Source organism: Ceratotherium simum, chromosome 27 (genome assembly GCF_057802395.1).
Source record: "Ceratotherium simum simum isolate JZ-2026a chromosome 27, ASM5780239v1, whole genome shotgun sequence".
NCBI lineage: Eukaryota > Metazoa > Chordata > Mammalia > Perissodactyla > Rhinocerotidae > Ceratotherium > Ceratotherium simum.
In genome coordinates, this window is record NC_141926.1 from 11,352,976 (window position 1) to 11,459,747 (window position 106,772).

The following is a 106,772-nucleotide window of genomic DNA, read 5'->3' on the forward strand; positions in this document are numbered from 1 at the left end:
TGCCAAGGGAGTGACCCGCACTGTCCTTACCAGCTCAGCGTGGGTCGGTAAACAGCTGTCGACTCTATTAGGTCACTGTAGCTCCTCATCCATCAGAAACGCCTACCAGAGCCCTCTCATTGGCCACTCCCTTTTTTTTTTTAGAGTTAAATATTTATTTATAGTTTTTCTTTTGATGTAAAATTTACATGCAAGGAAATGTACAATCCTTAAGTGTACATTTGTGAATCTTAAGTGTATGTGCACACACCCAGGTAACCTAAACCTTTGTCAACATAGAGGACATCACTATTGCCCCAGAAATTTCCCTCGTTTCCCTTCTCAGCCAATCCTTGCCCCTGAAGCATTTTTCTTATTTATTTTAAATCAATAATTCTATTGGATATCTAGTATGAAGCTTAGAATTTATTTTATACTTTAAAGATATGCAATAAAATTTAGTCCATATACCAAATGCAAACTCCTAGTTGTTCATTGAATGGGAGGTTGATCAAATGGGGTTCTTTGGTTTTTGTGGTTTTTTAATTGTTTTTCTACTGTGGTAAAATACACATAACATAAAATTTACCATCATAACCACTGTTAAGTGTACAGTCCAGTGGTATTAAATGCATTCGTGATGTTGTGCAACCATCGCCTCCATCCATCTCCATAATCCTTTTCATCTTGTAAAACAGGAAATCCATCACCTTGGTCTCTTTGTGTCCAGGATGAGAATCCTGAATCTTGGTTATCACCCCCTAGCCTTCATCTAGTCTGGCTTCTCTGCTCTTTTCTGCTGGGAAACAATTTCTTGTCAGATTAGTGGAATTTTCCTTCTTTTTGTTTTATTTTTATTTTGACTTTCCCTTTCTCATCCTCCTATTTTTCTGTCCTCATCTCTCTTCCCCTCCCTTTTCATTTTTCTTCCTTTTCTCTCCTGTCTTCCTCTCTTCATTTCTATTCCTTCATTCTCATCTATTTTCTCTTCCCCTTTTCCATCCCTCTTCCTTCCTTTCCTCCTCTATTCCCTTTCTCATATCTCTCCTTGTTCTCTCTTTCCTTTAAGTATCACTTAAGATTTTCCAAACAACAGAGACAGACCCACAACTCTGGGACAATCCCAGGTGAAGACAGAAGTGAGGTCACTGGGCACCCAGAGGAGGCAGGGAGGACAAGATGTCATGAGATGACAAACGGTTATGGAAAGAGAACCCGTCTTACCCAAGATGCCACACTCAGCCCTGTAGCAAATGGAGGGAGTCTGGGGGCACAATACTTGTACTCCAAGGCCTGGCATCCACTTGGGGAGATAAGACACGCCTACCTGGAAAGGTGGTGAGACAGGGCAATACAGGAGGTGACAACAAAAGGACAGGGAGTGTTCCAAAAGTTGTTTGTAGGTCCGTGGTTTAGAACTTGTACAGGATATAATGCATTTTCCTGTAAAAACATATTCTGAGTTAGAGGGCAGCTTGTTTGCCTAGCTCATAAAAGCCCACGTAACCATAACATATTTAAGCACAGCACTCAAAAACACCTTTTCAGGGGCACTCACCTATATAGCGCTGTTTACCTCTGCAGGAAAATTGGTTTCTGGTTCCAACTTGTTACCAAAACATTCCAATTTCCTCCTCATCACCATGGGCAGCCCAGTGGTGGGGGCTTTGGGGAAGGAGGGGTTGGGTATTCTGGGCACCAGTAACTTGCTAAAGCACTAAGTGCCCTTCTCCTGGCCAAGCATTTCCTCATGGTTTGAACTGGGAAGCAAACCTAGAAGAGGTGGGTTGTTAATAAACTAAGTGTTGTGAAAGCAGAGCCCGCCCTCCTGATCTAGATGCCAGATGCACGCTGCAGAAAACAAGAGAGGGGATCTTGGTCGGGGACGCTTCAGGAAGGAGGCAGGGATTGAACTGGGCCGACAAATCAAGCAGGGTGAGGTAGAGAACGGCACAAACCGGGGCAAGAGGAAGAGCTTCAGGAACCAGTGAGAACTGGGACGGTTTGGAGAGAATAAAACCAAGAGTTCTTACACGAAGTCCTGAGAAAAAGACTGGAGGGACAGTGGGGGCAGGTGGCAGGAGCAGGGAGCCTGGGGGTGGTGGGTTGGCAAGAACCTTGAGAACAAGGCTAAAGAATTCAAACATTGCTTCTGAGTCAAAGTGTGGATGCAACCCATTAGGGGGCCGTGAACTAAAGATATCGGGGCACCAATACCATTAGTTTTAATGAAGCGAATCAAACGGATGAAAGGGAATGGAATAGATGTCTATTCTATTCATTCAATGTCTGTTCATTGAAAGGGATGTCAGAGAGGGTATCGCATAGGAAAAGTAAACCTTATTTCATGCACCTTGCCTTGTTATTTTTAGGTGTGAGTGTGTACACACATATATATGTATGTACATAAGCGTGTATATTTGCACACACTTACACATGTAAGTGGATGACATTCTAAAATGTATTTCTTTACTGTGGGCTTTTGAGTAATGACATGTTGACATGGATGTTTTAAGGTGAATCGTGAAGTGATTTGGGGGATTGGTTTCAGGCCAGAGGGCCTGGCGGGGAGTGACCGAGGGAAGAGGCAATCAGAATAGTTGAGGGGCCAGTGTGGAAGCCTAAAATTCTGGTGGTGACAACAAGAACGAGATGAGTGGCCACCAGCCCCACTGAGAGGAAGAGGGCCTGCCTCATGGGATCTGGAAAATTGAGACAAATATTCCACAACTGCGAGGGATTCGGTGGCTCCTGCCCAGGGCAGGGCTGGGGTTCCCAATGCCCAGTCCCAGGGGCCACCACCCAGGCTGCTGCAGTTCCCAAGACAGGGAAGTGTAGTGTGTGTGTGTGTGTGTGTATGTGTGTGTGTGTGTGTGTTGCTAAAAAAACTTTACTTTTCCAAAACTCCCACTGTTGTGTGTTGCATCTTAATTTCTTTTTTGGATTTTTGAACTTTTAGTTTAAAAATGTTTAAATTTAAATACATTTTAGTAATTAATATTTCCACTTTATATCACCACACACAGGTAGGTATGACAGGCGAGGTAGGTATGATTGTTATTCCAAAAAAAATATTTGCAGATCAAATGCCCTACTTGGTGTTGTACTGAAGTTCTTGGAATGAACGGAGCAGTGTTGGCTATCATTATGATTTCAGGAATCACTTCTCAAAAGTGGGAATGTATGTGTCTTGGGCAGGAGAGGAGGACGATACTGAAAGGATTAAACTATACCCTTGTCTCCAACGCCAATTTACCTCTGCACTTAGAGGACTGAGCTAGAGAGCCTGAAATCCAAGCCATGGGCAGAAGACATCATGCAGCATAGTCCGGCAGGAGCCGAGGGTGCCAGCAGGGAGGTGGTGGGGGACGCTGGGGCCATGAACCAAGCTGAAGACTGGCAGATGACCACCAAGGGGGTTTCTGCTGCTCATCACCCAATGGAATCAGAAGTCGTGGAGGCTGGCCCGTGGCTTAGCAGTTAAGTGCTCGTGCTCTGCTACTGGCGGCCCGGGTTCGGATCCCGGGCGCGCACTGACGCACCGCTTCTCCGGCCATGCTGAGGCCGCGTCCCACATACAGCAACTAGAAGGATGTGCAACTATGACATACAGCTATCTACTGGGGCTTTGGGACAAAAAAAAAGGAGGAGGATTGGCAATAGATGTTAGCTCAGAGCTGGTCTTCCTCAGCAAAAAGAGGAGGATTAGCACGTATGTTAGCGCTCAGGACTGATATTCCTCACAAAAAAAAAAAAAAAAAAAGAAGTCTTGGTCACACTGTGTCTCTCCCAGTGAGAATCGTGATCAGCACACAACCTTTCCTTACACACAATCAGCCACATAGTAAAATAAAATCATCATTCCAAAAATGATTGTCAAGGAAGACTCCACAATTCCTGCCAGCAACCTTGAAGATTAGCAGTCTAGTTCAAAATTCACAAGATGGTAGACCACAGTGGCTGAAAGTTTGAGGTCTGGTGTGCAATGGCCTGCGTGTGAATCCCACCTGGCAATCACTAACAGTGTGACTTTAGGCAAGTTCTTTAACCTTTCTGTATCTTAGTTTCTTCTTCTGCAAAGTACAAGGATTGATGAGATTATATATAAAACCCTGAGAGAAGTGTCTGGCCCATAGTAAGCCTTCAATACTTGTCTGTATTCAGTGTCATTTTATCTAAATGAAAGCAAATATGTATTTGCAACATGTATGACCAAGTGTTGTAATAATAATAACATACAAAGAACTCTTAAAATCAATAAAAACATATAATCACCCCAATAGAAAAGAAGGGTAGAAATTTCCTTGAGCAAGCAATTCAAAAAGGAAGAAATTCAAATGGTCGATCCAAATGATCAACCTCCTCTATAACAATAAAAATACAAATTAAACCAGAATGTCTGAAATTGGAAGGACTAAAAATACTATGTGTTGACAAGGATGTAGAGCAACTGGAATTCTCATGGATGTTTGGGGAGAAGTTAAATTGATACAACCGCTTGGAAAAAATCTTTAGAAGGATCTACTAAAACTGAATAAATGAATACTATCCGACCCAACACTTCCACTCCTGGGCATATACTCCATGGATATGAGTATTTTTATGTCCACCAGACAACATTACAAGAACATTCGTAGCAGCTTTATTCATTGTAGCTCAAAACTGGAAACAATCAAAATATCCTTCCACAAAAGAGAAGTGAATAAATAAAGTGTGGTTTATTCATACAATGGGATGGACTCAACAATGAGAACAAGCCAACTACAGATGCACATATCAACACGGGTGACTCTCCAGGACGTAACGTTGAGTGAAAAAAGCCAGATGCAAAAGAGTAATGACTGTATGTTTCAATTTATATAAGGATCACAAACAGGCAAACTGTTCTAAGGTGAAAAAGGGCAGAATAGTGGTTACCTTCAGGGGGAGGGGCACAGAGAACCTTCTGGAATGGTGGAAATGTTCTAGATCTTGATCCAGGCCATGGTTACATGGGCTTTTCTATACGTAAAAATTCATTGAGTTGTACACCTAGATGTATGTGTTTTATATGTTATACCTAAATAAAAAGTATTTTAAAGATCTAAAAAAATATTAAGACAGCAATGAGATGTTATTTTCTGCTGGAAAGTAGGAAAATATTTTGCAAATGAATAATACTCAGTGCTACCATCTTATTTAGTGGGGAGGATGCTCGGTACACCACTTCAGAAGGGCATTTGATCTTACTTATCAAAAACCCTTAAAAATTCCCATCCCCAAACCCAGCATGTTCACTTGTAAAAATTTATCCTACGGAAACAGTCAGACAGATGTACAGAGATACTTCTTCAAGGATGTTTGTCACTTCATTGCTTATAACAGCAAAAAAAATTGAAGCACCCAACAATGGAGGACTGAGTAAATAAATTTTGCCACATGTATGTAATAAAATATGTTAGGCACCCATTAAAAAAGAATAGTTAAGGGCCGGCCCGGTGGCTTAGTGGTTAAGTGCGCGCTCTGCTACTGACGGCCTGGGCTCGGATCCCGGGCTCGCACCGACGCACCGCTTCTCCGGCCATGCTGGGGCCGTGTCCCGCACACAGCAACTGGAAGGATGTGCAACTATGACATACAACTATCTACTGGGGCTTTGGGGGAAAAAAGGGAGGAGGATTGGCAATAGATGTTAGCTCAGAGCCAGTCTTCCTCAGCAAAAAGGGGAGGATTAGCACGGATGTTAGCTCAGGGCTGATCTTCCTCACAAAAAAAAAAAAAAAGAGAGAGAGAGAATAGTTAATGGAATGGGAAATTCAGCAAATGAAGGGAAATATCATAAAACAATGTGGTCTTTATAAAACCTATACATTATACTATCTATACATTTTTACTTGAAAAAATATATATATATATAAAATTAGATATCAACCAAATGAGACAAGTGTTCTTTCTGAATAGTGGGACCATGGACAATGTTAATTTTGTTCATGGTACTTTCTCTATTTTCTAAACTTTCTATTAACAGAAAACCTGATAACCCTTAAAGAAAATATGCTATTCTTATAGGAAATATGCAGAGAGTTAAATGAAGAAAACCCTAGAGAGCAGTGCTCTTTCCTGCTATGTTTAGTATGAAAATGCAAAAAATGATGGCCCCCTGGGAGGGTCCTGGTCAGGGTGGATGAGATAATGTATGCAAATATATGACATGAAATAGACAACTTGGCAACTTAGAGAAGCTACTGGTTCTCTAACATCACATGCACACACACACACTCTGACCCTCTGGCTACACCCCATTGATCTAATCAGATCCATCCAAACTCCTGGGAGTTTGAGGTTGGACCGGAAAGACCCAAATACTAGGAAATTGAGGCCAGGCCACGTGAAGGGCAGCTCTCCTGAGAGAGGGACAGCTGAGCATGGAAGGGGCAACTCAGGCTGCCAACACCACCTCTAAGCCCATGAAACCCCAGTCTCCTTCCAGGACATTCCAGTTTTAATTACACCTTGATTAAATGGATAAGCCAGAATCCATTTCAGTGGTTTGTAACCAAAAGGACCTCACCGACTACACAGCTGTTTTGATGAATTGGGCCCCCTGCCTCCATTCTCCGGTCCCACCACCTGCGTATCCACGCGCTCAGCCAGCATGTGTAGAAGAGAGGCTGTGGGCAGACCTCTGTGCTCAGCGCTTTTTGGACTTTCAAGTGGAGAAAGTCAAGGTCTTGCTCTTGAGGTCATAATAATCCAGCTGAGGGAGTTGTACAGGCGCTCAAAAAATTAAGTGAAACAGACTTATCAGGCTACACGTGAACGGAACCCGCACTGGGGAAGAAACGCACACGCCCAGCCTGGGAAGGAAAACATCACGCTGGATCAGGGGCTCCTTCTTTTCCCTCACAGCCCTTTACGGTGAGTCTAGACTTTTCAGTTCCTTCTGTGATTTCTCTTGCTCTTTGCTCTAAATGCAAAGGAGAACTATTTACAACATCTACAAGAATTACTCTACTAAGGGCAGCAGAGTGTATCAAACGCCCTGCTTTACAGGGGTTAATTTTTAATTCTATTCCCACGGAGGCTAATATCTTAGGTTAGGTCACAGTTTGGGTGTATTTGCCTTTAGAATTTCGCCTTTCTAACCACTTCAGCATTGCCATCTAATCAGAAGGAGGGAGGGCAGGAGGAAGGGAGGAAGCAGGGTTTTAAGAGAGAAGCCCTGCCCTTCTGGTCCTCACTTCCAGCCCCACATCTCTCTTCCTTCTCCTGCTCTAGGGTTCTCCTGCTCACTCCTCCCACATCCTCAGCCACTTCACAGGATCTTTGAGAAATTCAATTGAGATAACGTCAGATGTGAAAGTCCTTCGTAAACTAAAGCATTGACCCCACATTCGCGTGTTTCCATTATCGCCAGTGACTTCGTTCCATTTGTGCAGGCGACACCCTGGTCTCCCCCCCTCCACCATTCCCACGGATGAAGACGAGCTGCGGACACTACTCGACCCCTGGCAGAGCTGGCATCACCCTTGGAGGTGCTGCTCAGCTGTGTGACCAATACCCTTTGCCCCGGGCAGGGCTGCAAAGCCACTAAGGCACCAGCGTCAGATTATCTCAGCCAAGCCTAATGAACCAGCACCCCCGCAGATTCTCAGCCCCCACGGGGGGCCTGTGACTGGGTCAGAGCAGCGTGAGAGGGACACATGCGGAGTGTGACTAAGCTCTTTACTGGGACTCTGTGGGCAGCTTGAGATGAAGGAAGTGTTTGCAAGTGGGTTCACCTAGGAGACACTTCCTTGACCCATAGAGGTGGGGTGGGTTGTCTGTGTCACCAAAGAAGGTCACCAGGGTGAACTTGATAACTTGAAAGAAACACTCAGAAGAGCCGCAATAAAGAGCTCCCCAGACTGGAAACAACAGAACTCGCCACTTACACAGCACTTTTCATCTTCAAAGCCCAGAACCTCAATTAAGTAATTAATAGGTCTGGTCATGTTCGCAGCTCTCTAAAAATGAGACTGGTGGAGCTCTGGCTTTCCCTCCAGGAGAAGTGCTTTCCTGTCGGGCCCAGAGAAACTCCGGCGAAGGCAACCAGTAATCCAATAATCATTCCGCCTCTGGAGGCAAGTTGGGAATCAGCTCTGCGTTTGCAGGGAATGCCCCAGAAACACGCGCAGACATTGTGATTTGCTGCCCCCTGGAGGCTGTTCTGAGTATAGCAAGTAAATGGGACACAAACAATGCATCCAGTAATGGGAAGAAAACAGCCGTTTTTGTCTGAGAAGGAGTGTCTGGCATGCCCAAGACTTCTTAAAGAGAGGAAAATATTAACCCAGAGCATAATAAATCCTCTCTCTTTTTAGTCAAAACCTAGACGGCCTGTGTTGATACTGAGTTAACAATTTCCATGGGCTAATACCTTCCGAATGAAATGAAAGGGTTCTTGAATTAATGGATGAAAACTCTCCTTTGCACATCAGAGGACTAAAGGAAGGTAATTGCCCTCGATATTTATTTTCGACTTGGAAAATCCAAAGCAAGAAAGCTTTGAAGAAGTCAAGATCTGATTATAATTCTAGGCTTGGTGCCAAGGGGATAAATTGTCTGGCGACTTTTTGTAGTTATCGACTACGTTTGCATCTGACGCCAATGGCCCAGCGTGGTACAATGCCTCCTAAAGTGCTCAGAAGAGGGTGTCATTGCTGCATCACCGACAAAATGCAGAGTGAGGGCCCGGGCTTTGGGACAGCCCCCCACTGATCATAACTCGTCACCTCAGGGGGCTGCCAGCCCCTCAATCTACTAGAAGACCCTTAACTTGGATTCTGCCATGAGGAGTCTTTGGTGTCTATGTGATTTAAAGGCTGTCTGCCTCCATGTTCACATGATTTAGTGCTCTGGCCTGGCATATCCGGGCATTTCTCACCCCAGACAAATTTTTTTAATAAATAAAAAGCCCCACACCACACACACGGGCACACAGACACACAGACACACACACACACACAAGCATACGCAAAGTGTGTGCCCCAAGCTAAACCCTCCTCATTCAAGTTTTACAGTCACAGAATATTCAACCTGGCTAGGCCTGGTGTCGTGGGGCATGGGCCTGCGGTGGTTCCCAGGGGCGTGGGGAGATGGGCCACAGTCAGCACACTTCAGGATAACTGGAGAGCAGTCAGGAAAGGGCGCGCTGGCCCAGCTAACTGGATCCCAGCCAGTGGAAGAGACCTCGTGGTGGAGGTCAGCGGGATACATGGCTGGAGCAGGGCACGGCTGGCTGGGGCTCCCCACCTCTGCCTCCCCCCAGAGGTCAGATGGATAAGGTATCAGGGGTGCTGGAGAAGGGGCTATGGCCAGGGAAGCACAGAGATGATCACAAAGGGCAGTCACGTCCTCACAAATGGAAACAGCAATCCCAATTGCCCAGCAATGGAGCCACAGCCTTTGGAACTGGGTGTTGCTCCAACTTTGATCAGCTGAGGGGCTACAGGTCAAAAGGAGGCAGCTCCTGGTACAGGCTGATGACCTCATCCAAGAGCAGTCCTTTCCAGCTGATGCCCTGAGTGACCCACATGCTCTCCCGGAAAGGCCAGTCTTAAGGCGAGGCAGCTGCCCGTCCCGGAGCAGGCTGCCCAAAACCGCAGGGGGGAAAAAATCCAATAACTAAATCCCGGTGACCCCACCCTGTCTGCAGTTACTCAGAGCTGGCTGGCCCAGGTCCAGGGAGCAGACCCAGTCAGGCTGAAGTCTATCCAAATTTAATTTTCAATTGAAAATGGAAACAAGTCAAGCCAAGACAAACCCGGGGCCTGACTTAGCAGCAGCAACTGCTGTGGCAAAGACATTGTCATGTGGGGGCCAAAGGTCGGCCTTCACTGCCCCCGGGGACCATGGATACAACCGCTTCCAGACGCCGCTCAAGCACCTTTCATGTAGACCCACTTACAGCATAACCACTCTATGACAGTTACTGCTAAGGTCCTCATTTTACAGGGGAGGAAACTGAGGCACCAGGAGGTTAGATGACTCGCCTAAGCTCTCACAGCAGACGGTGAGGCCCGCCTGACCCTGGGGTCTAGCTGCAGACCAGCCTCCCAGGGCAGGGATCTCCCTGCTCCAGCCCCTCACGCACCCACGCCGGGCGTCCTTGCCAGCTGCAGGCCCCAGGGTGGGTGAGTGAGGATTTGGCCCCGGAGAGGTCTCCAGGTTCCGACGTCCCCCTCAGATACTGACAGCGTGTTTGATTGTAGCCGACATGTTCCCGGGGGTGAGGCTTCATTTCCAATGTCCAGTGTCCTGAAGACAACACTTCAGTGTCCTGAAGGTGGCATCTTGAGAGCTGCTCCTGTCTCCCTGACTCAGGTTCACTTCTGAGGGAGTGGCTCGTGACCCCGCTGCCCGTGCCAGCCCCCAGCACAGAGCCACGTGAAGCCCCACACCACAGGGGGCTCTCAGGGGCAAGTCAGCACACGGCATGGATGTATGGAGGCCTCTTGGCTGTGGTGCCCGCACAGGGAGCTTCACTTCCCTGAGCATCTTCCCTCCTCTGGAAGCTGGCCGTCATGGGGCTGGGCATCTGCATTCGGGGCAATTTTGAAAGATTGATTTACAAAAAAATATATAATAACAACAAATAATACCTATCTCCTGTGGGAGTTACCAGCCTATTATGAAGAGAATTTATCTATATATCCATCTATCTATCTATCTATCATCTATTTATCTATCTACCTATCATCTATCTATCATCCATCCATTGGTCTGTTTTTCTTTCTTTCCTTCTATCAATCTATCTATATCATTTACCTATCAATCATCTATCTATCATTTATCCGTCTATATCATCTATCTTCCATCCATTTATCTATCTATCAATCTATCTATATCATCTATCAACCATCTATCACTTACCTATCTATATCATCTATTATGTACCTATCTATCATCTACCTATTATCTATCTACCTATCAATCATCTGTCTCCTATCTGTCCATCTACCTAGATGAACACATGTTTCACACGTTCAAGCTGCTGTGTGGAATTTTGATTTCGAGCTCTCAAGAACACCTGGGTTAGAGTCCAGTTTCTGGAAATCATTAGCTATGTGACCCTGGATAAGTTACTTAACATCTCTGTGCCTCTTTTTTGTTTTTTTGCCTCTGTAAAATGGGAAGCAGAAGATCGCTTATCTGAATGGATGGTTGCAAGGACTCGATCAGGAAATGGATGTGAAAGGTTAGTCTGGAGCCCAGAGCCTGTCTGCTCTGGATAAATGGGAGGGAAGCTACTGTGGGCCGGAGCAGGGGGCCGACTTTGCTGTGCCCTGAAAGAGGAAGTAAAGTGATCAGGAAGGCTTTTAAAGCAGTGTTTTTGGGGAGAGCCCTGGCCTGTGCCGGCTGATCCGAGCTAATTTTTACAGTTTTCCTGGAGGGAGAAAAGGCCTGGAGAAAAATCGGATGTGGCTACCAGAGAAGAGAAACTCGAAGAACACAGCTGAGGTTGACACAAAGCTCTGCAGACCGATGAAGGTCCCAAAACAGAGCAGGAAGGGTGCTGGCGGAGGACCAGGGTCAGGGAGCTGAAAATCCCCCGCAGCGGGTCAGCCACGTGGGACCTGACACAGATCCCAAAGAGATGCTCTTGCTGGGCCTCAGGACCACCACGAGGCGCCCTTCTGCGTGACTCACAGTCGCAGCCCCACGCGGGACAATGAGGCCCGAGTTTGGAGCATTTCTGGAAAAAACATGCAGAATTAGCCTCTACGTCTCCTTGAGGATTAGGGCCCGTTGGGACCATCTGGCCTCCCCTCTCCACCCCCACAGCACGGGGCATGTCACCCGGCGCTGAGCACAGGAAATGTCCACTGAAGGATAGATGGGCATCTTACCTGTGGCCCCGAGTTGAGGCTGCTCTTTAGGTTGCCCCAGGTTTGCAGGGAGAGCGAGCTTTGGGGAATGTGTCACCTGTTGGGTGTTAGAAGGTGACACAGGCAGAGCCCGGCTGCCCTAGAGGGTGGATCAGCAGGTCCCCTCTGAGGTCTGCACCGCGGTGTGAAACAGGTGAAGGTGAGGTCAGCTTCTGCCTCTTGGGGACCCACCTGGGCAGCAGGTGTTCATGGTGTTTGCTGAACCAATTCACAGAGGTTGTCCAGGTCAGACCCAGAGACAAAGGGAGGGGCAGAAGTAACGGTCACAGTGAGGGCTGAGTGGGCAGCCACGCCTGGCTGCTTACCAGCCCTGACTCTTCAGACAAATTCCCTCACTTCCCATCTGCAAAGTGGGGACAAGGTTACGACTATCTTCCTCAGAAGTTTCTCCTCCACTTTTCCTCTCTTCTGGAGAGCCTTGCTCTCAGGAACCTGGATGGACGATTGTTTGAGGAAGAGGAGGAGTTCAGACCTAAGGAGGCATCGCAGAGTCCCACAAGGTCCAAGCCGGAAGGGCGCAAGAGACTTTTTGATTCAATGGTTTTCGATTCTTTTGCATACAGGAATTACCTGGGAAGCTTTCTATATTCATTTCCTAGGGCTGCATTAAGGAAGTACCACACACTAGGTGGCTTACAGCAACAGAAATTTATTCTGTCGCAGCTCTGGAGGCCAGAAGTCTGAAATCAAGGTGTCAGCAGGGTTGGTTCCTTCTGAGACTGTGTAGAATCCTTCCTTGCCTCTTCGTAGCTTCTGGGAGTGACCAGCACTCCTTGGCGTTCCTTGGCTTGTAGCTGCATCACTCCAGTCTCTGCCTCTGTCATCACATGGCCTTCTTCCCTGTGTGTCTCTGTGTCTCTCATCTTCTTCTTATAAGGACACCAGGCATATTGGATTAGGGCCCCCCTCCACTCCAGTATGACCTCATCTTACCTAATTCCATCTGCCACAGCCCTATTTCCAAATAAACTCACATTCTGAGGTCCTGGGGGTTAGGACATCAACATATCTTTCTGAAAGACCCAATTCAACCCATAACACTTGCTAAGAAAAACACATTCCTGGTTCTCACCCACAGAGAATCCGTATTTTTAACAAGGCAATACCCTACCCCCCACCCCCAAAGTGGTCTGATACAAGAAGCCCAAAGACCACACTCTGAGAAAGGCCCACCTGGCAGGTGGAGGTGCACAGGTGACACGGGTCACGTCTCTCAGCTCCCCATCCAGTGCTCCCTCTGCAGCCCCAGAGGAGGCACCTTCTGGATATGTAAGGCAAGAATAACCTTGCAACAACCCTGTAAACTGACTTAGTCCAAGGAAATTCAGACAAGATGCAAAATATTCACCCACTAGGCCATTTTTATGCAAAGCCAGTGTTATGGGTTGCATTGTGTCCCCCCAAAAAAGATATGTTGACGTCCTAACCCCCAGTACCTCAAATGTGACCTTATTTGTAAGTAAGGTTGTTGCAGATGCAATTAGTTAAGATGAGGTCATGCTGGAGTAGGAAGGGCCCCTCACCCAATATGCTGGTGGCATTCTGAAAAGAAGACCATGTGAGGAGAAAGAGACACAGAGAGATGGACATGGAGGCGGAGATTGGAGTGATGCTGTCATGGGCCAGGAGACACCAAGGATTACTGGCCGTTACCAGAAGCTAGGAGAGAGGCCTGGACCATGCTCTTCCTCAGAGCCCTCAGAAGGAACCAACCCTGCTGACACCTTGATTTTGGACTTCTAGCCTCCAGAACTGGGAGATAATAAATTCCTGTTTTAAGCCACCTCATTGTGGCACTTTGTCACTGCAGTCCTAGCAAACTAAGACTGCCACTGACTGAACTGTCACAGACAACTAGAGCTGGAGGGATGCACAGCGCCTCCCAGGGACGTGGAGCCCTTAGGGAAATCCCAAGGGTGGGGTGCCTGCTGCCTGTGGCAGAGCATGCAGGGGTAGTGAATGGGAGCCCTCCGTGTGTCCCCTCCATAAACTCAGGGATGTAGCAGGTGGCAGGGCGACCGTGGGTATGAACCAGCACCAAGTGTTCTCTCTGGGACACAGGGCAGGCTCTCAGCTTTTCCCTGAGCTCCTTCCAGCGTCCAATAAATGTTGATTGAGCAGTGATTCGGAGCTGGGCCAGGACCATGCAGCCTGGGTTCAATTTCTGACTGTGCCACCTACTAACTTTATCACTGAGACAAGTTCCTTTCTGGTTTCTTCCTCTGCAAGTCAACGATGCACGTGGTACCACCTCCATGGGTGTGGGAAGAACTAGGTGAGAGAAGACATGTGACTTGCTTAAAATAACGCTGGGCACGCAGAAGTATCTGTAACATACGTGCTGTGTGGCAGTTCCAAGGGCGCTTCCCGGGGCTGAGACATGGGGCAGTGGGCTGAGCCTGTCCACCCGGTGTGGACCTGCAGGGAAGCGCAGGCTGCCTCCTTCCAAGACTGGACCTCTGGAATCCACTTCACTCTGCTCCCTCCCTCAGGAGCTGCCCTAACAGTAGCCCATAGTCATAAAAATAATGGATGTGTGTAAAGCTGTTAATGAATCACTTTCACAAAAATGGCCATTTGTTGTCGTCGTAACTACCTGTGAAGTCCATATGACTATGACCTTCCCTTTTCAAAGTAGAAGACTGAGACTCTGGAGATCAAGTGCCTTGCCGAGATCTCTCAGCAGATAGTTGAATGTCAATGGTAACCACCATCTTTTTGGAGGCAGAGGATTGATAGGGAAAATAGGTGGTGGGAAACGAGGTGGCTGTATACGTCTCTGGGCTCCTGCAAGTGGGGCCCAGGGCTCTAGGGACTACAGCCTGCTTCTCTGCCTGGCTCCAAACCCAAATCCCAAGTAAGTGCAAACTCCAGAATCTTCCTGAGGTCTGTGGTGCACGCTGGGGCATGCCCACTGCTGGAAAGAGGCCTCTGGCACAAGAACGTTGGCAAGAACTACGACCTTGCTTGGCACACGTCCGCTGCACATGTACCAGAGGGTACAACATCTCTTTACCCAGAGGGGTTGGGCAGCGGGAGTGGGGAGATGCAGGGTGGACAACATCATCTCGGCATCTGCCTGTCCTGGTCGCCATGCTTCACAGCCATGAAGGAAATTGCGAGTGCTCAGCCTCTGTAGGAGTCGTCCTCAAAGCACAGGGTGCATGTTGTCTGATGATCAGCAGGTTGCTCCTACCTGAATGGGGAGAAAGCTGAGCCCAGAGTGGGGAAGGCACTTGCTTGAGGTCACGCAGCAGGTCAAGAGCAAAGGTGGGAGTGGGCCCAACCCTCCCCACTCTCAGCCTGGCTCCAACACATCCCCCCACCAGACCATCCTGCCCGCAACTGAATGGCAAAGGAGAGTGAGCAATGATGTCAAGAGAAGCAGACTTCAGACTCCTCTCTGCAACCCAGAGTTCCAATCCAGGACCTTTCTCCTCTTTACTATTATCTGCAACAAGATATAACCATTCTGATTCACGGATTCAAGGGAAAGAACTAGATGTCTCACAGCTGGGGGTTGGGGCATCTGTGTGCACACATGAGTGAAAAAGAGAGAGGAAGAGGAGAAAGACGATCAACTCCAGCCGTGTAGCCATGTTTTATCTGTTTATCTTACGTACACACGTGGAGTTGGGCCATAATCAGCAAAGACACAAGGGCTCACCTTGACCTCTCTTCTCTGTTCCAAACAAAAGCAAGGAAAATATGGGGCTGCCACCAGCTCATGGTCTCAAGCCTTTTTCTGCTTTTCTGAGACCTCTACAGACTTGAAATCAGAGGTGGCCCCCAAATCTTGAAAGGTGCAGGCCCTACAGCTTAAGGCAGGCAGGACCCCGAGGGCTCAGCTCAACTTAGGGGCTGAATTCCATATGAACCACCCCAGGAAGTTTCCATGGCTGCTCCTTCCCTGCCCTCTAAGGAAGAGTTTCTTAACCTGGGCCTTTGGTGACACTTTTAGGGGTCCATGTGTGTTCAAGTGTGTGTGCGTATTTTTGAGGAAAGCCTTTCAAGGGGGTTGAAACCTGAAGAGGAGGTAAGAGCCACTGTTCTGGAAGTAGCTCTTCCCCAGAAGACCACCACAACGGGGGGCACCCGCTGTATTCTGGTACCTGAGGGTGGTGGTGTTTGTGGTGGTGTGAGAACATGCCAGGTGGGGCTACATGCTACCTTTATTGGTGATATGCATAACGTGCTACAAGTCTGCCTGTGTACTACAGTATCCCAACACTGGGGTGGGGAAGATATTTTTATTAATCCTTATTTTTCTGGTGAAGGTCCTGACATTCAGAGATTTTGTGGCCTGTCCAAAATTGCTTGGTTGGGAGCCTGGTGACCACTTACTTGGAACCTGGCCTCTGCCTCCAGGTGACGCTGGGACCTGTGAGCATGGTGAGGGGGCTGTTGTGAGACTACTCACTCGGCTGGGGAAGGTGGCAGAGGGGTGTCCTTGACAAGATGCTCCAGCCTTCCTCTTCAGCCATGGCTAGTGGTGACCTGGTTTCTTCTAGATGTTTTGCTATCTACTCTCTCTCTCGCCCTTCTCTTACACCAGATACTGGCATTAGTGGCCTGTTTAAAAGTCGTTCCTTCTTATTAGACATTCTGGATCCCTGGCCAGAAAGCAAAGAGTACCAGCTCAGTAATGGCTCAAGTGCCCGGCCATCCTCCCCCTGTTCCTGAGCCCCCACATCACACATCAGAGCCCTTTCTATACAAGCAGTGATAACAGAAGGTAATGAGTTTGCCCAGAGAGAGAAAAGATCTCTGACTTGATGAGCAATAAGACAAGCAGGACTGTAAAAGGAACCCATCTCTGGATGGCTCCAAAGCTAGTGTGTTTGAGGGGGCAGGATGGGGAAAGGTGGGTTACCAGGACCATGTGGGGGAGAAGAGAGAAGGGAGGAGAGTGGAAAGAAGCAGAGGTTTAAAAGTAGGTTCTCTCTGCTGGGAGAGCCTCCAAGCCTGGGGGAACCTGCCCCCCATACCCCCAGAGCCTGGACATAGGAGTGCCTTCCTCTGGGAAGCAGTGGGCAGGTGTGTGTTGCTGACTTTCATCTCATGACCTGCATATCCACAACCGAAGTGTTGCTGGTAGAATCTGAAAGGCTGCCACTGCAAGAGGCTGAGTGACAGATGACACAGTGGGCTATTTCAGGGACAAAGTCGATTTGGGCCTTTTAAGGAATTGAAGATAGGGAGTGCTGGACTGGGAGAGCCTCAATGGGTAGAGACCACATCTTATTTTTTGTATGCTCATGGCCTAGCCCTGGTTTGTGGGTAGACAGATGGATGGATCGATGGATGGATCAATGGATGGATCAGTGGACTGATGGATGAATGGATGGATGGATGGATGTAGGTGGGTGGATGGATGGATGGGTGGATGGATGGATGGATGGATGGATGGATGGATGGATGGACGGTTGGATGGTTGGACAGACAGGTAGATGGATCAATGGATTGATGGATGGATGGAGGGAAGTCAAGGGTGGATTCACTCCTGTTGTACTCTATGCCTCCTCCCTCATCTATCAAATGAGGTGGGTCAATTTAATGATCTCTAAGACCCCTCCATGCTCTGTTATCCCATGTTTTTGTGGTCTCATGACTCTGAGCTGCCCAAGACCCACAAGCTGATTCATGGGGTGAAAGGAGTAAGTTTAGGAGGCTCTCTCACCACTATCAGCACCAAGGAGCTAAGATTCCTAGAAAAGTCAGATAGAACAAAGTCACATAGAGGAAAGGAGAACTGCCTGCTGAGACCAGAAAGAGACTGGAGGTGCTTCTGTGCGTATACCCAGAGGTTCCCGGGCCTGACATGGTCCTCCCACGTGGCCCTCTAACCCCCCAGTGGAGAGACACTGGCTTTGAAAAGCACAGCACTTACAGAGGTGGTAACACTGTTCTCTTATCTTCACGGAGGAAAAAAACACGTTTTGGCAATGCCTAGCCCCGATCAATGAGGGAAAATCCTGAGATTTTATCTGCATTAGAAACAGCTCCCCCCAAAATGCTGATGTTCAAAGAAGTCCCAGGATTCACAGCCTCAGAGGATCTTACAGGAATTTTCACCAGGTTGTGAAAAAATAATTTAAAAATAAATAACGTATATCATTTTACCCTTAAGTGATTTCTAGATAAGAAGTGCTTACACATGGTCTTTGAGGTATATATTTAGCCAAAAGGGGAGGGAACTTAAATGTATTGAGTTCTGTGTTAGTTTGTGGTCTCCAAGAAGCAGACATCAAGATGGGATTAGACACTTAAGAGATTTATTGGGGGCACATCTGTGAGGGAGAAGGGGAAGGAGCCAGAAGGGGTGGGAGAGCATCAGACCATGATGCAGTTCTGACCCTGTGAAGGAGGGAGGGAGGGAAGGAGGGCTGGATAGGTGGAATCTCTCACTGCAGCACAGTTCCAAGAAAGTTCCAGCCAAGCCTATGGGAAGTCCTTGAGTCAATGCTGTCTGTCAGAGGAATCCCCCATCCCTCAGGAATGAGCCTGTCTTAGTACCCCTGTCATACCTCAGTCTCTTCCTGGGAGCAGCCCATGGCAAGTGAGGCTCTAAGCAAACTCACTGGTGGATCCAAATGGGGAGCAAATGGTGTCATCGTCAACCATGAGTGGCACATTTTCACAGCTGCCACATGTGCCTTCTATGGGGTCAGTCCATTTCTAAATGTCTCCTTCAATCTTCACCCATTGCTGTTGGAGATTGGCATTATTAGCCCATTTTACAGATGAAGAAACTGAATTTCAGAAAGGTTAAAGTACTCCCAGACTATCCATGACCAAGCCAGGACTTGACCCTCTGTAACTGGCTCCCAAAGCCTCCCTGGTCACCAGAGTCCTGCACTGAAAACTGGAGACTGGAGTTAGCCTGCGGAGGATGGTGGAGTGAAGTTGGGGTATTGTTTGGATTTAGGGGAGAAGAAGCAGAGGACGTGATGGGAAATGCTCTCTGGATTAGAGGACGTAGGTGACATACTCACCAGCAGATGCAGGGAGCCAAGGCCCCCACACTTCACAGCCATCTGGTGCAAAGCCTCCAGCCCGCTCCTGATTCAATACTTAAATAAGGACCATTCAGGCACCGTGAGAAACGTGGCAGGGAGAAGTGCTCCAATGTGGCTTCTGTGGTGGGAAGGAATGCAGGCTCCCAAGCTAGGCTGTTTGCAAACCAGAGAATGCGGTCTTCTGAGGACTCAATTTGTGCTTGGGCTTCAGCCTGCCTGAGGGCTGAATTTATTTCCTTGCATTTGAAATGATGGATGGAAATTAACTGCCCATTCAGCTGTCTCTCCAAGATGATCAGATGCTTAATAGGGCTGCTGAGCAATGCCTGCAGCTCTCCCAGCTCTTGCCAGCTTGTGCTTCGGAAGGCAGAGAAATAGCTCCTTACATTGAGGAGGAAACAGGAAATGCAGCAGGATGTAGACGCTGTCCGCTTCCTCCACCCAAACAGAGAGATAGCCATGCAGAAGCCATGGCATCGAACTGTGAAAGCCACGAGTTGTCAATGGATTCTTTGACTCCCAATTAAGGAGAAATAAGATTCTTCAGAGACTAAAGTAATTTGAAGTCACTTTTTCCAGATACTTTAAAAAATTTTTAAGCACTATGATTCTTGCCATTTGCTATCATGTGGCCCCCAAAGATTAAACCTTGGGGAACCCAGCCCCCTCCCACTCTACTGAGCTGAGAAAGAGCCAGAAAGGGGACTTTTCAACCCGAGCCCTGCTCTGCATCCCACATGGCTTTCACCTCCGTAATTCGAGTTCTCATCATGTTTTAAACAAACTACTGGAGGCCTAGCTTGATGCTCAGAGAGCCGCTGACTAGCTGGGTGCAGAGTCAATAGTAAGAGATCAGTGATGGATTGGACCTCACGGCCTGTACCTGGGAGTGTGCACAGCATGCTCAGGTTGAAATGGAAGAAACCTATTCTGAAAATATTAAATGTCTTTGTAACAGAAAAGACCTCAGATGACTTATGCCCAGGGAAACAGAGACCTTCTGGGGGGATAGGGGGGTTGGGGTTCTTCTAGGTAGGGGAGAGGTCTGCAGGCTCAGGCAAGATGCTCCTTTGTGGATATTACTGGAGATGACAAACAGACAACAGAAAGGTGCCAGATGCATTTCTTTTCCCTTAAGGAGACAAACACAGAATAATTATTCTTTAAATCCCAGTTCTTAAACATGTGAGTAGATATTCAAATGAAAATTACACTGAGACTGGGAAAAAACACAGACGTTTGGCACACTGTGGTGGAGGCCGTGGGCTCTCCTGTGTTGCCAGGGAGAGTATATTTCAGCACAACCCTACAGAGGGCAATTGCAGGATAGTTAACAAAAGCATAAATCTGCATGCCCTCTGACCCAGCCTTGTGTCTGCTGAGAATTTGTGCTGTAGAGACACTTTTGAGATGACACTTGTACAAGATGAATCACTACAGCTTCATTGGTGATGGCAAACAGCTGGAGACAAACCATGTCTGTCCAGAAAGGATTAGGTAACTAAAGCCTGAAACATCTAATAACAAAGTACTGTGCAGCTGAGGACGTCTCCGTGTGCAGGTGTGGACAAAGTTCTGGGACATTTTGTTAAGTGGCTAAAGAACAAGGTGCAGTGTATTGTGTATAGAATGCTATCTTTTGTGTGATAAAGGGGGGAGATAAGAATGTATATCATATTGGCTTGTACTGGGATATGCGTATTCTACAAGAAGACATAAGAATCTACAAAAACATATAAGAGAGGAAGGGGGAGACATGGCTGATGGGGGTTGGGATCAAAGAAAAGAAGACATTTTAGACTTTTCATATTTTTAAGGAATGTGAATGCATAGCGTGTTGAAAATTTTAAATTAACAAACATGTCTGTCTTACATGAAAATATCCAAAATGGGCAAATCCATAGAAATAGAAAGCAGGTTAGTCATTTCCAGGGGTTGGGGGAGGGAGAAATGGAGTACGATTGATTAATTGGTTACTGGGTCTCCTTTTGGGGTGATGAAAATGTTCTAGAAAGATGGTGGTGATGGCTGCACAACATTGTGGATGTACTATATGCCATGGCAAATTTTATGTTATGTCTATTTTACTGTAATAAAAGAAAAAAAAAACGCTATCTATTATAACAGCTACATTTTCAGTTTCACAGGCCTTCATTTGGGGATCATTTTTTAATTCAAGAAATATTTCCAAAGTCCCACTCATTCTAGAAAGCTGGGGAAACAAATGTTTTTCCATATGAGAGAAACAAATATTTGTTTCTGCTCCAGGCCTAAAGCTTTTTCATGATCCCTTGAGAGACACAAGCTCACAAGAACTCCTATTTCACTAATTCATCAAGAGCTAAAATCCAGCGAGTGAAGGGCAGCAGTGGGTGGGAAGGGAGGTCAGATACCGGGTGGTGGAGAAAGTAAGGACATGAAGCCCTGTGGGCACGTGGGACCCTAAACCACCAGCTGAAGGGGCTGCTGTGGAAGCACAGGAAAATGTGACTTCCCCAGAGTGTCTAGGCATCTGCACACATAGACCCAAGGACAAGACATCTTTATTTTTAGGGATGCCGGCACCCATCTGTCAGAGCAGCGAGCAGGTCCAAGTCTGTGTCAGCACTCTTGGGTCTCCACAAAGCTCCACGTGAAACCAGTGGTTCATTGGCTACTTACCAGGTCACCTGGCCAGACAGATGATTATGATGAGCTAAATTGACTGACAGGTTAGGAACAGAATCAGCCCATTTGAGTTGGGATAAGGGAGTTGAATCAAGGGATCCTGAGGCTGGATCTACATCCATGATGCATAAAAGAAACCTAATTTCTGGATATGATTGGCAGGGGGAGGGAGGGTGGGGAGGATAGTTCATAGAGCAGAACTTCTCAACATATTATCTCATTTTTTCGTTGAAACCAACCTGTGTGGAAGGGATTCTTTCTATGTTATTGAATAGGCAACCAATACTCGACGAGTCTAAAAGTGGCTTTCCCAAGTTTCTCAGCTTGTCAGAACTCAATGACCAGACCTTAGCTTGAAATCCTTTCCTCTCTCCAAGATGCAATACCATCTCCCACCAGGATTATGAGTGGGATGTTTGTGTGAGTGTGTGTGTGTGTGTGTAATGCAAGTGTCACAGCTTAACTCACTGCGGGGCATTGAAGATATCACTTATCCTTCTTATGACTCAGTTTGATCACTTGTAAGATGATGGAGACAGTAATAATGCTTTCTTCATAGGATAATTTTGAGTATGAGACAAAATAATGAATTTAACACAGCAACACAATGCCTGAGCCTGTACTAAATCAATGTTGGCTAGTGTTGTTTTCAAAAATAACAGTAGTTGTGACTGCAGTAAATTCTCTATTATCTAGCCTGGTTGATAACAAAGTTTACTGATTAATAAAAAATTCTGATAAATAGATTTATCATATAGATCACAAATGTATTACTATGTTTCAAAAATTAAAACACAATAAAATACTCTGCAGCTGGACACTAAACTAGTTTTTATTGGATAATCCAGAAGACCTTTGGGGATCTGGTGGTACCTCATTATGAATACCAATTTAATTTTCAGGCAAATATGCAGCTATACAGGTACATAGAGTGATCCAGGTAATAGAAATGGATCACAGAGAATATATTGTTAGAGTTTGAAAATGAAGGTGAATGAAGAAAGCAGTCCAACTCCACAGTCTTCTTCAAGCTTGGAAGGGAAGACTGGCCTTGATGAGGCATGTCCTCATGACTCAACCTTCTGTATCCACTGGCTGTTTGCTGGACTTTCTTCCAAGTTCAGAATCAGCCTCAAGCTCTTTCTTAAAAAGAACAGTTCGGCCAAAGGAGGCTGCTCAAGCGACATGTCAGGCTGTCCTGGGAGCACAGTTGTTTCCTAACCACCTGAGTCATGCCAAATTGCTCGAGGCTTGTACTGTAGAGAAGTCTGAAAATATTTCTTCTTATCCTCCCTACCAGATAGAAGGTTTCAGAGTCAATCACAGAGCAATGGACCTAAGGCCAGCCATCAGTTCCCCTCAGCCACTGAGGCCAGTACCTTTGGGATCCTCAAGTGCATAGCTTCCCAGCACAAGCTCTCTTGTCTAACCTGACCAGTCTTGGGCCACTGTTACTGTTTCCAGAACTCATCAGGCTCATGTTCACCATCTGACTGCTAATTCTCTCACCCCATTGACATTCCCAGCCTCATCTCTGCAGCCCAAAGCATTCCCAAACTCATATTGCCCTTGATGTCTGTATCATTCAAGAATTCAATCATATGCTGCCTTACATTTCAATATAAAAGTTCCCTTATCTATGCATGACTCCCCATCAGCCACTTGAAGGAAGAGTCTACATCCAATAGACCCATGTGGTGCCAAATAAGGGGATGGGCACTCAAAAATGAGTGTGTGAATGAATGAAAGAAAGAAAGTGTGGTAGAAATCACTTTTCTATACATGATGAAAAATACTGAATTGACCCCCAAAAGGTTTGATTTGACATACCATAGAACAGTGCTTCTCAAACTTTAGCAAGCATAAGAATTCCGCTAGAGGGCTTGTTAAAATACAGATTGCAGAGCTTCTGGTTCAGTAGGTCCAGGGTGGGGTCCAAGAATGTGCATTTCTAACAACTTCCCAGGTGATGCTGGTGCTGAGGACCACACTTTGAGAAGCACTGCCTTGGATCTGTGGTCCTCAACTATGAATCAAGAGATTTGAACACTAGTCCCAGCTCTGCCATAGGTGGACAAGGGACCTGGGGCAAGTAATTTAAGCTCTCTGGGCTTCCTCAGCTGAAATTTTCCTTGCATGATTGCTAATGTTACTTTTAGCTCGAAAGTTATCTGAGTACAAAAGGTCTAAAATACCCATCCTTGTGTCATTGACAATGTCATCATCTTCATGAAACAAAGGCACTAATCAAAACAGTGACCACGTTTCAAATCTTGGAATCACAAGAGTTCAGCCCTAAGTGATGCTGGGTTCCACTGAAAGGCTAGAAGAGGAGGAAACTAAGACCAGACAGCACAGAGATTAGGAACCTGATGGGGGCAAGAGCCAGCTCTAAACAAAGCCAGACCAGATTCTCCTGTGGAATTAGAGCCTGCTCTGAGTTAGGTTGCTTTCTATGGGCTCCAGGCCCCAAGGGATGCTGGCTTTACTTAGGAAACAGGAGAGGCAGGCTCCACAGAGCCCAATGTTGACTCAATGGCCAATGTCTTGAGAGAGGATGACCAGATGTCATAGCCAACTGGTTCTTCCCTGCCTTTAGGATGGATCAAAACTTTCCCAGATAGGTGGTGTCTACTTTGTTCTTCAGCATTATTGAGGGAGACCAAGTAGGGGTCTCCCTCAATAATGGGATCTCCACCCGTGACGAGGATGTGGAGAAGTATCAGTCCCCGGGCATCTTCAAGGGGGACAAATTACCAGGATTGGTTTCATATCCTCAAAGAGAACTATGGAATATTGACCTACAGAGATGTTGATGAAAAGCTGTGTTCCCTGTGGCTATACTCAGGAGACAATTATGCAAAAATTAGGACTTTGACATGACTGACACTGACGCTCAGTGCATTTCATGCAAGACCCTTTCTTCATTTTTGTGTTGAGTCTGAATTTCCAGCGTTTCAGTTGCTGCCTGCCCTCCAGCCCTGCTGGCCTCTGAGATCGATCCTTAGCCATTCTTGGGACACTGGCCATTGAGGAGCCTGCCATTCTTGCTTTATTAGTAAAGTCAGCATCCTTCAGGCCTGGAGCTCCTGACACACACTTTTTGAAAAGCACGTATTTTCAATAACTGCTCCTAGGAGGTGAGTGTGGTTCGTTCTCAACTATAAGTGAGTAAGTTAAAAGAAGGGTGGATATTCTTCGATCTTCGACATTTTCTCTTAGACACTGCTCATCTCTCCTCTGGCGCTTTAAAAAGTTTCTCCATTGAAGTAATTTAGAAAGTTAGTGGCTAACCAGATAACCGTCAACGCCATGAACATTTGTGTGGCACCTTGCAGTTTTCAAAGTGCTTTCGTATGACTTATTTCATGTAATCCCAGCTGCTTTGTACTGATTGAATTCTCTAAAGATTTGCAGTCATGTTTAATAGCGGCTCACAATCTAGATGACAAAACGGAAACAGCTAAGAGCAGGAAGGTAGAAAGATGGTTTATGCCTCGCAGGGCCTTTCACACGCCTTCTTGACTAGAGGGAGTGAGTCAGACTGGATGTGGGTGCCCTGTGCTTGGCTATGGCTTCAGAAGTTACCTGGACCCCGAGGGGACCTCCTCGCAGGATCCCAGGTGAAGGGGTCTTCTTCAGGAGTTTTTTCAGTGACAAACGGCCCCTGGAACAGAGCTAGGCAGTCACCATCAAAAATATTTTGGAGTGATACAGCTCCCCTTAACATTGTTTTTAGACAAAGTCAAAATGATTTCACTTCCATTTCTTCTTGTAGTCTCAAAAAGACAGGTGTGATTCTTCTTGGCCTTGGAGAGAAAAAGTGGCTTGTTCAAGGCCTCCCAACCAGTGGAGTAACTTGATTCCTGGCCTACCTCCCCGACCATGAGGCTGCTCTGCCTTCTGAGGCCTAACTCAATAATCAGGAAGAAAGCATATTAACCTTTGCTTTTACATAGCTTTTCCTATTTTCATGTACTTGCCTGTACCTTCTCATAACAGTCTCAAGAGCTGAGTAGGACAAGTCTTACAGATGAGCAAACTGAGATTCAACTAAGTGAAATGACTTGCCCAAGGCCTTACAGCTCTTTGCCCAGTTATCTTAAGTCCCAGTTAAAGAAGATAGAGAGGCCAGCATAGAAAGAGACTGCAGACTGAGGATATGCTCCTGAGAAATGAAAAAGCTAGGTGTGACCTTGGCCTTAAAGAAATGTCTACATCTGCTTGGTTGTCTCAATCCCCATACCGACCACACGTATGCTCCTCACCCAAGAAACTGAGCCATTTCTGAAAGCATTTTAAAAAGGGAGAACACTTTATCCCTGAATAACCTTTCCTATTATCTTAAAAGTTTGTCAAAAACATTAAATACTGGGGCCTACTGCTTGCAATAATTCATTGTCCAAATTAACCCAAAATTTCCTGCATTGATTCCTGGGGCACCTTAAGCCGGTGCCAAAGGAGACTGACATTGACCATGGCCCTAAGCTCATCTCTCCAGGGTTAAACAGTCATTGCAACAACATCCTCCTCAAAGGACCCTATTGATCGCTCTGTTTATTAAATCTCTGCCGGCTTCTGTTTTGCACTTTTGTTTTCTGCCCAACAAAGGATATACTGTTCTTTCCTAAGATCCTACATTAAAAATCCAAGTGTTGAGTAATCTTGCTGCTCCCATCCATTCTAAACCCTCCCCCTGTGCCTTGATTCCCATCCACTTCAGCCTCCCCCTCTGTGGCTCTTAGGAAGATGTGGATCCGAAATCCACGTTGTGTGATCTCGATGTACACACACACACACGCACAAATGGCAGCCCAGGAGATCTCAGGACGGGGAGGGGGAGGGGAGTGCTGGGGATTGTCATTCTCCTGCGATTACTTGGTTCCACAAAAATGAGCTTCAGGCATTAACCATTAACCAGGCTCTGGGTTCTAGATCTAAACTTTCTTTATTAGTTGTTACACAGTGTACAAGAGAGCAGGACTGCCCAGCTCCCGTGGAACAAACTGGGAAGGCTTCTAGTGATCCTGGGGGGGTGGGAGGGGTGTCGGCGCTGAATTTCCTGTGGTGGCAAATCACTCCTGTGCCACCAAGCCCCAAACCCCCAGGCAAACACCACAAGGCTTCTGCAGCATTTCTACAGGTGCTAAAGTCTCTGCATTGGCGTTGTTAAGGCGGTGGTCCCCACAAGAGAGCACTTCGGATTTTACTTCTGAGTGCCATTGCATTTCAAAAACTTCTCCTCTTTAAAAATGGAAATGGATCATTAGACTTCTCAGAAATACCAAGTAGAACCTCTTTCATAGAACACTAATGTCATAGAAATTCGGAGTAGTTTGATAGATGATCTAACCTGTTCTCCGGCTGCCAGGCAGGGCGGCCCTAGATGTCTCTGAGAGATGAGTTGCCTTCTTCATCAAGCTGTCCTTCGGAGATGTCACGCCTCCACCACAGCTGCCACTTCCATTTCTAGTGACTGTGACTGCCTGGAAGAGGTTCACAGAGTGAAGTCAAATCCCTCCTGTACTCATGGAGAGAATTTCTTGGGTCTGGTCCTCAGGAGAGGAGGGGAACAAGCTCCTCCCTGAAGACCACATTCTCAGGGAAGCCCGGAGCCCTCATAAAATGCACTTCTTGATAAACATTGAAATCACTTCGTCTGTGTAGACACATTGTGGTTGAAACCATATATTCATTTCTTACCGGAGAAACTGCTTTTATCTCACTCAACATTGCTAAATGAGACAGCTGCTGAGAACAAAATCAGCATGCCTTGATTTTATTTATCTTTCTCAAAAAAAAAAAAAATTATTTCCTTCCCAGAACAAAAAAATGCAAGAATAAGAATCATAAAAAATACTCTTTAAATTTTAATTTAATTTTTTAAAAAATAGCAACATTATGATATTTAACATCTCCCATGAGGAGACAATCTCCTGGAGAAAACAAAGTCTCCCAAGCTTGAAAGTCAATGGCCTTCCAGCTCTTTCTGGTGTGAGATAGTCATGATTCAGAGGTGGCCTCTTGCGAAAGTTGGAAAGTTATGTCATGGCTGCAGAGGCTACGTGAAGAATCGTGTCCTGTATAGAATCAGAGCATTTTACTGCTACAAAGAACACTGGAGATTACATAGGCCAAATTCCTCCCTTGGCAACGAGAAGCCTGAGGCCTGAGACCATGGTTCTGGTTACGTGACATCTGGTCTGGTGACCGTCCATGGAGGGAAGAGGGCACCTTGATTCTTGTGTGCACAGATTTTTGCCTCTACTCTCCAACTCAGCATTCTTATGTTGGCAGAGATTTCACCTTCCTGTGGTTTCAAGTCCATAGGACTATAACTCCTAAGTGTCTTACAACACAGTGAGAGAAAAGCAAAGCCATTTCCCCCCACAACTCTTGGCACTTGAAAGACTGCCTGGTTTGGATGGATAAACCAGGAGTCTCTCTGACAAAAGACACAACATGAAACCCACATCAGGACATGAAACCATCAAACGGGCATTGACGAATGATGCAGAATGAGATTCAAAGATAATAGAGAAGAATTAGGTGTCTCTTTTTGTTTTTTCAAACTCCATGTGACTTCTCTCAGACTATATGTTTCCTTCTAAAGACAGCTTTTTCCAGCACAGGAGAAACTGTGGCTTTTTTCCCCTTTTCTTATTTTTAATCTTTACAACCAGCTTTGGGGCTGAATGCAGGGAAGGCCAAGGGAGAGAAGTCTGTCTACCTTGAACCCGGGACACTTCGCCACCTGTACAACATGAGATGAAATCATAACAAAGCACTGCATTGACCAACTGCAAAAGAATCCTTCCTCCTGCTCCACCCTCTCTCCCCACCCTTTGGTAGAAGCCTGAGTAAATAGGTACATTTGGTGCCAGGACTCGAAGGTCAACAAACTCCTGCTTTGTCAGAGGAACCTGGGAATCAAGTCAGGGGACTTCACGGAAATGCCGTACTTTCTCGCTCCCTGGGTGTTTGAGTCTAGGGATTAGGAGTAAAAGTGTCTCAGGGAAACTTGCCAAGAACTTATGCAGTAGATACCTAAGTCGTGGTGTGGCTTGGGGCCCCCTGAGAGGGTTGGCAATACCATCTCAGCTGACCTCAACTCATGGGTTATGTGGGGTGAGGCGGATTTCCTTTGGAATGGCCATTACAGATCCTCAAACTCACCTGGGGCAGGAGAATCTAAGATGGCCCCCAAGATTCCCAGAATCTGGTGTTCATGCCCTGAATAATCTCCCCTCCCTGGGTGGGGCGCGGTGGGGCAGGGCCTGTGAATTGGATTCGTTACATGAAAAGGCAAAGGGATTTTGCCTATGTCATTAGAGTCCTTGATCAGTCGACTTTCATCACGAGCATTATCCTGTGTGGGCCTGACTTCATCAGCTGACTTTAAGTTAATCCAAAAGGAGAGGATTCTGGGTAGCCCTGAGGCCTAACATTCAGATGAGCCCCTTAAAAGAGGAACTAGAGGTCAGAGATGAAAGACGTCAGAGAGATTTGAAGCAACAGAGACATTCTTCTTGGCCTTGAAGAAGCAAACTACCATGTCAGGGAGAGGGCCATGTGGCTGGAATGATGCATGGTCTCTCAAAGCTGAAGGCCTCAGTCCTACAATTGCAAGGAACTGAATTCTGCCAACAACCAGTGAGCTTGGAAGTCGACCCCAAGCCTCGGATGAGAATCCCAGCACCATCTGACACCTTGACTTCAGCCCTTGAGTCCCTGAGCAAAGAACCCAGCTAGGCCACGCCCGGACTCCCCATCCATGGAACCCATGAGATAATAAATGTATGCTCTGTTAAGCCACTAAGTTTGTGGCAATTTGTTAGGCAGCAGAGAAAAGTAACATATCATTCTAGGAATTGTGGGGAGAAAACGTGCCCGCATTTTCTCCATTGTTTCTCCATATCCATGTTTTCTGTGCCTACTTTTCCTTGCCAAGGGGAATGTTCAAAGCCAAGGCGTGTTTTACACATGGGCAGAGCAGATGGCTGCATGGATGAGGAGGATACTGGGAAAGGCTCCTGAGATCTCTACACCTGGCTGTTTGGGCTATTGAAGGTCTAGTTGATCTTGTAGAGTGTGTTCTGAGAGAAAGCATCTCATTGGACCCATTGTGGGTTATTACTCCTTCATAGCACATGATCCGATGGTTCGATATTGCCAATTTAGTCACAGACTACATAGATAGCATAAATTTGGGGAGTGGCTCCACCAGAAAGGAAAATATCCACCCAAAATCCCCACAGCAGGTGGCCAAAGGGACCCAAACTTAGAACCGGGCCTGGGGGAAGGGCTGTGGGCAGTGCAATGCTCGTCAAGGTTTGCAACTGAATAGTTGGAAACAACATAGAAGATTCTATCATCCAACCCCTGCGTTTGACAGATGAGAAAACTGAGGCCCAGGGAGGTTAGCTGGCTTTCTCAAAGCACCCTCCCCACCTGTCCCCACTGGCTAGAAGCAGCAGCGGCAAGGCCAAAACTCAGGGCTTTCAACTATTTCCTGTCTGGTCACCTTTCCTCAAAATGACCTACGTGTTGCCTATTAGTTAAATCGCCAGCTCTCTCAAAGAGGGCATTGGTTTCTGATCCTGGTTCAGTCTGCACCTGGCTGTCCTTGCTCTGCAAGCAGAGTGACTCTTCAGACAGGCCACCTTGCCTCTCATTTTAGCTGTGCTATCAGCTCTAGAGCCTCTTATTGCTAAGTAATGACGAAGTGACTCAGCCATTCCGAGGTCCCAACCTCACTGGGTAGATTAGTTTCCTGTGGCTGCAGTAACAAAGTACCACAAAGTGGGTGGCTTAAAACAACAGAAATTTGTTCTATTACTATTCTCTTATGCTCCCTGTGAAGGGTCTAGGGGAGGAAACTTCTTTGCCTCTTCCGGCTTTTGGTGCTTGCCAGCAATCCTTGGCATTCCTGGGCTTGTTGCTACATCATTCCAGTCTCTTCCTCCATCTCCACATGGCCTCTTTCCTCTGTGTCTATGTCTCTGTGTCTTCTCCTCTTCTTATAAGGACACTAGTCGCATTGGATTTAGGGCCCACCCTAATCTGATATGATGACATCTTGATTTAACTAATTATATCTGCAAAGACCCTATTTCCAAACAAGGTCATATTCTGAAGTTCTGAGTGGACATGAATTTTGGGGGGACACTCCTCAACTCAGTGCACTGGTTTTATATGTGTGTCCATTGCTAGCTCAACCAACTTCCCTAAGAGTAGAGATACACTCTATGTGCAACCCTCTCCATTACTCCTCTCCCTCACCCACCCCCCACCAGGACTCATATAACCCAAGACCCAGAAATTAGAAAGTTAATGCTGGAAATAACTCAGAGAGCATCTAGCCAAGAGCTGTTAATCCTGGCTGCACAAGAGAATTGCCTGGGGAGATTTTTAAAGCACAACCTCAGAGATTCTGATTCAGTTGGTCTGAGGTGTGGCTTGGGAATTGGTACTTCTTAAAACTATCCAGATGGTTCTAATATGCAGTCAAAGTTGAAAACCCACCAATCTAACCCAACCCCTCAGTTTTCAGATGAAAGACTTGAGGCAGGCAAACCTTTCGCCGTCTCCCTTCTCTCCATTTATTGCCACCTCCAAGCCAGTTGGAAGCTGACATTTCTTCGACTGGAATGTCCTGCTCCCTCTAGATGGTACAAGGCCCTCGGAGTTGACAGAACAAAGCCCCTGTGGTGGCCCGTACCCCCTACTCATGAGAAAGAAGCAAATAAGACCCCACCACCACCATGAGACAAGATGGCAGCCACCTCACTGCTGCCACATCGTCTTCCTCAATTAGTGATGCACAGACATAACCTATGGAACCACATATGTCGTGCAGGCTTTGTAAGCTGTAAAGTGCTGTACAAATGTGCTTCACTGCTCTTACTTCGTTTGTTGTAGGCCCTCAGCAATGTCATAAAAACCTTAAGTGTGTACTTTGCCCACTCACCCATTTGGTTTCCATTACACGTGTTCTTGGGCATCTTTCTGGCCGCTATTCTATTTTCTCATTGTAGCTGCACATTTTTTAAAAGCAGAGAGCATTTATTTTTACTCCTTTCCAATCTTTGTGTATTCTAGCATCATACTCAATACAACAAATTCTTCTTTTCCTTGCCCGAACTAGCAAAAACTGCCAAAGTATGCACCAAAGGGGCCTGCCTAACAGCTGAATCACCACCAAATGACCCTAAGATTTTCTTTCGAACAATACTCTCTCTTGGGACCAGTGAGTCATTTGTGAGCTCCAAAAAAAATAAAATTAAAAAAATTGAAAGATTCTGATGGAGGCAAGACAAATCCTGCTGCCCAGTCTCCCTTAGAGTTCTAGCTATCTCCCTAACCCGTTTTCTCCTTCTTCTTGGCTCCACACTTGGGAGAACCCGAGGTCATGAGGACAGGGATTCTCATGACATGAACAGTCCTCTACACCTCAGCCTCGTCACAGATTTCAAAATCAAAAGGCAAAGACTCTTGTTAAAATAACCTATGTTTTTCTTTTATTTCTTTTAGTTCAGTCCACACTATTGAGATAAATGTGCACAGATGGTTAACAAGACTACTACGGACATTTCAAATACTTTGGCATGTGATATGACCAGAAAGGGCCAGCTGGATGACACTGCCCCGAGCTTGCAGGCAGGTCTGGGGCCTCTGGCCTCCCCCAACTCGCAAACCTCAACACTAGACAATTTGCAACTGCGGCTAAACTAACTCAGTTTTTTTGTCATTTCTATGGGCTTCCTGAAAGGTCTGTCGTGCACCAGAAAGTTCTTATATACCTGTGGTGTATGCCACAGCCACCTCCACCCCTGCCAGGGAGTCCCCTCTCCCTCTATTTCTCTCTCTCTCTGTCTCCCTTCTTTGAATCTTCTTCATGGCAAAATCCAAGGTCCGTCTCCATTTTGGCTTTTTTTTCCCTGAGCAGAAAGATGTGGATAAAATCTTCCTGGTTTGCTTTCTGTGGGGTCATGAGGAAGCCGCCTTTTAGTTTGATGAAAGGATGATGGACGTCCTTCTTTTAGTAAGCAATATATTCAAGGAGGCAGCCCTCCAGGATGCAAAAAAGAGCCAGGAGAGAGGTGGGCTTTGGTGACAGATGAAGCTGAGCACTGTGTTGTAATAATACATTCACAAATAAGTCACAAAACAGTCGTTACTTTTTTCTTCTTCTTAGGCAGTAAAATAGCTGAGCCCTGGATTGGACAGCAGTCCGAGGACTGTGGACTGGTCAGAGGGACCATATGTCCAGACTGCCCAACTGCTTTTTGATGCAATTCTACAGTGAAATCGAATGGATGGATTTATTGATTGCTTGACAACTGATCCTGGAACAATTAAGTAGGTTGTCGAGCAGTTGACCCCAGGGCTCTCACCAGCAGCAGGAACCTCATTCCCCATCCTCTAACCTCACAACTGAAACAGGGGACCAACTTGCTTTAACTATATTCAGTTAGTTGTCTGTTTGCAAATGTATTTAGATAATGCATTACTAAAACCCACCCTATAGATAACATCTCTCATGGTTGGGTCACCATGGTAACAGGTGCTTGAGTTTTTCAGGAACTGAGAGTCAACTTCTTGTCCAGTTCAGGCTGGTTAAGACCACCAACTCATCAACTGGGCCTGTGACCAATAGGTGACCTTTTGTTGTCAAGGAACCAAAAACTCCACCCTCAGATCATGGTGATGCCGCCATTTGGTGAACATGCATCCTTTGACGAGCCATGAAGCTTGACTATGCTTGCACAGATATCAATTACCTCACTTTTCCTCACCTCTAATCATCTATTCCTACACTTCAGACCACTCTGCCCCCTTATCCCATAAATATCCCTAATCCCTATTTTTGGGAATGTGGATTTAAGATTGGTTCTCCCATCTCCTCGCTTGGCTGCCTTGTGAATAAACCCTTTCTCTGCTGCAAACTCATCATCTTGGTGATTGGCATGATCATGCAGTGGGCAAAATGAACCTGGTTTGGTAACACAACATGCAGCCCCTCCATCTTTCTGGGGCAGAAGAGGGGCCAGGAGGAGATTCAGGGGACACAGCCATAGGATGGAGGCAGGAGGGTGCCTCCTCCCACTGACCACCTGCACAGGAGCCCTGGCACCTTCTTCCATGCCCAGGGCCATAAGAACAAGTCAACACAAGGAGGTGTGCTGGCCTCAGGAGCCAAGGTTTGTGAGGAGAGGAAGCAGGAATCTCAGCTACTATATGTTTCTTGAGATCCAAGAATTTACCCCTTCCATATAATCCTCATGCATCTCTGAGCCACTGTGTGTTGGGCTCCAGGAGGGAGCATTGCGATCAGGGGGCTTGGAGAGGAGAAAGTCGAGGAGTGACCCAAGGGCTCTTTTCAGTTCCTGAAGTCTACAAGGGAGTGCCCACCCCCATTCCGTATCTATTTGCACAAACATGAAATGGATGAGGAGCTATCAAGAACAGGTTGCATTAGAGGTGGCTATGACAAGGAGCTTCTTGGCCTCAAAGGCACTTTCAGGGCAGGGCAGAAAGCCACAAGGCAGATGGGGAGCCCCCTCCACAGACATCCTTCAGCACATCAGAAAATGCAACCTGACCATTCGGGTGTGGACTTCTTAGAAGCTGGGCTGAGACCAGCGGGATCATTCTACACTTTGCTTCTCTGGCCCTGAAAAGCCACCCTTTGACATGTGGACCACCCTAAACTGACACTGAGAAGGCTGGACTGGGTTTGGATGAAGTCCTGAGGCTGTATCTATATCAGACCAGGGGGTCATCCCAACTGGTTGCCCACCTGAAGCCCAATTCCTGCCGAAGGTGGGATGAGGCATCCCTGGCTTCACGGAATGGGAGGAAGCCCCACCTAGTGGTGAGAAGAATGGATGAGTTCTGGCTTGAAGACCACTCGTATGGATTTATCTGCTTTTCCACTCCTCAGGGCCTCAAGTAAATGTCCTACAATTGAAAACAGTCTCTCCAAGCCAAATGGGAGGACTAGAGCCACCAGTCCACTGTGGAGCCCGTCCAGTTCACAGGGTGCCTGACAGACCACTGGACCAGCCCTGGACAGCCCACAGGCACTCACCAAAGGGGACATCTGAGCAGTTGGCAAGATAACCCATGTCAGAAGAGCAAATACCATAAAAACAATGTGTATGCAGCCAGCTGCATCGCAACTTTCACAGAGAACTTCTAAGCACCCCACTTTCTACATGACTGGGAGATATTGTTCCCATTTTCCAGACGAGAGCTAGGCTCAGAAAGATTAATGACCATTCAGACGTGTCAGAGGTATGCGGGTCAGATTTAGGACCCTGTGTCTGCCTCAGTTTCTTTTGTGGTTTCTTAAACATCTCCACTGCCTCAAAGCTCCTTGTAGGAAAGAGGTAGTAACATGTTTAACTTGTTAGCACTTAATGACAGAAAGTGAACACAAGCAAACCCGAATGCTACTTGAACACCCCCTCTTACAAAACCAAGGAACGTTCTGAGCAAGGGCCCTTCCCCTCCTTCTGGTATAATTATCCTGGAACCTGAGGGGACCTCAAAGATTTAATGGGCTCCCCAAGGCTCCACAGGTGTTAGTGGCATATGTAGTAGTAGAAGGTCGGGGCTTCAGAAAGGGCCCAGACTCAGATTTACAAGTGTTAGCCGCCTGGAGGGATGGCTCTGCAGGGGACAGAACCCAGCAGGGCAGCTGATGGCCACCGTCGCTGACCACTCACCCAGGGGCACGTCAGGGAACCCATTACAGAAGGGGGCGAGGAGGAGATGGAAGCAGGAGTGTCGTCAAGACAACTGGCTTCTCTTCAAGAGGGTTGTCAGGACAGCTGAAATGGCCAGGTGCCGCAGGAGAGACGCTGGGGTAGGGCAGTGTGCACAGCAGTCCCTGAGAGGGGAGAAATGAGCAGCAGGTTGAATAAGGGCCTGTTGGCGGCCCAGTCCCGGGCCTTACTCCCTGAAGAGGTGGCTTCTACCCCCCAATCTGCAACTCCCTGCTTTTGAACACAATTTCCCCTGGACTGTGGCCTGACCTAAATTATGGCGGCTCTGGGCTCGCTCTCTGAGTAAACGGCCTTGAAGGCCAAGGTCATCAGAGACTCGGCTGGAACCCCCGCAGTGAGGACGATGACTGTCAGAGCACAGGCTGCGTCAGCGGGCAGTCGCACTCCTGGGTCCTGAGTACACGGGCGGCGGCAGGGCCTCCCTGACCACCTGGACCTGCAGGGGCCCCAGTGAGTCACTCAGCCCCTCTGTGAGCAGGGGCCACCCCGGGCATCGGGTCCTATTAAGTGGTCCCACCCCGAATGCGGTAACATACTAAACCAAAATTCAAACTTTTGAAGGGAAACCAGCTATATAGAAGGATTCAAAATTAAACCGCTGTATGGAAAGAGAAGCTGTTTTATAAAGTGAGCAGACATCCCCTAATTTGTCCATTTTATGTATCCAAGGTTTTGTGAATTATATGTTCTTAGGATGATGCACGGCTTGGTTCTCTTAACTGTAAAATAAAAGAAAGGTTGGCGTTTTTTTACTTTAAAAAAAAAAACTATTCTTTTTAAATTCTTCAAAAGCCTAATTATGAACCACTGGAAGTGGGGACCGAGGCATGGGTGGAATGTTGCCAAGAGTGTGTTTCCGGTCACTGAGGAAAGGATGGACGAAGGGAAGCCCCGACCTCACCCAGCAGTGTGTGTGGGGGGAGTGTGTGCACATGTGTACGTAGGCGAATGCGTGCCAATGTGTATGTGTGAGTGTATTACATATGAGTGTGTATGTTTGCGTGTGTGAATGTGTATGTGCATGTTTGTGCTTGTGTGAACGTGTGCTTGTGACAGTGTTGTGAGGATGTGTATATGTGAATGTGTATGTGTGTGTGGGTATGCATGCATGTGAATGTGCGTGTGTCTGTTTGGCGGGTAAAGGGCTCGGGCATATGTTCATTCAATTCCTGAGGAGGGAACCGTGGATCAGAAATGACCTACTCAGACCTCTGGTCTCTTTCCTGGGATAATGTCTATCCTTCCATCCTCGCTTGCTGGGCAGTATCCAGAAAGTGTAGCTTTGTGACGCTCTTGTATTCTTCTCCACCTACATTTGGAGATTCTGTGTTCAGAAGTAAGGCTAATTTTTTCTAATTGTCAGCCCTCTTGGGCAACCAGAAGCGAGAATAGAATCCCCTCCACCCAGAGAACCTTCACTCGTCAGCCTCAAAGGAGGGCTGCCTTCGCAATTTGTCATATTTGCACTCTGTATGGTATGTTTTGAAGAACAAATGCATTTTGTTTTAAAAACCACACTGTAATAAAGATGTTAAGGCAGACAAACAACCCTGGAGTATTTCTCACCGTCCCACATATGAACAGCTTTTAGGGGCCTGTGGAGGGGGTGTGGGGGCGGGGCTGCTGGTAGGGGACAACTGGCAGAACTATTCGCTTTCCTACAATTACATTTAAAAATGGAACAGTCTGTGGGGCCTCTATTTCAGCCACCTGGACAAAGTTACACATGTCTTTTCAGACCTCTTTAAGGCTCTGTTAAAATATCTTTGTGGTCCACAATTCAAATATAGATTACCTCTAATTCAAATACCAATAATCTCTGGTTCAAAGTTGATCTCACCATTTCAAAGGAAGCCCATTTCTGTTCATTTTATTTCTTTAAATCTAAGTGGGGAATGCAAAGTAAAAAAAAAAAAATTAAAGATATTGGTTCCATGTAAACATTTTTATAATTTGTTTAATTTTTAAGGCACATGGAGTTTATGTAGATCATTTTATAATCTAAAAATACAAAGTTTGCACTAGAAATAAATGGTAGTCTATTCATTTACCAAGTTTAAATGCAACATTATAAAACTTGTTTTAAAAATCTGACTCCTAAACAGATGTGAAACATGAACAATGGTGACATATGCTAGACACAGCCTCCAAAAGTGTATGGCTAACAAAGACAGCAGATTGCTGGAGCCGCCCGCCTCCAGGTAAAAGTGTAGCAGCCAGTAATGGAGAAAGAAAGTGGCCACAGTATTAAGGACTTTGTTTCTCTTACTAGATATTTTTCACTAAATCCCAGAACAGTTACTGTTAATGCATTTTACTCTCTTTCAAATGAATTGCCATAGAGCAGATTATACTTTTTTTTTTAATGAGCAGTTTAGCATCAGCCATACACTACAACCAACTTGACAAGAGGGTTTTCTGTAAGATGAGTGTAAATGTCAAAGGAACACAGCCTGGTAGTTAATGCTCCAACCCTGTGAGGTCTTGATGAGTATCTAAACAGCCTCCCATTTTGTCTTCCATGCCTTGAGTTGGAGCCCAGCAACCCAGCCCACACACACAGCTGTTGATGAGAGGCTGGCTACAGGTATGGTGGAGGGGAAGCCACAGATAAACCAGAAAACTCTTTTGAGTCAATAGTTTCCACTTCCTCTCCAATTTGACCGTTTACCAGAACTGCCCAAGAATAGTCACCATGAATTTAATCTCCCTGGATTTTCCCTGCCTGACCTCGAAATGAGATGATAAAAGACAGAAGCAACAAGAACCAGGCTAGCCCCACACTACATCATCCTGAAGAAGTGCAGTGTTGGGTCTTAGCGAGCGGCTGTTAGAAGGAATCAAGTTGTGCTTGATTCACATTTCAACACAGGGCAGGGAGATTCTCCAACCTGCAGCTGATATTAAGAGTTCTCCTGAGGGCAGGGTCTCCGTGAGAGCGGAGGGAGCAAGAGAAGGCATCAGAAAGGGAGCTGGAATAAAAGACACAGATTGGCACTCTCCCCCGTTGCCTTCCCAGGAACCAGAGGCAGTGGTGTCACAGAGGCTGTAACAAGGCAGAGTGGGGACCCTCCACAGCTTCCGGTCGCTGCTGGTCCCTGCCGGTCCCTGCCGGTCTGTGGACTCGACAGTTCTCCATCCCTATGAAACCTGATCACAAGCATCCTCTCTAGCTCTGAAGTGCCAAATCTTTTTGTTTTAGGTCCTCTATGGGTGATCATCGGTGCATTCCCAAGAGCTCCCCTTTACTTAAAATAAAGTAACACAAGACCACATAGGAATCAAATCGTGTGTGGTGTGAATGTGTGTGTGAGAGAGAGAGACTAAAGATCTGGAAGACGCTCACCAATATGTTACCAGTAGTTATCTAAGCGTAGTGACATTTTAGTTGACTTTTTTCTTTCTTCTTTATACTCTCTGACATTGTTTTAAAATATTAAAATAGGCATATATCATTTTGTAATTCCAAAAACAGTATTTTCATTCTGAAAAAAATTAAACTACCATTTTAGAGGAGAAAAACAGGCTATACATGATTATGAAAACTATCAGAGATAGACAAATTTTTTTAAACTGAAGGAGGCATTGAACCCAAACTTAATTTGCTTTGAAACAAACTGCAAAACACATGCTCTAAATATCACGGATCACAATGTCAATGAAGGTCAAAGACATAAATTAACATAAACCGGACAATTGGTGTGTATAACAACAGATACTGGGATTATTCAGATACACAAGTGAGTTGACAAATTACAAGCCCACGTATGATTTGGTGTTGAGTGGATCATGCTCTGATATGGATATTGTTAAAATATAGGCATTATTTTGCAAAGGATGGTTATCGACGGGGGGAGGATGCAAAGAACACGTTCTTTTCATAGCCTAGCTCATACAACTGAGACGTAAGACAGAAAATACCCCGGCTTCACTTCATTCTTTTTGCAACATCTGAATAGGCATGCTCGATCTCCTGGTCAGCCGGACACGTATTTGTGAACTCATCCCTAGCATAAGCATTGTTCAAGTATCTCCAGATGCCAGTCATTTCAGAAGGAAATTCAAAATCTCTGTATCTCTTGGCCACGATCTGAAAATAAAGAGGAAATAATCAGCAAAGGGAAAACCCACTTACGTAGGCACTTAGATCAGACAATCCACTCTTTGAGGATTCTCTTTCTCAGGTCCTGATTTCATCCCACAGGCCTGCGGGCTACCCTGAGTTGCACTTTGACTTTGCCTAGGGCATACTGGGTACGGGAAAGGCTGTAAAGATACTGGATTCGCAACAGTGGCTCCACACAATCCCGACCACCAGTTCCTCACTGACGGTCCTTGTGATCCGCTGGCATGCATGTGCTCTGTACCCCAGTGGATTTCTCCCAGCTTTCCCGGTTTCTTTATGTGTTTTGCTGCTGTGTTATTTGGTGCCTAAAGATTTGTGATAAACCTTCCTGTTTGTCCTTCCTGTACCAGGACCACTGTGAACTGTCCTCTCTTTTTCCTACCTGCTAAGCTTCACCTCCTGAAATCTCAAATATCCGTGTATGTTATTCCTACAGATTTCCATCATTCTGCTGCTGAGAAAATTATCTCGTTGTGGGTCTACCATGCACAGAGGATAGATTCATGAACAAAATGGACACAAATCTTTACCTCAGGGAAATAGTGGATGTAAGGACAGGGCAACTGAGAATAAATATCATGGGCAACACTACGGTGGGAGATGTTTTCTTCGGCCGGAGGGGTGCCGTTGGGGAATTAGTCACAAAGGAGCGTGTATACTGTTGGGGACTGTATCGGTTTCCTGGGGCTGCCTTAACAAACACCACAAACTGGGTGGCTTAGAACAAGAGACATTTATTCTCTCACAGTCCTGGAGGCCACAAGTCCAAGGTCAAGGTGTCAGCAGGGCCACGCTCCCTCTGAAGGCTCTAGGGAAGGATCTGTTCCAGGTCTCTCTCTTCTAGCTTCTGGTAGTTCCTTGGCTTGTGGCAGTATAACTCCAGGCTTCACATGGCATTTTCCCTGTGTGTGTGTCTCTGTGTCCAAATTTCCCCTTTATAAGGACACCAGTCCTATTGGATTAGGCACCCACTCAACTCCAATATGAACTCATCTTACCTAATTACATCTACTAAGACTCTATTTCCAAATAAGGTCATGTTCTGAGGTACTGGGGGGTTAGGACTTCAACAAATGAATTTGGGCGACACAATTCATCCCCTGACAGGGACCCAGGGCTACAAAGGCAGCCCCGGGATGTCTGAAAGAAGTGAACATGGGACTTACCACAAATTAGAAGATCTCTGGGACTTATTACTCAGATTTTGGAGGCCAGCAGCCATTGGTGCAGCAAAACAGGACCATGTAACTTTCAGAAAGCCCTAAGCTGTTTAACATCTTTTGCTTGAATTCAGCCTACTGACATTAATGTTGAGAATTCTGCTTTCCTTTCTTTTGCATTTGCCTGGTTCACCTTTGTTCATGTTTTCATTTTAACATTTCTCAGTAAATCTGTTACATGTATGCCTCTTATCTTGTTTTTATATTTTCTAAATTTAATATTTACTTCGTTCTCCCTCTTTCTGTGTATACTTGTGCGTGTGTGTGTGTGTGTGTGTTTCCCTTTCTGGTAGTTTAGAAGATTCATGGTCTGATTTAATTTTTCCAGTCGTTTCTTATATAAATTTAAATAATAAGAATTCTTTATTTCTTGATTTATCAACTTTAGATGATCTCTATTTACTCCTGATTATGACAAATGAGGAAATTAGCATAAGGACATTCTTTCCATTTCTTTTCCCTTATCCCCCTTCCATTGGTTGTAAAAACATCCAAGTTGACTATATATTTTGATTCTGTCCTATACCTACAATTCTCACTGTTGTTTAGTCTTCATTCTGGCTTTAGATTTAAATAGGTTCTATGTTTATCATCAATCCTTTTATACCACATACCTTCTCTGTTCCTGGATTCTTATTTTTATTTTCATTTTATTATTTCATCATATAGCAGTTCTATTTTAAAAAATGACTCATGCGTGCTTATTTTATTGAGACCAGAAGTCTAGGTAAAAACAACAATTTACCCTGGATATAAAATTCTTACATCACACATCCTTTCCCTTAATTCTTTATAAATATTAAACCACTGTTTTCTGGTTTTTAATGCGGTCATGGAGACTTATGAAGCCAGTCTGAACTTATTCCCTGTGTAGGTGGCTTTACTGTTTATTATTTTATCATTATTATTACTATTAGTGCTGTTGTTGCTATTATTATTATTGTCTGGATGCCCAAGGGGTTCTTTTTTATCCTCCAAGTTCAATAATTTATCAAATACATCATAGTGTATTGGTTGTTCTGGGCAATATTTTTCTAATCATGGCATGTTGTTTAAATTGAAGGTTCAGGTCATCCTTGGGTTCAAAATAATTTTTCTTGGAGCTTCCTTTTTTTCTTTTTCCTTTCCTGTTCTCTTGTTCCTGATTCTGTACATTTGGGATCTCTTGAATCACCTTTGTCTCTTGTTCTCCGTTTGATTTGGGATGAGTTTCTCAGACCCATCCTCCAAATCCCTGAGCAATTTCTGCAATGTCTTTTTCTATTTCTTGCTACTTCTAATAAAAGTTCTATTTCTGAAATTATCGTGTCTTTAAGTTTTTCGTGAGCTCTGCCAGCCTGATTTTCATCTTGTTTGTGATATTATATTTTTTTGACATCTTGTGTCTTGTCTTTGACCTTTTCCTCAAAAGATGCGTGTCCTCTTTCATTTCTTTTTTTTTTTTTTTTTTTGTGAGGAAGATCAGCCCTGAGCTAGCATTCATGCCAATCCTCTTCTTTTTGCTGAGGAAGACTGGCCCTGGACTAACATCTGTGTCCATCTTCCTCCACTTTATAGGGGATGCCACCACAGCATGGCCTGACAAGTGGTGTGTCAGTGCGCGCCCGGGATCTGAACCTGGGCCGCCAGCAGCAGAGCACGCGCACTTAACCGCTAAGCCACGGGGCCGGCCCCCTCCTTCATTTCTTTGAGGCTGTAGAGAAGTATCTGTCTGGAATGTTCTTTCATTTACTGGAGCAATTCTTCATCAGATATGTGTTTCTCATGTGCCTCTTCCTCTTTTGTTCCTTCTCTTTATCCTTTTTCCCCTCCCCTTTTTGATCATCTCTATCTACATGGAGGGCCCACTTGGATTCTTTCTGGTTATTAATCATCTTTTAACGAGGCAGGTCTATTGGACCTACTATTTCTTAAAAATAGTGCGGAGGGCAAAGAGTGAGACAGGGCAACTGGTAGACCATTTTGGATATTTACCCTCAAACACCCTCTCACCAAACACTGCTCTATACTCTGCTCCAGGGACACATTAAGGTTAGAGTCAGAGTCAGGGTTAGGGTTAGGGTCAAGGTCAGGGTCAGGGTCAGGGTTAGGGCATCTTCTACTCGGAGGCTCAGAGATTAGGCAGGAGGTTACCATGGCTAACAATGAAGCACAGGTAATTTATATTCTCTCTTGACTGGTTTAAGGCTTGTTTCTTTTCTCTGCTCAGCAGTCACAAAGCAGAATGCCATTTCCCTTCTCTCCTCAACTCCACCTCCCTTCCCTGTTCCTTTGGAAAGAGGACGATGGCAGAAAACAAAGATGGTTCCTCTGTATGGCTCCTCCTTCAACCCTGCCTCCAGAGATCTCAGCTTGAAAATGATCTCTGTAGGGATGTTCTTTGCTTCTCTGAGGCCTACTCCATGCCCAAGGCCTCAAACAGACAAGTTTGGGTTGGGCATTTCAGGACTGTATTATTCACTTTTAGAAAAATCTGAACCTTGTTGAGATATAGAGAAGCATGCCTTGGCTCTGTGGCACCTTGCACTGGAGGAAATTTCTTAGCCTTTGAGTTGGTGATCTGTCCTTTTCTGGTTTTAAGAAAGATAAATCTAATGCTCTCTTTTTTCAAATCGTTTTTGCTGGGTTTCAGGAAGGGAAATAAATTATGGATTCCTTTACTCTCTCATCTTTTACCATAAATTCCTTTAGACTGATTCTCATTTCCTTTCAGAAGTGCTCCATCCTGGAAGATTATTAAGCTGTTTGATATTTAGAGTGCTAAATGGCTTTGAAGATTTTGCTATGAGGTCTTGTATTGGAGCCGTGCACTGCTTATTTACTCTGAAGTTTACCCCTTCCACTGAAACGTAAAATAGTCTTTTTTCACAGGGCCTAAACAAGTGGCAGTTGATATTGTATGGCTGGGGTATTTCTCCTGCTCTTCCCCAACCTCCATGTACTTCTGCAATGCTACACGAGTCATAGCAATGATTAGAATAAATTCACTTAAGGGATCAAACCAAAACACAACTACATAAATATTTTATTGGAAAATGGCTCCCAAACTTCCAGTTTGGACAACCACCAACACAGCAGGTTTGAGGGGTTGAGATGTTTTCATTAAATTTTAGATGTCAGGGCACTGGCAAAGTTATTGAAAAGTACATTCACTTGCAGAATCAGCAACAGCTTTAAGGCTGGAATTTCAAGTTGGCATTCCTTGAGCACAACAGCGAAGAGAGAAGAAAGGAGAGAAATGGGGCAAGGATTGGGAGGGGCATAGGGAAGGAAGAAGAAATGCAGGAAAAGAAGGCAAGGGAATGACATGAGTAACCAGAGGGGGGAGCTGGTAGCCTGTAGGAGCATCAGTGCCACAGATTGTGTGACCCTAATTGGTAAATTTCTAATGCCAATTCAACATGTCATTAGAACACAGGGTCCTTGACTTGTATTTCCCTGTGTCCTCTCCCCTCTGCCCTATCCTTATTCCAAGGATCTAGCTCTGGACCCGGTGGGATTTGAATAATCAAGATGCCCCAGAATAAGGCTTGGGCTTCTTCCTGGGGCATCTGAGACTACTGAGGGCCAAGGACATAGCAATTGTGATAGTGATAATCACAGTTAACACCTTACGTGACAGAGAGGCTGGGGGCACTACTGAGAGACAGCTGTAACTAAGGAGTCCAAGTGTGGGCCATCTGCGTCAGAATCTCAAGGTCACCACCAGAAGTTCTGATTTAGTAGGTCAGGGGCTGGATCAGGGGATTTATATTTCTAAAAAACTCCCCTAACAATTTTTATGCCTACTAATGTTGGAGAACCACTGGTCTAGGGCATCTTTAAACCCTAATAATATATGACCCATGACTGTTTATTTCATGTTCAACTATCTGGGAAGACATGATGCCATATACGACATATGGCCATATGTCGTATACGACATATGGCCCAGCCATATACGACAGAGGCCCAGCCAAGGAGCTGTCAGCTGCTCCCTCACTGTAGGAGGTCAATGTTAAGATCTGAGAGAACACTCCTACGTCATCCCTAGACAGGGCTGTGTTTACCCCAACAATCACCAACAATTGACTGAATTCACATTTTAATACTCACAGATTCCACACATCATCTCCAACACTTGAGCATTAAAATGCCAGGTATAATCAATGTATTCCCTCAAGTGGCTTTCACATAACTTTTCCTTATGCTGTGGGAGTAAGACTTGAAAAGAGAAGCAGAGAGGATGGAGGGATGGAAGCCAAGTTCACAGATGCTTCTTGAGAATATGTGAAGAATACCTGAGAATATCCATGTATCTGAAACTTGGGGTTTGGCTGCCTCACACAGAAACAAGCTAGACTTTTTAATTCAAGAGTCCACATTTTAGATAGTGTCGATGTCTGGCCAAAACACAAGTCAAACAAAATAAAACAAAGCCCCATTCATGTATTCAGCACCGTGGTAGGAGGAACCACAAACCTTAATAATATGGAGCTTGGGTAAGAGGTTACAGTCGGCGAGCGTGAGCTCATCTCCATCCAGGAACTTCCTTCCAGAAACAGCAACTTCCTCAGTGCTGTAGGCATCTATTTCCTCAGGCAGAGGGCTATTTAAGTAATTATCCAGCTTCCTCAGGGACTTTAACAGGTTCTTTTCATAAACTAAAACAGAAAGGCAAAAAATGACTAAGATAAGCCATGTGAGTTAGCGTCACCTTTCTCTAGATATGAAGGAAGGATACTGTCTCCCTGGCCAGTGGGCACTAGGGAGTTGGGAAGGAAGGAGGTGGATTTACAAGATCTGAACAAATCACTCACTCCTCCTTGGAAAATAATCCCACTGTCTACACAACACTGCTGCTTCTAGAACTCACTCATTTATTCAAAAATCTTTATGGAAATCCTATAATGAAGTAGGCACTGGCAGAAGCTTCATTTAAACTGATTCCCATGGTGTGGCTGGGAACTCCTGCTGGTGATTATATCCTCTTAAAAAAGTCATTTTTGAGCCAGCCCTGATGGCCTAGTGGTTAAAGTTCAGCGTGCTCTACTTTGGCGGCCCAGGCCCAGTTCCCTGGGTACAGAACCACACCACTTGTCTGTCAGTAGCCATGCTGTGGCAGTGGCTCACATAGAAGAACTAGAAGGACCTACAACTAGAATATATAACAATGTAGTGGGGCTTTGGGGAGGAAAAGAAAAAAAGACAGAGGAAGATTAGCAACGGATGTTAGCTCAGGGCAAATCTTTCCCAGGAAAAAAAAAAAAAGTCATTTTCTGGGCTCCCAACCGCAAGAAGAAGCACTCAATGTCTTGAAACCCATATGCAGATTCAAAGTTGGAGGTACTTTTTCCTTATTTCTAGACACAGGTCCCTCCCCACTGTGAAATGAGTCAGAATTCCCAGGATCTTACAAGAAGGCACACCAGGGGCCAAGTGGAGGTCCACATTGCAAATAGAAAACCGGAAGATGGGAGCTACTCACTCTCATGTGCATCCTTCTTGGTGTTTTTTATAAACGCTGAGAATTTGGCAAACACATCGTTTCCCGCAGAGTTAGAGTCAGGGTGTTGGGTTCCCAGCTTAGGGTACCTTGAAAAATGCAAAACTGAAGTATCACAGATAAGCAATGTGTGAGTTAGGACAATACAATGGTGGGGGGGGTGGCGAACGTCTTTCTCTCAGTGGATATAAAAATGAAAGTTTCCCTTTAATATCCTCCTAATCTTTTTATCTTCAAGGTTGGGAGCAGCATAGTCTGAAGGAAAGTCTGGGACTGATTATTCTCATCCTGGGACACAGGGCCCCATCTGGCCTCCCTAGTCTTCGTTCTCTCTCTACTAAAATGAAGGTGATGGACCAGAAGGTTCTTTTCCAGATCTAGCACCCTGTGACGTTGCACCTTAGCACACAGTCCTTACCTTCCAGCAGTGTATGTACCTAAGAAATGACCAACCCACGCAACACCAACCAACCCACACAACACCAACCAACCTCTTCCCCACTTCCTGCTGTCAAACCCTAATTACCAACCTGCAGGTGCAGAGCAAAGAAATCCAGCCACCGTAACTCAAGGTTTCTGATCTCGCTCTGTGTTTTCTGTGGCACACCACGGTACAGTTATGAAGCAAATACCATGGCCACAGAAATCCAAACCCACAAAGCCGAGAGCTTTAGCACTCTCTGTGAAGGGGGAAAGTGACAACCAAGTTGTGAATGCCGTTTTGATGAGACGTACCTTGGGGGAGCTAATTTCTCCTCTAAGAACTCCTCGATCTTATTCACATCCGTCTTGACTTCTCCATCAAAAGTCATAAAAGGAGGGTTTGTTCCGGGCGCCAGGTTCTGCAGGTCCGCGGGTTTCCTGGGTGGGAGTGAACAGCGGTGTTTATAGGCAGCCGCCAGTGTTTGAGCTCATTTCCAAAGCTTAGCCACATCCTCCACAATTTAAGAGAAACAACCCTCGAGTATTTCAAAGGAGGTTGTGGGTTAACAAAACGTCTCACTGGCAATGAAAATCTAGCCCTTTTTCTGGAAATGGAGGTGAAATAGTTAACTCTCTCCAGGGTTATCAGCCAGAAGTGCTGCTCAGACAGGCTTTCAAGAGGTTCACAATTGATCAATAACTGGGAGAGCAGGTTCCTTACGGCACTCCCAACTCTGCTCCTTCCTGATCACGTCTGATCCGATCCCATAATTACTGTTTGGCCCACACTCAGGCCCACCCTCAGGCTTCAATTCAGGGTCCTGACTGTGGATGGACATGCCATGATATCATGTATGGGGCGGTGTGTGTGTGTGTGTATAGGGAATAGAGTACAGTTATTTCAATAATGCAGAAACTTTGTCTTACCTTTTCAAGTCCACTGTTGTCACATTAAATATAACGCCCTTTAGCCAGAGAATCATAAAGAGACGCTGAGAAAATGGGCAATTTCCAATACTCTCACCATCACAACCAGCCTACAAATGGAAAAAGAAATCTTTATCAGAGCCAGTCTCACCATTATATTCCGCAACGCATGCACACAAAATCATTATAAATTTTCGTTAACGGTCGTGATGCTGTAAATATCCTTCTAAGGCCATTTCACTCAGCCTCTATGTCAAATTGGAGGTGGGGGGAGGGAGAGAGAGGACACACATGCACTGCACTGAGCATTTTCTTTCTCCCTTCCTACCACCTCACCACTTCCTGCCACGTTGGGCCTCTGAGTAGCAGTTCACAGAGGGAAAGAGCAGAGCGGCAGCAGGGAACACCCTTTGCTCCCCAAAGCAAAGAAAAAACACATGTTCTTTCCTTCCCTCTATCTTGTGATCCTCTCCAGAAGCAACACACGTCTCTTCCCAGGATGATCATGCTTAAAAACAGACCAGCAGACTCTCCCACCGGGACACCATCCTGAATGGTCTCTGCTCTGCTCGTCTACAGAACGATCCCTGGACATTACAAAACTTTTGTATCCCCTCATCTGAGTCATGGGGTGGCAGAAAGATGGGGAGCATCTGTACTTAGAAGGTAGATTATTGCACAGTTGGTGTCGAGGGTGGAAGGATATGAAACAGTTCCTCTCTGATGACACAAAGCAGGTCCCCTACACACACACCTCAAACACAAGCATAGAAACATACGGAACACATGTCCTCCTTCTTGTGGGCTCCTGGCGGAGGAGAAAGGCAGGTGTTAGAGAAGAGTAGGCAGATGTGGGGCTTTGCGACTCCTAGGATGTTCCGAATCTCTTCTTTGTCTTCCCGCCTTTCTCCACTCCACACAAGGCTGGTAAGGTTACAGTGCAAATAAAATGCTGCTGGAAAGGCAAAGAAGTGGCCTGGACACGCTCCTCACATTTCCAGACCTCAAGCGCCACACTCAGCCAGCCTTCGATGACCAAAAGGCAGCCATATTTAATCCATGAAGTCCATTTCTGCCAGATGTAGTCAAAAGAAAGTTGAGGGGAAAGCACTGTATCTATGACCCGAATAACAGAAGGACACAAGGCAGAAAGTAAGCTGCTAGTTTGCAAATTGAAGAAAGGAAAAAAGATGCCTCAAGAAAACTGGACAACTTAAGGAGTACTTCAGAGAGTTGGTTCTCTGACGTTAGTGTTCTTAAGTCACCCAGAGAGGTTGTTAATAACAAGATGTCCCTACAAATTAAGAGGATAAGAGACCCACAACCCAATTTTAAAAAGACTTGATCAGCCTCTTCACAAAAGGCGAAATCCAAATGAACAATAAGCACAGGAAAATGTTCTTAACATCATTAGCCAGCAGGGCAACGCAAATTAAAACCACAAAGAGATACCACTACACGCCTACCAGAATGGCTACGGTGAAAGGATCTGACAATACCAAGTGTGGACACGAATCCGGAGCAACTGAATTGCCATTCATAGCTGATCAGAGTGCAAACGGGTACAACTACTTCGGGAAACTCTTTGGCGGTTATCTACCACAGCTAGATCTGCATTTACCCTATGACACAGCAATTCCATTCCCAACAGAAATGAGTGTTTATGGGCACAAAAGACACTTATACGAAAGTTCTTAGTAGTTTTAGTATAATAGCCAAAGCCTGGAAACAACCCAGATACCATCAAGAGTAGGATGAATAAATAAGACTAGGACATTCATATGATAGGATGCTACACCACAATGGAAAAGAATTAGCTATTACCATAAGCAACAATGTGGATGACTCTCAACATACATAATGTTGAAAGAAAGAAACTAGACTCAGATGAGTCCTGTATAACTCAATGTAGGTGAAGTTCAAATGCAGGCAAAATTCCCTATGTGATGAGAGTCAGAATAGCAGTTGCCTCTGGAAGCTGGGTATTGTCTGGGAAAGATGGGAGGGAGGTAGAAATATTCTATATCTTGATCTGGGTGGTGGTTACACAGGTATATTCAACTGACAAAGTCTTAAGGTTTGGGTACTTTACTGCACATTTTATTCCAATACGAAAGAAAAGAAAGTAAAAATATTTAATTCAAAAATAAAATACAGAGAGTCAGATCCAGTGGGTCTGGCATGGGGGGGTGGATTTTTAACATGGTGCCCTAAGGTGATTGATGTTGGTGGTCAAGGGCCCATGAAGATAATGGGTGGACTTAATGCACACACTGAGGCACCAATAGACTCAGACAACTGCATTCGGAGTCCCCTAAGCTCTAGGTGCTTGCTTCACGCGCTTGCAACCCCTCTAGCTCAACCTTCCTCCCTGCAGCATTCACTCACTGACTGTCCACCTACTAGAGGGGAGGGGCTAGAGCCTGAAGTTGCTAGGACTTGAGGGGTGAGGAGATGGACAGTTAGGACCCATGCATCCAATGGGCCCTGACATAGCGCCCCCTTGGCCACCTGAGGCCATTCCCCACCTCAGGGTCATGGCCATTTGGAAGGCTGCCCCGTCTCCTCCTCACTCCGTTCCGGAGCAAGGAGAGCAGAGCTGAGTTCTATAAAACTCCCAGCGGCCCGCTGCTTGTGAGGCTGTGAAATTACAGTGCTTTCTTAACTCCTGCAGGTTTGGGCAGAGCCAAGCCGAGAAAAGGTGAGAGGGGGAGACGAAGGCACAGGGACACAAAGCCACATACTTTGGCCAGTCCTGACTTGTTCCACAGCTTTTAAACCTCTTATTTTTATAGTAGTTCCTCTAAGCACAGTAAAGTCTGAGATAAGTTGTGCAGAGTGGGGCAATTGTTTTCTTTCTCTTCCTCCCTTGTCTCCCCGACCTTGGGAATCCTGTTATAACTCATTCTGAATGCTGCAAATCCCCGCTGAGCCCCCGCGCCCTCTGCCGTCGCTGGGCGTCTCGAGGAAGCTCACCTTCACAAAGAGCCCAGTGTCTGGGACCGGCCTCTGCAACCGGCCGCTTTCTGCGCACCTCCTGGAGCATAATTCTCTTGCCCAGGTCTCTCTGTCTTGCTCTGTATCTTCAACAGTCTCAATCAAACTCAAGCCTATGTTTTCCCTTGAAATTGTTCTCGCCGTTTCCTACATCCTGGCAGCTATCTCTTTAGGAGAAATAAATGGGGTAGGAGCGATAGGTTTCTCAAAAAATAAAAACTGCCTTTGTCATCCAACTCTGTCAAAACGTGAACTTCTTAACAGGCTCCTTCCTGGAACTGCAGCTGGGACAAAACATGTGGCCGGAAGGGTGGGACAATGGTCTGCGGGGCCCCAGGGCCCACAGCTTGGAAGATAGTGATGAAGGCTGCGACTGTACATTTTCCACCCTGTGGCCTTAAAATGGAGTTGTTCCAACCCAGCACGCCTGGTGGACTGAGGCTGTTAGGCATTTTGGAAGAATTAAGTAGCTAAGGCAACTGCCAATGAAACAGGATTTACATATCCCGTGTTGCCTCATCTTAAATTGCTCTGAAACAATTTTTTTCTGTCTTGACCTGTTGTAAATGAGGGGGTTACGGGAACGTGGTGGGAGGGACGAGGATGCCATGCTGCCTAATTTTATTACTCTAATGTGCCTCAGTGCTAGGACGTGCCAGCAAAAATAAGGCAAAGATACGCCACGTCCATGGCCCATTACTGAGCAACAGTGGGAGAGGATTGTCTTGGTCGCATTCGTTAACCAGACAAGATGATGAGATAAATACACAGATATTAGGAGTGAATAACTGACACCATCGCCGTAATTGGGACATTTTACCATATGAGGTTTTATTTTCCAATGCTGCTAACTCTCTCGGGCTAATTACACTCTGGGCTAAAATTTCTCAGCAGGGCTCTCAGCCTACAGGGGAAATTTCTGTGTGTATACATTTCTGATAAAATCAAATTAGGCAGTGCGAGAGATCAGAGTGCGTTTTGTTTCCAGCGAAGACCCAGGCACCGGGATAACCCAGAATTGTATGTCTGCCTTTCAAATTCAACTTTTTTTGAGCGCCTACGATGGTAAGTCTCAAAAGAAAAACATTAATGCATCTGACAGGTTCTGAGAAATTCCGTTTGCAGCTGAGACCAGCTGCGGCATTTGAGAACGCTGGTAATTCTGCTGGGTCCTGGCTCGTGCCCACCTCCCCCTCACAGAGGGCCCCCCCCAAGGTGTGAGGGTCCAAATTACAAAGGTCAGCAGTTCCTCTTTACCACAGGCCCTACTCAAATTAGGGCTTCTCCCACCTACTTTGCACTTACCTCCATTCAGAATTGGCGGGGAAAATATTTTTTTTAATTTTCCTTTCAGTGCTTTTTACTTTAGGCAAATGACCTCTCCAACGCTGGGCTGGAGTTACATGTAAGGGGCACCACCCACTCCCCTACCTTCCTACCTAAAATGATTCCAGTCCCACCACTGCCTTTGAAGGATCAAATGGACCACTGGCACCCTAGTCCAGACCTGACAACAAGGTGATGACCCCCTCAAGATAGTCTCGGTGGCTCCCCAGCACCCCACCCTCTCTTTCCCACCAGAGCAGGTCACACACCCACCACCTTGATTTCCCACCTTCTAGGCAATACCTTCTAGAGAATTCCATATGGGCCTAAATGGTAAACACAATCTGTAAAGTAAGCACTTTTCCCTACTCTAACCAAATGTAATGAAAAACAATTTGGGGGGGGGGGTGGAGGAAGATAAAAGAAGAGGAAATAAATCAGTAATATTCTAACTGTCCCTTTTCTGATAACTGGCTTTCAACCAAGGAGGCCAGATGTGTATCCTGTGTGCAGGGAAGTATTCCAGCCTCTGCAGAAAACCAGGAGGGATCTGGAGGCAAACGGCTAATTCAATTGGCTCCATCACAGGGACATGGAGAAAATCAGTGAGTAATGATGGGCCGTTCCATTTCTAATGTTCTGGAGGGACTTTAGGCTGCATAAAAACAGTAGCTGACCAGAGAAGGCAAGAGTCAGAAGGCAGAGTTTGATGTGGGAGGCCATGGGCGGCCACCAGAATCAGTTCTCCTCCAAGAAGAACAATGTGGTCAAAAGGGCCAGCCAGGACTCTCCTCTGTTGGCAGCTGGCCCAGCAGAAGGCTGGACAAGACATGGCCAGAGAGAAACAGTTACAGCCAACCAGATGGGAGACGACGCCTCCCTCCGGGTCCCACCTACAGATTTCCCTGAATTCCTCCCATGCCCTTTGCGGAAAGCACGATGGCCTCACATGCTTTGGAGCCTGGTAATTGGTCATGCACTGCACAGCCAAGCACAAGGATCTTGGCCTTCAAGCCCAACAGTCAGTCCTCCCTGCCCCGTTGTTTTCCCTGGACTTGTCCACAGAGGCCGGGGCTCCCTTCCCTTTATTGCATGTACAACTGACTCCGGAGATTGATGAACACCTCTCGTGGCATGCGAGGACCTGAGGGTTATCAACCATGGCATGTGGGACAGCTGGTCTGGTAACAGAGCAATGTGGGAACAGTTACTGCTCGCCACGCTGCCCAGCCTGCGCCCACCGTCAGGGCCTGCCACCTGAAGCAGGTCGGGCCATGCAAATTGTCTCAACGCAGGGAGAAGGCTTTGTGGGAAGGGTTGGGGACATCCTACTGGGTTTCTTCTTGCTGCCACATGGAAGCAGGTGGGAGAGCTGGGATCTCTCTAACCCCTGAAACGTGGGTGTCGGGAGTCACAGACTGTCTTCATTTATCTGGGCGGCTCCCACAGGCCCTGGCAGAGTTCCTGGCACAAAGCAAACACTCAAAAAATGCCTGGGGGCCTGAGTCCAACTGCTCTGATTCATCTGGAGCCTGGGTCCCTTCAGAAAGTGCCTTACAGCTTTCTTTTCTGGGCCAATGTCCACGGACTTTTCCCCTTCAGAAGCTCACAAACTCTCAATACTAAGAGATCACCCACAGAGAGTGACACAGGGACGAGAACAGAAGGTGGACTAGAGAGACAGAGAAAGGGAGAGGGAGACAGAGAGGGCCTGAGTCATGGGCAGCCAAGTCTTCCCCAAGCTTCTAGGTCTAATGGTGTGACTTAAAACGCAATATTTAAATAGATCTGAGACTTCCTGATTTTGAATAATTCTGTAAGTTAAAAAAATGTACAATACTTTCCTTTTGCCTGATAAGCTGAAGTTTCCACTTTGGGGCAGCACCAGGAGTCCCTATGGTAACAGGGGAATGGGTGCAAGCCTTGGAGCCAGGGAGACCGGTGGGAACTGTGGCCCACCACTAATGGTGTGGCCTTGGGCAATTCATGTGCCCAAGAAACAGCTTCCCCATTTGAAAAACCGGAATAAAGATACCTGCGCCTTGCAGGATCCCAGTGCGATAGACCTGAGTCTCCTCGGCCCCCAATAAAGGCAGCTACTATTGTCATTATCACCATCAACATCATCATCGTGACTCTTCCAAACCTGAGCACACCCAAACAATTATGGAATTTAGAGTACTTTTTAACAAGGCTCAATTAGTGTGATTTTCATGCCAAACGGTATAGCCCTTAAAGAACCACTGATTTTTTTTTTTCTCAAAAAGTAATGTCTCCGATATTCATTCCAAGTGGAAATTAAGAACCGAAGTCGTTTTCTTAATTGCAAAAGCAAACAGATCTTCAGCCAGGAGGCAAAACAGCAGGGCCCTGGCCTGGCGTTGGTGTCTGGGAGTTACACCAACCTTTTGGGGAAAGATCCAGAGGAAAGAACATGGGGAGAGTTGGGTGCACCTTGACCAACTGCAAGGCTGACAAGCCCAGGGGATCTGCTTTCTTGTGAAGAAATGACACCGAAGGCCTCTGCTTGTACAAGTCAAGAAGCTGATCTTTCCGACTCTTGGAGTTGGCACTAAGGGAACCTGAGCAGTTGCCGGCTGCCTTTTTCCACCATCCCGTGGTGGAGAGTGAACTCCATGGAATGGGAGAAGGTGGCAACCACTCCCCCATCAGGATTTGAAGTTCAACACGCCAGAATCACAGATCCACATGAAGAAAGGTTATTATAACAAATTGGGGGAGAAACAAACTAACCCATCCCTTCCTTGTTTTGAAGAATGTTTTTGAAGGAATATTCTCCAAAATCGGAAATTTCTACGGTGATTTTTCAAAACTGATCTTAGCGCACAAGAATTGAACGCCTGCTCTGATTTCAAGTATGGTTCCAAATCATGTACAGACACTATGGGATTCATCCTCTCAAACTCCTATAAGGTGTCCTATTCCCTTCCCTCCTTCCTTCCTTCCCTCCCTCCCTCCTCCCCTCCTTCCCTCCCTCCTGCCCCCCTTCCTTCCCTCCTTCCCTCCCTCCTGCCCTCCTTCCCTCCCTCCTGCCCTCCCTCCTGCACTCCTTCCCTCCTTCCTGCCCTCCTTCCCTTCCTCCTTCCCTCCCTCCCTCCCTCCTTTCCCTCCCTCCTGCCCTCCCTCCCTCCCTCTTTCCCTCCTTCCCTCCCTCCCTCTTTCCCTCCTTCCCTCCCTCCCTCCTGCCCTCCCTCCCTCCCTCCTGCCCTCCTTCCCTCCCTCCTGCCCTCCTGCCCTCCCTCCCTCCCTCCTGCCCTACTTCCCTCCCTCCTGCCCTCCCTCCTGCCCTCCTTCCTTCCCTCCTGCCCTCCTTCCTTCCCTCCTTCCTTCCCTCCTTCCTTCCTTCCCTCCCTCCTTCCTTCTTCCCTCCCTCCTGCCCTCCTTCCTTCTTCCCTCCCTCCTGCCCTCCTTCCTTCCTTCCCTCCTTCTTTCCTCCCTTTCTTCCTCCCTTTCTTCCTTCCTTCCTTCCTTCCCTTCTTCCCTCCTTCCTTCCTTCCCTCCCTCCTTCCTCCCTTCCTTCCTCCCTCCTTTCTTCCTTCCTTTCTTCCCTCCTTCCTTCTATCCTTCCCTCCTTCTTTCCTTTCCTTTCCCCTTTCCCATACATGCCAGTCAAGCCAGTTACTCTCCTCAGATGCTGTCCTCTCTCAGGCCAACCACTGTGTCCTTATCTGTCCCCCGTCACTCTCCTGAAATACCTCTCATCCCCCTGCTGCCATCTTGCTCCTCCTTCAGGTCTGGCAGGTCAGTTCTCCCTCTCTACCTCCCCTCCTATGACTCTCTGGGCAGCATCTCTTTCTCCCGTTTCTGAATTCTGCTTACAATATAATCTGCTCTGCCTGGTTTAGCACCAAATTGTTGACTAATTATTTCCTGTCGGTTACATTCCTTCAGGGTGGACCATGTCAGCCTTCTGTACAGAAGAGGTGATCAACTGTTCCCTTGAAGGGCCTGTGACATGTTCATTCTCTTCCCGCTGCCTTGACAGCATCCACAGCACAGGGCCAGGCCCACCGAAGTCACGCCATAAAACTCACGTCGTGGAGCAAATGGCCACTGTCCTCAAAAGTTCTAGGAAATTCCTCATCATGCGGAGCTCCTTTAAAGACAAGGAAACCACACTTTCTCCCCGAGGAGAACATCAGCAGGCCCAGCCTTATCTGTCCCCAAATATCTCCCCAGCCTGCCTGTCATTGGACTCCTTTCTCCACCCACCCAACATGACAATCGCTAGGTGACCTGGTTTGCCCAGGACTGTCCTGATTTTAAAAATGGAAATCCCGTGTCCCCCACAATAAGTTCCAGGCAAGATGGGATGGTTGGCCACTCTACCGTCTGCCCAGATGAGAGCCTTATTTTTTGGGGGGAAGAGCATTATTAATATCCTCATAGGTTACCCGGCGGTAATCTGCCTTCCCCAGAGCTTTGGCACAGATTAATGTAAAGGATCAATCAGACTAGGTTGTTGATACCTTGAATGCTGAGCAGATGAACTATCAGGTCCCTGGGAGGAGAACAGACAAACAAGGCTGAGCCTGCAGGGTAGAGGAACGAGGCGGGAATTTACGACGAGCCCAGCAGACTCCCCAAGTTCTGCAGCACCAGCTAACACGGGAACAGCCTTTCCCCTCCAGCTATTGGGCCACCATCAGGAAAGAGCAGCAGTTCAAATCCGTGTTCCAGATCCGGTGGCAAATGTACCCCAGAAGGGCCCCTCTCTGGGTGTGACGCTCTCCAGACCAAAGCTCACTGCACAAACAGGCCAGAGACCAGGACCTCCTTGTTCTTAAATCCCTAAATCGCTCTCGACAAAGGCCACAATTTCTCTTTGATCCTCCAGATTACCCATGGGATTAAAAAAAAAAAGAGCAAGAATCTCTGTCCCAGTGAAATAGGACAACCTTGCAGGTATCCCCCACGTTAGCAGCAGCTGGTGAGAAGCCTGGCGCCCCTGAGCGTCTGCCCCGTCTGTGGGATTCTGGGAAGGGAAGATCCGCATCGATCACCTTGAAAGTTAGCTCCCACCTCTCATTCCAAAAAGAAGACACAGGGGCCGGCCTGGTGGCATAGTGGTTAAGTTCCTGCACTCTACTTCGGCGGCCCGGGATTCACAGGTTAGGATCCCGGGCACGCACCGACGCACTGCTTGTCAATCCATACTGTGGCAGCGTCCCATATAAAGTGGAGGAAGATGGCCACGGATGTTGGCCCAGGGCCAATCTTCCTCAGCAAAAAAGAGGAGGATTGGCAACGGATGTTAGCTCAGGGCTGATCTTCCTCACACACACACAAAAAGAGGACACAGAATTAGATGCATCTTCTAAAAATAATTCACCCGAGGCCTTAGGAAGATCACAGATTCCAGATCTGTCTTTTACAAATGTCATTATGAGCAAGATGGCTATGTTGTGAAATGATGATGATGATGATGACAGCAACTAACACATAGATTTTACCCTTTCTACTCACTGTTCTAAACACATTACTTATATTAACTCAATTAATCCTGACAGCAACCCTCTTAGACACAGGTACTGTTACTGTCTCCATTTACAGGTGAGAAAACTGAGACACAGAGATGGAGAGTGACTTGCCCAAGGTCACACAGCAGGATTTGAACCCAGGAGTCGGCTGCAGTCCACCCTCTTCATCCCACTCTGGACACGGGCCTATATCCAAAGGGAGGGGGCTCAGGGTCCAGCAGGGCCCCTCCTCAGAGTACAGGGCACTGGTTGAGTTGTCTGTTGGTTTGTGTTGCCCCGCCCCTTTTCGGTAAGGATTGGAGGTGGCATGCAGGAATCCATAATAATAGGAGAACATGTACCAGAAGGAAGTGAAGAGTGCCAAGGACAAACAGTGGTTGGGACACTTGACAGTCATGGGGACAACTTTGGTGGTGAAGTGGGCTGGGGGGCCTCTGGCTGTGTGCTACCTATTCTGTTCCCTCTCTAGGAAACTTCTGCTAGAACTCAAGGTGACAATGAGTTTGACATTGCATCCCCCATCCCCATACCTGGATGCAAACAGTGCTTCTGTCTGATTAACATCAGAGCTGCCCACCCCCATGCAGGGCTGGCATCCACCTGCAGAAACTCGGGGGTCCTGTAAAGCCGAGCAGATGGTCCCACCTCTTCTTCCAGCACAGCAGGCAGGGCCAAGGTGTCCCTCAAAAGATCCTGTCAAATCTGCTCTAATCCAGTCCATCACAGCCCATGTAGCACGTCCCATGTCATGTGGCTAAAAGAATTTGGGTCTGGAATTTTTTTAAGGCAGGTAAAGCCAAATGCCTGAACTTGGCCAAGAAGAGCTCTCAATAACAGCACCCAGGGAGCACTGAGCAGGAAAGACCGTTTCCTGCTGTAGGAAAAGGACTTTTCAGACTTACTCTTATCATTTCAGAGTCTGAGACAGCATCGGTTAAGGACCAGTGGGGCAATCTCAGAAGCAGCCAGAAAACAACCACCAACTGACTTTCCAAGTAGGTCTACCCTTGACCACAACTCATTCTGGCCATGGCCTGGGGTGACAACGGCCGAATGGGAAAGAACAAGCTTAAGACTATTTGCTTGGCAGAATAAAGTCCCCTCAAAGATGTGCACATCCTCATACTCAGAACTTGGGAATATGGCAAAAAAGGACTTTGCAAATGTGATCAAGGTCATGGATTTGAGATGTGGGGACATCCTGGATTATCAGGTGGGCCGACATGTCAATTACACGTGTCCTTAAAAGTGAGAACCTCTCCCCGTTGTGGTCAGGAAAGATTTGACTAGGGAACAGTGGTCAGAGATACATACGAACGTTGCTGGCTGTGAAGATGGAGGAAGGGGGCCGTGAGCCAAGGAATGCAGGTGGCCTCTAGAAGCTGGGAAAGGCAAAGACATAGATTCCCCCCTAGAGCCTCCAGAGAGGAATGGAGGCCTGCGGATGCCTTAATTTTAGCCCAGTGAAACCTGCGTCAAGCTTCTAACCAATAGAACTGTAAAATAATAAATCTGCATTGTTTTAAGTCACCAAGTTTGTGGTGATTTGTTACACCAGCAATAGGAAACTAACACAGCTGATGACCCCTATAGGAATCCTAAACTTTACCCAAGATGGTTCAGTGGATCAACCACTCATCAGCCCTGCAGAGGGACAACCTCTGAAGCAGTAACATTAGCCTACTCCTAGAAACTTCCTGCATGGTGCCACTCCTCTCATTTGCCAGAGACTTGCATAAAGGCCTCAGAGATAGAGTAGAGTAAGTAAGGCTACCATCTGAAGAAGCTCTGTATTGAACCCACCAACAGCCAGGCCAAGTCCACAATTCCTTTATGTGGATTTGTGAACCACTACCACCTTTTTGACCTAAATTGTGGGGAGGCCTGCTCATTCCTCCACATCATCTCTGGGGCCACAGCCTCTGGCAGAGAAGCCCCAAACATAGCTTTCTGCCTGGACTCAGCGGCTATATTTTTTTCCCAATTTTTTAATTTGGTAAGACTGATGTGAGGATCCATCTGGTCAAAAATCGAACAGGGCACAGTCACAGATCATCACCTCTAGAGGATGAGGGGTCCACCCACGACATTTTGCTCTTTTTAATCTCGGTTCCTTACTGCGGTTTTAAAACCTGCCTTCTCAAAATGCCCTTTTGCCTCAAGCGGTGGAGCAACTTCTAGAGGCTGTTAGCGCCCCCTCGTGGTCTTGAGATGCACATTCAGACTTATCTTCATTCTTACCGCGTCCATCTCTAATGACGTTCTGGTGGAAAATGTCACAAGTTAATTTTTAGTCCCTTTAGGGGGCTAAACCGTCCCGATTTGCCGGGACTCGGGTTTCCTGCTACCTAGGATTTTCTGTTTTAAAACCGGGAAAGTCTTGGAAAGACCAGGGTGCGTTGGTCTCCCTAGCCCTGACTCCCTTTTGGACCCTATGGGAAAACTACCCAAAAACCATTGTCTTTCTGTCCACTGCAATGACCGGCTCACAATTGGGACCTGAACAGTATGCCTTTAAAAATGCATCTGGATTTGAGATCAGCAGCTGAATTTTGCATACTTTGCTCGCGCTGGGAAAATCCCAAGTGAAGATTTGTAAATTATTTCTCGACTCTCATTGAAGAAGAAGGGGGAGAGGAGGAAGGAAGCGCAGGGGATGGGAGAGTACGGTCACCCCATATGCTGGGCACAGTGCACCATGAGAAAGAAATCCTGGTTATCTCCAGAAGTGTTCAAATTCAGCTTTCTCAATTTGTTCAGAATTCACTAGGCCTTCTGCAAAATTCTGTAGAAACATGTAGCTTCCTGGGGGAAAAAAAAAAACAAAACAGGTACCTGCTTTCTCTTTATTTTTCTTTGTAATGTTTATAAATTTTAAGGAGGCTAAAGGCCTGGAACTGTCTATTTACAAAGAAGAAAGTCTAGTGCCTCAAAGACACTCAGGAAAGTTCTGTGGGTCAGGGTGGGGGAGAGGGGGCTGGATTCTGTAATACTTTTTGTTCAGACTGAAACTAGTCAGTTAATCAGAAATATCTTCACGTTATTGAGGGAGTTCTTATGAGATAGGGTTTAGGACCAATGTGGATTTTTTTAATGCTTTCCTTTTACTATTGAAAATGGCAGACATCAGAGGCTTTGTGGTCAACTTTTCAGGTGGAAAGCATGGATCACCACGCGATATGATTTGTGAGATCTGGAAGAATCCACTTGTCTAAAAATGCCCACACCAGCCTGCCTTGAAAGCCTGAATCTCAGAGAATCGTCTAGAAAAAAGCCACAGTCAGTTAAGGTAAGGGGTGGTGGTTACTCTCGTCTGCCCCAGGGCCAACCCAGGAGACTGCACCAGTCCCACTGACCCGTAACCTTCCCGTAAGTTGACACTGTCTGTCCATTTCCTCATACACAGCATGAGAGGGCCCACTTTGGGGACCCTTTCTCTGCCTTCCTCCAGGTGTTTAACGAAGTGGCAAAGCCAGATGAACGCTCTTGTCCTGTCTTGCTAAATTTCATTTTGTAAAAGTATGCTTGCCAGGTCTCTTTCCAAATGATTCCAGGCACTTTTGAGAAGCCGTATTAATTACTACAGCTGGTCACTATAGCTATGAAAGATATTCAAAATCTAAAATTAAATCACCTGGTATACTGAAAAATAGGAACGTAGGGTACCAAGTAGTTTTGGTGTTCTAAATTAAAATTTGTACTAGATCTCATGGATGACACGTTCACTGAAAATTTTTGCTTGATTTTAAAGGACAAATAGAACAGAGCTATTTCTAGTCAATTAGGTAATCCATTTCTCCTGAAGTTGTCTTGCTTAATAGAATAATGGAATTATCCCTGAATGGCTTTTGCAACTTCAACAAGAATAGCAAACAAATGAACAGCTCCCAGCACAAATAAAACTTGTGAAGGAGAGAGGCGATCGCATAATTCACGATGGGACAGCAAAGCCAGATCAACATTATAGTGGGATGGTATTTTTTTACTTAAATGCAAATTTAGTACACTTTGCCCTATATCTTCATGTTGAGAAAACCTAAGCTACATCCTCTTGCTAATTTCCCCTGATGTTCCCTTTTTTCCCAGCCACTGAGAGTTGAAGCTAAGCCTGCATTACTAAACTGAAACCTCAGATTTCACAAGCTTTGGATTCAAACCAGCCTGTCATTTTGCACTGGTGAAAGGAGACAGAAGACTCAACCAGGAGTACATAAAATCATGTTATGTATAAAATAGGAAAGTTGGCTTTAAGCTTCAAAAGCAAGAAATTCAGAGTCGGAATTAAAAAAAGTGTGGAGTTTAGGAAAACGACAAAATTTTCTAGAACTATGCTGGAGAGGGTAACTACTCCAATGATAACAATTAGATTTCATTTTGCATTTCCTTGTAGTCTCTGAATCTTTACAAGGTCAGGGGTTCCTAGGTCATGGATAATTAATGTGCTGAAGGGGAAAGTTCTTTGTCAGTGAGCAGAGACATGTAACAACACCCTGGAGATGTGAGCAATTTAAACAGAGATTTAGGAGACTTCAGACATTACAGGATTATCTGGAAGCTTTACCTTCCCCCATTACCCACTGTTAGTTAGAGGATTACATTCTATGGCCTGGCTTGACGTATGCAACAGGGAAGGCCTGTGGCCTAAGGCCAAGGGCATCAGCTGCTCTCCAAACTAGGAAAAGCACCAAACTGGCTGGCCAAGGTGCAGGCCAACGCCCTGGCTTTGTTATAAGGAAGTCCTTTCTGCACCACATGGTTTTTTTGGCAAATATTGTAACTCCCTCCCCACCTCCTCTCCTGGGAAAAGAGAAGGAGGCGACCCTATCCTGTTTCAGGATGCCCTAACCCTGACCCGTTAGTTCAAAAAACATAGTGAGCCTGAGATCGGCTTCACATAGTCGTCCACGAACCAGTTGAAGAGCAAACCATCCCAAGGCTCCTGTTTTCAAAAGGGGCAGTTATGCCAAGTGGCCAGGAAACCTGTGTCCCTCATTTGTTGGAAATCATACTGTGGCCACTGCAATCCAGTGTCGGGCAATGAATCACTTCATCTTCCTCCTGGAGACTCTGGACCCGCCAACACCACACAAGGAGAGGCTGGGGTTTTCTAAAGATGCTCATTTATTATCCTAAATCCAATCTAGGCAAGTCCAGTTCCTTAAGAATGGCCATATTTCAGGTTTTTGTTGAGGAGGAAAGCAAAGTAAGGCTTGGAAAACTGGAATTCAGAGATGAGGCAACAAAATAATACTTTATGTATAGAATAACTTGAAAATATTTTACACTAGGGAGCCTGTACATAATTAAATAGGAAAGATAAGTGGTCTCTATTTCAGAAAGAAACTGGAATGTGAAGATAATCTGGCTGGGATTTGGGGGACGCCACCAATCACCAGAGGATATCCAGGCAGTGTTCCTCCCTCACCCACCATAAGCTGTGAGCAGGATTAGAGAAGCCCCCCACCCCGCCCTCACCCCCAGGAGGTCCGCCCTTGGTTTGGGAGCATACAAGGGTCCGGATGCCCCTGCTGGAAGCCCCCAAGAAGCTCCCGTGATTCTTGTATAGGAAATAGGCTCGGGAAATAATGGGACAGTCTTTCATGGAATAAGGAAGTAGAAACTTGTCTGGCCTCAAGACTGGAGAGCCAGAACAAGGATGGCTTGTAAAAGGCGATGTGAGCATCTCTTCGGATGGTATGTGGTAGAGAAGGAGCATCATTTCACGCTGTGTTGAAGGTGAATCAAAAACGATACAGCATTCAAGGAAACATCGGAGCCGACACATGGAGTTGTCTGAAAGCTATTGCCAAACCTAAGAAAGTGAACCCAGGTGAAAACTCTCCAGCAGCCACAGTCCCTAGAGAAGGCCCTGGACTGCCGTATTGTGCAACGTCATGGGCACGTTCATATTCCCGTCTATGCTGGGGAGTTAGTGCCCCCCGGAGTTGTGCCAAGCATACCAAGCGACACCAACATCAACCCAGCCCCAGACAGTGCTCAGAAGAAGGAAGAAGGACTTCAAATCCCTTAACACAACAAATGACAACCATGCTAGAGCCCCTTCCATATAAGAAAGGGGACCAGATAAGAATCGGCAGAAAATGATAATAAAAAGTAATAGAATGGATGGCGTGATGCAAGGTATGCGCTCTGAAACATAAGGACCTTGGAAGCTGTCTGTGGTTTTGTTTTGGACCCACCTCCCAATCCCCAAAGGAAAACATCACTCTGCAGCCATGTCCTTGCTAATAGCACTTAACCTGGGCTTCTCTGGGACAAACTCTTTGCCACACACCTGTGTGGGGTTGTGAGTCAAGTATTGACAACTTCCTCCTCAGCATGGGTCTGACCACGACCACTGCAGGAGCGGGAAACTGAAGAGGAGCTGGAGAGCGCAGAAATCCAGACCCTTCTCTAGGCTCTGCCCTCTCCCATGTGGAAGAAACAAGGGAGATGTGGGCTGCAGAGATGGGGGTGCGGGCAAATGCTCCCTCAGGCAAGGGAAGGATGACAGAGCGGGCCCTTTGCTCTCCCTCTGAAGTACGAGGGAGCTGTTCCACCCCACAATGAAGGCAACTTTATAAAAGTGCTTCGAGTTATTGGAAAGAAAGGCCGTATTGGAATAAAAGCCAATGCCTTATTTTCACTCCTCTGTGATGGCTTTCATTCACTTGTTGCTGAATTAAAGACATCCACGTGGATATGAAAACGAGAGCACTCAGGGGATTTAAAAGGCGGAGGAAGGGCTTGCTGGGTCTTAGGTGTTTCTGACCCTGAGTGGGCTACATGCCTCAGCTCGCCCAGCCCACCCTTGGGCACCATCTAAACCAGACCTGCTCTGGTTCCCTGGACCCCGTCTCCGTCCAAATCCACATCATCTGCAGGACCCGGGTCACAGAGACCCTCAACAACACCAGGAGAAGAGGGGGCTGAGGGTGGCCTGGTTCGGCACTGTCTCATCTGTGAGTCTATTTGATCAAGGTCTACTCGACAAAATAAGACAAAAGGGTAAAAACAGCACAAAATGTTGGGTGCCCCAAATGAAGAAACACAAAACCTCATTCTGAAAGACAAAACTGTGCAAAAATCATCAAAGATTTTCTTTTATGGAATTTGGGATGCTTAATAATCCTAGCTGAATCAATGAAGGAATACATGAGTCAATCAATCAATGATCCCCAAAACACATTAATCACTCCACCGCACTGTGAACAGAAACAGTGTCCCTGACGTGTCAACACGTCTTCAAGGTCCAGGGGACAGAGACGGTGGGGAGAGAGGAGAGGCCCACCCGGAGAAGAGTTGGCTTCCAGAGATTCACACATTTCCCTCTATTCCTAACCCGGTTTCAGGTAACAGTAGTGTTGAGAACATTCTAGAATCCCACCTACAGTGGATAGTGTTGGAGAAATACAGAGCCAAAACTCACGTCACACATTATTCTCTGTGAATAAGTTGAATAATTTCAGGGGATTTTTAACTCTCGGCTTTTTTTTTTTTTTTTTTTTTTTTTGCATTCAGATGCATTTTGTATTCAGATCCTCTTGGTGCAGGAAGTAAGAACTTAATAAAAAATACCCTACAAACTTTGAAAAGCTAATTCACCTAATTCACCAAAATAAGGTATGCCATAGGCTTCTAGTTCTGGAAACCTGGACTGCAGATTAAAAAAAAAAAACCAATTCTGTTACTGAAATATCACCCACTGATATCCTTTAGGGGAAGGACATTCTTAATAAGGAGACTTCAATTCTGGGAAAGATATGTGAGTTGAATTGATATATTAACTGATTTTCCCATGGAAACAATGATGCAACAGAAGATTGTTTCCTTTGCCAAGAGCTAAAGGAACAACTTTTATGGAAATGCCCAATCAACCACAAAATTGGGGGAGGAGTGTCCTATGAACAATAAAGTATTCTACAGAATATACAAACCACTTAAGCAGGTGACAGAGATGACATAAAGGAAAACCAATAGAAACGTGACAGAGAGTGCTAGTCCCTAATGTCCTCAGTTCTTAACTAATTTCACAATTTCTGTAAGGGGGAAGGAATACAGGAAAGCTTTTCTCTTTGGGGAGATTCTGACATTGCAGCCGTCAGAATCTGATCCCCCTGCTCAAATTCTGGAATTTCTACTCGTGAGTCTCCCTTAGAGACTGAGGGAAACCGTTCTTATCGCATCACAGTCATGAGATAGGCCACTTCCTGAGGTCCGATAATCTCTCTCCTTGCACCCTTTGCCCAAGCTTTTCTCAGCTCAGCATTGCCTTCTTCTTCCTATATAGTTTGTGCCAGCAAAGTAGGAATCCTCACTGGTCTCATCCCCACCTCTTGGTCCGGTGCAGGATGGAGCCCCGTGGGGCAGGGGAGCAGGCCACCCTGCAGTTGGGAGGGACAAGGCCCATGGGGAAGAGAGTGGACAGCCAGACCGTGCCCAGCTGGACGCCTGTTATTACCACCGATTACACTGCAGGGTAACTGCCTAGGTCAACAGGAAGGGCTGTGCCTGGCTGCCTGCAGGGAAAAGCCCAGTGATTCCAGAGGTACCATCGCCATGACTACTGTGCAGTGCAGACCATCTGTGGGGCTTCTCAGTTTCTTTACTTTTTCTGCAAGGCAAAGAAAACCCTAACTGGACAGGAAACCACCCAGCAGGCCCCCTGTCCTTCGGCCCCTTATTGTCCCTCTTCTGCCCTCTGGTGGAGCAACAAAATAGCCAGCAACCAACAAAACCTAGTGCCAGAAATGAGGCTCCTTGCAGAATCAGAATCAAACCAATAGATCTTTTTTACCACCTTTAGGAGGAGTGGAGGGAAAGGCTGTCATGCCCTTCATTTTCATCTCTCTGTTAGTATCAAATATTGTTATTATAGTGGCATATCCTGTGACACAAATATTACCCATCACATTTCTTGTAAGCTTGTAAAGGAAAAATGTATCATAATTGTAGCAAGGCCTAGTTTAGAAAAGGAAAATTTAGTATTTTTTTCTTAAACAAATGAAAGCCCACACAGTTGACAGCACTTTCTAGATCGACTTTGCTTACACATCCAGTCAATGGTTTAGGCCGTCTATCCCCAGTGGAGTAGAGAGCTGGGCTCACTGTCTGCACGTTATCAGTCAAACGCGTTTATTAGGTTCCTCAGATTAGATTAAAATATGCTTCTCACTCTTCCATATCCTTAGAACTTAAGAACAAGTTCATTCATTAATACACCTATGTCCTAAGAAATATATTTTAGATCTTAAAACTTTGAAGCATAGATCTGAACTTTTCAAAAAGCCTATTAATTCTAAATATGTGCCCGAATATACATAGTATTTACTCTTTTCAACTGTCCTAACAATCGATGTACTATTAGATGGATTAAGAGGCTGACCCCCCTGGACCCACACAGCTTAATCATTGAACCATATTGCTCTTAGCTTTAAATTCTGACCAGAGGCTTAGTTATGTTAGTGTCCATTGTCCCAGTGGGTGGAACCGAGTCATAAGAAGTACGCGGAAGAACGAAAGGGAACTGGCTCTTTATCCTCATATACGAATTATGCGTTAAAAATGCCAGGGCTATTTTTAATCCTTATTTAATACTATGGCCTGATACCAACTAAGGCTTTTACATGGAGATGAAAAGCTTATTTCCTTGTAATATTCTCACAGGGAATTATTACAACAAAGGAACATCTTGTTCCGGAAAACCTGCTTAAGAGTGCAGCCTGATTTTATATACCCTAGTGGTGTACATTCTTGAATGACCAAGAGTATTCCAATCCCTATATGACTCAAGGGGGAAGAATGCACCCACCGAATGGAAGAACTGGCCACACGGAGCCCTCTTTCCGTTTGCACTGGCCCCCCCGCTCAGACCTGCTTTAAAATGCTCCGTACCTCTCACCCAGGCCCTGTCTTTCCACCTACACGGATTTCACCAGCTTAGAAGAGACATAAGCCACGTGCCCCAGCTACCTATTGCCGAGTAACAAATTACCCCAACTTCAGCAGCCCAAAGTGTCTGTTTTATTATATCTCATGATTTTGTGAGTCAGGAATTTGGACAAGGCTTGACTAGGTGGTCCTTCCAGTCCGTGTGACATTAACAAGGGTCAGTAGTGGTGTTCAGTTGGTGGATGGGCTGATCTAAAGGGTCCAAGATAGCTTCACACAGACTTGTCTAGTATCTTGGCAGGGTGGCCGGAAGGTGGGCTCAGCTGGGATCGCCAAATGGAGCACCTACAGGTAGCCCCTCCAGCATGGTGGCCTCGAGATGGTCACTGAACAAGGGAGAAGCTGCACAGCCTCTTATGATGAAAACTACACAGCATCACCCCCACCATGCTCTACTGGTGACCAAGTAGTCACAAAGTCGGGCCAGATTCAGGGGGAGGAGAATCAGAGCACACTTCTCAGTGGGAGGATGGTCAAAGAATTTGCAGCCATCTTGAATCCACCACATTATATGATTTCAGGGTGTACTGAAATGCTCAAATCATTTATTGAAAGATGCAGTTCTTTACTGACTTGAATTTGTTTAGGAAAACATTAGCAGTGCCTAAAAGCAGTGGAATTATTTTTTTGTACTCACTGATGGGCAGAGTAACGTATCTGCAGTACTCACCACAGCCAATCTCAATATCTGGAGAGTGACAGAGCAATCTTACTTTATAGCTGCTGTTTGTGATGCAAAGAATCATAATATATTGGTTAAAATGGCAGATAACAAAAAAGGCCCCCCTCCTTGGCTGATGTGTTAATACCTCTGAGTTTTCTTAAGCGTAGAATTCTCTGTTTGGAGAGTTAAACGACACAAGAAGCCATTGAGTGCAACCCAAAACTTCACCCAGTCTGACCATTTATGGGAGTTGAACTGAAGGTATCTGGCCTGGAGTTCAAACAAAGGGAGCAAAGTTGGGGGAGAGATTAAGTCTTTCCAAGATTCTTTGAACTCACCGCCTCCAAGGCCTTGACACCAACGGCACCAAAAAAGTGTTAATATTCCTCATTTAGGGAGAAAGCCTGGTGGCCCTGGATCTCCAGACCAATAACACCTTTACTCCCTGTGGCCTTCAGAGCACATGACAGCTGTGATATACTGGATGTCTGAGACGTGCATGCGGCCACTGTCCTGAGGGCCCCATCAGACCCCTTGTGTGCCTCCACCCACGCAAGAGTCCTGATTCCTCATCCCCACACCCCACTGTGCCTAGAGGTGGCCAGGGGCACCACAGGGGGACTGCTAGGGGTCATAATGAGGTTCTTCCTACCAGACTGGAGCATCCTAAGCCCCAGGAAGGTAAGAAAAATACAAACATAAAGCCTCAGGCAGAATGGGCCCAGGCTTTCTCCTCCCCCAGCAGCTGGCCCCCCTCACCAGCAGAAAGTCACGCTGGCCAGAAGGCAGGGGACCCAACTCTCTCGCTTCTCCAGGACAGCTCTGAACTCGCACACTCAGAAACAAAAAGGGGGCACTGAGACTAGTGTCTACCTAACCAGCCCAGTATTGCTTCTGCTTTGTAAGAATAAGTGGCTGCGTCTCAGACATGACAAAGAAATGACTATAGAAAGGGTATATGGAGCGGCCCAGATCACAGCTCAAGGCCCTCTTCGCTTGTGAACTAGAGTTCATATGGTAGTTATACGGTATTGAGATTTGCTGTAGTGAGTACTGCAGAGACATTGTTCTGCCAATCAATGAATACAAAAAAAAATAACTTGCTCTTAGGCACTGCTAAAATTTTCTTAAACCAGTTCAAGTCAGTAAAGAACTGGATCTATAAATAAATGATTTGAGCATTTCAGTACACCCTGAAATCATATAATGTGGTGGATTCAAGATGGCTGCAAATTCTTTGACCATCCTCCCACTGAGAAGTGTGCTCTGATTCTCCTCCCCCTGAATCTGGCCCGACTTTGTGACTACTTGGTCACCAGTAGAGCATGGTGGGGGTGATGCTGTGTAGTTTTCATCATAAAAGGCTGTGCAGCTTCTCCCTTGTTCAGTGACCATCTCGAGGCCACCATGCTGGAGGGGCTACCTGTAGGTGCTCCATTTGACAATCCCATGTTGTACCCCCAACCCCAAGAACAATGTCTGATATGTGATGGGTAATCCCAACTGAGTCCACCTTCCAGCCACCTTGCCAAGATACCAGAGAAGTGTGTGAAGCTGTCTTGGACCCCTCTGACCAGCCCGTCCACCAGCTGAACACCACTGAGCGACCTTTGTCACTCTCCTCCATTTTGGTCTTCAACTGTATTCCTTACTATAGTCTCTTGCCCTAGAAATGGAAAAGTAAAAATGATTTTCAACATGCACAGCACTTTAATAGCTGTTCAAGGTCTGTGCTCAGACAAAAACCAATGTCTGTAAATGCAATCTGACTGGTGAGGCATTGCTGGCTTAGATGGAAAGAATTTATAGGTTTATAAAATTTACATTCTGCAAAATAGATCATTAAAAACTGACCACCCAATTCTTTCCACTCGATATAGTAGCCGTGCTTTTACGTTGCCATCATTCATTTATCATCCATTGTACAAGCACAATCTGCCAAATAGAGGGGAATGAGGCAGAAGGGCAGGGCCCTCACTGTCAGAGATCCAGACGCCAAATCTGCCCTTTATGGTGGTCGCTGCCCAGCCTGCCACTCTGCTCTTTCCACCTGTCTCAGCAACCCCCGGGCTCCCTTCCTCACACGGTATTGTAATTGTTTCCTTCTGGATCACTCTCTAGGCTGAAGGCTCCAGAAAAACATGAGCTGTGTTTGTCACTGTTTGTCACTGTTGTACCCCCAGCCCCAAGAACAATGTCTGATATGTGATGGGTAATAAATATTTGCTTTAAATAGCCACTTGGGTCCAAAACACCACTCCACAGTTTGGAAGACTTCTCTGCACATCAAGAGACTCAACTTTCACGTGGATGACCAAGCACCGAAGGGAAGAGAAACAGGGAGGTGGGGGTAGAGTCTATATATCTAGTAAAAATCTAGAATTAGAGACTTTTTTTAATCTGATGATTTCTTGCATGCATATATAAGATTAGACTTATCCTTGCAGACTGAGTATATATCAACATGGTCTGTGTCTCTACATGGAGCTACTCTCTCAGTGGTTTCAAAATTATCTTTCCAAACACCTTTTGATATCTGTGTATTTCAGTTCCCCCTCTCACTTAGTAAACATAGCTATAGGTTGGCTTCCACAGCTCACGGGACCTCTACAAATAGGATTTGTCATCATTCTCTATAAATTTTGGTCAATTCTTTCAACAGCTGGGAGCATAAATAGAACATCTGGCTGGTTCTAAGGAGACACAACCTTGGAACAATATTTTGATACCACGTCATCACAGATGATTACTTTTCACGAAGGTTTTTATTTGTGGGAATCAAATTCATTTCGGTAGATGACAAGCCAAGATCAAAGTGAGGTATCTTATATTTTCAGATGGAGCAGTGTCAGTGTGAAATGATCCTGTTGTCTATACATTTTAAACTTTGTTTTGAACAGCAATTCTTAAATGTAAGAAAGAGTTTGATCCTGAAAGGGCACATGCTTCATAAAATGTAACCTGCTAATTAAAAAGAAAGGGAGAGAGGCAAGACTTGAAATACCTAATCCCTCAGGATTTAGGAAGTTATAGAATATAAAGTAAAACGGAGCACTTAAAGATTCCAGTAAATAAAGTGGAAATTTCTAAGAGTGCTATCAGCCTATGATTTGTTTTCCCATGCATCAGTTACAAGAATTACTAAGACTAAAAGCATAAATTATTCCAGTACGAATAGTCAAAACCGTCCCATAAAAATATATGCAACTCATATGACAGACAAAGGTCTAATTTCTTTAATATAAAAATCAGGAAGGATAAGGCCAAAAGCAATTTGAAAAAATGGACCAAGCACGTAAAAAGCCAATTCACATAAAACAGATACTAGCATTTTTTAAATATATAAAAGTATACTCAATCTCACACATACTAAAGGAGAGGTGAATTACATGACAGTGGGCATCCTTCTTCATCACTTAGATTCAAAAAGTTGTGTAATACACTGAGCGGGGAAAGTTGGAGAGGCAACACTCATATAGTGTTAGGGGAGCATTATTTGTATAACCTCTTTGAAGAGGAAATTTGATAAAGGTTATCAAAATCCTAAATAGGCATAACCTTTCCCCTGGCAATACTATTTCTAAGGGTTTAGTTTCCATGTATGATTGTACATCTGTGGAGGGATATTCACTACAGCATCATTTAATATATCAAAAAGAGGAAACTACCTAAACATCCATCTGTGGAAACTGATTGTAGAGAACCACCCCTAGAAAACCATGAAATTTTTAACAAGAATGTGAGAGAGCTACAGACACCAATATGGAATGATTTCTAAGATATGCTGTTAAGAAAGCAAGATATAACCCAATGTATTTCCAGTGTACTGCTTTTTATTAAAAAAAAAAAAAAAAAAAAAGTAGGGGGCTGGCCAGCAGCACAGTGGTTAAGTGCACATGCTCCGCTTCAGAGGCCCAGGGTTTGCAGGTTAGGATCACAAGCGTGCACTGACGCACCGCTTGTCAAGCCATGCTGTGGTGGTGTCCCATATAAAGTAGAGAAAGATGGGCACAGATATTAGCCCAGGGCCAGTCTTCCTCAGCAAAAAGAGGAAGATTGGCAACGGATGGTAGCTCAGGGCTAATCTTCCTCACACACACAAAAAAATGTGGATATGGTATTTTTAAAAATATGTCCACTAATTCTTTTACTTTTTCTTTAAAAAGTGGAGCTTAATTCTACTCTCCTTGAGAGCTGGACTTGGTGAACAGAATAAGGCAGAAGTGACTGTGTAGTCTCTAAGACTGAGTCATAAAAGGTATTATGGCTTCTTGTCTCTTGAATCCTTGCTCTGGGGAAAGCCAGATGCCATGTTGTGAGGACACTAAAGCACCCCTGTGGGGAGAGTCTGAGTGGTGAGGAATTGAACCTCTTGCCAACAAAAATGTGAGTTAGCCATCTTGGAAATGAATTCTCCAGCCCCAGTCAATCCTTCAGATGAGACCACAGCCCTGGCAAACATCTTGACTGCAACCTCATGAACCACAACTACCCAACTAAGCTGCTCCCAAATCCCTGGCTCAGAGAAACTGTGAATAATAAATGTTTGTTGTTTTAAGGTGCTAAGTCTTAGGGTAATTTTGTGTGTGTGCGTGTGTGTGTGTGAGGAAGATTAGCCCTGAGCTAACATCTGTTGCCAGTCCTTCTCTTATTTGCTGAGGATGATTGGCCCTGGGCTAACATCCGTGCCCATCTTTCTCTTCTTTATATGTGGGACACCGTCACAGCATGGCTTGATGAGTGGTGCGTAGGTCTGCGCCCAGGATCCGAACCTGCAAACCCTGGGCCGCTGAAGCAGAGGTCGTGAACTTAATCACTATGCCAGCAGGCTGGCCCAGTCTTGGGGTAATTTTTGACACAGCAATAGATAACTAATACAATGAGGATATTTATATATACTCTTCAATATGCACAGAATACCTCAGGGAAGATATTTAGTAGCTGTCTCCAGGGCGAAAAACTGAGAGGCTGGGCCTCAGGGGTAGAAGAAGACTTACTTTTCATTGTATTACATCTGTTTGTATTTATAAATCTTTTTTCATCCTAATGTATTATCTTTTTTAAAAAAAAAATCATTAAGTACATTTTACAAAAGAATCCCATGGAGGGGCCCGCCCGGTGCGTAGTGGTGTTAGCTATGGTGTTAGACATCGGTTGTTAGCTCTGGGCTAATCTTCCTCACACGAAAAAAAAAGAAATAAAAAAGAAAAAAAAGAATCCCGTGGACTACATCAGTGACCAAACTGTGCATAAATATGTTTAATCTCTATGTTATTTCAACCTTACCTAAATCAAGATTATGGATTTCACAGGCAAAAAACATTTCTAACAATATATAAGATGTTTAGTGTCTTAAATATTTTTTACTGTGATAGACACTGCTGACTCTTTACTCAACAGCCATTCACCTTCCTTGCTAAATAAAACCTCAATTTTGAGTGGATGGCAATTTATCTAGCCCCAGGTGATGAATCAAAGTAGGTTTAAGCTAGGGGTCAGCAAACATTTTTTTTAAAAGGCCCGATAGTAAATACTTTAGACTTTATGGACTCCAGCTAGAAATGGAATTGGATACTGTCTCCCTGTGGGGAGAAGAATGGGTTGCCAGAAAACACGGTGACGTCTTTCAGAAGCTGTCTGCATTAGAAAACATCTCCTCCCAACTACGCCCAGATACAGACCCCGGTTTATGTATCAATGCTCTATCAGAAAAAGAGCGGAGAAAATTAATGATGGAAAAGGAGGAGTTTAGGAGATGAAAACATCCACCTCCCCAATTCTCAGAGAAAACTTATCTTTGTTGAATGTCACAGGAGCTCAGAGAGTGGCTAGAGCAAAGCCAGCCTATCTTAGAAAATCTTGAAGAATTTGTACTAGGGATTACCAGAGGGTCCCATGCTCTATGTCTCCCCAAATGCAATTAAATCATTAACTCTTTGGTGACTACCACTGTATCTGCAGGTCCTCCTGCTACATACTCCTACAGCGTCCTACTCATCCTCGCTCCCTCCTTCCCTTCCCACCAGCGTTCACTGGGTGCTTATCACGTGCCAGACCCTGTGCTGGGGACTGAAAGAAGAATGATGAGCAAAAACTGTATGGTCCCTGCCACTGCAGGCTTTCAGCCCAGTGGAGACGTCCACACACTTGATATAACACAATGTCTTCTGTGCTAGATGGTAAGCCCCATGAGGGCAGGGACCCAGTCAGTCTTGCTGAACCCTGTGTCCCCAGCCTCTAACACAGTGCCTGACACTCAGTAGGTGATAAATCCACATGCACTGAGTTAATGGATTAATCTATACCACTATGACCCACTTGAACTTAAAGCATGGGTCAGTTTGGATTTTACACATTCCTTCAAATTCTAGGTTTTATTTTTCTGTGTCTCTGAAACAACGGGGTAAATTTATATGCTTGAAGAACGCAGTGTGGTGTTTTTCAAGGTTTCCTGTGGATCTTCAGATACGCAAGGAGGCAGGATATCTGAGTGGCCCTAATAGAGAAGAGCTGGCCACGTGAGACCGAGGATATAAAGGAGACCCGATGTGAGGAGGAGAAGCTCATGCTGAAGGTGAAGCACGGTTGCTCACTTACTCCTATGAGTCCAGAGCACACGGTCCGTCAACCCGGGCAGCAGGGGCAGGAGCTGTAGCATCTGTGCACACGGCAGGGCAGAGCCACAAGTTCCCATAGGCCCGACGGGATTCCAGCGTCTTGTAGCCCCGTATCAAGATGTCTTCATGGAGAAGAGTGGCTCTGGCCCTTTCACAAGGGACACTGGACTGGGACAGTGGAGAACACGGCTTGTGTCCAGGTTCTCACTAGCTGAGTCACCTTGAATCAATCACCCATCCATCTGGCTATCTACCTATCATTACCAAAAAGCACTGATAGAGGGCCTCCCACAAGCCACTGCTGTGCCAGGCAGTGAGGATGCCATGCGGAGAGGCGATCACAATGTGGGTCTCAGTCAGCGTGGTGACTACCCCCAGTGTGCGTGTGCGTGCCCATGTGTGTAAGAGGTGAGCAAAACATGATATTCTACCTCAGTTTCCACTCCAACCAACCCTGTACTGATTTCCTGTATGTAATTTGTGAGCCAGTGGTATAAGACAATCAGAAAACAAATTACCAAAAAAATGTCATTTTTCAGGGAGAAGAAAAGTCGCAGAAATGCAGCTTTGCTCATTTCCCTTCAGAACACCTAGTCCACCCATAGTTATGAAAATAACACCTCCCTTTCAAGCTCCTCGAAGACCAAGCCCCAGAGAACAGGTCCCAACACGCTCTCTCTGGGGAAAGTGTGTGCAGAGAGCCACAGCCTACTGGTCTACCAGGAGTCAATTAGATGCTGCTCCCCACACGTTCCCAGCCCCCTCCCATCCCTCCACACAGTGTGGAAATGCTTGGGCAGCTCAATTTTTCTATTTATTTATTTGGGGGGGTGACAATGCTTATTCAAAGGCCATGTCCTTTACTTTCTTCTATCATCAATTTCACCTCTCTGGAGAACCCAAATGTGATGGCCAATGCAAGTTGTCCAGCTCGGCAGGAGCTGCATGTTCATAGTTAAATGTATGGTGTCCAAAACATAATTTATGAAATTCTTAGACTCTGGCCCAGGATTCTTCACTGGTTACAAGGAGTTTTTTTTAAGTCATGTGAAATTTGCCAGGAAATCCATATCTCAGACTATCCCACAGCTAGACCCTGCTTGAAAATATACAGGCGGGATTAGGAGAACGAAACCTGTTAAGTGAGACCTCCTTGCTGACGAAATCCCCTCAGCTGCTAAAGTCCTTAATTTACCCATTCTTGTTGGTATTTTGTCTGTCGTTTGTTGTTATTATGTTATTATGTTGTTACCCTTTGTTGTTATGAGTAAAGAAGAAAAGACTCTTTCTTACTAAATATATTGCAGCGTTACCCTATAATTTGATGACAAGTAATTAACACTTCTTTGAGAAAACAAAAATTAACATGATCAGCAATTACTTTACCACACAATAATTCAAGGAGGTTTTCCTTGGCCTGTTCTAGATGTTCCTGGCTCTTTTACATCCAAGAATACATTCTTGCCTACTTATAGAATAAAATAAAATGACAAATTAAGAAGAGGACAACTGTCAAAAAGATGGGGAATATAAACCATCAGGTGGCCAAAATTAGAAGCAGATTTTATTATTACGTGTTACTGGGTCGTAGGTCATTACTTTCTGGTATATTTGTAACCAACATGTTTATTTTTAAAAAATAGGAGGAAATGTAATAAAAGTTAAAAGCTCACAAATAGAATATGTGCTAATTAATTTAAAACTGTGTTTACTAGGCTGTCATATGAAGGCTAGAGGAATGTTTGGAAGAACATTGCAGCACTCTTCTTAAAGAACAGTTCTGTGGGGGTCAGCCCGGTGGCACAGTGGTTAAGTTCGCACACTGTGGTTCTGCGGCCTGGGGTTCACGGGTTCGGATTCCGGGCACGGACATACACACTGCTCATCAAGCCATGCTGTGGCGGCATCCCACATACAAAATTTAGGTAGATGGTCACAGATGTTAGCTCAAGCCCAATCTTCCTCAAACAATAAGAGGAGGATTGGCAACAGGTGTTAGCTCAGGGGCACTCTTCCTCACCAAAAAAAAGAACAGATCTGTGAATCCTATGCTCCTACGCTCCAGCGTCGGCACAGAAAACCCACCATGACACACTTGCCTTGACGTGTTTACAAAACCCAGGAGGTCAGATGCCCACTATGGAATACAGTGTCCAAATAAAGTGGAGCCCTAAGAAGGAACATAGAAAAGGCTAATCTGGCAAAGAAATCTTATTTTAACCAATTCAAAGATTTTAAATCAGGTATTACAAACTCAAAAGATGTAACAGTCTAAAGGGTTTTTGCTTGATATTTGCTTTGGGGTCTTTGTTTGTTTGTTTGTTTGTTTTTGGTAAGGAAGGTTAGCCCTGAGCTAACACCTGTTGCCAATCTTCCTCTTTTTGCTTGAGGAAGACCAGCCCTGAGCCACTATCTGTGCCCATCTTCCTCTATTTCGTACGTGGGTCACTGCCACAGCATGGCTTGATGAGTGGTATGTCGGTCCACGCCCAGGATCTGAACCTGTGAACCCTGGGTGCCAAAGCGGAGCACGGGAATTTAACCACTATGCCACCCTGTTTTGTTTTTAATGAGAATCATTAGTAGGGTAAGAAGAAAGTGAGATGCTTAACAATCCTATGAGGCACATCTTAAGTAGCCCTCAAAAGCCGATTCATGCAGTAGTTGCTTGAAAACCAATCTCGCTATTTGGAGATCTGTTTATTTCCTTAAAGAAAAATAAAAGACAACAACTGAGCACCAAGCAAATCCTCAGAGTAAAGCATTCTGGATATGTTGTCCACGACATGCCCCTTGCCTCTGCCTACATGAACTGCACCTGAGCAGAATCTGAGAAAACAACTTTTTACTTTTCATAACATTCTTATCCCCAGAGAATGGAGGTAATTAGGTACCTAGAGGGATTTGCCCTAAAAAAAATAATAAAATGGCCAGAATGGACTAGGAAGGCTACTGTTTCTGTGCAAAATCAATGAAAGTTTATGAGAGCTGAACAGATGTAAGAATAAGAACTCACACTTATATTATGTGTATTTCAAGCGAGTTCTCAGGGCTTTATGCAATCTAATTCTTGGATCCCCACAACAATCTCACTGGGTAGATACTATTATTGTCCCCATTTTATCCATAAGCAACAAAGGCACAGAAAGGTTAAGTAACTTGCCCAAGGTCACCCAGCAAGAAAGTAGCAGAGCCAGGATTTGATCCCAGACCCACTGGCTCTAATGTCTGTGCTATTGATCACCACAGTATGCTCTCTCATGCAGGCGGCCACCCATTCAAAGCTTCATCCCATTCCAGACCTGTGCTCCACATCGGAAATATAAGATGAATTTCACACAGTCAAGGGAAGAGAGAAAGCATGCAGAGTGTGTGAGTGGAGCTTCAGCAGAGGGACATCCAACCCAGACTGGGGTTGGAAAAGGCTCCCCAGAGGAGATGATGCCCCTGCTGAATCTTGCACACGTGGTAGATAACCAGGCAGGGGGCAGGGAGAGGAGCGAGGGGGAAGAAACTCGATTCAGGCAGAGAGTATAGCACTTAAAAAATTTCAAGACAGGAAACAATGTGGTTCTCTCAAGGGACAGTAAGTAGTTCACTACGCTGGCGTAGCAGTACCATGGGTGACAAAGTGTGGGGACACCGAGGCAATACCAAGGAGGCAGGAATAACACCATGAAGAGTCTTGTGACCTGGTTAAGGAATGTGGATTAATCTGAAATTCTGCAATAAACAACTGAAGAATTTTACACTACGAAGCAAAACAATCAGATCTCTTTTTCCTACCTCACTTGCTATTAGGAAGGGAGTAGATGAGAGAGAGCTGAGAATGGAAGCAGAGAGACTAGTTAAGAAGCTATGTTTCAAAACTGCAACAAGAGGCTGGAATCATGTAGCCATGCACACAGAGCAATGGGAAATTTCCTAAACCAAGGAGCAGACTGGGGGCACACACAGCATCGCTGTGCTCAGCTTTCTCTCTCCCTTATCTCCCCTGCAGACTTCCAGTTCGCAGTGACCCTCCTGGGGGTCGTATCCCCAGGTTATGTCCCAACACATAATCTTAAAATGTCTCAGGGTCTTAAAAATTGCTCAGAACAGCACCTTTTCACCAGCGAAGAAATGCGTGCCCTTTCCTCTCTAACTCCTTTGCCACCCAAACAATTCTTGAAATTCTGAGGTTAATCACTTTGGGAACATTTCGTTTTTGCTTATTAGAATTTGCTTACATTTCAGTCAAGGAGGTTTAGGTTATAACTGGCTTCTATAAGCCTGCAAGTATTTTGGAAGGATTATGATTCAACATGCAATGCACATTCTTGACCTTATTATCTGCTGTTTTCCCGATCTGGCCAAAGGTCTTCGGAAAGGGCCTTTTTTAACAAAGATCCTTGTGTGAGCTGCTGCTGGACCTTGTCCCTTATTTTTCATGCCTTGTAGAAACACCTATTTAAACTCAATACTTCCTCAGTCATGATTCCACAGATTCTTTAACAAAATCATTGCTCTCTTCCCATTTGAAGTAAGATTGAAAATAGGACATCAAGGCAGATAATGTTCAAGATACCAGCATTCTGTATTCTTCCAAAATAAATGTTAAAATCTTCACTAAATATTATAATATTTAAATAAACTTCCACTTTCCTCCCAAACATATCGAGTCTACCAAAATAGGATACGTTTTTGGAGCTGAAAACATTGGCCAACTCTGGGCCTTGGGGATTCGAGTCCCAGGGACATTGCTCACATTACAACCTACCTGTTTGCGTTTTTTCACTTCAAGTATTAGCGCTTCCTTTGGCAGAAATTGCTCTGAACATCAATAGGGCGTGTCGCTTTTTGGTTTTTTTTAAAGTTCATGCTTTAATAACTTCCTGGCTAGAGGGGCCAGTTAGGATTTTCAGGACAAAGGACAGTGGAATGCTGGCCACCCACCCCCCCCACATCCCCACTTTCCACCACCCCCACCCCAACTTCTTTGCTTCCAAACCGTCATACCCTCTCCAAAGCGCTCCTTTAACTCTTCTCCATGAAACCCAGGCTGTCCCACCTCCCTCCTGTGAATAGAAGTGACATCAGGACCCCAAGGGCACCGTCCCTGACTGTCTCGGATCTGAGAAGACCAAGGCTAAGGATGGGAGGGGGCGTCCTAAGAGTTAGGGGAAGCGAGCTTTACCTTCACGAAGAGGGTGATGTCGTGCTCCTGCCCCGGGGCCCCCTCCTCCGACGCCTCGCCGTCCTCCCCGCCACCGTTCACCCGCGCCGTCTCGTCGCCGCCCTCTGCGCTGCCCTCCTCCGCCAGGTGGTTGCTGAGCTCGGGCTCCGGCTCCGCGGACCCCTCCGGCGTGGCCGCCTCGCCATCCGCGCTGCCCTCGGGGGGCTCCTTCTCGCCCCGGGCTGCAGCATCCTCTCCTGGCCCCTCCGGGCCCCGCTCTCGCCTCTCCTCCTCTGCCTCCTCCATCTCCTCCTGGAGCCCACCCTGGTCCCCGTCCTCGCCGGCGTCTGCCCTCCCGTCCCCGGGGGGCGTTTCCTCCGACTCCGCTCCCTCCGGGGCCCCCGCCTCCTCCGCGGCCCCGGCCGCTGCACCCCGAGGCTCCGCCGCAAGCTCCCCGGGGCTGCACTCCTCGCTTTCCGCCGCTGCGGCCTCAATCGCCTCGGCCTGGGGCTGTGGGCTGCTGTCCCTTCCCTCCCGGGGCTCACCCTCAGCCCCGTGCGCCCTTCCCGCCCGCCCCTCGGCGTCCATCCTGTCCGGTACCGGCCCCTCGGCGTCCATGCTGTCCACCGGAGCTCCGGGCGCACTGCCTCCCGGCTCCTCCGGCCCGCGCTCCGCCTCCTCCTCCGCCTCTGGGGCCACGGGGTCCCCGGGCTCCCCCTGAGCCTCCTCCGGGCCCTCGCCCTGCGCGCCGCGCCCGGGGCTCGCCTCCGCCACCTGCTCCGCGCCGCTCGCTTCTTCCCCTCCCTGAGGGGCCTCGGTGCCCTCCGGGACACCCTCCTCGGCCTCTGCCTCGCCCTGCGCTCCCCTCGCGCCCCGCGTCTCGGCCCCCGGGTCACCTCCCGCGCCCGGCGCCAGCTCACCCGCGTGCTCTCCGTGCGGCCCCGCTCCCTCTCCCTCCTTCACCGCGGCCGTCGCGGCTGCGCCCGCCCGCTCGCCCCTCGGCGCCTCCGCGGCGCCCTCGCTGGCCTCCTCCCGCTCCTCCTTCGGGCCTGCGGCCCCCGGATCGCCTAGTCTCTCCCCGAGAAGCGCCGGACCCTCGGGCAGTCCCTGGGCACCCGGGGCGCCCCCTTCCGGCTCCGCGGCCTCGGCCATGGCCGCAGATCCCCGTCCTTGACCTGAGACCCTTCCTCGACGCTGCTGGGCGAGGGGCGGGTGCCTGGGGCCACTGCGCCCCCTCCGAGAGGACGCCGCGGTCCGGGCTCTGAAGGCGCCGCTCCGGGCTCTGAAGGCGCCGAGCCGTGCGCTGGACGCACAGGGCAAAATCGGCCCCAAGACGCTGCGCCCCTCCTCCCGGGTTTAAACTCTCTGGACTCTTCCTCCACCGCTAGTGCTTCTTCCCGCGTCTGCTCCCCACCTGAACCCTAATTCCGACCCGGATTCCCTTGAGGCGTGGGCCGCGGAGGTGCAGAGCGCGGCTGGAGAGGGCCGCTTCGCTCCTGCACCCTTTAAGGTGCCTGGCCAGCTGTCCTGCGGTTGACCAGAAGTCCTTGGTGCCAACTCCACCTGTCTGGGGCTTGGGCGGGGTTTGTACTCCCACCTTTCCCCTTGTTTGAATGGCTTGGGAGCCTGGCCAATGACAGCCTTTCTCATGGCCCTTGTGGATTTCAGTGAAAAGATCCCGGTTCCACCGGCCGCTTGGGTATTTTCTGCAACAGCCTCAAGTTCCAGAGGCAGTTAAATCACCCTCGGAACACACAGCCCGATACCCAAACGCCTAATCTCCACTTCCCCAGGAGTCAAGCTTTAAGCTGAGCTGGTACCCAACTGAAGATGTCCACGTGGCGCCTCAGTGTTCAGGAGCCAGTTGGTAAATCCTGGAAGAAAGAAGAAGACGCCACATTGCCACCTTCCAATTTCTGCAGGGCCCTCCTGAGAAGTTCCAGAGGCCCCGATTTAGAAGCAAATGGAGCCAGTTGAGCTGCTCTGACCAGAAATGGGCTCTGTTGTGCATGAGAGGCTCCCCTCTCCTAGCATGACAAGCACAGGGGGTCCTGCGCTGGGAGAAGGTTACATTCTTCATCTCCGTTACATCCTTCATCTCCCTGGTCCCTGAAGACTCTAAGAGTCTGTTTATTTTACGAATTCTCCTAGATTTTCTAAACCCATACCCAATGCTTCAGCCTGAAAATTGTATGTTAATGGCTTGGGGAGCTGAGGATGGGGAGATGAAAATACAAGATTTGAAGGAGGGGAGCTGTGGGCTTCACTGGGTTAGGAATCTCCTAAGATTGCAAACCAGACACCTTCTCCCTAAAAAAGGAAGTTGTGATGAAAATGATGTAGTAAGTTTGTCAGGAGCTAGGCTAGATCTTGTGAGTTACATTGAGGAACTGGTCGCCCAGAATGGCACAGTCTAAATGTGGTGGAGCGGTTATCCCTACTCAAGACTGTTTTGAGTTGTCAGCCTCTTAATGGCTTTGATACTGCCCTGAGACACATTAGCAGATCAGGACCACAGAGGACTCTGTTATCACTAAAAGATCAGGGGCATCTTTGATGTGGCTTGGAGTCACATATTTGGCCCATCACCAGGATGTCTCCTAATTCCCATGGGTGACAGAAACAGGAGCCCAGTGTCACTGGATTCATGCTGCCTTTCTCCAAGATTGTGCCCTCTCTGGGAAGGAACAGGCCAGAAGCTTCGCCATCACAAAGCAGCATCTATTCAAAGCATGGCACTCACACACACGAGCTAGACAGACACATGGACACAGATCCTGCTCTGCAGAAGCTCCGGGCACCTAGAAAAGGAATCCTGCGGCATTCACAAGGCAAGAAAAGAGTCATCAGCCTTATTTCTTAAGGAAGGATGAAGCCAGGAAGGGTGAAAGCAGCACATTCAGCCCCAAATAGCAAACACAGCACAGAATTACAGTCCTTTATGCAAACCCCATGAAGCCAGATGTGTTTCAGAAAACAGAATTCTTAGAAAGATGACTGAGTGCTTATAGTATATATTACATAACACTGCCCACCAACCTGTGTTCAAACACATTAACATTCCTGCAGTGACACAGATGAACATTCCCATTAGGTGGGATATGTAAAAACTATACATAGTTTCAGGACCCCCAGTTCAAGTGCACCACCAAATGAGTTCTGATCAGTCTGGTTTTGCTTCCAGATGAGTTCCCCAAAAAGCTTGCCATTTTTGGAGACTTTTGGATTTCAGAATGTATACAATGGATTGTGGTCCTGTGACCCATGGAAGGGCTCTGGGTATATTGCACTGCTTGGAAACATCCGAGATTACTTATGTCTGTAAGTTTGCTCTTAATAACAAACTGTCTCCAATGCTCTGCTTTCACAAAGAACCAAATTAAAGGCACATACTTAAGTGAGTAATAATATTCCATAAACTTTAACTTAGGCAAAGTTGATAGAAATGTCCTGGTTATTGGAAAGTTGGCATCTCTGGAAAAACCTCCTATTGAATCGAGCCAAGAGATGATCGGCTAATGAATGTAGACTCCATAGATTTGACTGGCTGGCTGAGAGCTGGCCCCCGTAGTGTCCTTGTGGAAAGACAACACTAATAGAGACTCTGTCCTGGCAGCTGATCCCATGTGTCACACAAGGCTGCTTTATTCTGTAGGATTCGGACTTATTCTTTTATACTGTTTGGATTCATTTACTCACATTGACCTTGGTTCTCTAAATAACATCATTGCATCTGTAGAATGCCGAATCTTTCACTTTTTAATGATAGTCTTAATAAGCAATTTTTAAAATTTTTATGTCATATAATTTTGCAAATTTCTTTGATTTTTCTATAAGTAAACAAAACATATTATTTTTAAATGAATACAGGCTCAATGCTGAAAATAACAAAGACAGAAAATAACAGAGCTCTTCACAATTTTTCTGGAATGCCATTACCCACGATAAACACTTTCTCCATTTTTGAGAGGGAGAGAAAGACCGCTCTAGACACTGAGCATACAGGAATGACCAAGACTGAGAAGGTCCTTCAGCCCTTCACATGGCTTTGGGGTGGAGCAAAAATAAATAAGTAAACAATTAACCAGATGACTTTGGATAATGTTAAGCTTTATGTAGACAGACACTCACGTGCATGCACACACTCATGCCCACACTGAAAAGATTAACCCCTTTCTCTCACAGCCCACATCCAACCTGCCAGTAAATCCTACTGTCCCTACTTTTTAGATTATATCCAGAATCCAACCTCTTCTCTCTACCCCCGTTGCTACCACACTGGTCCAAGCCCCCATCACCTCCTAACTAGTCCTCCTGCTTTTCACTGCCCTCCTACAGTCTATGTTCCACCCTACAGCCAGACGATCCTCCTTTTGAAAGCATGAGTCCACCATGCCTCTTTTATGCTTGAAACCTTTCAAAGCCTTCCTGCCTCACACCAAGAAAAAGTCAAGTCCTTACACGTCAAGTATGAGGTTCTATAAAATCAGGCACCCCAATCTCTCTCTGGCCTCATTGGCTCCTAACACGCCAGACTCTGCTGTTCCTAGAACTTGCTGGGCGTTCCTCTGCCTGGATGTTGTCTGTATCCTCGTAGCTCACACCTTACCTTATTGAGGTCTTTCATAAGCTATTTTGTCTAAGCACTCTATTCTATTTTATTATTTTATTTTATTTTTGTGGTGATAGCACTTAAAATCTACCCTCTCGGCAATACACAATACAATATTGTGAACTACAGTCACATTATTGTACATTAGATCTCCAGAACTTATTCATCTTGCGTAACTGCAACTTTGTACCCTTGATCAACACCTCCCCATTTCCCCCCTCCCCCCAGCCCTTGATAACCACCATTCTACTCTCTGTTTCTACGAGTTCAACTATTTTTAGATTTCACATATAAGTGAGATCACGCAGTAATTGTCTTTCTGCATCTGGCTTATTTCACTTAGTATATGCCACCCAGCTTCATCCATGTTATCACAAATGGCAGGATTTCCTTCTTTTTTAAGGTTGAATAATATTCCATTGTATTTCTTTATCCACTCATCCATCAAAGGACATTTAGGCTGTTTCCACATCTTGACCATTGTGGGTAATGCTGCCACAAACATGGATAAGCACCCTATTGAAAACACACTCCTACTCTGTCACCTTTTTCTGCCTTATTTTTCCCCAAAGTTGTTATCTCCATATGACATCTAATATATTTAATATATATTTACTTATGCTCTGTCTCCCCTGCCCGCTCCCCCCCTAGGGTGGTAGTTCTGTGAAGCCAGGGGGTTTTGCTTGTTACTGCCTGGAACAAGACTGGGCATGTAGGAGAAGCTCAATAAATATTTTCTGAATGAATGAATACATGCATGCTTTCATATACTTATGTATCAACCTGAACCAGTTTTCAAAAATACGGTTCTTAGTTTTATTCACAGGGAGACAAGCTAATATCGCAAGAAACACTGTTCATCGAATTTTCTACTGACTTTGGGGAATACTTGAGCAAATACTTGTAATTATTAGCAAAGGCCAAGTCAGTTCATATAAAGAACACGAAAGGAAATACCGAATAAACAGAGCTGTGAAGGTCGCTGTGAAGTCATGTAGAGATTTGCACATTGTTAACTCGGCAGCCAGCACCAGATTAGCTATTTAAATACCAAAGAGCGTTAAACAGAGGTGACATATTCAAGGATGGGAGGCAAGAGGCAAAAGTGCTGATAGTTAAGTAGCTTGTAGTAATCGGTTTTCCTACCGTATATTACGAGGAATCATGAAGCAGCGTAATTCAGGGATTACAAAGAAAACCTCAAGGGCTTATAAAGAAACAATGTAAAGGTTTATTGTTTTGGTTGTTTTTCCAGAATGAACGGACTCATTTCCACAGAGATCCTCTCTTTCTCTAGCAGGTCTCTGCCCCTTGCAGAAGAGCCTTTGGGACGATGATCTAGCAATAACATTCAGATCACAGGATGCACTGATGGCTGAACAAAAGTTCCTCTTGCACTGATGGCTCTTCCAACAGCTCTTCCTCTTCACCTAAGAATGGCCCCAGACCTGCCTTAATCTGCCTGGCTTTGCTCAGTTCCTTGTAAACGTATATTTCAGTTAGAGGAAGGCTATCACTGCAGAATAGACCTAACCTAGGAACCAGGGAATGAAGCATGATATAGCATCTTGCAAGTCGATAAGAACGTTACACAAACATGAACAACGCCGTGGTGAAATGGGGGGTGCTCAGGTCACATTGCGTGATTTAAATCCCACTTCGTCATGTATTAACTGTGTGATCTTGACTAAGCTTTTCATCTAGAACAGTGGGTGTTATAATAGGACCATTGTCATTGTGAGTTTTAAATCAGAGAATGGATGTATCATACTCAGCGCAGCACTTGTTATTGTTAACGCGACGACCTCACTGTTAGTATTGTCCCAGAGGACAGAGTTATCACTCCTTGACAGGATGGTGTATTAAAGTACTGGAAGAGCCAAGGAGAAGCAGGGTTACACTTCGCCCCACTTAGCCCATGACAGTCCTGGGTTATACCTGTTGTCTCAGCAGCATGATCATAAGTGTATCCCCTGTCACTCGCAAAAGGGTCCTAATTTGGACAATGAATTATGTGGTCCCCTACCTTGAATTCATCTAGCTAGTGAGAGTTTTTTTCATTTTCTTTCCACAAGATCTTGCACTGTTCTCAAAACAAACTAGATTTTGGATAAGTACTTGTTGGATGATAGAAGAGATTTTAAAACAAGAGAAGAAGAGGAGGAGGAAGATGGGAAGGAGGAGGAGAAGTCTCCAGAATTTTATTACTAACCGCTTGCTGAAAGCCCTTCTGGAAAGCTAGTCTATAATCTGAAAGGAAAGATGAAGGAGTATTGTGGGCTTCAGATATAATATGGTCAGCCCCAGGGAGAAGGACAAGGATGGGAGGGTATGTAGTTCTCACGCCAAGCTGGCTTCTTATCCAGCTTCTTATTCTCACAGTACCTTCACTTCTGACACGAGGAGCAGCAGTAACAATCGTGCTGGAGACAGAAACAAATAGTCCCTGACAGTCACGACATAAGATTTTGTGCCCCACTTTTTTTCCCCAGCTTTAGAGTTATATGAGATATAACTGATGTATAACATTGTGTTCGTTTAAAGTGTACAATATGATGATTTGATACATGTATATTGCACAGTGATTACCACAATAAGGTTACTTAACTCCTCTATCCTCTAATATAATTACCATTTTTTTTGTATGGTGAGAACAACCGAGATCTACTCTCTTAGCAACTTTCAAGGATACAATACAGTATTATTAACTGTAGTCATCGTGCTGTATATTACATCCCCAGAACTTAGTCATCTTATAACTGGAAGTTTGTACTCTTTGACCAACATTTCCCCATTTCCCCCACCCCCAGCCCCTGGCAACCACCATTCTACTCTCTTACTATGAGTTGGGCTTTTTAGATTCCACGTGTAAGTGAGATCGTGCTCCGCTTTTATGTAGAACTCTCTTTTGGGAGCCCACCTCCCTCTCTGTGCCGATCACTGGCTCTGGACCACAGGCCCCATCATTCAGGCTCACCATGAAGCTGCTACCCAAGTCCTTCCCCCGTCCCCTGCCAGTCTTCCAAACACTGCTGCTAGATTCTGTTCTCTTTTAAATAGGCTTTTCTTTTCTTGTTGTTTATTTATTTCTTCTTGAAAACAGAGTCTACTGGGAGCCCCAGAATCTAAGGTCTCCTGTTGTTTAGCTTGCTAACAATTGGCCCACCAGGAGCAGCAATGAGAGGTAGTGTCTTTCTCAGACCTTATACTGCAGCCTAAAAACAATAAAAAGATGCTCTAGAAAGATCTCAATGCCAAAGGTGTTCTTGGCAGAGGAATTTGAAAAACAACAAGTGGCATGGAGGTCTCTGTGGAGCCTGGCACTCTTAACAAGTCAGAAAGCAGCAGATGGGGTTTGTGGGGAGCACTGGACCAGCTGTGTCATCCTGGCTTCCTTCTTACTAGCTTATCACATGATGGCCCAGGCCACCTCCTTCTCTAGCCTGGACCACTACAATAGCATCCTAACTCATCTTCCTGTATCCACACTTGTCCCCAGGTCCGTTCTCAAGGCAGAAACTTGAGTCATCCTTTAAAAATGTAAACTGGATAAGGTCGCTCCCCTGCTCAACTCCTTCCAGCAGCTTCACTCTACAGTTAGAACTAAATCCGAAGATCATGCAGGGGCTCTGATGCTCTAGGTAACCTGGCATCACCTCCCATTTCCTCTCCGGCCTCTGTATCCTGCTTCACTGTCCCCCATCATTGTCCCACATTCAGTCTAAACCAGGCCCCCTGACTGAAGCTCCCGACCTGTAACTCCACATAGATCATATTCTGACTTCTTTTAAGAATCTGTTAAAGTTGCCTCCTCATGGCCACCTTCCCAGATTGTCCTGTGCAAAACAGCTGCCCTCCCATCCCTCCCTCTCCATCCTCCTACCCAGCTCTGTTCTATTTTTTTGTCTGTCTCCCCACTAGACAAGAAGCTGCAGGAGGGCAGGGAGCTTGCCTCTGGTTCACTGGTGTCTTGTCGGCACCTAGAACAGTGCCTGGCGTACAGGAGGCTCTCCATAATCACTTGTTACATGAATGAATGCTATTTTGACTGAACTGACTTGACTTGCTGTCTAAGTTGACCAGATACTTTAGGATTGTTTGCACAGCCAATGTTTTTTTTTAGGGAGCAAATGTCCTACTCATTCATTCAGTCAGTCAGCCATCACAGATGTTTTAATTGGCAGAGTTACTCTGTAGTTCATCCCAGGTGGAGGTGAACTAGTAAGTTAGCTTGTGAACTGTCTATAACGTCAAGACTGAAATGCAGCCACCTCATTTTTCTTTCCAAGGACTCATTTGCCTCATATTTTCTTGGGCATCCCTCTCATTTGATTTGCCCAAGAATCCAAGAAGCTTCCTCATGCCAAAGGGGTGAGAAGCTACTCTGGTTTTCCACCTTCACTCCATGCCAATGCTCAACCCTTCTCCCCTCTGCAGGGAGGCCTGATCCCAGTCCCCAGCGAGCCACAGGGGCTAAAGCTTGGAAGGAAGACAATCTTATTCCTTGGTTCCAAGTTCTCCTGAGGGAGTTCCCCGCATCACAGCTCTCAGCAAGTCCCCTGTGGGTTAGACACCCAGCCCCTTCCCAGGGCCCAAGCTGGCCCCAAGAGCCTGAAGTTTGAATGAAGTCCAGCACTAGCGCCCCACCGTGCCTCCTCTAGGGTGGGTTCGCTTCTTCTATAACCCTCAAAACAAAACCACTCCTACTATACCCTTCCTCTGTAAGCCAGGGCAACCCCATCTGCACCTGCCTTTCAGTGAGTCCCAGATAATTGACCAGACCTTCCTCTGCTGAGATGTAGATGGCAGCTTCTCTCACTAAGGAAAAAAAAAAATACACCCTTAACGTCCAGCATGGCATCCCTCTGGAAGGCTCCCTACTGCATTTCTAAATGAAAGATAGCTTTTTTAAAAACTCCATTTCATATTTAAGTCTCTGAATTTCACAGATGACACTCATGGCATTTATTAACATATAGGATTCAAGTAACATTTCAAAATAAGCCAAGGGCAGACCCAGCCCTTCCTCTTTTCTCTTTTCCTTGTACTTGGTGTCTGGGTGTCTTTGGATGAGTCCCTTAACACCTCCAGTCCTTTTGTCCCAACCTGTACTATTGGAAGATGATCCCTGCCCTGCCCTCACAAGGTTATTCGGGACCAAACAAGAAGTCTGTGGAACAAAATCCATAAACCGTGGACACACAAAAATAAGGCATACTTCATTAGACTTTCAGTGCTCGAAGACAGTGGTATCCAATCCTAGCTGTGCATTAGAATGACAGGGAAGCATGTCACAATGAAAGATCCCTAAGTCCTGTCTCCAGAAGTGATTTATCCAGTCCGTCAGACTTGAGGCCCTGGTGTCTGTTCCACAGGTTCCACAGGAATGTCTCCAACTCTTCCAGGTTTGGGAAGACAGCCCTAAGGACGTGAACCCGGGTCAATGAGCTACCACTCTAAACAATATCCGCACTTTAAGTCCTATCTCTACTTGAGAAAAAAAAGTTTTGCACCCCTTAAAATTTTAAGGCAGCCAAGATCAAGTGAGAAACCTATTTTTCAGGTAGAGAATCTTTGACAGTTCCCTAAAGTTCACCTACCTGGGACCTTTGTTGAAAGACTATGATTAAGGTATATTCTAACCATATGGATTTTTATAGCGAAGGAGTGAATAAGGAACTTGGTAGGTCTAAAAGCAATTTAGGCACATGGTAGGAAGGGGGAAAAGTCCTAGATTTTTTGGAGAAGTGAGCAAAAGGGTGAAGAGATAAACTTCAAAGCTACCCTATTTGGTGAAGATTTTATTTTTTGGACATATTTATTTCTCCTCATAAATCTAAAGGTGTTTAAGGATTACCAGTCTGCGTGTCTCTGGTGCACTTATATTCATTACATCTGAAAAAATCCTGTTGGCTGAGTGCAAGAGCATTTGATACACGTAAAACTTGAAAGCTGGCTTTGAAGCCTGTCTTCAAACCAGGAAGTTGGATTTTCCCAGAATCAAACTGGCTTATATTTCAACAGAAACTCAGAGCTCACAAAATATAGGTTGTACTTTTCTACCCCAAGCTGAATTCTTCTTGCCTTTGCCCACCCCCTTCCTCGCTTTTGCTTTAAGTGTGTGTACACTGCTGTAAGTTCAGGTGGCAGGTCTCCTGGGTGGAGATCGAGTTAGATGGTCCACCTCTCCGAGGACTTTGGGGGCTTTGTTCTCTTTCATGGGATATGAAGGCATAATTGTTAGACTGCTGTAATCTGAGCAGTTTCTGAAGTCACAGAAATGACTAGGGATTGTGTACCTGCTTGAAATAGGTGGTGCACTCATCAGCAGCTGTGAGTCAGCAGAGAAAAATCCCAGGTTCTATCTGGGTGGGTATGGACGTCAGCAACAAGGAGCTGATTCTCCTCCCCTTTTTAAGGTTGCAGCAACAAAATGAGCTGCGAGATCTAGTTACAGCAAGACGCCAGAATCGAAGTCCCCAAAGGATATATGACTAGAATTCAGGAGTTCATGGGAAAAAACCATATTTTTATATTCATGAGCCTCAAATTAAAATTTAGCATTTCCTTCAGTTACAAATGTAGGGATCAAACGACAGTAGTAATTATTGTGTCTGCGACTTTGTCCCCAGTAAAAATCACAGATATTTGTATATCTCATTCCAGAAGTGAGTTATCTCAAAGTGTCACTTACACTCATCACTATGTAGAAATTTCAGTAGTTATTAGACCTGCCTCTGGATTTTATTTGATGTGTTCATAAAGAAATATGTATATTACTACATCATACATTTCTTAATATTTGACAGTTGTATTTCAGTACAAGTGGCTTCCTTTGAGATCCTATGCATTTTGTTTTACTCATTAAAAACACTATTTAGAGAAGATTTCACCAGATCAGTCAAGAGATCTATAGAAAAGGTTAAGAACTCTTGAACTAGCATTTGTTTCTCAGTGGTATTTTAAATGAAACTTATATATTAAGAGGGGTGTGAGCTACACAGGTGTATTGATTTGTCAAAATTATACAATTGTTAATGAAAACAACCTAAATGTCCTTGACTAGGGAATGGGTAAACAAACTGTGGTACATCCATACAACAGAATACTTCTCACTAATAGAAGAGAATAAACTACTGATCCATGCAACAGCATCAATGAATCTCAAATGTATTATGAAAAATGGAAGAAGCCATACTCAAAAGGCTGCATACTGTATGATTCCACTTATAGGACGCTATTTCCAAGTGAAAACCATACAGACAGAAAGCAGATCAGCGGCTGGCCATGGGGGCAGGGAGTGGGGTCAGGAATTGCAGACAAAGGGGCACAGGGGATTTGGGGAGGCAGATGGCATTTTTGTATTTCAGTGTATGTAAAGTGACCTAAAAATGCTATAACTGTATCCCATATGCTATCGCCTATATATCCCTCATCTTCCAGCTCTCCCTAAAGATGTAAGTGGCTAGAAGCCCCATCCTGAGCACAGAGGGCAGTCCAGCATCTCTCCCATCGCCTCTGCTCCGTGTCCTCTGGTCCTCTCTGGCTCTGAGAGCCTCTGTCTGCCCCACTCCCACCCCATTTCCACCTGCCCTGCTCTCCTCTCCTCCTCATCTCAGCTCAGGCGAGCCCAGCCTCTTTTCCTTGGTTTTTCAAACATACCACCTCACAGAAGGTAGTTGGCATAGTTAGGACAACATTTATAACCAAAACTTAGACACTTTTGAAAGCAAAAGTAATTATGCTGGGGCTACAGGTGTAAACCAAGGGACTGGCCCAGCAAACTAGGACACATGGCTCCATGGCATGGGAGATGTTTATCTAAGATTGAGGGCTAATGATGGGCAGTGAGTTGGGGATTGGTTATGAGAACCACAACAGGAAAAACATGCCAAACAATTGGAAATTAGACATATAGATTCTTAAGGGCTCTAGGCCATTCCCGGCCCCAGGAGTTTTAATTGGTTACACCTTCTACTTGTAACACCTTCCCACTCTCCCTCTCCACCTCATCCTGAGTTCTTCCCCTTAGCTTGCTCACACTCAACCCCAAGATCCCTATTCCTTGATTATACAAAGCAATTTAGCCCTCTCTCTGTTTCATGCCTCACCCCATCTGCCTATGCCCTAAGAGCTATTGTTCTAAAACCAAAAAGGCCCATCAATGGACTTTTGCTAATCAGTTCTCCCCCTGGTAGGATTCCTCCATCTGCTCATGAACTCCAAAGCAGAGGGACTAACATTAATAGCTAATGCATAGTGAGTCATTAGTGTGCTAAGCTCTGCATGTAGATTACTCGTTCCATCCTTTCAGAGCTCTATGAGATAACTAAAATTACAATCCCCATTTTAAAGATGAGCAGACTGAGATTCAGAGGTATCAAATAACCCTGGCAGGAGGCAGAGCCAGGACTGCAACCCAAGTCTCTCAGACAGCACAGGTGACCTGCAGAACTGCCAGTGCCCTTCCTTGCCTTGTCCCAGGGCACCTAGCACGGGTGTCAGGCAAATGTTTGCTGTCTGGCTGCTTGATTTAATTGTTTAAACAACCAAATTAACTCAACAGCTGCCGAATAACCCCACTGTTTCCATTGCATTTGCAACTGTGTGAGCTCAAATTTAATCAGTGAAGGTCAGTATGAGCTTATGAACGCAGGTTCAAGAATCAAAAACACGTTCCTATTCTTGGCTTCTCAGAAGCTACGATAACCTTGTTCAGAGTTTGAAGTCATTTCCCCTCTAGACATTAAAACCCAGACTTGACACTGCACCAGACTATTTCTCTCTGACTCCAGACCTGTGAATACAAACCAAAAATGTGGAAGGAGAATTCAGGTTTTAGTTTACTCTCCAATGGCATAAATATGGAGAGTTAGAAATGCCTCCAAGGCAGATTTAAATTTTCCATTTCGACCAAATGCTTGATAAGAAGAAACCACATGGTTTTATACAATTGGCAGTCCCTTCTTTTCTAATGGAGGTGTCGACAAGCCTGAAGGTAGGAACTTGAAACGCATGTTTCTCACGGAAACAATGTGATAAATGGCGATTAGGTGTCCAGAGAAGCTTCCCCATGTGAGTCCTGGGGAGAGAGAGTCAAATAGGGGAGGAAGAAAGAAAGAGTTTCATTCTCACTTCTTGGACCCAAAATTAACCTACCCTAAATTCTTGTAAAATGGGTGAGCTTCTGGAACCTTCCCACTCTCTTCTGCACTCCTCTCTGAGGTCCTAATGTTATTCTTGAGAATTCCAGGTTCCTGGTTTTCTCTTATGCCTACTTGAAGACTTCCTCCCTACCTTGTCTCCCACCCCCTCTTCATCCCAACCATCCACCATCCCCCTCAAACCAAAATTCTTATCCTCTTAGTGTAAAATTCTATTAAGTGTTTGGAAACTCTAATAACAAACTTTTATATAGTGCTCACTGTTTGCCAGGCACTTTTTTAAGCACGTAACATATATTATGATAATCCTTCAGGTAATACTTATTATCACCCCACAATAAAGGTGAAGAGACTGGAAAAGAGAAGGTAAGTAATTTGCCCAAGGACACCCAGTTGGAAAACAGCAGAGACCAGCCATGTACCCAGACAGGTTGGCTCCAGAGTCTGTGAACTTGACCCCTCCTAATATTTGGGAAGCATGTGCCTAGTACCAGGCACTGTACAGTGTGTGCATGTATTGAGCAGATATGCCCTGGGACCAGCTGACGTGCCAGTCACTGTGCTGGGGCTGAGGACACAGGAGTGACAAAGCCTCATAGTCTATGTCCTAATGAAGCCACAGTCCTCAGACCATTAGCAGACAAAGCCTCAGACAATTAGCAATTACAACCTGGGGAAGTAAATGTTCTGTGAGGAGTGGGCCACGTATCCAGGAGCATGTCGGAAGAATGCCCAACCCTGACCTGGCACTGGGGAGGCATAGAGTGAGGCTTGGTCAGGTCAAAGGTACACCTGAAGGAAGAATAGAAGTTTACCTGGCCAAAAAGAAGGTACGAGACAGCATTCCAGGCAGAGGAAAGAGCATGGGAAAAACCCAGAGCAGGAAGTACGACGAGAAAAAACAAGTCATCTCAGTGAGGACGGAGCAAAGCGTGGACGCGCGCAAGGGGCGGGCTGGTGAAGGGCTGAGGCCCTAGAGAGGCAGGCAAGGACTGGACGTTGATTGGGACCCATGAGCTCCATCAGAAATTCTGGGCTCTATCCAAGAGCACTGAGGCACCCAAAGGATTGTCTGCTAGGGGCTGTTATGAACTGATGTGCTTCCAGAGAGGGCACTTGCAGGAGATGAGTTGGGAGGATGTGGCAGTGGTCCAGGAGAGGCCATTGGCCACCACTCTCTACAGAGGAGATGCAACAGCTTCCTGAAGAGTGGAGGGCTCCAACCTGGGGTTCTAGGGCCCTAACTTATGCACTGGCTGGATAGCAAAGAGTAAGGGGGAGGTAGGGGACGTCTGAAAAGGGCCACCCAACTGTGAGGCTGTGGTTTCCCACCAGTGGTTCTCAACTGGGGGCAATTTTGCCCCCCAGTGGACATTTGGCAAAATCTGGAGATACTTTTGTTTGTCCTGGCTTGGGGAGTACTACAAGTATCTAGTGAGTAGAGACCAGGGATACTGCTCAACATCCTACAAGGCGCAGGACAGCCCCCACAACAAAGAATGATCTGGCCTCAAATGCCAGCAGTGCCCACAATGAAAAACCCTGCACTAAACAGATGACCCAAACAAAGCAATGTGTAAACAGTTCAGAACAAGCTGGCCACGGGACAAAAAAGGAGGGACATTGCCCTCCGAGGTGGCTAAAGTAAGGAAGAAAAACAATTCTTTAAAAAAATCTGAAGCAGAACGATAAACAAAATAAACCAACAGGCCCCCGTGCGAGACTCCACACCCTGTCTTCAGCTTCCTGACTTCCTAGAGCAGGTCAGCCATCGGGGTCACACCCTGCTCCAGCCTGCAGGGGCTGCATGACAGGTCACCCACCTGGGAGCTCCAGTTGCCTGGTCTGATAAGTGCGATGATAATCCCTGTGTTCAGGATAAAATGAGTTGATAGTGTGTCTGGCCCATTATAGATGCTCAATAAACATCCGTGTCCTTCCCACTTCCCTCTCCTCCTTGTGAGTCTGGACACAAGAAGAAGGAATGTCTGAGAAGGCAAACTTTCAGCCAATCTAGAATTCTACTTCTGGGATCAGGGGAGTGTGGGACAGTGGTCCCCAAGGCGGTGGGGTGCCCACACCCCAGGGGTGAAGGAAGTGAATACAAACACACATTGAGACACTTTTTGCTATTAACATCCTTAATACATATTTTTTGTGTATGTTCTATGGTGTAACATTCTCCTACTAATATATAAAGTTTATAAATATAATATTTATATGTTTAAGTCTGTGGTTAAAATTTACTAATTAATATATTTACATATATTGGGATATTGGGAGTACAGGCTCAAAAAAATTTTTTTTTTTTTGCTAATAAGGGTGTTCAATCAAAAACTATTGGCATTGACTATAGACTGTTGGTTAGGGTGGGCTCCAGAATGGGGTGATTTGAGGAGGAATAGATTTGGGGGGGTTATTTTATTTATTCCAGTGCTTTAAAAATTTTTTAGACCAAAGGTTTCTACCCTCCCAAAAGTCAACTCCTTCCCTTGAAGAACTTTTTCAGCTTCTGGCAAATGTAGACTTGAAGTAAGTGAGCAGATAATTCGATTTTCAGCAATGGGCCTGGGTTCATTTCTAGCACAGTCCTGGGCCTCACCACCCTTTGCCAAGAGGCTCCACCCTGAGGTGAGGGTGACCCCTCTGACCCGTTGGTTGGAAAGGAGCCTGAATGGAAGGGGCCTGCTCCTGGCCAGAGCTGGAAAGGAGTGTTGTGTTCATCAAGCCTTTCTCTCTTTTCCTTTCCCACATTCCCAGAAAGGCTGGGCTAATGGCTCAATGCGGGAAAAATAACAATATATAGTTACTAGGGGAGGGAGTGAGGGTGGGAGTGAGTCATCTCTGTGGATACCTTTTTAGTGTGGCTGTGACTTTTGAGTCCTGTGCATTGAATCTATTACATTAAAAATATTAAATTTTTAAAAGTATTTTTACCAATTCAAAAAATACTTAATTAAAAATTTTAAAAGAGGATAGCAATTCAGATTTCCAAACTTTTATCCCTTCTGAACTTTATTTGTAAACTCTGGATTTTTCTGATGACCTTTCTTCTTAATGAATCTTTATTTATTGATGGCATCTTTATCGAAACACCATACTGGCTGATATTCCCTTCCTCGGAAATTTACACTGCTGATACGCACCCTATTTCTTTACAAAAGCTCAACCTGCCTTTAATCTTTCCTGAAGCCAACAGTGATCTGGTTCCAGTGAACCTTGTTTTGTTCCAGGACTTACCTGTGAAGTGTATTTATTCTACAGGGAAGCTTTTGAGTGAATCGATCACCTGATCCCTCTCTGGTATCCATAGGCTCTGAGAGGTCAAAGTTCCTGTTTTCTTCCATGGCTGCCAAGTCCCTTCAGAAGCAGTTTTAAAGCCGGCTGACTCATTAGGAGAGCCTATCGTATATCCAAGGTGTGTGAGCCCTCCTTTCAGGATTCAGTCGCCTGAGAAGGGGTTTTTGGCAGGTGATCAATCTCCAGGAATTTGAAGCCTTGACTTGTTACCCAAAGCCCTAGATCATGGGGCCCAAACTCCTCGATTTGGGGGATCAGCCCATGGAATTTATGACGCACGTATCTGTATCAGACAGGCCGGCATGTCTCCACTATGCCCAGATAAATGGAACCAAAACCCTTCCTGCATTTCCAGGAGCGGGCCCTTTGCTGGCTCTTTTTGGAGGTGGTGGGAGGCAAAGAGGATCCAGAGTCCAGGCTGGACCCGTGGGAGTAAACAAAGAGGGACTTGATGCAGGAGGAAATTCAACATCCAGTACAGGAGGGAGCTTTCCTTTTCTATAGGACTTCAGGGACATGTAATGCCATCAGGGGACACTCCAGCACCAGAGTTCTTCTCCCTGGGGATGGTATGAATTTTTTTTTATTGAAATAATTTCAAGGTGCAGTAGTTTTAATGATGCTGAAATAGCCAGCCATTAACATTTTCCAGTGTATGGCATTCGGGCACCTTTGTAAGTGCCTAATAATTAAGTAGCCAAATTGGCTTGTTTTCATGCACTAATAAAGAATCTGTTTCATGGACACATTGAATAAAACCTGTAATGGCAACTGAAATTATAGCCTGTCAACATAATTTTTCTCTTGTGTGGTCTCTGCGCCTGGTTCCTGGCACAGGGCTCCTGAAACCCTTGTAATTTCCTGGGTGATAGGAGTGTCTTTTGTTATAAGGAGGTGACTCTGGGTGGGCTCCTGGATGGTTCCTGGATGGGGGCTGGTCACTGGAAAGAACAAGCCATGATTAGAAGCTTGGAATTTTCAACCCTGCCCTCCATCCTCTTGAGAAGGGAGAAGGGCTGGAAATGGATTTAATGATCAATCCTGCCTACATGAGGAAGCCTCCATACAAATCCCAATAGTATGGGATTCGGAGAGTTTCTGGGTTGGTGAACACATGGAGGTGCTGGGAGAATGGTGGGGGCCCAGAGAGAGCGTGAAGGCTCTGTGCCCCTTCCCTAATACTTTGTCCTATGCATCACTTCCATCTGGATGTTCATCTGTATTCTTTATCATATCCTTTACCCGTAAATGTAAGTGAACTGTTTTCCTGAGTTCTGTGATCCACTCTAGCAAATTAATGGAACCCAAGGAGAGGGTCGTGGGAACTTCTGATTTATAGCTGATAGGTCAGGAGCACAGGTGACAACCCAGAGTTGTGATTGATATCTGAAGTGGGGGGCAGCCTGGTGAGACTGAGCCCTTAACCTGTGGGATTTGGTGCTATCTCCAGGTAGACAGTGTCAGAATTGAGTTAAATTGCAGGACACTCTGCTGGTGACGCGGAAGTGCTTGGCATGGGGGATAAAACAAACCCACACATTTAATGATCAGAAGTGTCAGAAGTGAAGTGTTCTGTGTGGAGGTAAAGGAGACACACAGAAAGACTGAGGATTTTTTCCCTAACTCAGTGGGACATTGTGCCAACAACTTAAACATAAAGCATAAGAGTGATAGACATAAAAACTTGTGACTCAAATGGTATAATATTACAGAGGAGGATTTGACATTATTTAGTAAATTTATATCTGCATTTGCCCTTTGACCCAGCAATCCCACTTCTGGGAATCTTTCCCAAAGATATACTGGCAAAATGCAAAGGAGATTTATGCACAAGGCTGATCACAGAAACACTGTTGTCAATAGCAAAATGCAGGAAACAACCCAATGTCTGTCAATAGGAAACTGGTTGAAAAAGTTAGAAACTGGTTGAATAAACTAGGGTGAAGGTACACAGTGGAATGCAGAAATGAATGAGGAATAGTTCCATATGCAACTGTGGAATGATTTCCAGGAGATAGCATTAGGTGAAAAAAGCAAGATAGAGAAAACAGCAAAATACACATGAATTAATATGTAATACCTGTTCCCCACATTGGGGTGGGACTTGCAGGTGAGGAGAGAAGATGATGACAGACCTCTGTCGCTCCGGTCTCCAATAGGTCCAGAGTCTGCAGCAGGGATGGTCTCTCTGAGCAGAGTTCTAGAGTTCCCTGAAAGGTTCCTCTTTTCCCAAGCTGTTCCTAAACCCCCGAGTAGCTCAGTGTAGTCCACTTCACCATTATCTCTAGGTTCTGACCCCTAGGGCACCATCTAGTTTTTTATATCATGGAGACTTGATGCTTTCTTTCGAGTATTATTAAACTATCACTCTTCAGAGCTCTTCAGACGGAAGGGTATGATGAGGCTGATTTTGTCCTATTAATCAGGCTTGTTTGCTTGGGGCATTTTATGAGATTCTAAATGGTAATGGAAAGGGGCTTGGAGGATGAAATAAATGAATATATATGCAATTTTTTGTTATAACCTTTGCAACCTAAAATTGACCTGAACCCTCTATCTTGCATCTGGAGAGAAGTCCAGTGTGCTCACTGATATCTTGATAAATTTCCAGGAATAACAATCATTCCTACGGGTATGTTGGCCACCACTCCAGGGCTGAGTCTCATTAATCTAAGCTGGTCATAGTGGTCCCATGCCCCCATCAGTGATGGATCCAAGAACTCAAGCCTGAGCCAATCAATAGGTGGTATTTTTCCCACCAAAGATTAGTTCAGCGATGGACTGATTGGGCAGATGGTTGTGAAAGGAAGTTTTCTGGGGGCAAGTCTGGGAAAAATCCTTTGCTCTTAGAGAGAACCACAGAAGGAAACACTTTCCTGTTCCTTAGGATGTTGTCATGTCTGGAGGTGAGGCCTAGAGCACTGCATCCATCTCAGAGAAGGGCAGAGCCAAGAGAACCATGGGAGATGGGGCTGGAGTCCTAGACTTACAGTTACAGTTAGGTGAGTCAATCAAGAAGCCACTTGGTGGAGCCAGTCTGAGTTGGGCTTTCTGTTATTTATGGCCAACAGCATCCTGATACAGAGACCTCTGCTTCACACTCCTGTCCCCCTTGAAGTCTCTAATACATTCATGTCTCACATTGGTGGCTCTTCTCCTCCACCATCCCATGTGGGGGCATGGAACACACCTCCAACACCCTTCACCCCAAACAAATGAGAGTGTCCACTGGATGCAGGTTTGGGTCTGCCCGTGCAGGCATATTGCATTACCTTCAGCCAAAAGGTCCCAAAGGGAAGTTCTACTCACTCTTTTCCTAGAAGTCCTTCCACCATGTTGCGCCCTCCTTCTCTATGCCATCCAAATAGTGGTCACCTCTGGGATGGGGGAGTGGGTGTGAGCAGGGAGGACATGCTGGAGCTTCTAAGTTACTGGAAAGATCTCTTTATTAATACACGTGGTAGATACATGCATATTTGTTTTATTACTCATGAACTCATACATGTATATTTAATGCTCTCATATCTAATATGCATCTCACAATAAAAAGAATTTATGAAGTAGCTGGGGGATGAGATGGGAAGAAAGTGGTAGCTTGCCCTCCTTAAAACAACCACAGCAAAACACTGTGGTTCATAGGAAGTCTCACTGCTCTGCTCCCTCAGAGACATTGGACAGCTCCCCTCTGCCTGCAGAATAAACTGCAAGAGTCCTCAGCTTGAGGCCTCCGGTTGTCCAACCTACCTGCCTTTCCAGGCCTTCATCTTCATTACTGGTGCTTTTTCTGAAACTCTTCCATTCACCATGGCCTTTAGCACCCCCCACTGCAGACCTCAGCCCAGAATGGGTCTGAGGGGTCTGTGCTCTCCATCCCCCTTCCTGCTCTCTGAACTATGGTCGGGATGTCAAAGCACCATTTGTGTTTCCATATGCAGCCAACTGCGCCCATTTCCCACAGAACACGTGATGGGCAGACCCAGCACCCAGGGCCAGTCAGGCCCTGCCCCTGAGGCTCTCTCTCTCTCCTAGCTGGGGACCAACCTGGGAGGCAGTAGGTTTGAAAACCCCTTCTGGGTTGGCGAGAAATTTACATTCACATGCACAGCCAGCAGGCAGCCAGGTTGAGGGAAGTGGGGGGTGAGAACAGGGAAAGACCCAAGGCCAGTGTCCCACCAGCATGGCTCTAGTGACCACCTGTAACTCCCAGGAATTGCAGATAGGACAGATTTGGCTCTGTGGCTTTAATACCAAGCTCAGCTCGGTGGGTCTTTGAATTCAGCCCCAATTCAGGCCAAGACTTGGAGAGCCTTGGACATTGTGAGGAATAAAAGATGTCCAATGCAGGACAAGTGGGGACATCTCCATGTGGGTTATTATTATTCAGATTATTCTGAAGACAAGAATGCCTAAAACTGGTGACTTCCAGATTTTAGTGTGAATTGAAATCATCTGAGACTTTTGCAAATGCACCATTCCCAGAAATTCCAACTCAGTAGGTCTAGGCTGGGCCCAGGAATCAGTACGTTTAGCACGAGTCCCCAGTATATCAGATGCATGTGGTCACTGGATCCAACTCAGTAACCCTGCCTTAGACACCAATTTCCCGATGGAAAGAAATTATGCTTTGTCAGAAGCTATTAGTTCATTTTTTCAAATTGTGTCACAACATCAGTTGTATCAACATCAACACTACAATGGCTATAGTCTGGGAAATCTCACGGTGGCTTCAACAGCTCTGGCAAATGGCCCCATAACAAAACACAGTGGTGTGGGAGGTTATCTTCACCAATCGTTGACACACCATAACCGGAGTCCTCTTCCAGAATCTTACAGTCGTGGTCACTTGAGTCCTGTTGCAAATACATCTGAGGAGTCAGGGCCAGGACCATCAGAGGATGATGAAACTCCTGAGCTTCGCCATCAGGGGAACAATCAAATCCACCTGCCCTCAGGTCTCGTGACGTACTACATCAGCTCCTGGTTGATGCTGGTGGGTTTGAATGTTCTGCTTCAGAATCCATTCTCCATGTCCTTGAACTTGCAGGTAGAGCACTGTGAATTCTACCAAGGTCTGGGGAGGGGTTGGTGCTCTCCAGCCCACAATTGCAGGTCTCTGGGAATTTCTAAGCCATGTGTCTCTGAAAGAGGACTGTCAGCCACCAGATTCCACCAGAGCCACACCACCCCCGCCCACCAGATCCTGGGGATCTCAGAAACACAAAAACAACTTTGCACCAACATCACATCTGAAACCTGGAGCAGGTGTCCCCTGAAACCTGATGCCTTGCCTGGCCCAGACGGATGTGCATGGACCCCAGTCTTCGTGCTGAGCCCTCATGCCTGTGGCACCGCCATGCTTCACGTCCATTTCTACTAAGCCAGCTTGCTAACATGCAGGCCCCTGTGGTCATTTATTCTCTTAAGTTTTCTCATGCACACGCTGCTGTCTTCCCTTCACTAATTTATGCTCCAACTCTTGCGTTCGGTCCACCTGTGTCTTCAGGAACCACATCACTTCATGTGCCTCTTCTTCACGGGGGTCACACCTGGGTTCAAACACCAATGGAGGCACCTATGACCTCTATGACCTTGAGTAGCTATTCGTCTTCTCAGGTCTCATCTGTGCAATGGGTTTGACAGTTCCCCTCTGTTTCAGGCAGGGTCCACTTGTAGTTCTACGAACCAGTCTAACTCTCTTAAGCAGAAATGGATTCAGTACCGAATTTATGTGCTTACAAAATCTTCAAGAGGGCTGGAGAAGCAGGCTACAGGTGAGGCTTCCAGGAATGACACATAGAACAATACCGCAGAACTAACCCACCAGGGAGCTGCCTCTTCTGACTCCAGCAGGAAGCTCCAGCATCAAGAAGCTGCACGGCTCTGGAAACTCGAAGTCAACTTTTGCCTCCAGTGACAGAACACCTGGAGTGGCCCCTCCACACCTGCTAGATCTGCACAGGCAAAAAAGATAGGTGCCCGTGACTGCCACCTCTCTGTGCACTTAATCTCGTTCTAAATTCAGCTCTCTCCTGGCTGCCTCTAATCTACAGCTCCCGAATCATGCATGGAGCCCTGTTCGCAAGGCAGGCTGGGAAATGCAGTTTTCGCCTCTCCAGCCTCTGCAGAAAAGAAAAACCCAACGGAAGAAGGTTGGAATGAATGAATGAGATCTATCAAACTTGCCATACCACCTCATAGAGGTGCTGGGAGGAATATAGCCAGCATCGTCTGACATTCTCATCATCGGTTCATTCATTCATTCGTTTACTCAGTAAATATTTATTGTTTTTTGTGGACCAGGAGTTCAATGATGAATGAAGCACAGTTTCTGCCCTCAAGGAGCTTACAGTCTATGCTGTGGACTGAATTGTGTCCCCCCCACAAATTCATATGTTGAAGCCTTACTCCCAAGGTGACTGTGTTTGAAGATAGGGCATTTAGGAGATGATTAAAGTAACATGGAGTCATAAAAATAGTGTCCTAATATGATAATATTGGTGGTCTTATTAAAAAAAAAAGGAAGAGATATCTCTCTCTCTCTCTCCTTGCAAACACATGGAGAAAAGTCCATCTCAGCACACAGCAAGAAGGCAGCCAATTGCAAGCCAGGAAAAGAGCCCTCATGGGCAACTAAACCATACTGACACCTTGATCTCAAACTTCCAGCCTCTAGAACTGTGAGAGAATAAATTTCTGCTGTTTAAGCCCCCAGTCTGTGTATTTTGTTATGGCAGCCCGAGTAGACTAAGACAGTCCAATAGGGATTCAACCAAGTGAACAGGCATCTATAATACAGTGTGGTAAGTGCCAGGCCAAGCACCTCGGGCTTCAAGGGCACAGAAGTCACCTTTGTAAGCCTTGAGGGGCCAACAAAGGCATTTGGGAATCTGAGGGAAAAATATGTGCAAAGGTCCGGAAGGAAGAAAGACCCTGGCACATTCAATAGGGCTAGACGTGCCCTATTTCTAGGGCATTTAAGGAGCTTGAGGAGGGAGAAGCGAGGGATCAGCCTAGAGCAGCACATCCCTTGCACAGGATCCAGTTACCGAAAGTACTCACAGATGCCACACAGTTACTCACACACAGCTTTAATAAAGGGAAGGATACAGCACAACAGAAAGAGAAAATGAAGGCAACCACAGAGAGGTTGGAAAACCTCCAGGCACTGACCCCCACAGTCCTTCCTCAGTCGCAGAGGATGCACTTGTCTCCAAATTATGAACCACCAAGATGTGTGTGCATTATCTCAACTTCAGGGGCCTCTGGCCAAAGTTTACAGCGGGGTCTTTTAGAGCCAGATCAGGCTGTGGAACTGGTTAAAGCAGATGTATAGCATCAATCTCTACATCCACAAACAGGGTAGACAAGCCAGCCCCCAGTGCCTCCAGGAGAGCTGCAAACTATACATAGCACCTTATAAATCACTAACTAGCTCATCTCATCATTATCTTGTTTAAGAGTCAGTACCAAATAGGTGACCCAACCATCCCGGTCTTCCTGGAACTGAGGGCGGTTTTCAGTGCAAAAACCAGGAAATTCCTGGGCAAACTGGGATGAATTCGTCATCCTGGCAGCCGTCCAAGCATCTTCAGGAACCTTCAGATTTGCACAGAGCTGCCCAAATCTCACTGTAAAACAGCCTTATCTTACACAAGAGGTAAGCATGTTTAGATCTGACAAGCTCCGTGAGCCACATGTGGAGCTGTCGTAGGTACCCCAGCAAGTCCCCTCTGTGCTCACAAGCCATCGATGTCCTTCTGAAAGCACCTGTGACTCCCTATGAAGACTTATCTGGAAGTACAGGAAAGTCAACACCTGCAGCAATCATCCTCAATGGGAGTTGGAAGATGAACACCCCAGCTACCGTACCTATTGGGTGGGCAACTCTGAAGTGTGCTCCACACGTCTCCCACAGGTCTCCACTGCACTGAGCCATCACCCAGTTAGTAAGGGAGGATAAATAGGGAAATGACATTATCACATGTGTATTTTCATAAGAATGTAGACAAACATTCCTGCCTTCATGAAGCCTATATTTGGGCATAGGAGACTGTGGTGGGCAGAATAATGGTCCCCAAAGACGTTTGTGCCCTAATTCTTGGAATCTGTGAGTATGTTACACGACAAAGGGGAATTAAGATTGCAGATGACATTGAAGTTGCTAATCAGCTGACTTTAAAATAAGAAGATTAAATTGGCTTATCCTGGTAAGGTCAATATAATCCCAAGTGTTCTTAAAAGATGAAAGAGGGAGGCAGCAGAGTCGGTCAGAGTAAGAGGAAGAAGAAATGAGGGAAGCAAAAAATGACAGAGTGATGTGATTGCCAGCTTTGGAGACGGAAGGGACTGCAAGCCAAAAAATGCAGGCAGCCTCTAGAAGCTGGAAAAGGCAAGAAAACGGATTCTGCCTCCGGAAAGGAATGCAACCCTGCTGACACATTGACTTTAGGGAGACCAGCAAGACCCATTTTGGACTTTGACCTCCAGAACTACAAGATTATAAATTTGTATTGTTTTTGCCGCTGAGTTTGTGGTAATTTCTTACAGCAGCCATAGGAAACTAATGCAGGAGCACAGGCAAAAAAAAAAAAAAAAAAAGTAATCGAAAATCTTTATACTATAAATAAAAAATCTACTGTATATGATGGTGGTAAGTGTTACGGAGAAAAGCGAAGCAGCAAAGTGGGCTAGGCTGATGGGCATGGGCTGCTTTTAGTTAGAAATCTCTTTATTTGTTTGCTTCGAGATCATGTACGATGATAATTTCTCACTGTGGGAGCCCCCAGAAGCCATATGGTTGCCATCATCCCCTTCAAAACAGAGGACCTGCTCGCACTCCAATGGAGAGAACGTGTTCAAATTTGTGACCAGCAGCTAAGAAGCTGCCTAGGGGTGAAACATCAGTCCCCATCCTCCTGAATTAGTGGATGCAGCATTTGTGAGTGTAAAGCCACCACCTGCCATTACTGTTCTGTAAGAATCCGTTCTGGTGATGAACGATGTATCAGGCAGCTGTAGAAATGGCTGCAGACACACAGATTTCAAAAAGCTGCTCATTTCTTTGGGCAGAAACAGCTGAGCAGAGATTCCCCTTAACTCAGAGAAGCCTAAAGTCACAGACACATCAAAGAGACAGAAACAGGAACACTGAACCGCTGTGTCCTCCTGATGACATCACACACCAAACCAGATACAGCTATGGCACATGGGGAAAGGATGCAGTTCCTGGCGGGTTATTCTATATACGACTCAGGCAGCGGGTTGTGGGGTGAGATGAGACTCTCAATAAGGTATGTTTTGAGTATCTATGAATGTGACCTTCTTTTAAAACAGGGTCTTTGCAGATGTAATCAAGTTAAAATGAGGTCATATTGGATTAGGGGGCCCCCCAAATCCAGTGACTGGTGTCCTTCTAAGGAGAAGGAGATTTAGAGACAGAGACACACACAGGATTAGACCATGTGAAGACAGAGGCAGAGATTGGAGTGCTGCAGCCACAAGCCAAGGAACACCAGGAGCCACCAGAAGCTGGAAGAGGCAAGGAAGGGTCCTCCCCTAGAGCCTTCAGAGGGGACACGACCCTGCTGACATCTTGATTTCAGACTTCTGGCCTCCAGAACTGTGGGAAAGTCAATTTCTTTTGTTTTAAGCCACTCAGTTTGTGGTACTTCATTTCAGCAGCCATAAGAAACAGATACACAGAATAATCTGGGAAAGAGCAGCAGAGGCTGAAACTCTGCCTTGAGTCCTTTCATAACAGGAATTTTCCCCTACTGAGGCAAATTGACCTAGAATCGGCCACCCATTTACCAGCTAAAATGTTTCACCAGAGACTGCCGAATCTGCTGTCCCCACAGGCCTGAAGCTAAGTCGGAGAGTGGCTAAATTTCATTTTCACTGCCTCTCTGCTTCTTGCCCTGTGGGTCTCCCCTGAACC

The 106,772-nt window shown here is 46.0% G+C and overlaps 1 protein-coding gene across 1 annotated transcript; it reads right to left on the reverse strand.

The window, feature by feature from the left end:
• Positions 1–37,314: 37,314 nt before the first annotated feature.
• Positions 37,315–81,304, reverse strand: CLIC6 (CLIC family member 6). The gene is made up of 6 exons (XM_004429700.3): positions 79,781–81,304; positions 47,549–47,658; positions 46,934–47,059; positions 46,181–46,287; positions 45,175–45,356; positions 37,315–39,457 (listed from the first exon to the last, which is right to left on the reverse strand). The coding sequence occupies exons 1-6, from the start codon at positions 80,909–80,911 to the stop codon at positions 39,296–39,298; spliced, it is 1,818 nt and encodes a 605-aa protein (XP_004429757.1). The 5' UTR covers positions 80,912–81,304; the 3' UTR covers positions 37,315–39,295.
• Between the last annotated feature and the right edge of the window lie 25,468 nt (positions 81,305–106,772).

Coding starts and splice junctions, on each gene's coding strand:
- CLIC6 (XM_004429700.3), bottom strand. CDS start 80,911: ATGGCCGAGGCCGCGGAGCCGGAAGGGGGCGCCCCGGGTGCCCAGGGA. Junction 45,357..46,180: donor CAAGAAGGATGCACATGAGA/GTGAGTAGCTCC, acceptor TTTCTGTTTTAG/TTTATGAAAAGAACCTGTTA. Junction 39,458..45,174: donor CCAAGCTCCATATTATTAAG/GTTTGTGGTTCC, acceptor CTTTATTTTCAG/ATCGTGGCCAAGAGATACAG.